At 42.1% G+C, this 144,179-nt stretch overlaps 3 protein-coding genes and 1 long non-coding RNA gene across 6 annotated transcripts in view; 2 read left to right on the forward strand and 2 right to left on the reverse strand.

Moving 5' to 3' along the window:
- Window positions 1–6,641: 6,641 nt before the first annotated feature.
- ACTR2 (actin related protein 2) lies at window positions 6,642–49,229 on the reverse strand. Of its 2 annotated transcripts, XM_048842711.2 has the most exons (10): window positions 49,079–49,229; window positions 37,192–37,302; window positions 32,897–32,911; window positions 30,891–31,106; window positions 17,508–17,580; window positions 14,598–14,734; window positions 12,299–12,448; window positions 11,812–11,957; window positions 11,181–11,313; window positions 6,642–9,749 (listed from the first exon to the last, which is right to left on the reverse strand). In XM_048842711.2, exons 1-10 carry the CDS (start codon window positions 49,124–49,126, stop codon window positions 9,579–9,581), a joined length of 1,200 nt encoding a protein of 399 aa, XP_048698668.1. In that variant the 5' UTR covers window positions 49,127–49,229; the 3' UTR covers window positions 6,642–9,578. The 2 variants fall into 2 exon arrangements, with proteins under 2 accessions (XP_048698668.1, XP_048698670.1); XM_048842713.2 differs by lacking the exon at window positions 32,897–32,911.
- Window positions 49,202–82,822, forward strand: LOC125633438 (uncharacterized). Of its 2 annotated transcripts, XR_007355603.2 has the most exons (4): window positions 49,202–49,366; window positions 52,124–52,278; window positions 66,630–66,842; window positions 80,000–82,822. It is a non-coding gene; the product is annotated as an uncharacterized LOC125633438 (long non-coding RNA). The 2 variants fall into 2 exon arrangements; XR_007355602.2 differs by lacking the exon at window positions 66,630–66,842 and having other exon boundaries at window positions 49,206–49,366.
- A 7,373-nt stretch (window positions 82,823–90,195) lies between these two features.
- On the forward strand, window positions 90,196–114,630 carry RAB1A (RAB1A, member RAS oncogene family). The gene is made up of 6 exons (XM_048842705.2): window positions 90,196–90,423; window positions 103,227–103,299; window positions 103,916–104,011; window positions 108,022–108,117; window positions 111,945–112,076; window positions 112,415–114,630. The coding sequence occupies exons 1-6, from the start codon at window positions 90,401–90,403 to the stop codon at window positions 112,610–112,612; spliced, it is 618 nt and encodes a 205-aa protein (XP_048698662.1). The 5' UTR covers window positions 90,196–90,400; the 3' UTR covers window positions 112,613–114,630.
- A 4,314-nt stretch (window positions 114,631–118,944) lies between these two features.
- The window catches only part of CEP68 (centrosomal protein 68), a 27,353-nt gene continuing 2,118 nt past the window's right edge, over window positions 118,945–144,179 (reverse strand). The window contains exons 2-6 of the mRNA XM_048842702.2: window positions 131,386–132,912; window positions 128,978–129,100; window positions 126,492–126,588; window positions 124,226–124,395; window positions 118,945–119,397 (exon numbers count right to left, since the gene is read on the reverse strand). Coding sequence (XP_048698659.2) covers window positions 119,347–119,397; window positions 124,226–124,395; window positions 126,492–126,588; window positions 128,978–129,100; window positions 131,386–132,912 — 1,968 coding nt within the window. The 3' untranslated portion in view covers window positions 118,945–119,346. The remainder of the gene's footprint in view (window positions 119,398–124,225; window positions 124,396–126,491; window positions 126,589–128,977; window positions 129,101–131,385; window positions 132,913–144,179) is intronic.

Genomic DNA, 144,179 nt, shown 5'->3' on the forward strand with positions numbered 1-144,179 from the left:
CTTTAAATTCAGCTTGCTGAATTAGCTGCTCCTCGAGTAACCCACAGCTGCTGCCTATCTGTCCCATTACGTTTTACAAAAAATGCAGCAATTCTCATTACATACAATATTTTTTCAACAGATGGGCCTTCCATTAGGTTATGTCTCTGTGTGGCTCTGTTGCCATGAATGCATACACAGAAACATTTTCGTTTGTACTTCATTTACCACCACCCGCCTCCCCCACTGCCCCAAATAAATAACCCAACAACTCTGGAAAAAGCATTAGAAGACAGGGATTTTCAGTTGTTCAGATGGAGCAAAGATGCTGGAGTGCTCCAGAAGGCAGCCTCGGGCAGGAGCGGACACTTTTTAGGTTAAAATAGCATGACTGATCCCTGAAAAATGGAACTGTGAGCTGCTTTAGGACCTGAGCCTGCAACCAGTTAACATATGTGAGCATCTCCATTGGCTTTGGGGGGACACCTCTCATGAGTAACTTTACTCGCCTGTATAACTGCTGGCAGGATGCCCCTCACCCTTTGGTTTCCCAGCCTCCCAGTTTTAGGGGCATACTTTGAAAGTAAGTAATAAATGCCATGGACAAAACCCTGTTCCCCTCCCACTTTGAGTGGTGGCAGAAAGTACTGGGTGAACTGGGAGAGGGAAGGTAACTCAAGCTCCTGCAAGTACTCAGCACCCTGTGATGAAGCCTTGTGAACAGGATCTCAAAGGAGGTTGCTTTTTGGGGCACAGCTCATACATCTACACTATCTTTTTGGGGCAGAGCTGTAGATCCTCTGACCCACCTCACCAGCAAGCCTGGAGGCTCTTGAGGCTGAATTAGTGTCTGCACAGTACCCTGTGTATGTGGAAGAAGAGATTCTCTCTTCGCAGCCTCCTGAACACAGACACCATTTATCCAGGCTTTGCACAGGGGAGAGGGCTTACCCCTTGGTATGGAGACATTGCCTTAAAGGATGCCCAGAATCTATGCATTTGCCCTGAAGATCCTATAGTGTAGCCACACTCATTGCATTAAACTGGCCTTAGGGGATGACTTTTATCTATAACGTATGTTTAAAAAAAAACAACCCACCACCACCAACAAAAAAACCCACCCCAAACTGACAGTTTTATACTGCTAGCTCCATGCACCCAACCATCCATAAGGGTCTGTCCAGCTCTCGTTGATTCCAAGAGTTGGATCAGACCCAAGCAATTAGTTAATTCTCACAACTATTTGGTGGGGCAGAGAAGGACCGCTCTCTCCCTTTTAAACTGAGTGCAGATGCATTAAGTGACATGGCCACGGGCACACAATGAGTCAGCAGCAGAACTGCCAGTGAAGCTCAGACATCCTGAATCCTGGGTCTCTGTTCGAATCATCAGACCACAGTGGCAGCATCTTGTTTTTCCCTGTCACAAGCTGTGTACATCTTATCCCACCCTCTCAGCTCAGGCTGATGCTGGAGAGAGAGGCAAGCTTTCCAGCCCCACAGAGCTCTTTTTCAGGGCTGAGAAAGGTAATCAGACCTGAAGAGCTCGGTGAAACTCAAAAGCTTCTCTTTTTCACCAACAGAAGCTGGTCCAATAAACAATATTACCTCGCCCACCTTCTCTCTGTCATATTCTGGAACCAACATGGCAACAATGCTGCAAATAAAAAAATACTCAACTAACTGCCCATGAACAAGCTACAGACCAATGATTCTCAGAAGTTATTTAGCAAATAGTTTTGGATTAACACATTTGGAAAAAAAACCCAACAACCCTGCTCTGATTGCAGACAATACATAAATAGAGACAAAATTAGTGAAATGACGTGATCCAAAGTGCATGCCAAGTCTTCCATTGCCTTAAATTAGTCAAGGCTTATTTGCCTTGCTTGTTTTTAATCACAAGATCAAGTAACAATGGTAATGTCATCAAGGTAGAATAAGTGTTTCTACCTTCAGCTATTGCTCAGTTCTTAAAGCTGCTTTGCAAATGCACTTTTGTCATGTACTCCATAGTGTGTGTGTGTGTGTGTGTATATAGCGGAGGAGAGGAGGAAGGAACATGGCTTGAAAACCTTCTTTTGGCCTAAGTGGGAATAGTCTCTGAGAGAGTTTGTCACTGGTCCAAGCTAGCTGGGGTTTAAATGCTTTCCTCAGCTTTTCTCCCTAAATCAATGTGAATATTCTTGGCAAGCTCTATTACTATGCATGGGGGGCAGCTGTGATTCAAGTAGGGATTTTCCCCCCCCTTTCTACTGTCCCAGTCTTCCTGTCTGATGCAGATGTGATCCTTTCCCTCTGCCTGTCTAACAGCTAATCATTTTATCAGACAAGCCAAGAGGCTGAAGAAAACAGACCATGCATATTCTTGACAAGCAACAACTGTACTAAAATGGGGGGAGGGTCACTCCCTTCTGACTTCACCACCTAACAAAAACTTCCAAGAATAGAATGAATTCTGTTCCCTAAGTTAGCAGCCCGCCTTCAAAAATGCAAATTTTGCAGCAAATCTCTACCTGCACATGGGAAAGCCATTTAGATACAACATAAAGGAGACGTCGCTGAAGCGCATAGCAGGATCTTTGAGGAGTCCAACTTTTTGTTCTTAATGTTTCTGCTGGAGATTGGTGGAGGTGCTTGCAGGGCTCTTGTCTCAAATCCAAAGGTGCCCGTTTGCTGTTTCCATTTGTACGATTGTTCTTACGTGACACCCGCAGAACAGCGTGGGAGGAGCGTAAAGAATGCACACTGGTGGGGAAAGGCACTGTATTTACACCTTCCATTTTCATGTCGTACAGCATTGTAATATCAGAGGAACATGAGCCCTAAAATTATTCCTTTCAAAATTAAATTCCCTCTGAGTAAACAGATGAATGGGTGAGGAATAATCCCACCCATCTGGGAATAATTCCAGTCGCTCATTTAACAATCTAACCTGTCCAGTGAACAGATTCTAAGGTAAACAGAACCATTATGATCAGCTAGTTTGACCTCCCCAACAACACAAAGATTTCCCCAACGATTCCTGCATCTGTCACCATAGATTGTTCTTTCTAATTGCTGCCTTTCAAACACAAACAGAAGAAGAGACTCAAACTCATGGTTACGTGGTGCCCCACTCTGGGCACTTCCTCTGTGCGGTTAGTCACAGTATTTTCAGTTTGCATTGTATCTTGTCACAAGGGAGACCCAAGCTTACTCACAGGCTAGGTCATCCTTATTCTAGTGTAAGCAAACAGGAATCATCTTTTACAAATCATGCTAGTGATCATGTGAATAATCAAACTAATACATCCTCAGTACTGAGACATAGAAAAATACCTGATGGGTCACCCACACCACATCCTGCCAAAGTCTAGGTATTATACCTTCCAAGTGCAGCTCAATGATGTTACACCAGATCTTAGCCAAGAATGAATAGTATGAATAGAATGTTCACTTGGTCACCCACCTGTGTTTTAAGCACTTGTGTAATTAGGTAATTATCTATTAAATTACACAATAGTTTGATCTCGCATGCTACTTGGATTCATTTGCCATTTAGCCTCTAAGGCTGACCATGTTTTAGAAATTCTAGTTACAGTGATAACATTTAAAGTTCTAACATCCTATTTACAGCTAGTCTTTCCTAGTGGGAGAAACCTACAGCATTATGAGAATTAGCAAATCCATCCAGCTTTTACTTGAGTTGCCATGTTGTTTATTGAAGATGCATGTTAAAAGACGGCTCAATGATCCAAACCAGAAGAAAACCCTAAGCTGTTACAAAGGGACACTGACTAGTGCCGAGGTGGTGCACAGCTCCCAAACAGGGGACAACTCTTTCCTTTAGCATTTTGTGGCTGGAGGTAGGTGTGACAGACACCACGAGGAGGCTGGACAGTTCTTCAGATCCTGCCTTTCAAGTCTTTAGAACCCTCCCACCTCAACTTTTCTGCTGGGGCCAAGAAAGGTGGCAGCAGGGGTGCAAGGGATGGGTGGTACGGGAAAGGGAAGTGCGGCAAAGGTGCAAATTTGGACTGGACACCCCCGCATGAGTGACACTGCTTTTAGAAAGTCAGCGTGTGCCTGGTGCACATGAAACGTGTGCTGTAAGCTCTGCTTTGATGTCAGCAAGTACCAATTAAAAAATGCCTGAAGAGATTTAAAATGCTTTGTTTCTCTCTAGGTTGGGCAGATTAGAGAAAATTGGTGCAGAAGGATCCCTGAAACATCTAAGTTTCAGGGCAAATAAAGAGATCGGCTGGGGGAAAGGGTGCATTGGGGACAGCTTTACAGGGGGGTGGACCCACCTCTCCCCGGGGGTTGGGTTCAACTCTCCTTGCTGCTGGCAATTGATAAGTTTTCAAACATTCCTGCATTTGGGGGCACAGGTAGCCTGGGCAAAAGGCCAGGGCTCCATTTCCCTTCCCAGTTTTGTAGCTGGGATGCACCAGTTGGGTTGGCAAGATGAGTCAGAGCCAAGTTCCATTAAAAGGTTCCTAGCTCTGTCTCCTCCTAAGGAAGCTTAGTTCCTATTCTAGCTTAACCTTCTCATGTTTATGTCTAATTTCTCTGAAGGGAGGAAAAAATAGACAGGCTGAGCCAAAAGTTTCCTCTTTCCCTAAAATTCCCTTCCTGCCCAACCTAGTCAAAGGCTCAGGATAGAGACAGCTAAGTTCAGGGAGCATTTCTACAACTGTCAAAGACCCGTTTTAAAACATGTATCCTTTGCCTACGATTAGTAGTCTTGGCAGTCCTGCTTTGGAGAAGAGATGTAAACACAGGTATTGGGAAGGTGGGTTATGCCCGCGGATGGTATTTTGGTAGAAATGTTTTGAGAATGTAACTCATAACATGCAGAGCTACGTACTACTGTCTGCATCACAGTTTTGTCCTGCCTTCTTTGCTTGTGCATGGTCTTCTGAAGACCAGCAAAATTCCTGGCATAAAGGAGAAGTACAAGTTGGGAGTCGCATCTGTTTTCCTCAGGCCTGCTGGGCCTCGAATGCTGACATTTCCCCACTACAGGATGACTTTGCTCCAGAAACCAGCACAAGGTGAGCTGCCAGTGAAAACATTCTTAGTCACCCATTTCACTCTCAATAGGTGGACTTGGACAAAACAATTACTCAGTATACATTTTTTAACGGTGGCTACAGAGTAACATCAAAGACAATTTGAAAAATTTTCATGCAATTTTCATGTTTGCCAGAACACAGGCAAATGAGCATAATTTAAGGTTGATTCTCTGTAGTGTTCAAACTGCTTGGCATACGTTGCCACAACAGAGCAGTATGGAAAGGGCTGTAAACACAAGGAAGACGTGCTTTTATCACAATCCAGTGTCATGGGCAGAAACAGTCACATTAAAGAAAAGAAACCTGGAAAATGGTTACTGAGAGCATTCTGTATGGTGATGGGAGATTAGAATTTTTTTCCCTTCCTCCATTAAGGTCCTAGCTACAAGCATTTGCACACAGCACAAAACTCACCTGACCCAACTACAAAGACAGTTGTAAGAAGAAAAGGAGGACTTGTGGCACCTTAGAGACTAACAAATTTATTTGAGCATAAGCTTTCGTGAGCTACAGCTGAAAGCTTGTGCTCAAATAAATTTGTTAGTCTCTAAGGTGCCACAAGTCCTCCTTTCCTTTTTGCGGATACAGACTAACACGGCTGCTACTCTGAAAAAAGACAGTTGTGTTCACAGCAGCATTTGTCACAATACAACCACATGTATCTACATCTACCATGGTGCCTAATGGTGTTTTAGTTCATCCTAGGTAAACCTGGCCAATTACCCCAAGTTGCTCAGCAGGGGGCAGAGTGCCCAGCAGATATACAGACATGGCAGTGCCCTGCGAAACTGGCCAAACTTGGTTCAATCAGGGGCAGTATTCTATTTGCCAAAAGGGGTACAAGAAAAAAATTGTGTGCTTCACCCAATGCTGATGGCCAGTGTGAAACAATTAGCTGACACACTTTATCTAGTATTAGCTTTAGTGTGCGTGGACCAAGCCATGGTTAAAACCAATCGTGTCACTAACCAGTTACCAAACCCACTGAAATTTGTGGGGTAGACAGGGCCCAATGCTAAAAAGACACGAACACTGTGCTATACAAAGCTGCTTCATATTAAGTGCAGCTTTTAAAACATATCTACCTATCCCCTTACAACTAGGGCAATTCTTCACTTTATCGATTAAGACAGGAAGAGTATTTAGCACCCTGCCACTTAATGCCAAGTGTTGTTTTCATATTGAAAAAAGTATTACTTTTGAAGGCTTTTCTCGGTCACTGGGCCAGTACTGTCCAGTGTATTCTAAAGTCAATGGAGCTGAGAGCTCTTAGCACTTCACAGGATTGGAGACCCATCATAGTACCTAGCCCGGAAAATCATAGCACTTGCCAGCCTGAATTCTGAACTGAGATTAAGAGTCTTGACAAGATTTTCTCTCATTGATGTATTTCTCCTCTACATAGGTATTTAATCCTAGATCCAGCAAGGGGTGCTGGTGCATTTCTAAATGCGCCAGTGATCAATAGGGAGCTTGTTATGTTGATTTCTCAGATTCTCTAGTTAGCTGTCCATAACATTCCAATTTAAGTGGCTGATTAAAGGAGAAAATATAATAAACAACAGAATTGTGACTTCCCAAAGGAGACACAGCAAACATGAGCTACTTTGAAAAATCTGATTTTATTTTTAAATTGAAAAGACCTGTCAATTTGTTTCACTGGATGTTTCTCTTTCCAGTCATAGTCTCAAACGTCACCGTGTTTTAACATTGCTCAGAACAGTAAAAAAAGCCATTCATGTTAATAGCTACACAGATTAACATCCTAAAACACATTGTGTTTTCAAAGCAGGTACGTTTAAAAATAGGTTGTTCACGAGAACTCTTACAATTGCTGAGGCATCCTGTGTTTATGCTTAGACTCCCGTTAACGTTAAATTGTAAATTTAACTTGGTATTTGGTTTTTAAAAAGTTAAAACCAGATTGCTTTCACAGCAACACAGAAGTTCTGAAGTGGGAAATCACACACACGAGAGGGAACCGCACTGAGCACAAGAACACCCATTCAACACACAAACATGCCATTTTGATCATGTCTAAATGCACTCTCTCAAACCCAGGATAGCAATAATTTTAAATGCTCGGGTTTAATATAAATACAGAGTCTCCATAGAAACTCCAGTTACTGCAAAACTGAGCGACATCTGTTGCTCATGGTGCTGTGAAGTACTCAAGCCTAAGGGTCTGATCTTGCAATCCTTACTTACACAGACACACCTACCTGAGGCCAGTATGAGAACTTGAGCAAAGGGTTGTGCAGGGTCAGTCCCTAAATTTGAATGTTCAAATGGCACACTGTTATTCTAAAAATGTCATTCTTTGGTTTACTTCCATGGCTTTTGGACACACTGAGAACGAAGAGACATGCACCATGTGAGAAGCCACAACGGCTATTTGTTCTAAAAGCAAGTCTTCTACTGTTGATGGCTGAACGGCATTTCTAAAGCATATCCGGTATTAAACTTACAGAAAACTACAGGAGTTCAGAGTACCCCTTACAACCATATCCCCAAAATCTAGTAACCATTGTAAGTGCATGCATTGAGGCATGACCGGCATGCCTATAAATTCATATTGTTCAAGTTAAGGGTAATCACAGCTGCAAAAAACTACTCTTCTGTAATTAAATGGTCACTATTAACAGTCCTTCAGTGACTGTTTTAGTATTAAAGACACGTAGACATGGTTATGCTTTCAGCCAAAAGGAAGGTCTCTCTCTATCAATTTAGGAACAAAAAAAAAAGTTTCTGGAATCAAATCAAGTTTTACATATTGCAGTGTTCGATGAGGACTAAATGTTCAAAGAGAGATGTGTGTAATTGTCAGGTCTTAGCATATACACGAATGAATGCAATGTCATGCACACCAAACTTGGAAAGTCTGTCCCTACTCCCACAACAGATCTTGGCTCTGCTGTTGTTAAATGTAGTAGTAAGGTTTTGGAAAAATTAGGTCAGACATGATATAATTGGATATTTTCAATGAATGGTGAAGTGACACCATGAACAGTTGGATGGAAATGCATACGTGAGCAATTTTTGCTACACTTTGCAGCCAGGCAGCAGATTTTACTCAGAGGATAGTACCTGTATTTCCTGTCAACAAGAAAATCATGCTGGCAACTAGATTAAAAAAAATTATCAGACACCTTATTACCAGTAACATCTATTTTTCAATGAATCTCAGCTTTTAATGTGGTTTTTGGAAACAACATTCCCAACGCTGGTTTTACTTCCTTCCCCATAAGTATCAAAAATCAAGACTAGACAGAGTGAATTGTGGATATTTACCAACTAGCAACAAGTCTCACATGTCAATGTTATATTTAACTGCAACAAATATAGGTCATTCTTCATAACCTACTGCCAGTGGTTGTTATAAATATCTGCTTGCTTTATTTAAACAAACACTGGTCAGTTAAGATGAAAGATTCATTTACAATAACTACTTGGCACAGGATTCAGTACTTGCAAATTTTAATAGAAGCGCTTCTGATGTACACAAAAGCGCTTACAACAAGCTTTTACAACTCAGTTTGTTGGGGTATTTTATTGTATCTAATTAGAATTATTACAAGTATTTTTAAAAATGTTATTTTTCAATAGATTAAGATTTAGACTCCAGACCCAGCTGCTCTAAAACTTCTTAGCCAAAGCCTCAAAGCCAATGAAATGGAATTGATAATATACCAGCTCTTGCTCTCTATTACATAGACACATCATGGTACCAAAATTTAACTATAAAAAGAAAAGTATTTCTAAATAGAAGTTGACCCCCAGTGTCCCCTAGCAGTGAAGCTATATAACATCAAGAAAGTATAAGGCTAAGAATTTAAATTTGTCAGCATACTGGAGGTTTCTGATATGTATTGGTTTGTGGCAATAACTGCTTAGATGGCCATTCTGAAGAAACGCACCATGAAAAGCCCCATTGACTGTGTCATTTTGTTTAGGAATTCTGTCAAACAGTTGCAGATAAACTGTGTTAGAAGGCAGTTTAAGTGTCCAGTACATTTGGAGTCAACCTATGTTGGAACCGTGTGGAAAGCCATTTGGGCTGGTTAAACCAGTTCCTAACTGTGGTTTTAATCAGAATTCCTAACTGTGGTAAAAAATGCCAATGGAGATGGCGGCCAAAGATGCAAAGGTAAACACCACAATAACGTGAGCGTAAAAGCTGCTGCCGACAGATTTTCTTATGCTAAGAAAGGCACACCACCCCCAGTGAGCTAGAGAAAAAAAAGCCAGCAGAACTACAGTAATAAACCCAGGAGAAAAAAGCCTACCAGAATTGCCTTCCTGAGAAGGAACAATGCAGTAGACAGGCTGCTCTTGCTCTGTTTTGTTTGCAGGGAAGTGGTCAAATTTAGCCATATTAACAAACATTTAACAAAAGCTACCCCAAGAAGCCAGAACAAAACCTGACCTTTGGGTCAAAGGGCACAGACAGGCCTTTCCATGTCATGTAGCTGAATGAGTTCAAAGATTGGCAATGAAGGAATAAAAGCTTTAGACATGTGATGGGAACAAGGTCGGGAGTTTATCGAACAGTCACACCAAGCTTCTCCAGCACACGCACTCCCTTTTCTTGGTATTCTTGTCGGGTCATCCAGAAGTTGTCTTTGTCTTTCATGATGTCTGCTAGAACTGCACCACCCAGAAACACCATGTGCTTTCGACGAGGTGGATCTTCAATACGGATCTTAAATTTCTAAGAAGGAAAAGGGACACGGTATTGTTTGGATTCCTGGGACCCCCCCCCAAAAAAAAAATCACCCTTTTCTACCATAAGTGTGAAACTGAAATTGTGTTTAGTGGGAAAAAAGTGAATGAAATGCTAGGAGAGGGCACGCTGCATGCGAGCTTTCTGTTTGTGCAATCTAAAATAAAATTAATTCATCAATAAAATAGCTACTTTGCATTGGAAATCAGAAACAATTAACTTGTTTTCCAAAACTGCATCTTGAGTGTACCTATAGAGAAGTCCAGGGGTCAGAATCACATTCTAAATTATATGGTCAGCTTTGATAGCTAAGATTATCAGGGAAGTTACCAGTTCATCAATTCACAAAATATTGTACAGTTTATATGACTAGAGTTATACTAAGTCTCAGGTGGGTGGAGGAATGGAAAGGATTCCACACCTGGGTTTCTACTTTAACTATTCTATATTCCCTTACAGAGCAGACAATTGAACCCCACAGACTGCACTATTTTGCATTTTAAATGTGTGATTATTAAATATATAAGCCACCAAACTAGGAATATTTAAAAATGATAAAAGAATGTTGTGCTTCCGTGACTAATTAGTATAGTTTAAATATTCTGGCTACCTATATGATTAGCTCAGTCCAATTATGATCCAGAAAACATTCTTCAAATAAGTCCTCTTTGGGGATTTAGAGAGCAAATGTTTTATTAAAATGTATTTTGTTAAAAGGTATTTTGAAAAAAATTTGGATGTAATTCAAGACTTAAAAAAAAAAACAAAAAACCCAAACCCCCTTCATTCCAAAAAGCATTTCCTCTCTAAAGACAGACCTTCCTTCTACAAGGCAGACAGCAACACAATGCAATCTTAGTTCTGCAATTCTCGTGAGTGGTACGTCTGCCTACTACAATTACCTATGAATTAAAGGGAAGGAAAAGACTGAGCCACACAGAGTAATTGTGGAATGTGGTATTAAATATAAAAATTCAAGGATAAAGAGGCAGGTAAGCATCCAAACTCTAAGAACTGAAATTCAAAACTGACATGAAGCAGGCACTGCTGCTGTTTAGAAAAGGCAACTAATGTTCTTGCTAATAGTAGCTGGATTTCTTAAGGTGCCAAGTTAGGTCTGAGTGCAGGACTGCTCACCAAAGTTTAACAACACATATTTACATTGAAACTCTGCTTAACCTTCTGAAGTAACCTAGTACTGTGGCCTTGTTTCAAGTGTATCGAAACAGGTCACCAGGATGGCTATTCAAAGCCTGTATTGGTCATTCTGAAACACTGTGTTTCAGTTAGAGAGGATGGGATGTGAATACTTCACATACTGCTTTTTACATCCTATTGCTGACCATCTCACTCCCTCTAGTGGTAGTTCAGGATATCTGATCTATCTACAAATTAAGCAATTAATCAATCACTACTTACAGAGAGTTTTTCTACATCTCCTTTCAGGACCCCTTCCAGATACAGCTGTTTAAGTTCACGTTCCAGTCGTGAGGGCAGCCCAGGGTACATAGTGGAACCTCCAGACAATACAATGTGCTTATAGAATTCAGACCTAATAGAGGAGAAAAAAACATTCTTTCTAGTGGCAACAGTTTCTCCTCTGTACAACGAATACAGAAACCCCAATGTGCAGGTAAGTGAAAGTCCAAGAAATGCAGACAGCTGTCACTGAACAGACATGACGCCTTTACAACGAACTCTGAAATAGCTACATATTCTCTTGTTCAGGATAAACTCTCCATGCAATATGCCTTGGAGAGCAGAGATTTTAGGAGTGGAATAACACTGCATGTCCTACATGTATGTTTGTTATTGTTTAGTTCTAAGCACTACAAACTCCATTTCAAAGAGAGGTTATGTTAACTCATGAATACTAACCTCACAAGGAAACACCTTGCTCACACTCATCATTACACCTGTATTTAGAAAATTTCTTTTGCCATAAAGGGTCCGGTTTTGTGGATGAATTGATTTTTCCTTGTCCACACTTGTGCCCTGATAGAAGTTTTAGAGAAGAAGATCCAAAGCCTTCTAGATGTCCTGCTCTTACCTGGTGTCAATGTCAGCAGCCTGGATGGTATTAAACAGCAGTTCAGCAACACCAACCCCCTCCACGTTGATTAAGTGAGGCTGAAACAGAGCTTCTGGTGCCTCAAACCGCTCTCCACCAACTTTGATAATCCTGCCATCAGGGAGCTATAGAATAGAAAGCACAAATTAAAGCTTATTCTGATATTACTTAGATACTAATACATAGTAGACCAAAAAAGCAGGATCTTTCACTGTGAAACAGTACATAATAGGAAAAAAATATTTTTCCAAAAACTTACTACAGTTTCAAGCCATTACAAAAAACATTGTTTAGTATTGTTGAAAGAAAGTTCCAAGTCTTGCAATCATTTTATAACGTAATTTGCAGCTATTTACAAAGGCAAGGAATCTGTTACTTGAAATGGTGTTAACTTATACTGGAAGGGAGTCTTCATCATACAGGTTTTCAACTTCAAAATTGATATACATCTCTCGTATACACTCACCGTATAGGACTCAACTAGTACTGTGGTCTCTAAGGCCAGTTTCTGCTCCTGTACAATGTTGTATCCCACATAACATAACTTCTCCTTGATCATACGAACAGTTTCAAAGTCAGCAGAATGGTTGAAGGCATATCCTCGCAGCAAGAGCAGCTGATGGGAAAAGAATGTTGGGTTAGCAATAAACTTGGAGTGGCTCAGTTCTCATGATCTGTGATTACGTGTATAATGTACATTTAATTGATTGCTACCCTTCTTTTGTATTTCTCAGGAGAAACGGAGACTTCTCCAAAGACAAATTAAATGAAAAATGTGACAAGAATCAAGTTTAAGAAAATAAGGGGAAGAGTCAAATTGCATTTATTTCGATCAGCGTGAAAATGACAGTATAACTCTGAAAAGCGGAAGATACGTTCCACACTACAGTTTTCACTATGATCTTTACAAAGGAAATAGTGAAAGAAAGATCTAACAAATTGCTCTTTTTCTTGGGATTTCATTTCAAAATTTGGAGATTCATTGTGATTTCTCAATCCGGCTGATTTCGTTTAGGTCTTTATAGGTTGTAGCAACAATACAATTGATTTTAATTTGACCACTCTATTGACTGGAACAGAGTCACTTTTACTGAAGAAAATGCATACGTTCCTCATTGCCATATGAATATTGGGAAAGATTTTCCCACATACTTGAAAATCTTTAAAAGAATTACTCTAGCTCTGAAAAAACGAGGAGTCCGTGTGGCACCTTAGAGACTAAAATTTATTTGGGCATATGCCAAAATAAATGTGTTAGTCTCTAAGGTGCCAAATGTGCCCAAATAAATTTGTTAGTCTCTAAGATGCCACGTTGTTTTTGCTGATACAGACTAACACGGCTACCACTCTGAAATCTAGCTCTGAAGATTCACAAGCCCAGAACCTATTCTCCATCAATTTGAGTGGCTAAATCCCAGGCTACGTTAGTTTTTGATTGCCAGTCAAAGAGGTCATGAACTTGAGTAACGGTTTTACCAAACAGAATATGTGAAATCCTTTCAGGTATGCAGTCAATGGAACCATTAACTGAAACTCACTATGGGAACCTCTCCAAATGGAATTCCCCCACATCAGGTGGGACCAAATTCAGAAATAATGTATTAGGGAGTGTAAGTTACTTACCAACTTAGACTCTCGTGCAGGTATCTACTTATACCTTCTGGTTCATCGCTACGCAAGTCACACTTACTGACAGCTCCCTTTTGAAGTCTGACTCTTAGAGTATAACTCAGTCTAGTATGAATGTTTTTGGAGGGAGATGAGGCAGAATTTGGTGCAGCACATCTCAAGCCCAGTATTTTGGAAATGGAAGCAATGACCAGGAGGACCTTGTCAGAGGGGGTCCTCCAAATCTTTGGTTTCTCATTGATCCTTCCCTGCCTGACCAATGCCAGAGGACAGGAAGCACCATCCACTATCCACACAGCGAAGCAAGGTCCAAGAATGCAAAATATCCGAACTGCTGAGGCCCCTCTATCCACTCTTTCCAGAACACCATTGGGCAAAGTTCTGGGCTCAGTTTTAAAGGGAAATTCCCTGCATGCTGCAAGCAGCTGAATTTAAATTTTAAAAAGGGAGATTTAACAAATGAAATATGAACATTTATGTAAGAGTACAGTAGCCCTGGTGGTGTATGTTGATATTAAATTCAACTCATCCCCACATTTGCCATTTTTAATATATACCAGATAATCACAGGAGCTTGTGTTTAGGGGTGGGCTGGGTGGCTGGGGCTTTTGGAATGCAGTTTGTAATTGTGAAATAACCACTTCAGCTGGAAATTTCAGCCTAAATAATGAGCAGTGAAATAGTCAGACAATTTAAATATTACTGCTCTTAGGTTTCATAGGTATCACGGCACTGAGATAAATGGGCCACTTCACACACTGCAGAGCAGCTGTTTAAGGCTGTTTGGAAAGACTATTACCATCAGTGACCTGATGTACACTGTTTGTAGTTGGAAGGTTCTTCTTGCAACCCATAAGGACTAGAAATGTGTTTTTACAATGGATTCTGAAGCACCATTCTGCAGTAAGGAAATGATCCCACAGCAAATTCCATACCACGTACAGAACCCTGCTTTAAAGCATCCCGAAAAAAGCATACAAGAACAATTTCCCCCTGCAACTGAGAGGAAAGAGGACAGATTTCTCCACTAATAGCAAGCTTTCAACTTTCTAAGCTTCAACTGATTTGAACTTGGATAGTGGCCACATAGCGGCCTGATAGGGACTGTAGCTCCAAGAAATTTTTTTTCAGCTTACCTTGATGAGGTATCTGGTAATATCCCTCCCAGCAATGTCTAGTCGTCTGGTAAGATGAGGAAGAGAGAAACCTTCATAGACTGGGCAAATGTGAGTTACACCATCTCCAGAGTCCACAACAACACCAGTTAATAAGCCTAAGTAAGAACAGTAATATTACATCTGAAAGCAGATACGTAGAACGATACATCACAGTACATTAGGACCCTCCTAACTGGACCAACCGGGTGGCCAGCCTACTGTCCTGATGAAGTAACTGTCCTAATTAAGAGAAACCTTTCCCCTTGTGAAAGAAGTCTGATCACATTTGAAAATAAAATATTGTACTAAAATTAAGTTCTCCACTTCATTTCAACTATTTGTTTTAAGCTTTACTTGGAAAATTCTGTATGAACAGAGATGAACTCCTCCACCCCAATCTTTTAAAAAAAATGCTAGTAACCCTTCTTAAGTGACTGCAGCCCCAGCATATAGAATTTTTTCTCATGTCCTGACATCCCCATAAATCATGTTCCAATTAAATGGAGAATATTTAAACTGGTTAAATGCTGGTTGGGGCATAAACTCCAGTTTTCTGCATTAATGTGCAAATAGATTAGCCTCATTTTCAAAGATGCTGGACACCTGGAGATCTCATTCATGCCACACATACTTTACCTTATTTGAATAACAGAGCAGAATTGTGTGATTTTGGGTGGGGTGGCGCTGGAGTGCATGATTTGAGGCTTCTGTAATTTCATATTTTGTAGGACATAAACAAAAGCCACTTAAAATTACAGCAGAGCTGACAAACTGGCCATTCTAAATTTGTTTTTCAAAGGACAGTCTCAGCTTAATTTGGGTTTTGTAAAGGGATTTTCCAAACACTTAGGAAGTCTAATTCCAATGAGAAGTTGGGGTTTTTTTTGGTTTAGTCAAGTTACAAGAAACACATCCAGAAAGTGAAACGGCCTCGAATTGGTCATATAAGCAAAATGCAGAAAGCAACTAGTTAAAATTGATGATGAAAAGTAAGGCTCGGTCTACACTTAAAACCTATATCGACATAGCTAAGTAGGTCAGGGGTGTGAAAAAACCTACACCCTGTCTGATATAGTATGCTGACAAACTCCCCAGTGTAGACACTGCTAACTCAACAGAGGAGCGCTTCTGTCAACCCAGCTAATGTCATTTGGGGAGATGGTGTTCCTACACTGTCAGAAAAACACTGTCAGTGTAGACTGTACCTACACTAGGGGGATATGCTAGCATAGGCTATGTCTGTGCTACAGAGCTCAAACAGAATCTTTAGTTTTAGTTTCTGATGTGTTATCACAAGCAGACAAACACCTTTAAATATAAGATTCTTAATCTGACAATATCCAATTTACATAGGAATTGTCTCAAAATCACATGCCATGAAATGCAGGCACATACAGAATTATAGGCTAAATTTCCAAACCCTTTGACATCAGTGAGCATTGCAACTGCTCAGCACCACTGACATAGGAGTGTGACTTTAGGCAGTGTTAATAGAGAATCTCAGGTAGTCCCTGAAGTTGAGAGTGGGAAGGAAGTCTGCAGTCCATCCTGCCATCTGGAGTCCTGTCTCAGAGCCTGAAGTTAGGACAACAGTTTGGGATGCAGGCCCTTGCTCGGGAATAGATATGTTTATCACCTAGCCTGCAGTGGGAATGATGACACTTCCCTCATGCCTAGAAGGAATATAAATTACCAGAAGAAAAATCCCTCCCAGTGAGAATGTGTGTGTGCCAAATTTCAGCCTGGAAAGAATTTTTATTGTTCAGCTATGAACCCAATAAACGAGGGGATTGAAGAGAAAAGTTTGGGCATTATCTTAACTGAAGTGTCATAAATGTGTCAGCTGAATTTTAGTGTCATCTTTTACAATCCTTCTATAAGTTCTGAATTGTTGCAGATGTTTTTCCCTTTTTTAAGGGGAAAAAAAACCCCACAGCTGGTACTGAATAACATTGTTTCAACCGTTTTTCGGCTAGCACTTAAATTTGTAAATATAACCATGTTCAGTTGTTAATATCTTGCTCTTAACATGTAGTGTGGCAGAGCAAATTTATACCATTCTTGACATAAAAGCTGTGATAACAAATGTTATTGCCAAAAGGCTGTGCACATTCTACCATTTAAAGGTAATTTCACCATGCTACTAATAAAAGGTGTAAGGAGTCATGTTATCATACACATATGCTTGGAATTAACTCTCTTTCAAGTCCAAGGGTGAAATCCAAGCCCCACTGAAGCCAACAGCAAACACCCAGGGGTTTCAACAGGGGCAGGATTTCACCTCCAGTCTCTTAACTCTCAAACTCAAATTATGATTTATTCCAACTTGTCCATAGCAGAGAAGTCTACTTCCTTCTCTTGCCCCAGAAATAAAACACAGTCATCTTAATGGTTTCACAACTTTTAGGCATCGACTTAAGCCAATGTAATTTTGCTTTCATAAAATGAAATCAAATTTAAAGGACTTGTTGAAACCTTTTCTTGAAAACTGAAAATATGCTAAAGACTTTCTGAAAATGACACTTTAAACATCTGAGATACAAGGACAGTCACTTTATATATTACCAGGTTTTAGCATTTACAAACAAGAATCTAGTGTTATTTTTATGGGGAAAAGAGGAATAAGCTACGGACCATGAGAAGAACTACTCATGCGGATGCTCATCAACCCAAAACTCTTGATGAAGATCCAGTCAGCTAGGCTCAGTTATGCTAGTGGTGAATTGGGACCAAGATCTTTTCTTTATTAATAGCTAGGGCTGTCAATTTTTTTGAGTTTATTGCGCGAGTTAACTATGATTAATGGGCAGCCCTATTAACACCATATTAAGACTTCAGCGAAGTAATGCATTTAGATATTAAACGTGCTAAGTTATAACCTTCACCTACCTTGGGCATACAAAGTAAGAACAGCTTGAATGGCTACATATACCCCAGAAAACTGGTATGTCTCAAACATTACCTGAAAAACAAAACAAAACAAAAATAAAACAAAAAACAACAAAAATGAGTGTCCAAATAAGGAGGAAATTCTTTAAAGATTTATAGCAGCTTAAAAGAAAAGTTTACATCTACTGTAATTATTAGGTGATCGAAATAATACATGTTTGCTACCTTTATTGGACAAATATTTTGTAGCATTATGTTGCATGTTGGGGCAACAACTACATGCTTTGATTCTTTGTACCCATCAGTAGCTTCTTGTAATTGCATTTTACACAACCATTCCGTTTTTTAATAAACTTCAGAAAGTGATTTATTTCACTCCAATAAGCAACACCTAAATTCTTACATAGCACTTGCGCATTCATACAATGAGAGGAAATATCAGTACGCAGAGTTGCTGTAGCCGTATCAGTCCCAGGACATTAGAGAGAAAAGGTGGGTGAGATAATATCTTTTATTGGACCAACTTCTGTTGGGGAGAGAATTTTTCGAGCTAAGACAGAGCTCTTCTTCAGGTCTGGGAAACGTACTCAACTGTCACAGCTAAATACAAGATGGAAGAGATTATTTAGCATAAGTAATTAACATATTTCAAGGGACCAATCAAGGTAAGGCGGCCTGTTAACACATCTCCAGTCAGAGGGGAAAAGGGAAGGGGAGAGAGGCTGCTGGGCAGGGAGTTGTTAGTGGGTTATGGATTGTAATAAGCCAGAAATCCAGTGTCTCTGTTCAGTCCATGATTTTTAGTGTCTAGCAAAGTTATGAATTTAAGCTCCCAGGCTCATCTTTTGACAGTGTTGTGCAGGTTTCCTTTGAGGATGAGGACTGATGGGTCAGACAGAGTGATCGCTTTGTGAAGTGTTTCATTCACAGGTGACAGGATATTTTTGTCTTTTATCATTTTTCTGTGAGAGATCATTCAAGAGAGTACTGATTGTCTGGTTTCACCCACATACACCTCTACCCTAATATAACAGTCCTCTGGAGAAAAAATCTTACCGCGTTATAGGTGGAACCGCATTATATTGAACATGCTATGGAGGGCCGGGTAGGGAAGGCTGTGCCTTCCCAAACAGCCAGCCCCACCCCCTATCCGACCCCCACCTACTTCCTGCCCCGACTGACCCCCTCAGAACCCCTGACCCATCCAACCCCCCAGCTCCTCGTCCCTTAACTGCCCCCCCCAGACCCTCTGCCCCTTATCCAACCCCCCAACCCGGCCCCCTCAACACACCACTCGGAGCAGCATAATATCGTTATATTTGCGTTCTATCGGATCGCATTATGTCGGGGTAGAGGTGTAGTTGCTATTGTGGTGTGTAGTGCACTGGATGAGGTATACCTCACGTAGTGATAGGCATGTGTCGGTCCCACAGATCTTGAAAAAATGGTTACTAATCTTTCTGTAACTGTTGTTTGAGATGTGTTGCTCATGTCCATTCAACAGGTGCGCGCGCACCGCATGTGCTGTTGCCGGAGATTTTTCCCCCTCGGTGGTATCCATCTGGCCAGCTCTAGCGCCTTCTGGTGTCGTGCACTTATGCGCTAGCGTAAAGGTGCTGCCGGCCCCACACCATCTCAGTTCTTTCTTGCCAACCAACCAGGAGAGAGTGTTGTGGAATGGACATGAGCAACACATCTTGAAGAACAACAGTTATGGAAAGGTTAGTAAACATTTTTTCTTCTTCGAGTGCTTGCTTGTGTCCATTCCACGTTAGATGACTCTCAAGCAGTACCCAAGGAGGTGGGCTCAGAATTCATGGACATGCAGACTACAACACAGCTCTCCTGGACCTGGCATTGTCTTGAACCTGTTGAGTGATGGCATAGTGGGATGAGAAGCTATGCACCAATGACCAGGTTGAAGCAGATGCCTTGGATTGGAACCTGCACAGGTATGCTGCTGAAGAGGCCTGAGCTCTCATGGAGTGAGCAATCACGATGGCCGGAGGTGGGACATCTACCTGCTCATAGCATGCCAAAATAGAGGAGGTTATCCAGGATGAGAATTCCTAGGCTGAGGCTAGTAGGCCTTTCATCCTTTTTTCTACTGCCACAAAAAATTGCATGGATCTGTGAAAGAGTTTAGTCCTCTTGATGTAGAAGGCCAGGGCATGCCTAACATCCAATGAGTGATGCTGCTGCTCTTCTGAATTCTTGAGAGGCTTCAGAAAGACAAATGGCAGGAAAATGGCCTGATTGCTTTGGAACTGCAAAACAACCTTTGGCAGAAAGACTGGGTGGGGGCACAGTTGGACCTTATCCTTGAGAAACACAGTGTATGGTAGCTCTGATGTAAGGGCTTTGATTTTAGAGGGCACAATGCCAGTGGTTCAAAGGGAGGACCTGTGAGCCTCAACGGAACCAGGATTAAATCCCACGGGGGTGGGATTGGCTTGCGGACCGGAGGATAAAGGAAAGGCCTTTAAGAAAGTGGACTGTCATTTCATGAGAGAACACTAACCTGCAGTTCACCTCTGTGTGGGAAGGCCAAAATGCACCTTGATAGACACAAGGGCTAGACCCTATTGCTTAAGATGGAACAAATAATCCAGGATAGACTGAAGGGAAGATTGAGTCAGAAAGTGGTCTCGTTGAGACACCCATATTGAGAAACACTTCAATTTGGCGAGGCAGGTAGCCCTAGTGGATGGCTTCCTACTACCCACCAAGACCTGTCAAACTTGTTCCAAACAGGCCTGCTCCTCTGGGTTCAGCCATGTAACATCCATGCAGTTAGGTGAAGGGAGCTGAGGTTCAGGTGGTGTAACTGACTGATCTTGAGAGATCAGGTCCAGGCAGAATGGGAGCAGAAGTGAGGTTGCTACTGATAGATCTAGCAGTATGCTGAATCAGTGTTGGCGTAGCCACACAGAGCCTATAAGAATAACTCTTGCCTTGTCCAGTTTGATTTTCAGAAGGATTTAGTGAACCAGATGAACCAGGGGGAATGCATAGAATAGGAGTTCTGTTCAAGGAAGCAGGATGGCATCTGAGAGGGAGCCTGGGCTGTGCCTGCTCAGTGAGCAAAACTGCTGGCATTTCCTGTTCTGCTTGGTCACGAAGGAGGTCCACCTGGGGAGACATCCACCTTTGGAAGATAAACCTGGTGACCTCTGGGTGAAGGGACCACTCGTGGTGAGAGGAGAAGGATCTGCTGAGGAGATCCGCCAGTGCATTCCAGGGTTCCGGAAGATGGGAAGCCTCAAGGTGGATGGAGTGCTTCGTGCAGAAGTCCCATAGACAGATGGCCTCCTGACACAGGGCAGAGGAATGAGCTCCTCCCTGCTTGTTGATATAGAACATGGCCACAGTGTTGTCTGTCAGAACTTGCACGACCTTGCCTGTGATCCAGGAAAAGAACACTTAGAAGCTAAGTGGGTTACTCTGAGCTCCCTGATGTTTATGTGCAGGGAGAGTTCTTTCTGGAACCACAGGCCTTGAGTCCTGAGGCTGTCAAGGTGGGCTCCCCAACCTAGGTCTGATGCGTCCAAGACTAGGGACGCTGATGGCTGGGGTACAACAAAGGGGACTCCCATCATCACAAACCATGAGTCCTTCCACCAGTCAATGGAGATGAGGACCAGGGATTGAACAGTAAGCAGCTAGTAGCCCAAGTAGTATCTGTTTGGGGAATAAACTAAAGCTTGCCATGTCTGCAGGGGCCTGCAGCATAGCGTTGCATTGCGGACCATGTATTTGCACACAGCCATGTGTCCCAGTAGCTTGTGGCAAACCCAGCCTATCCTGATTGGGTGGACCATGACCTTGCATATCAGGTCCAACATAGTCTGGAACCGGACCTCTGGAAGGCTCTGCCTTGGGTCGAGTCGAGCACTGCCTCAACAAACTCTATTCTCTGAACTGGAATAAGAGTTCATTTTCACTCGTTTACAAACAGGCCCAGCACTCAAAAGGTGGCTTGGACTGGGCTGACGCTGTTCTTTACTTGAGCCTCTGTATGACCTTGGATTACTCTGTCTTCGAGGTACAGGTAGACCTGAATGCCTTGCTGTCTGAGGAAGGCAGCTACCACCGCCATGCACTTCATGAAAACCTGAGGGACAGTGAACAGGCAGAAGGGAAGAGAGGTGAATTGATAATGAGTCTGGTTTACAATAAACCTGAGAATTCTTCTGTGGCCACGGAAAACAGAAATGAGAAAGTAAGTGTTCTTCAAGTCGAGGGCGGTGTACAATTCCCTGGATCCAGAGAGGGAATGATGGAGGCCAGAGAGAGACCATGCATAACCTCAGTTTCTTGAGACATCTGTTGAGACAACGCAGGTCCAGGATCAGACAAAGGCCCCCTTTGGGATTAGGAAATAACAGGAGTAAAACCCCTTCCCTCTCAAGTTTCAAGGTATCTCCTCCATGGCCCCCATCCGTAGGAGGGTCTGCATCTTCTGGCCAAGGAGTTGCTAGTGAGAAGGCCTGCTTGGGCCCACCAAAGTACGTATCAGACCCCAGCAGGAAGGTTGAGGTGAATGGAATCAGTTGACAGTGCTTGTAACCTTTCCTTTTTCTCTTATAGGGGTCCTGTCTCGGAGGAGGAGTCAAGAAGCATAGCAGCTGTTGAGGCCTTAAGTGCTTTCTTGAAGCAGACAAAGCATAGAGGCCTAGGATCCTGAGGGTAGACCTTGAATCCTTCAGACTACGTAGTCTTGTGTCCCTCTGTTCTGAAAATAGTGAGGAGCCTTTGAAATGGAGGTCCATTGGATAGACTGGAGCTCCTGAGGGATTCCCGAGGACTGAAGCCAAGAGCATCATCTCACGGTGACAGAGGAGGCCTTTGTCCTAGCCACTGCATCTGCTGCGTCCAGTGCCGCTTGAAGAGAGGCTCTGGCAACATTCTCTCTTTTTTAAGAGGCCTGAGAATTCCTGCCTTCAGTCTTGGGGCCTGGAGTCCTTAAATTTGGACAGGGAATCCCACAAATTGTAGTTGTATTTCCCCAGTAAGACTTGCTGGTTTGAGATATGTAGTTGTAGACCACCTATTGAATAATTTTCCTCCCAAACAGATCAAGTTTCTTTGTGTCCTTCTGTTTCAGGGTACCACTCAACTGCCCTGTCCGTCCCTTTCGTCAGCCGTCCATACAACAAGGCGCCCAGAGTGGGGTGAGAGTACAGATACTCATACCCGCTGGCTAGCACATAATATTTCTTCTCTGCCCTCTTCGAAGTGAGGGGGAGGGGAAAGAGAAGATGAAGTCTGCCAGAGGTTTGATCGGACCCATTACTGCTACATCCTGTAAATTGGTACTTGGGTTGGTACTGGAGTTGGGGTCCGATGCTGGTTGTGGAGGAGTGGGAGTCCGCCTCTCAGAAGTAACTGAGTAGAAACGTTGGGAAGGTGGATCTGGTATGGGGGAAAAACACCAAGAGTTCCAGAAGGGCCAATGCATAAGCCACTGTTCTTCTCGCCAGATACCAGCAGGAGGACCCGTACTGAGGTGTGGCGGCATGTACCACGGGGGGCCCTTAGGTTGAACACAGGGCTCTGCATCAGACTCAGATTAAGAATCCTCTTTAGGTGTCCAAGGGAAACGGTACCTCTCGCTGCCTCCAATCAGTACTGAGGGTCTGGTTACTGGTGTTGGGCTTGGGATGACATCTCAGAGGACAGAAGAGTGGGCTTGCCTCTAGAAGGAGATGGTGGGCCTGGAGCCAGGGAAGGAGCTTGGAGCACCATACTCTCTCCTGCTAGAGGACAACGAAGCTAGCGGCTGACCTAATGGTGTCAGCAGGACTGGGAGCATCTAACGTGGAATGGACATGAGCAACCACTCAAAGAAGAAAGGTGTACTGTAGGAGGGTGTTGATCACTGTAACAGTGGAGATATGTCTGCAGGTTTTGTATCTATTGTTCTAGCTGGGTCTAGTGCCGCTTTGAGCTGGTGTGTCCTGGTCTGTGGAGAGCTTGCAGCTGATGAGCTTAGAGAGGTTGCGAATTCAGGAAAGATTTCTGACACTCCACCATAAAAGTAGATCACATCATGGAACAGGCCACCCAAAAACCTCAAGAGAACCTGCTTTAATACGCAAATAAAATCCCCTCTACTTGTCAACTATCACACTGGAATCCATACAGGGTATCATCAAACAATTACATGGCTTATTACAACCATCTATAATCAACTAACGACCCCCTTCAACTGCCCTCTCCCCTCCCTACTTGAGGGGTGTTAATGGGTCACTTCACCTTGAATGGTTCCTTGTGTTTGCTAAACAATCTGTTCAACCTTGTACTTATCACACTTTGAGTAGTTTCCTAAACCTGAAGAAGAGCTGTGTGTAAACTCAAAAGCTTGTCTTTCTTACCAACAGAAGTTGGTCCAACAAAAGGTATTACCTCACCCACCTTGTTTCTCTAGGACCTATCCGTGTAAGTTAATAAACATATTCCACATTAATTTAAGCAGGGGAGGGGGGAAGGGGAGGGTTTAATGCTTGTAAATAAAACCCACACACCACTTTTTTCATAGCTTTAGTGAACTGAACTGTTTTTCAAAAAACAAAGAAAAAAACAACCACAACTAATTGACGAGTGGGAGGCAGCCATGTACTTCATTACTGCAATTTGACTTTGGAATGAAGTTAGACAAGGTGGGTGAGGTAATTTCTTTAATTAGACCCATTTCTGTTGGTGAAAGAGAGGGGCTTTCGCGCTTCCACAGGGCATGGAACCTACTGTTTGTTAAAGGTGTGCATTCCTGTCACTTTCTGAAGATCATCTAACTTTTTTTCCTGTTGCCAACGTCTATTTGACTCATTCCTTCAACTGTCTTTTGTGCGATATACAGAAGACGGACCCTATAGCTGCAGTGTAAGAAATAGGGCCAGCCCCTTACAATAAATCTATTCACAGCACCAATCGTGGGCATCGGAGCCTGTACCACAAGCTATTTTATACAGCTCTGCCTTCCTGTTCCCTGTTCTTGGTGAAGATAGAATGGACTGCAGTGTGGCCAACTCATGATTTTATCATCAGTCTCTCAATATTTGGTGTTTTTCTTAAAGCACCAGCTGCTGGAATGAAGAGATTGCATGAGATTCTCAGGTTTCATTATTAAAAAAAAAAAAAAAAGTGCATGGTTGTGAAGAAAATTTTGAAAATGTAAGCGAATGTATCCTAAAGCCTGAGAAACCAGATAGCAAATAAAAAGAACCCAAAAATTACTATTTAAAAATAATAATGTAAATTTCTGAGGCCTTGCTAAGGATTCTTAAATTATATAACATTTTAAGAAAAACGTTTACTGCATATAATACGAAGTAAAGGTAACTTGTCTTTCAAACACATTAACATCCTGCTGCTATAGGCAAGTATAAATGACACAGACTTCCTGGATTTAAAAAAGCAATATGTTAAAGTCAGGCACAGTTGAAATCGTACAGCTAAATAACCACAATATTTAATAATACCTTGCAAACGTGTATCGTTCTAAGAAAAGCACTCATCAAAACTTACACAAGTTAAATATCAAAGAGTTCTTATCCTGTGCTCTAGCTCTCCTTAACCATTAATTTGCCTTTATCTTATAATTTTAAATACAGTTTGACTATTTAAAGAAACAGACTCCACAGACTTAGGACAGTGCTTCATGGAGTAGTTCTTTTATCCAGTTTACAGCGAAGGCAAGAAAGACTGAGTGAACAAAACACTCCGTTTATTACAGCCATGAGTCACAAGTGATTGACCACTTCCCCTTGTCTCAGTATGCTATTACCAGAGCAGAAAAAACTGATAAGAATTCAGTAGCTTTTAGCATTCAAGACTAGTTAAACCAGAAATGCTCTGACAGCTGACTATTTAAAACAAACAGCTCTAGGAAAAGATGACATTTCACTTCTCTTAAAATATCTAAATGAATCAAGCACTGACTTTTCCCAACTTCTCCTTGGCACTGTTTCAAAAAGTCTGCTGTTAACAGGGCTCGATTTAAAAGATTGCCCAGTTTCACAAATTTGTTCCTTGGCTGGTTAAGATCTACAGTCATATTTCATAGCTTTTTTGCTCAAGTTTTAGTGATCTGCAAAGTATGTCTCAATATTTTAAAACAAGTTTGAAATTAAGGGGGCATTCTTTTTTAAAGTATTTTCTTTCCCCTGCCCCCCATCACTCTCTGGCGTACAGTAGAACCTCAGAGTTATGAATGGCAGAGTTACGAACTGACCAATCAACCGCACATCTTGTCGGTAACCGGAACTGCACAATCAGGCAGCAGCAGAGACAAAGGGGGGAAAAAAGCAGGTACGGTACAGTACTGTATTAAACATAAACTACTAAAAAAATAAAGAGAAAGCAGCATTTTTCTTCTGCATAGTAGAATGTTTCAAAGCTGTATTAAGTCAATGTTCAGTTGCAAACTTTTGAAAGAACAACCGTAACATTTTGTTCAGAGTTACGAACAACTTCCACTCCCAAGGTTGTTTGTAACTCTGAGGTTCTACTGTATAAGCCTTCAGATTTCTCCCATATAAAGTATTGTACCATGTCTTCTCCTCCTTCTATTAAGTCTCTAACATTAAAAGACTCTACTGAACTCCCACTTGACCTCCCCTCCCAGATTTTACTTTCTCGATTTTCAAAAGGCACAAATGACAGCTAGATGCTTAACTGCCATTTGTGCTTTTAAAAATCTCCCCCCAGACCATACTACTGCTGTTCTATTGTATATGAGAGCAAAACACTCCATGAGTTACAGACCCCATTTAACCAAAAAAAAAAAACAAAACCACAACCCCAAACAACTCAACACATATCCCTCACAGGGTCAACACTACGAAGAAAGGAAATGAGCAAAATTTACTTTTACTGACCTCATTTTTTAACAGTAACTAGGCTAATTCTGCAATGAGATAATGCTGTGACACTTAGTTGGAGTTTAAAAATAAAGTAATGCCAGCATATTTAGGAATTGCTGCAGAGATCTTGACAGAAAAAGTGCTATCTTGTATGGTTAAAAATTGACTATCCAAAGCCTGCTAACCCAAGTACACTGTAAACAAAACTGGAAAGACCAGCATACATTTTTCCAAAACATTTGCGTGAGCGTGATACATAGGAAGACGGAAGTCAAGGAGTACGAAATGTACAAAGATCAGGCTATGGAGCACCTTGCTGTAGGGTTCTTAAAAAACTGACTCCGTGATGTGGAAGACAGTTTGGTAGAATACCTACTCACCTTGCACATTCAGGTATGTGCAAGATACCACAAGTTAGGGGTAGGGTTCTGCAGTGGCCATGATCTAATGTGCACAAACACAGCAGTTCAGTAAGTTACAAGGCAGAAATAGTATTCTACCTCAAAAGGGAGCGTGGGAAAGAACAGCAAGCAAAACAAGAAACTGTCTGAGCTTCTAGACCTCAACTGACACAGAATTACTGCTGTTCCCAATCTGTATGAATTCTACTGCTCATAAAATGAACCAAAATTGTAATGGGAGAAAGGTATGTAACAATTTCTATCTGCCCATAACCAGAATATGCATACAGGATTAGTTACTGCGTTCGCATGTTCCACTATATTCCTGGAAAGATATACTTTTTGCAGTAAACACATAAGACTTCTGTTTTTAGCTATGCTTATTTCAGACATTTTAGGACTTATTTTGTTTGACATCTATAATTGCAGTCTCGCCACATGCATGGCACACACCACATTTGACAAATCTGATATCCAAATAGTATCAAGAATATTTTCCTCAAAATAAATCTTTGCTTCTATTAAAGTTGTTGTTTTGTTGCCAGTCCAATGCCTTTCTCCAAAAATGGCAGGAGCCCAACAATAAAGCACTGGAAGCTAGAAAAAGAGAATGCTCTAGAATACTAAACAATGGAGTTGTAAGGGGTGACAATGCCAAAGAATGCTTCCACCACACCACAGAATACACCACAGAAAGGTACACAACTGGGCTGTTCCTCAGAGGGGATGTTACAGGTGTGAGAATTTAACGGCTATGCAGAGGTTGAGACAAAAGTTACACAAAGACACTTATAAAGCTAATTACACTGAAGAGCAAAGCGGAAATTGTCTCTCTTTAAGTATGTTCTGAAACAAACCACGGCAGTGCTTTAGCATTGTCAGTGCAGACTAGCCCTAACAAAAGCCAGGCAGACTAAAATAACGGTTAGGATTTCTCAGGATATGTTAAGTGCACACAGTCAAAATGACTTTTCATAAAAACTCATTTCAATTAATCATTTCTTTAAGAAGCAATTGTGTTGCATTGCACCAAGGATTTCATGATAAATATACCAGAATTATTATAGCTTCATTACATATTATTGCGAAGCTGTTTCTGCTCTTAACTCAGTCTTTCATCTGATCTCAGATTGGCCTCTCATACTAGCTTCAAAAATAGAAAAAAATTGGATAATGGTTTGATTCTTTTCCTATAACATTACCTTTTAAAACTAGAAAGATTTGATTTCATCATGCTGTGATCAATACAAAAGCTGAGGCATTAAAAGAACTAAAGTTTTTACAGGTTTCAGAGGAACAGCCGTGTTAGTCTATATTCGCAAAAAGAAAAGGAGTACTTGTGGCACCTTAGAGACTAACCAATTTATTTGAGCATGAGCTTTCGTGAGCTACAGCTCACTTCATCAGATGCATACCGTGGAAAGTATGCATCTGATGAAGTGAGCTGTAGCTCACGAAAGCTCATGCTCAAATAAATTGGTTAGTCTCTAAGGTGCCACAAGTACTCCTAAAGTTTTTACTTCACTCAAAAAACTATAAAAGTGTTTATATAAAAAGGCTAAATGCTCCACACACACACAAAAAATTCTTAATTCCCTTGCTCATATTTCAGGTTTACGTTCTCTGAATTGGTGTAATAAAGTACGGTAATTTCCCCCCAGTGAAGACTATGAAACAACAGAGTATAGAAAACACATTTCAGAAGTTATAGTGAGCTCAAACAAGATCATTTTGTACTAGAATAATCACAACAGAGTCTTTGGATAAGCCATGTTAGGATATAGATATTCAGGCCTTTCTGTAAAGGCCTATACTCTAAGAATTTAGGTGTATTCTCATCACTTAGCTAGTTATAGAGGTAGAAAAGAAAGGATCAAAAATCACTGTCTGCTGGTGTAAGGGCCTTCTCTTACTGTGACAGTCACATCCTCACATTCCGAACTAGTCACATTGAAAGAAGGTGCTATTGGGCTGTTAGGAATACAATCCTGTCCTGATAATGCCGATCAGCCCCAGAGAAAGGGAAGGGCCTAGAAGATGTAAAAGGAAACTTAGTTTGATAACATCCTGTCTGGCAAGAACTCACCTATCAATAGCTGGGATGTGAAATCCTCATTTCTTTGTTGTTCTATCACTGTAGCACCTTCTTTCAATGTGACTAGTTTGGAATGTGAGGATGTGACCGTTCACTTCCCAGCTTATGGCTGCCTCTGCTGTTTAGCCAAAGATCTTAGCCTAAGAACAGGGCCTCAGACTGTCACAGTAAGAGAAGGCCCTTACACCAGCAGACAGTGATTCTGATTCTTTCTTTTCTACCTCTATAACTAGCTAAGTGATAAGAATACACCTAAATTCTTAGAGTATAGGCCTTTACAGAAAGGCCTGAATATCTATATCCTAACAAGCCAGAAAAACAAAAAACAACCACATCCTGATAGATTTCTGAATGGCCGAGAAACCTGATAAGGAAATTCAATCATTCATGCCACGAAGGCAGCCATACATTTGTTAGAACTGTTCAGTCTGTCTATTGCACCACATTAGTCAGTCAGTCATGAATGTACCTGATAAAGCAGACATGACTAGTTAACGTTGCTTTACATAGCATTATGAGATGACATCATTTAACGTTCATGAGCTCACTCCCCCCAAAACCTCAAGTTTCATATCCGTTAACACTAATGTTCTACAGAGTCTTTGAAAGTTTTCAGTTAAAATATCACCTTTTTAATAATCAATTTATTCCTGCAGCAAAGTCTCTGAAAGAAGAGGTTATTACCGAGGTATTCTCTGCCACATTTGAAACTATACTGAATATTTACATTAACAGAGGTCTATTTGCTAGAGTAATAACGTGACAGAAAGTCAACAAATTTTATGTTATTCTCACATTACTACCTTTCCAAAACTGTGAGACTTTGTGACAAATAATTATTAAAAATAGGAATTGTATAAGGAGCTATTTCTTTTATATGAGGCACTTGACCATCTAAGTCAATGCTGGATTGGGGATGCAGCCTAAGGGTATGTCTAAACTGAAATTAAAAACCCACAGCTGGCCTGTGCCAGCTGACTGGGGCTGTTTAAACTGTAGTGCAGACATCTGGCTTCAGGCTGGAGGCCAGGCTCTAGGACCCTGCGAGGTGGGAGAGTCCCAGACCTCAGGCTGCAGCCAGAGCTGGAACGTCTACACCATCTACACCACAATTAAATGGCCGCACACCTCAAGCCCGAGTCAGCTGGCACAGACCAACTATGGTGTTTAATTGCAGTGTAGACATACCCTCTACGACCTCACCCACTCCAGACTGCACTGTGGCACCCGACAACTAGTTGCAGGACCTCCTTTCTAGAAAGGCTGTTATTAGATAGTCCCCAGAACCTATTACAGATTTGGAGGGCGGGGGAGGGGGGAAGAAGATGTGCTGGCAAAAATTGACTCTTTCTTAACATGTCCCAGGTGCCTACAGCAACACTATACACTCTGCCTGGTAAACCACTCCTTACTTCCAAGCCACCACCTTAATTTCCCTTGTAAACTCTGCTAATCTCCCAGCTGGAGTCAAATTCATTTAGGGCCTGATCCTGAGAAATGCTGAGAACTCTGGCACTAATCCAATATACAGTAGTCAATGGGACTGCTCACATGCTTAAAGATAAGCATGAACTTTAGTGCTTTGCTTGATTTGGTCTACTCAGAATACTGCAGGATTAACTCATTGAGAAAGGGAGGTGAAGGAAGATTAACTGGGTTTTGGAAGACCTTTCCTATGTATTAGGCATCAGCTCACCTTATTGGGTCAATGGGGATGGGATGTGCAGGCATACCTGAACTTCAGTGCCTGAATCAGTGATTTCCTGGTCCAGAAGCTTGCACGGGACTGCTAGTCTGTTTAGACTTTAGGACTAAGTAGGATTGTTTGCCCTTGGATAAACTAGGAAGGTGATTATTCTGGGCTGTAACCAATTCTCCCATTTTCTGCAAGGAAGAATGTTGCCTTGAGGGGTTATCTTACATTTTAAAAAAGCAGTGACCTCTTAGACAAAATTTAGTGCCTGCCATCATCAATTCCTGCTCTCCACAAATAGATTTTCCTTATTCAAGTCAAGAAACATACCTCTACAATCTTCTCCCTGTTTTTCGTTGGGTTCATGGGAGGCTCCGTGAGTAGTATTTTACAGTTTTTCGTATCAATGTTAAGTTTTTCTGGTCCAAATGTGTAGTCCCAGAGGTGCTTCATATCATCCCAGTTCCGGACTATGCCATTCTCCATTGGGTAGTTCACTTCCAGCATTGAGCGTAATTCACTTGCTTCATCACCAACCATAAGATCCTATAAAGTCACAGTATTGAAGTTTTTATGTCAGTTTGCAAGAATTTTCATTATTCTTTAGCAGTTTTTGATTATTAAGAATAAAAGATATTCCAACTTGCATCTGATTATATGTACTGAATGGCCCATGACCTGAAATTAGTTTTTATGTATAAAAAGTAGGCTTTACTGCACAAAATATTTAATGTGGCTGAGACCCATACCAGATCTTTTCAGAGAACCCGTATTTGGAAGACTTCAAAACCTTAAATCAAACTTACCGTAGTAAGAAGTTACCCTGCATTTTGTAACCATGGAACAGTAAAGAAACCTTAGTATGTACAGACGTTTACTCATTGAGATTTCCAAAATTACTTCATCAAATACTCACTTGAATAGGTTGAGATGTGAAAAAGCACATAAAAGATAGTAGGTGGGGCTAACAGAAAATTTTTTCACGCATGCTGCAAGTTTCTGTGCACATTCCCAAAACAGGGATAATGAGAGCTGCATAAGCATACAGAACAAGTAGCAAAAGCAAATAAGGGACTGGAAGTACCACACTAAACATTAAAATAAAAAGTGGTTTAACTAAGCCTTTGCCAGTAAAGTTTTAACAGGGTAGACCGATAACTGATATGTATCCCTTTTATTCCGCATCAAAAAAACAAAACAAAAAACCCCCAACCCCAGTATGATATTTTATACAAAATACACATATTACCCAGTTGTGATTCATATAGTCAATTTCTAAATTGATTATATAAGAAAACCCTTTCCTTTTCCACAGGTATTTCCTGAGGCAAGTGGGTACAATGAAATGTTACCTTTGCTTCCCACTATAGACCATCTTCTTCCAGAGGAGCCTTAATGCCTGACTTACCACCATATTTAAAGAAATGAATTAAAATATATCCTCTTTTTAAAGATCACATTTCTACAATCTAGCAAAATAATAAGTGTTTCCTTTATTAAAGTACAATGAAATGGTTGCTTTTGACCAAATTGTCTACTGCAGAGTTTACAACCCAATCACTGTGCCACTGAGAGGTAAAGGTGACTCAGATTCTCTGTTTAAGCTAAGAAAGAAAAAGACATAATGAAAAGCAAACTGGAACTTTTAAATTATTTTTAGTTTTAATAATCTAAGAAGTTACTAGTAACTGGTAAAGAAATAATTTTATTACATGATTTTTAATTTGAGTCCCCTAATCAGTTTTCTTAATTTTATAAAACAGTTTTCATAGAATGGACTATTAATGTAAAAATTAGAAACCTAAACCCCTAAACTTTAAGAAGATCATAATTTGCTAAACTTACTCCAACAAACATACCACTAAGTAACCATGTGACTACATCAGTTCTATCACAACAAATTCATAAAATTCTGACTTTATTTAACAATCGCTAGTTAAAGAACAACCATTTGAAATCTGTTCTGTGCATGACGTATACCTCAGACCAGGACAAGGTCAAGGAAAAGCCATGATCTTTTCCTATCTTCATTATTTTGTTATGTTAGATAAAGCATTTTCTAACGTTAACATTAAATTCATGTTGCTCTTATAGAAAAATGAATTATTCTTGCATCTGCACATAACTCAGGTCATGTCACAATCAGAAGCAATATACAAGATTCTTATAGTATTAGTTGCTACTAAATCAAAACAATGAACAAAGTTTAAAATAAGTAATCAAATGTAAAATGTGGGACAAGACAAAACATTAAAAAGCATCAAAATAATGCAATGGCTACTGCATCCCATAAAGCAAAAAATGGGAAACAAACAATACAGGGGCACCTCACTTACCATCTTTTTGTTATTCTACTTCAACAGGTCAAGAAAGGTGAAGAAAGAAGATAGAAGCAAGAGAGTCAGAAAAGGCCTAAAGGAAATCCTCAAATTATTTTAAGTACACAGTAGATATACAGCAGAAAAGAGATGCACGTATTGCTGCAAGTGTTCTGAGTTAGCGTAGTTAGGGCCAAGCTACCACTGTCAATGACATTGCTGTTCTTCTCAGAAGCCATTTCTGTCTGTGATTAATTTGTTTCCATTAGTTTAGTGGCGGGCTTCTCATTTTTATTCACAATATGCTATTGACAATAACTAGTGTCTTTGCATCTTTTCTAAGAAGCAAGATCTTTTATATGCCGATATCCCATTAAAAATCGAATTTTATCCAACGTGAGTGGTAGATCTGGAGTAGACTAATTGCATGGTGGATTTGGAAGCAACTAACGCCAGCACATTGCCACCAGGATCCCTGCTTTCCTCCACCTCTTTTTTTCCATAAAAATATTCATCCTTCCAGCTCTTCGAGTTGAATTTTTACTATAACAGTTATAAAAATATTAAGCTAAAATACAAACTTGTGAGTACATGAAGTTCATAAACTTAAATGCTGTTTATGTATTCATTCTAACTGAATTAAGCGCTCATGAAGTGACACAGCAACAGCAATGACCTGAAAAGGGTACAGTGCAGGCAGATTTGTGCACATTTCCCTACACAGCTCCGCATCTCAGTTCTGCCATGCAGTACCCTGCTGTGCTAGAGGGGGGCTAGGAGAATTAACAGCCATTGTACTACACAGCAAGATACGTACTTTTGTGGACAAGCAGGGACTAGGATGCCATTTTCACTTATGACCCAATCCAAGATCAAAACCTAGGCCTCCTCAGTCACCAACCCTTCCAATAGCATTTTAATAAGAAAAATATCAGCTCCAGTAGGCATGTTTACTTGCTCTACTTACACATGACAATAACATCAGGGCAAGTACTCTGCAAAGGCAGCTGCCAGAAAATCCACATCCAGTCGCAGGAGGAACACAGGGTGAATGCTGACTATATTCTCCACTCACTCAAAGCCTACAGACACCCCAGTCTATGGATTTCTGAGATAGGAACTGAGGAAGATAATTGTGGGGCATGGACTAGGAATAAAAATGAGGTAAAGTGCATACTTGGGTCTGTTCTACTACAAGGAAGTATCCCTAAAGATTCTAATTAGTTTTAAAATTGATCCATCAAAATCTATTTTAAAACCAGTTGGAAGTGCAGCGTAGTTTAGGCTCCCTAAGCCAACCATTTTTACCAAACCAGTTTCAAAAACTGCTGAAGGTAGTTTAGAAGCTGGTTCAGTAAAACTAGTTCAAGCTGCCAGGAGCCTGATCTGCACTACAACTTCAAGCAGTTTTAAAATCAATTTAGCTCAACAGGTTTTAAAACTGGTTGGAATTTTGGGGGAAACTGTTCCAGTGAAAACCACACCTTTGATGTAGCGGTGTCTCCTTATGTCCTCATTTGCTCTCCTGACAGGAATAATAGGCAAGGGAGGGTTAGGCTGCTTTTATAAAACCCTATTTTAGGGCTCATTTCACTCAGTTCCTGAATTTGGCTAGTTTTTCTGAATATTTTTAAAGAGCTAAACTGACGATGTTCTTGTCAATTTCCTTTGCTCAAGAGTCTTCTGAATGAGCCACAATGCTCTTTAATGTGTAGCTAGAATTAATCCATTCAAATTTTAGTATAATTTATCTGCCAAAAATATCTTTTTAGGAAAGCAGCAAAAATGGAATGATATCCAGAGGGGAAAAAAATGGCCCTCAGACAGTTTCACTGTACTGTCTTTCTGAATTTATCCTACATATGCACCAGGAAGGAAGATCTGAGACAGATCTGTAGGATGGTTGTTTGCTTCTCCTGACCTGGTTTATTTTGGCCTTGTCTTACAGCAACTACAATAAAGTAGACAGGTCCTGTAAAGTAGTTACAAAATAAATCAGGAGTCCAAGTCCCATTCTTCATTAAAATATCCTTGAGTGATTCTATCTTTAGAATGGGAGACATGATACAAGAAGTTAGATGCAAAAAAGCATCAACACATCATATATGACACTCCCCTCAACCCCATTCCAGAGCCTCAACTCATACTAAATCAAATACTCAGATGATCAAAGGCCATCCTAAACTGGGCTAGCAGCATTGACCATGTCAGGGCTTGAAAAATGTATCAGACCCATTACCCATAACACTAAAGCTTCTAGCCTAAGGTAGAAACAAAGCAGAAAGAAGATGGGTCCACATCAGTAATCTCCAGGAGAAATTCCTTGGTGAGACATTTCTAACCACTGTGTAGGGTGAGGGGATTTCTGCCAGGATTGTACTTTGACTCTGCTTGCGGAATCTAGCTTTCACTTCAGCTACTGGCAAGTAGATGTCTGAAAAACGTGGACCTTCAATTGCCCCCACCAAGCTTCGAGAAATGAGGAGAAGCACTCTCTCTTTCTCCCTCCATGTCCTCCCAGCTACTGTGAAGGTGAAAAGTCCTCTACTACCCAACCTCCTGGCTGCTGAGGGATGCAGGGAAGGAAATGAAAGATCTCCGCTACTTTACCCCTTTCCGGTCTAGACCTTTACTTTGCATTTTTTGTCATTCTTCCTCTTAAATAATTCTAATGCCACCTTCTACTAATGCTCATACTTTCCCCTAAGCACCAGCAAGAAACTGTTTCAGTGCTACCTCTAGGATTCCAAATATCAGGAGTGAAACTGACCAGAGTTCTGTTGATTTCACTCTGCCACTCATAGCTTTGTGAAGCAGGAGCAGCAAAGACACAAACTTTATCTGCACACTCAGGAAGTCAGCCCTGCATGTACTTAAATCTGAAATAGTATCTCTGCAATCAGAAGGGTTAGAAACATAAGCCCCCACATGCCTCAAGGAAGGTTTTCAACTCAATGCTAGTGATTAGAATTTTTTTCAAACCTGCAATATTACAATATTTTTATACTGTAAGCTCCTCAGAGCAGGGATTGTTTCTCTATTCTGTGGAAAGCATTATGTCTACCATCACTACTTAAAACATAATGAAAAATAAATACAAGCAAAGTTAGGCAACTAATACTAGTTCACAGATGGTTTTGCTTACAACTAATTGTACACTGAATAGTAAACATTACAGGTTATAGCCAATACTCACCATTGTCTCAGAATCTTGCACTAAGACTGGACAGCAAGGATCAGTCATCTGATCAATTTCTGCCTCATTTCCCCAAATCCCCTATCAAGATCTAAGAGCTCCAGCCCCCCTATGCACACTGGCCCCCTGACGGTCAGCTTCCAGTAACATTAATCTACCCTTCTGCTCACCACATGCCCCGAAGGGGTGCAGCTGCTAAAGCTCATTACTTAAGCAGTGAATCACAGGATAGACTGCTGGGGGGCATGATAAAAGAAGGAGAAAGTACTTTCATGTGTTACAGTAGAACCTCAGAGTTACGAACACCTTGTTAATTGAGGTTGTTCATAACTCTGAAATGTTCATAACTCTGAACAAAACGTTACGGTTGTTCTTTCAAAAGTTTACAACTGAACATTGACATAATACAGCTTTGAAAGTCTAATATGCACACAAAAAAATGCTGCTTTTACCCATCTTAATTTAAATGAAACAAGCACAGAAACTGTTTCCTTACCCTTTTTTTTTTTTTTTTTTTTAGTAGTTTACATTTGCAGGGGTTCTCAAACTTCATTGCACCGTGACCCCCTTCTGACAATAAAAATTACTACATGACCGCAGGAGAGGGGACCAAAGCCCGAGCCCTGCCACCCTGGGTGGGGGAGGGCCAAAGCCCAAACCCCACTGCCCCAGGTGGGGGGGACCAAAGCTGAAGCCCAAGGGCCTCAGTCCCACGCAGGAGACCTGTAACCTGAGCACCACTGCCCAGGGCTGAAGTCCTCAGGCTGCAGCTTTGGCCTGAGGAGGTGGGGCTTGGGCTTCTGCCTCAGACCCCAGCAAATCTAGGCCAGCCCCGGCAACACCATTAAAATGGGGTTGTGACCTACTTTGGGGTCCCAGCCCCGGCAACACCATTAAAATGGGGTTGCGATCTACTTTGGGGTCCCGCCCCACAGTTTGAGAACTGCTGGTGTACCGTGTTTGCTTTTTCTTTCTTTCTTTCTTTTTGTCTCTGCTGCCTGATTGCATCCTTCCAGTTCCAAATGAGGTGTGAGGCTGACTGATCAGTTTGTAACTCCGAGGTTCTACTGTAAAGACTACCGTGAATGCTTTAAACTGTTATAGAAAAAAACATTACCTTGATTTCAATGTTTCCCACTTTGGCAGTTGATCTTATAATTGGTCTTCCAACCAAAGCTGGAAAGATGTGTTCCGGAAAATTTGAGCCTGCATACCCACATTTCACAAACTGAAAAGAAAAAAGTTAAATAATTTGATTAGTTAATATATGCATCACATTTGTTTATTACTATTAAAAATATTTTAGTCTTTATGAGGAAATTTTCAAATGCAGGTAAGGAATTTTAGAAAATAAGTCACGTTGTGTTAATTTAGATGTAATAAAGGGGCCCAAAGGTGTTAACGTGATCCTGACTGTCCAACATTAAACAGTTTTAAACGAAGTTCGGGGTTTGGAAGACAGTGACCTCAGCCTGCTTTGTTCCATGGCAAACACATCATTACAAATCCTTTTATTAAAGATACAGAGAAGAAGGAAAAACAGTAGAAGCATTTGAAACGTAAAGTATTAAATATGGCTCTCATTTTAACAACATCACTTGTTCCCTTTCCCTGTATCTGGAGAGTTTTTAGAAGGAAAAAAAACTAGCCTCTTCGGTAATATTAAAGAAGGTAATGACTGTCCTTTTGGGGAAAAACAAAGAAATTAGTTGAGATGGTCTGGAGCTATTATTGCTGGTGTTGTTAAAGCCCGATCCCATTTCCTAAGATGACAAGACAAAACAAAACACACACACAACGGGGGAAAGAAAAGAATAGCAAAGACAGAAAATGCAGCTTCTGTCTCTGGTGTTGACTCTCCCACGCACTTTCACTGCTGAAAAAACCAGACACAGCACATAGACTTATTACCCATTCCAAGACCTGGCAAACTTATACCTGAAGAGGCCTATTTAGGGCATTGTGTTTAGCTACCTCTTTCTGGGCACAGGCTCACAGCAATGCTGAAAAATATGCAGTCTTGGCCAGCTAAGCCAGACTCTCTTTAGACAGAAGGGAAAAGGAGTGAGAGATATGAAAGAGAAGAAATAAGGTAAGGAAGGAAAAAGACATATTGGAGGAGGTGGGAGAAGAGAGTCTCACATCCCAGGTGGTGTTTGGGATGCGAGACTAGTGGGGGTAGTGATGTCATCTGGCCCAGTTTGGTCAGGACATCTTTCATGATAAAAAAGATCTGAGCTCCGAGGAGACAGTGGGGATGGTAGCCATGATGGTGAAGCTCACTCCCACTGGCCAATTGTTCTCCCCAAAGTCTCTTTAAGGACCCCAAAAGGTAATGATGGCTGGAATAGACCACCCTCTCATTATTCTGTCCAACAATTAGACCTAGTTTCCAATACACCAATTGTAGTTTACGGATTTCTGCTTCCACACTTTTCTTGTTTACTAAGAATGATCTTAACGTAGTTCTTGAGTAATATCAGTAGACATTTTTGCTTGAACTATTTCAGTCTGTCCCACTTTTGCACCTTTTCCCACCAATATTTGTTGTTGTAAGTTATTGCAACATCTAATGAACATATACTCACTGTTTACAGTTGAGCTCACAATTAGGGTAAATTTGTAGGCCCAAATGTACATTTACAAGTCTCTGCCTAGAACGTCAATACTCATTTTAAATAGTTTTAGAAACTTTTTTTAAGCACATATCTGAAATTTTTAAGAGATACTAATACTGCCTGTTTCATTTGGTAAAGATATGCGCGAAACCTCTGAGCTTAACTATACTGTATTTGGCTCACCTCCCCCACCATTCTTCAACTCTACATTGATCATCTTTCAGGGTGGTCCTCTGGCAGCAAGCAGCTTACTTCTCAAAACCCTTAGGGCCTGTCTCTAATACCCCATAGTTTGGGCTAATGGGGTGTGAATAGCAGTGCACAAATGCTGTGCTGTAACTCCCCAGTAAGGATACTGCAGGCACGAACTGAAAAGTTGGGCTGCAAACTTGGGGCTCTTCAGTTTGCGCCCGTAGCGTCCACATCAGGGACAGCACAGCACTTTAGCGTGCATTGCTATTCACATCTTCTTAGTCCAAACTGCAGGGTAATAAGGCATTATTAAAATTATACTTAAAAAGCCATGTAACACTTGAAAGAACTTAATGTAAGTCTACATTTTCTAAGATGTGGGACATGCTACCCTGGGATAAAGTGTTTTTTGTTTCATTTTGGGAGCGGGGAGTGGCTTGCTGTGGGAGCGGCTTGCTGTGAGAGCAGACAGATTTCAAATTTTGTCTAGCATTTCTGCTGTGTCTATAAAAACAAATGGTTTCAGAGGAACAGCCGTGTTAGTCTGTATTCGCAAAAAGAAAAGGAGTACTTGTGGCACCTTAGAGACTAACCAATTTATTTGAGCATGAGCTGTAGCTCACGAAAGCTCATGCTCAAATAAATTGGTTAGTCTCTAAGGTGCCACAAGTACTCCTTTTCTTTTTATAAAAACAAAAAGTCTCTAGCTGTTACAGTTGTGGAAAAACACTCGGATCACTTTTTGAAGGCTAACTGATGCAGTAATTTCTGCCTGAATTCTAAAGTGTGAACTGTCCTATTAATTTCAACTGATATTAACTCAAATGCCAGTTAGAATACTTTAAATATCAACACTGCTCAAAGTATGTAAGAAAGGATGGGAAGTTATACACCAGTACTTCCCTGAGAGAAGAGGAGAAGTGGTGGTGCATGAAGATATGTACATTAAAAGGAACAGTAGGTCTTTAACATTCTTTGGGGCGTTTTGGGGCGGGAGGCACATTTGGGGTTTTTTTTCCCCAAAGGGAGGCTCAACTTTCAAAAGTTTGGGAAATGTGGATATAAGTTAAGAACCTTAAATACAATGGCAAGAATTACGAATCATTTAATATGGCTCCTTACCTAGTAGCTGCTATACTTTTAATTAGCAAAATCAATTTGCATTCAGCATCAATGGAAAAACATGATGCAGGGCAAAACTTTTGTCGCCCTCACTTTTCTTCTTGTACACCACCTCCGTTTTTAAATGTGTTCTGTCTGCCGTTGGAGCCAACTTGACATGTTTGAGGGTTAGGAAGCGTGTTCTTGAGCTTATCAACTCCCTTCCACAAGTCCCGACTCCTTTCCAAAGATGAAAGGTCTTCTTCAGCAATATGGTATGAAATGGCAAGGCAAGGGCTTGTCAGCCCTTCTGCTTATTCTGAGGCTATCAATATCTAGGATTTATTCAGATCTTGTCTACACATGCAAGAGAGTGCTGCTCCTATTTATGACAGCAATTAATGGCCAACCGTATTTGGAACATCGGAACACGCTGAACAGGCTGGAGCCCAAAATCTTTTTGCCAATGCACTTATTTCCACACCTGAGTATCAGAGAGTCTGCAAAGCTATGAAGCCACTCTGATTAATGGGAGATAGAGCCTCACAAGCCTATTACCCCAATTTGATCAAACATGCTCTTTAATACAAAAGTGCATGTGACTTCATACGCTTTTATATCAATTACATGAACAGATGAGTACAACTGTCATATTTAAAGCATTGGTGAAGTTAATTTGCCTTAACACAGCTGAGGTCACTCAAGTTTGATCAAGTAGGGGTATATATTACTTTGGGAATCTGTTGGAGATGGAAACCTTATGGAGCAATGAAGCGCATTATCAAAAGTGCTGTCTGCAATGTGCAGGTAGAAAGAAGTGCTTTCCCCATAACTTATTTCCATGCTTCTAAGGTTTTGGGTGGCTGGGATGTGCCCTGTTGCAATGTTAAATGCCACTAAATGTAATTTTTGTTCACTAATTTCTTAGTTTTTTTTATACAGGTGAAGCTGCTTCTGAAGACTGTGCAAGGCTGATATGCCTTAGCAAACTGTGTGCCTGCAACCCCTTATTCTACGAAGGAGTCCACGTAAATACTCCCCAAAACACTCCATCAGAGCCTCTCATGGACTCCAGAAACTACATACAGCCACAAGCAGCTGCAGCAGCACTATACCAGTAAATCTGCCTATTGCTCCTCCCACGCCCTTTCACGCAAGTATTAAGTGTACTTCTCAACCTTCAAACACACCAACACGAGAGACCTGCAAGTGTCATGGACGCCATGTTGGCCAATACTATGAATTGAAACAATGATCTCCAAAATCGAAAGCATGAGTCTTTACAGCTTGTGCGGGGTACAGGGCCAAGTTCTCAAGCTGAGAGCTGTCACAAATACTCATTCTCTTCAGACTGGGCAGAGGATGACATACAACACAGATACACCTACCAGGAGGGTGACAAAAGTGAAATGTGCAATAAACGAGTGAAAGGTGAAGTGTGTGTTTTGGTGATTTACACATTTACAATCTACAAATCATCATAGTTTAAGTTCTACAATACTGTTTTAAAGTGGTCTTTTCACAGAGCAAATCATACACAACCCTACCTCCACATAGATCAGCAGCAGGGTTTGAACTGCTTCACCTTGAGAGCTCCAGCTTAGGCTCTTACTATTTGAACTACAGGAGTAACTGCCAGTCCCTTTCTATACCAGCCTGGAGAAGGACTAACATACACTATCCCAGGGATTATACACAACTATTTACTAGTCAGCAGCAGAATACTGGTGATCAGGCATCCTGGGTTCTATCCCTGGCTCTGGAGAAAGAATGGGGTTTATAGTGGCAGGAAACAGTACAGCTAAACTGGCTTAGTCACTCTGAAAGGCAGTGTAGTATAGTGGATAAGAGCAGGGTCTGTTACATAAGAAATTTGGGTTCACAGTGCCTTTGTATGAGCTTTCTGCTAACCTATTTAAAAACGGGGGAGTGGGAGGATTTTCAGCAGCTTGTCCCACATCTTCTGGTTTGGGGTTCATGGCCCCTTGGTCAATAATAAGTTTAGCAAGTCTGATAGGAATTTAAATAGCATTTAGAAGATGAGACCTGAACTCCTGGTCTCCTTTCCCAGCTCAGGGAACCTTTCCCCAGGCTACAGGAGGATCCGGTGAATGAGGGAGATCAGCCTTTTTTTTTTTTTAAAAAGGATTCTAGAAGTTAATGATGAGATTCATATTGCAGCAGTTTTCATCGTCAACTTAAAATTCAGTGGCTTCAGATGGCTGAACGTATTTGACACTATGGCTACAAAGTTATAACACTTTATGTACGCTACTGATCTATAACGGATATTCTAAGAGTCAGCACAAAGAGTAACAACGCTGCCGAAGAAAAGGCCCCAGAGTGTTTTTGATTTCTTGCTAAAGGAGTAAAAACGAAAAGTGACACTTGCCAACTAAAAAATCAAATCAAATCACAAATGCCTATTTTTCAGCAGCTTATTAAAAAAACTTTCCAGAACTTCAAACTATACAATCAATACACTCAAAAATCTAAAATTAGTCAAGGATAATCCATTTTTCATTTTACTGAAAAACTCCGTTTACTAAAAAGACCCCAGATATTCCCCATTCTTTCCACTGGCAAACAAATTCCCTAATGCAACCAAAATTGAAGTGTTCCTTGGGGCAGTTATCGAATTCCAAGTTCAGCACAACTAAGCATATTGTAAATGTTTAACAGCAGCAACATTTAAATGCAACATTGCATCTTACAAAGTAGTGAAGAACTACTCATTGAAAAACATCTTTGCAAGATGTACATGTCGTACATTATAATGCACAGAACAAATGTCTATTGTACATATACTTACAAGTGTGTTTTAAGAATAGTTACTTAGTTTGCCTGGTGCATGCAAGAATCCGGTGTATAAGAAATTATTTTACCATATATAGTTTCCTCTTCTTAGCATTGTGGTTTAAATTGGTGCTCTGACTTCCCACTGAGTCATCAAGTGGTAAGAACATGCAGTGTATAAATATTCTTTCAAATAAAAATAAATACACAAGCTACATCTGCTCACAAACCTGTCTTGAGACCAATTTTATACTGAATAATCTTATATCTCATCAAGTCTCAATGTTAAGGTAGTTTAAAGTAGTATAAATCTCTCAAACAAAAGAATTTTAAATATAATTAGGACAACACTCCAGGCCTAAAGTAACTTACTATTTGTTCTAAAAAAAAAAAAAAAAAAAATCATAAAATCTAGAATGTTTGAGGTGGACATTAAGATCCTGCTGCTGACCTTATTAAAGGTTGTCCTACATTACATGTGTTGTGAAAACTCATTTTTAAATTACTTTTTCTTAAAGACAGATTGCAATAAGATCCACAATAATCACATACTACAGTAAGCATTACAGGAACTGCAGGTTTCCAATCAATTTATTCAAGATTTTTAAAGAAGAAAATTAAAGCATTTTGGCTACAACCGCTAAGGTAGTTCATATTTAACATTTTCTGTTATATTTCTGAGTAACTGAAGGGTTTTTTAATGCTAATCATGGTGTATTCATTCACTTTATCATGAAAATATTTTATTAAAAAATAATTCTAAAATAAGACAGCTTTGTCTATCATAGTATAACATTTTCTATTACAATACTGACTTGATAATGAAAATGTATGGCTTTAACTCAATTTATGGCTCAATTTATTCTTCTCAAAAACTGGGTTTTGCCTATGTTGAAAAATTATTTTTCTGACATAACTGCGGCTACAGACGTAAATGACATCAAGTAATTATGCCCCTAACCCAATAAAATTAAGCATGTTTCTAGGACTATTTATGTGTTAAAATTAAGCATTTGTCCAAGGGACTGTCTACACACAAAAATTATACCAGTATAATCAGTACAAAGCTGTTTTCCACTGGTACATCTGTTCCCATACAGAAAGGGGAATAAGCAGCACTTGTATAACTGTGTCCACACTAGGGATCTACAGGTAGTTAGTTCAGTTTACCAAAATCAATCAATCACATCCCTAACCAAAATAGTTACACTGGTACAAAAAGTGTGTGTAGATTAGGCCTAAGTGACTGAAGTTTGGACCAAAGACAAAAGCAGTTCTTATACTGCATACTTGAGACGAACTATAGTAAAAGTAAGTCATAGTCTTGGTCTCCATAATTAACATATTTGCAAATAAACATACTTACACCACAATAAAGAGACAGATCCTGAGAGCACTTAAAACTACCACTGAGATCAACCTCTCGGGATCAGGCCCTCAAGAGCTTTAAGGTCTTATAAAGATAACCTGCAAAGAATTCTTTTGCCATTTTTGTATGATGTATAGAGATGACCTAAAGGTTTCAGGCCCTGCCAGTCCAAAAAACAATGGAGTTTTTAACCTTTGAAATATTAGAATTGTCAAATCTAAATCTAGGTAGGCTATAATATCATTAGGGCCCTACCAATTTCATGATCATGGGATTTTAAAAAAACAAATTTCATGATTTCAGCTATTTAAATTTGAAATTTCACAGTGTTGTAACTTTAGGGGTCCTGAACCATAAAAGAGTTGTGGGGGGGGGGGAGGGGATCAAAAGGTCATTGTAGGGGAGGTTGTGATACTGTTACCCTTACTCTGTGCTCCTGTTGGCAGCAGCACTGCCTTTAGAGCTGGGAAGCTGGAGAGCGGCGGCTGCTGGCCAGGAGCTCAGCTCTGAAGGCAGAGCCGTCACCAGCAGCAGTGCAAAAGTAAGGACAGTATTTGCCCTACTATCCTTACTTCTGCGCTGCTGCTGGCAGGACACTGCCTTCAGAGCTGGGTGCCCAGCTAACAGCTGCTGCTCTGCAGCCATCCAGATCTGAAGGCAGCTCAGAAGGGTGGCAACACTGCGACCCTCCCCCCCCCCCCAAAATAACTCTGTAACCCTCCTGCAACTCCCTTTTGAGTCAGGACCCCCAATTTGAGAACCGTCTCCCCTGTGAAACCTGTGTAGTATAGAGTAAAAGCACACAAAAGATTTCACAGGGGGAAGACCAGATTTCACGGTCTGTGATGCGTTTTTCATGGCCGTGAATTTGGTAGGGCCCTAAATATCAACAAACGTAGCAGTAAAGGTGCTAAACAGTATTTACATGAGGTGTTAAAGACAGTTTCAAGTTATGTTAGCTCACTTGAGTTACCTTATCTGTTTTTAAAGAGCACCTCGATTCCTAGGGCTTGTCTACACTTACAGCGCTGCAGTGGGACAGCTGCACTGCTCTAGTGCTTAGTGACGACACTATCTACACCAATGGGGCAGCTTCTCTTGTCAGCACAGGTACTCCACTTCCCTGAGAGGCGGTAGCTCTGTCGAAAGGAGAAGCCCTCCAGTCAACACAGTGCCGTCTACACTGGGAGTTGGGTCAATATAACTGTGTTGCTCAGGGGTGTGAGTTTTCCATATGTTTGTAGTGCAGACCAGGGCCTCATCTTGACAGGTTCATAAAGTCTTCCCAGGCAGACAAAAACTGAATTTCTAATAAGAGGGGAAAAACCAAAGCCCCCGCAACCTTTCAGGCCTTCTTTACCAAAAGAGGGAAAAGAGGAGAGACAAAAACAATTTTTGGCATTCTGTAGGTCACAGCGCTAAGTCTGTAACTAAAAGTTTTAAAGAGTTACTCTCTGTTTTAGTGATCTAGAGAGACAAGGTGCATTAGGTAATATCTTTGACTGGACCAACTTCTGCTGCTGACAGACAAGTTTTCAAGCTCCACATAGCTCTTCTGGTCTGCAAAACTTACTAAGGGTTGCCTACACTTAGAGTGCTGCAGCTTCACCGTTGCCGCTGTAGCACTTAGTGAAGACGCTATCAACGTCAAGGGGAGAGGTTCTCCGTGGGCGTAGCAGGTACTTCACTTCCTGCAAAGGCGGTAGCTATGTTCAGGGGAGAAGCCCTAGGATTGACCTAGCACTGTCTACAGCGGGAGTTAAGTCAGTACAACTACGTTGCTCCACACCCCTGAGTGACAATTATATCGACATAACTTTGCAGTGTAGACCAAGGCTCAGAGTATCACAGCTAAATACAAGATGGAACAGACTGTTTAGCGTACATAGTTGATACATATTTCAAGGGACCATTCGAGGTGAAATGGCCCATTTCCTCTCTATGACTAGAGGGGTATTAAGGAAGGGGAGGCGTTATTAGTGGGTTATAGATTGTTATAAGCAGCCATAAATCTAGTGGTCTGATCTACACTATAGAATCAGGTTGCCGCAAGGCAGCTTACGGCAACCTAAGTATGTATCTACATTAAAATTTTGTTCCTACTAACATAACTCACCAGCTACATCAACATAGGGCTTGCCTACACATAAAGCCACTGCGGTGCATCTGGTGAAGACGCTCTATGTCAAGAGAAGAGAGCTCTCCTATCAGCATAATAGAACCACCTCCATAAAAGGTGGTAGCTATGTTGGCTGGAGAAGATCTCCTGCCAACATAGTGGGGTCTACACTAGCACTTACGTAGGTGTAATTTACGTCGCTCGGGGGGATTATTCACACACCTATGCGACATAAATTATACTGACATAAGTAGTCGTGTAGGCATAGCGCCTTGTCTAAACCATACAGTTTTGTCGTCAAAAGTCAGGTTTCATCGACAAAGCGGTGAAAGTGTACACACAACAATGCTCCTCCCACCGATTTAACTCTCCTGCTTCACTGACGTAATAAAATCACCTTGACAAGCGGCATAGAACTTTTTGAGACAAAGTTGGAGGGATGACATGGAGTGATAGACAGTGCACTTGCTCCTGTCGCCCTAAGTGGCCTCCAGGTGTTGTCCCACAATGCCCATCATGACGGCTCTGGTAAGCAGTTTCTCCTCTGCTGCCCTGCAGCCAGGTACACAGGCATGCACCCCCCTCCCCGCTTTAAAGCCCCAGGAATTTTTGAAATTCCGCTTCCTGTTTGCTCTGCGGGGACAACTCACATCATATCTTCCCAGCTGACCATGCTGGCTTTCATGCTCCCGCCTGGAGTACAGAGTTGCTGGATTTGTTGGGTGTATGGGGAGAGGCGGCTTTGCGGCTGCAGCTCCGATCCTGCCATACTAACTTTGATTGCTCGTCGTATAGGTGAGATGGGGCACAAAAGGGACATACAGCAGTGCCGTGACACACACATACAATCGATGTAATTACTGCAGCAGCTGTATGCCAATGTAAATTAGGTTGACTTAATTTTGTAGCACAGACATGACCAGTATCTCTATTCAGTCCATGACTTTTAGTGTCTAGCAAAGTTATGAACTTAAACTCCCAGGTTCATCTTTTGAAAGTGTTGTGCAGGTTTCCTTTGAGGATAAGGACCGATAGAGTGATCACTTTGTGAAAAGTGTTTAGTCATAATGATATGCTGTTTCTGTCTGTTATTTTCTTGTAAGAGTTCATTAGAGAGCGTAGTGATTGTCTGGTTCTACCCATACCTATAGTTTAGTGAGCTAGAGTCATTTAATATAAACCAACCTCTGTTTTCTGCACTCATCACTGAACAGAATTTTTTGAAGACACTCCAAGAAGATATTTTAACATGCAGGCTAGCCTAAACAATGCAGGATTATTAGCAGAATTATCAAAATTAGAGGCTACTTTAGTATAAAGCCAAAAAAAAATTTGTATTAGTTTCCAATACCTCATTCTGCCTGTAAAAGCACAACTCGCAGTAAGAAAATCTTTCAACTATAAATATTCTCATTCTCTTTATCCTCTTTTTATACACAGTATATTTAATATTATACACACATAGACACACCAAGAAATGCCAACAATAGTCAATTTTAGCCTATGAGAGACACGAGCTACTGGGCTTAGTGGACAAGCATCCACTTTATCCCAAAGCAGCACAATGAGCACTGATGTGCCCCCAAGGGTGGAAAGGCCCAGAGCCCTGAGTTACCCTGTTGTTCTTAGGCTGCATCTATATTGTAAAAAATAATCAGACAGGTAGTTTGCCCCCAGCAAAACCCTGCTTATGGTGGCAGCAGACGAAGCTACAGCACAGACAGGGGCAGAAGCCTTTTCACCATCTAACCACTCATCCTGCTGAGAACTGCCAAACTCCCGCTGAGCTGGTGGTGTCCTTGGGAGCTGCTCCAGCTCCACGTTACAGGCCTCTTTGTGCTTTGGTATGGGATGCCAGGGAGGGTGGTGGGTTCGTGCTGGGAGGGGAAAGGGATCTCATCAAGGGGAGCTCTCAGGCAGTGGGGAGAGGTCCATGGGGGTGAGACGCTGTGGAGCTCTGGGGCAGTGGGGGATTTCCATGGGGATGGGTTGTGGTCTTTTAGGGCAGTGGAATGGGAGGAAATCCACATGGGCAGGATGCAGAACTCTAGGGGCAGTATGAAGGTTTATTTATGGGGCGGGTTGTGGGGTTCAGAAGGAAGCAGGTTAGTGCCGGGGAGGGGGGAGGAGATCCTGCCCGGGAGAGCGGGGGGGGAGCAAGCCGGTGCCGGGAGGGCGGGGGGGGAGATCCTGTTCGGTGGAGCGGGGGCAGGCCGGTGCCGGGAGGGCGGGGGAGGAGATCCTGCCCATGGGGGAGGGGGGCTAGGCCGGTGCCGGGAAGGGGGGAGGACATACTGCCCTTGGGGGAGGGGGGCGGGGGGAAGAGGTGGGCAGGCCGGCGCCGGGATGAAGATGCCGTAGGGCGAAGCAGGCCGGAGCAGGCCGGGAGGGGAGAGGGATCCCAGCAGGGGGAGGAGGGGCGGGCGGCAGGCCAGGAGGGAAGGAAATCCCAGTGGGGGGGCGGGCTGGGAGGGAGAAGGGGATCCTGCCCCGAGATCCTATGGAAAATCCCAGGGGAAGTGGGAGGGCGGAAGGCCGGGAGGAGAGGAAGATCCCAGCGGCTAGACGGTGCTGGGAAGAGGGGAAGGAGATCCCGGCCAGGTGAGCGGATCTCGCCCGGCGGGGCGGCGGATCTCTCGAGCGGCCCCTTTCCCCGCTCCGCCCGCAGCGAGCTGTGCCGAGTGACAGACGCTGTGGGCGGCCGGGCCCCGCGAGCGGCCCCGCTGCCGGCGCCCCGCGGGGCTGGCTGGCCGGTCGCTGCCCCGGGAGGCCGCAGCCCCAGTCCCCTGCCCGCTGCCCGGCCGCTCACCCCGGTGCCGTTGTCGCACACCACCACCTTCCTGCCCAGCGCGTCCATGCTCCGCACCGCCCGAGCCCCCGCCGCCTGCGCTCCGCGCTGCCTGACGCGCCGCCGCCGCCGCCGCCTCCAATCAGCGGCCGGCTCGGCGCTGCCGCCTGCCGTTCCCGCTGCGGTCCGACCCCTCGCGGCGCCCAGTCTCCTGTCGGGTCCGCTCCGGCCTGGCCTTTGGGGTTGTCATAGCGGCGGCTCCTCCTGCAGGGCGCGGCGCCAGTGACTACGGCCAGGAGGCCGTGACAGGTGAACGGGGCCGGGCTCGGCGGGATTGCTCCGGGGAGTCAGCGCGGCCCCCCCCCGACAGACAGACAGACAGACAGAGAGCCGCACCCCCGGCCCCAAGCCCCCCGAGACAGCGCCACCCCTACCCCAGGGGCACCTACCCCGCCCCCAGGCACTCCTCTGCCCCAACCCTCGCAAACACCCAGCCCCACCACGCCCCTCACCCACACCTCCCACCCCCAATAGGCGCACACACAGCTCCAATACTGCCCCACCCCCGCCACCCCTCTACCCCCATAGATACCCCCACGGCCCCAGCCTGACACAACCCCCATCCCTATGGACATCCCCTCCTTGGCCCACCGCTCCATAATTCCCCCACATACACTGGCCCGCCGCCCACAGCTCCACAACCTCTCCCCGCAACTGCCCCCCGTAGATACATCCTCCTACTGCCCTCGAGTTTGGCATCCCGCCCTCCTGGGTTTCCTCCCATCCCACGGCCCTAGAGGGCCACAACCCATCCCCATGGAAATCCCCCACCGCCCCAGAGCTCCACAATGTTTCACCTTTGTGGACCTCCCCCTCACCCCCTGCCTGAGAGCTCCTCAGCCCCATGGACACCCCTGCTCCAGAGATCCATAACACACCCATGTCCAAATATTCCCTCTACAACACCCCTCCCTCATCAACCAAATACCTAGGAGAAATTACTAGGCCCTCTGAGTTATTTAGGTATCTGCAAACCTAAAAGATTGACTTCCTCTACTCATTTGAAAAATATGGAATGAAGTCATCAGGCATGTTATAACAAGGAACTACCTGAGGCAAGGCACCTTATGTATAATCAGAAATAGTTGGTGTTATCAGTGTATTAAATCCAGTCATTAGTTGAGCTCAATACAGGCAAGGGGAGGGATAAATGATCATTTTACTGTACATGTTTGCATCTAGTTTCATTTTCTGATGCTTTACATATAATGAACTTATTAGACTATTCATTTTTGTTGTTTATAAATATAAAATGACACAGTGGCCAGTTTTAAATAACTACCTTTATATAGTTAAAAGGACTTTAGTACTCTTACCCTTTTGGTACAATTTTTACCATCTCATATTTACAATATCCTCTTCGAAATCTCTAAATAGAATGTCCTTCCCTAATAGTTTTGGGCTTTTCTGCTTGGCAAACATTTTGCATTTCTCAGTGGGTTCCAAATAAAGAATGAAACAAACATGTTTTCTTACTTTGCTTCTTAACAGCTGCTTTTCTTGCACACCCCAAATTCCCCTTGACTTCAATGACATTATTAAGATGGACAAGAAATGTGGTATCAGATTCTCATTTTTTCTCTTGTATCACTGGAGATGTCAGGCCAACATTGGAAGTAGTGTTTTCTAATTAAACATAGTGAAAGGCACATAAGCACAATGTTGGGGGGTCCTAAATAAATAGTGGCCATTGTGTTGTTCTTTGATGCCTTTAAAATATTAAATTTTTAAGTGCAATCTTGGGGAACATTCAGATTTTTAAAAAAATCAGAATTTCGGTCTAATAGCCAAACAGGTTTTTAAACTAATTATGTCCAGTTTTTGAGAATGATGAAAAAGACAGGGTGCTATGTAGTAGGACAAGGAGGCTACCCAAGCAAAGATGGAATAATTCAATGTGATACAGCTATAATGGAAGGGCTGCATCCTGGTCATTTTGGAGTGGCAGCAGCTTTGACTGGGCATGACTGTACATTTATATGTAAAATTATATACATACATACATACACACACACTTTTTAAAAATGTGTGAAGTTTTGGGATAAAAGTGAGGGCCTTAAAATTAGAACTCTGCAAATAACTAATTTTTTGCTTTGCTAGCTAGCTGAACCGAAATTTGTTTAAAAAAAAAAAGTTTCAGGTTGACTTGAAATGAAAGCTTTAGTACTTTTTGGTGAACTGACAGTTAAAAAAATTGTTTTTGATCCGAAATGAAATGTTTGATTTATTAACCTTTTTAAAATGTAATTGAGGTAAACTTAGTTTTCAAACAAACTTGAAACATTTCTTTTACAAAATGTCAAAAAGTGCAATTTTGGAGGATTTTTTTTTGAGGGTTTGGCGGAGAAGGATTGACCAAAACAGTTGGGGGAATTAGACATGAAGTTGCAAATTGTTTTGGCTGACCCAAATGTGCGTTTTATGGTGAAAAAGGTTTTGTCTGAAAAATTTCACCCAGCTCTACTTGCGGAACTGGTTTAGAGCAGTTTTTTATGGAAACCTAATGCCCATCAATCCTGAAATATTAACTAACGACTGAGGCTGACACCACTCAACTCATTTACCCATAAGGTTGTATGGTTCAAAATACAACACCAAAACCAAACTCATGATTTATCAGAGCTGTGTATTTTCAACATTACTTTATAGTGTAGAATATTGTTTTTGAAGTCAAAGGGTCTAGGGCAGAAAAATCTTGCAGGAGAAAACCTAGCAATATATAAACTTAGCACAAAATATTAAGAGTGCAGTATAAATTTGTTCTGTATCTAGTCTGTGTTTGTTATGTTTAGGCCAAGATAGAAGCTCTAGTTGAAAGTAATAAAAAAAAACAATCAAGATTTTTAATAAAAAAAAAATCTTTCCTATTCTTGGAACCTAATATTTGTATATGTCTTGGTTTTAGTTTTAGGTATTTTTAGCCCTTGTTTTTGTTGTTGTACTGATTTAGAAAAAATAACCATTGCATAAAAATTGTGTAAAAATGTAATTTTCATTCTGAAAAAGAATTGGAACACCACTTGCTGTAACTCAAAGTCATGGAGAAAACTACTCACTGTATGCTGGTTAGAAAGGGTGCTGTGGCATTTGCAAGAAAGCAGGACTTCACAATAGAAGAGCATAAAAACCTGATGACTAAGCAGAGTGCTGAAGCTTATCAGGTAATGTACTGCACCTGTCCTGTATTGATATGAACGGATTTTCATGGGCTTTCATATTAAGAGGTCTCTCTGAGCTATCTTGATGTGCATACACACAGAAACCACACTAATGTGAATGGGAGTTACCCGCACACATAAAGAGAAAAATAAACTCTAAAGGCCAGATTCTGTCCCAGAGTTCTTTGCTGTCCTAAATGAAAAGGGGGTGCAGTCAGCTCCCTTAATATTTTGGTCAGCCCCAACCTAGTTCAGAGCAGCGTGAGTTGTTCTAAATGCTGCCATTTGGTAATGGTTACAAAGAGACCGTCTGCAAGCTGGGAATTAATGGCACACAGTGTCCTGCAGCTGCACCACTACCATACCTGTTCCAACCCTTGCTCCCACTCCTCACCATGTCCTTTATACCTGAGGGTGCGGGGGTACACTTACTCTTTGCCTGCTGTGGAGCTGAGGCCAGTTTCTACCCACATTGAGCAGAGTCAGGGGAGAGAAACTGCACCTGAAGTGTTACCAGGAAGTGTTTCCTTATTATCAAACTAGTCTTCATTGTTTTGATCTATTTTTTTTTTTACTGTGCTGTATTATTCTGCTGCCAAGATTATCATATTAATACAAAAGAACCTCATTAATCTAAACTTCACTAAACAATACATTTTGTAGTCCACACAAAACTAGCCCTAAAATTGACTAAACATTACATAGGATTTGGTGGACTGTAAAATAGTATATAAACCAAGTCAGAAATGTTTAGCAAGTGCAACTACTTACAATTTTTATAAGCCATTTGACAGATGGGCTGGCTCCTCCTGCCGTGGCAGATTATGACCACCTCATTACAATAAAGCATCTCTGAGTTTCCCAAATGTCAAAAATCTAAATCACCACATTAACAACCACTTGTTCGTGGCCCAAAAATTGTGTTGAAACCAAAAGTTATGAAATCCTGATTTTGCTAAAGTTCTGAATATCTTGTGAGACTATTGTAAAATTGGGGTATATCTCTATTGTATTTTGCCAATTTGGTTTCATGTTTGATTGCAGAATGCCATTTTTATTGTAGATGAATGTGTTTTCTTTGTAAAGAAATTACTTATGACTACTATGAGAAAAATAAAGGGAAGGACTTTGATCAGAATTTTAAAAATAAACATGTTTATTTCATTTATTTCTTTCTCAGTTACACTAATTCTGGTTGGATGATGCTGGAAGGAGCTTAACTACACAAAACCTTTCTGTGGAAATTGCAATGTTCTTTTGTAGATCCAGCCCTATGATTCTAGAGATAGAGACTTTGACATCTAATAAAATATATATTTTTATGTGGAGGGGGGAACATCTTTAACATTTATTTGTGGGGTGGTGTAACAGGGTGCTGGACACGAACTGCTGAGTCCAGCTCAGCCCTCTGTCAGGCCAGCTCCCATTAAGGGAGAGAAATTGGAGCTGGCTAGAGAAACTTGTGCCTGATTGGCAAAGGGGAAATAGCTGCCAGGTGGTTAGCCTGGGGCTGCATAAAAGCCTCAAAGGAAGGAAAGGGGGAAGCCAGAGAGTGGAAGCTTGTCTCTCATAGCTGTAGAGGCTGGGAAGTCCTTCAGATGGAAACCCCCCCTGTTGTATATGGTGAGAAGGTGGTGGGATTTTATGCTGTAAATAAACTGCACCAGTGATTGCAGAGCCAGAAGGTCTCTTAGTGGTTTTTGGAGTAGAGGCAGGAGCAAAGGGGGTCCTGCTATGCCCTGTTACAGGTGGGGAAAACTTTCTTTTCTAGCCCTCAGGCATTCTGGAGTGGACTCTCCACTGCCTTGCACACTGTGTAGTTACTTAGACCTGTGCAAAGTGGGTGGGAAATGCTACGAAATTAGATTTCTCCATTCACTTTTGCCATTGGTAGCATTTTACACTCACATTTTACAGGGGTAAACTACATGAGTTCGCAGGAGTGGAGAATGAAGCATCCTAAGGTCTGATTTGAAGGGGGATTGAGCACCCATAACGCCAGCTGAAGTCAGTGGGACATCTGGGTATTCATAACCTCTGAAAATGAGGTCCTAGATGTCTAAAGTTTGGCAATGAAAAATTGAGGTACCCAAAATAAGATACCACTTCTGAAAATGTAGTCCTAAGTGACTACAGTCATAGGGGAAGTCTGCAGCAGAGCCAGGAATAGAATCTGAATAATCTGACTCCCAGTCCTGTGGCTTAACCATAAGACCAACCTTCATCTCCAGATAACAGCAGCAGATTCTTTCAAATATGAATGGAGGTTTCAAATTCATCCACACCATATAAAGAACAACACTTTAACATGATTCACTGATAATTGAGTCCTCGTAACAGAACTACATTCTCTCCTCAAATCAAAAAGAGGGGTTTTGGTTTTTGAAATCAATTTACACTTTGCTACTGTGAAGTCCACTGAGAGGAGTAAACATTGCATTTAACATCTTCATTCCTTCTGCTACCCTGCTTCACTTTTCAGCATGTAAGAATGACTTTAAAATTAATTTTTTTGTAAACACTTTACCTCACTAAAAATATAACTGTGAAATACTCTGATTCAGGAGAAAACACATTGTTATAAGATCTCTGATTTTGAGAATATCCCTTATTTTCTTCAAAAAAAATTTGTTGGAACATTTAGAAAAAATTTCAGAGGACACAATACCTTAAATAGTAATTTTAATGATTTGATTATTCTGTATGAAAAATGTGGTAAGTACTGGAGTTAGAGGTCATTAAGAATCGAACTGGCTTGCATACATACATAAATGGATGTGATGTTAGAGGATAAAAGTTTCTATCAGCAGCAGCAAGGATATTGTGGTGAAATGATAATTGTATGCTGACTAGCATCCCAAAACTCTTCACAGAGAGAAGTGATACAAGAGCTGGTATAAATTTTAGTGAAGACAATCAAGGAAATATTCTGCCATTGTAAATGCAGAGGGCCCCTGACAGTAGAATTGGTATGGTTCTACTGGTTGAGGACATGCTGCATGTACCACATGGAGTCCACACCATGCACAGAGAAGGGTTGGGGATAGTGGAACTATTGGAAGGTTTTAAGGCTGAGATAAGTTATGTATTTGTGTACGTGGGAGAAGACAGACGTGCATATTGGAGTCTGGAAAGTGGGAGTGACAAGAATCAGAACAAGAGAAGATGAAGATATGGACAGGGAGTTCAGAACAGGTTGATTCAAGAAAGTAGAGCTGATAGGCTGTGTGGAGGAGTTTGGGAAGGATAGAATCCTGTCTCCTCCCTCAACCTGGGAGTAGATTGCAGAAGGGTTATAAGCACCTACACATGAGTTTTTGCTGGTGGATCCCTCTATATGTGGGGTCTGCCTCCTTTTTGAGGGGCTACACGGCAGGTCCCTAATTTCTTTGCACAGTAGAACTCTTCTGGTTCTGTTGTCTTTGGGAGGCTTCATGTGACCTTTCCAAGCCTGGGCAGGTTGTGCCCCTTGTAACTAAAATGAGAGCTGTTATATAATGAAACATGAAATCTTATCAATCATAGTTCATCTTTTATTGACGATTAAACTATCTTTTCCAGAAAACTGCAGTAAGATATTTTTATTTATTTATTTTGTTCAGACTGCCAAGGCACAACAGAAATAATGCATTCACTCTTCAAGAGAGAATTAGCGTATGCTGCTCTTGGAGTTCCCCCTACTAACCTTTGGATGATACTATGACTCAGTAAAGCCGAAAGCATACCGAAGTTGAGAGTTATAAGAGGGAAATGGTGGCCCAGCAAAAAGGGATGTGTCACTTACTTGAAGTAACGAGAGCCTCTTGGCATGTGTTCTTATCTTGGAAAGAGTGCTAAACAATTCCAGGAACCTCACATTACAAGCTGATATAGATGTGTTTGTATTTCCAAGGAAATATAAGACGACAAAAATTTTACAGGGAATCTTGTTTAAGGAGAATTACTGTCTATAGACACACATTAGACCTTTCATAGGCTGCATATTGTATGCCACAAATTAAACACCAGCATTTTGATGACACTTGAAGTGCTTAAAAACAGATTCCTGAACATGTTATGCTTGCTATTGACATGGAATATAGGAACCACTTATTTTAAGAGATTGTTAGTTTGAGTTTGGAGTAATATACGCCAAAAATAAAATGAACTGGTACCAGTTGTAGTAGTTTCAAACAGAGCTTACATGTGTTTAAACATAAGTATTACCTAGAAGGCAAAATGAGCATGGAAGTTATGTGTATATCCTGAAGGGAAAGCATTCTTTCCACCCACCCCTTTTCTATCCGCTAACAGTTATGCCAGGTATAAAGTAACAGAATTTTTTTATTTAAAAATTATAAATGTCTACATCAGTAGAAAATTCAGACACTTTGCATGTTTGAATTTGATTTGAATTAGTGTGTAATGTCTTTGCCAGCTAGCAGATGTATTCCTCTAAACACACTTTTCTCTAATATTTAGAATATTCACTTTTTAGGTGGTTAATGATTCACTTATTCATAAATGTTTTAAATACAAAATTCTGTTAAGCAGAAATTCCAGCAATTACTTTCTGCCCATTAGGGTAACAACTGATTAATAATGTCTGTTCTAGCAGGCCTTTCTCAGGCAAATCTCCTGTTGAAATTGGGAACCGTTAGGTATTACCATATTGAATCAGACTCCTCATCCACCTAGTCCAGTGGGAGTTTTGTTTAAGCATTTGTCTACATGCAGTTTTTACACTGATTTAATTATATTAAAACCCAATGTAATTAAATTGGTGCAATCCTCTAGGGTGAACACAGTTATACCAGCATAGCTTATTTCTGATCAGTACTGTAAAAACAAATACACACACTGTGTATAGGCCAGCCCTAAGTAAGGTCTGTAGGATTTTGTCCAAAAGTTTTAACCAAGACCGATTTGTCTCTTGAATCTTGCCTAGCTCTAGTAAATATTGTCATAAAAATAAAGGGAAGGGTTACCACCTTTCTGTATACAGTGCTATAAAATCCCTCCTGATCAGAGGTAAAACCCTTTCACCTGTAAAGGGTTAAGAAGCTAAGATAACCTCGCTGGCACCTGACCAAAATGACCAATGAGGAGACAAGATACTTTCAAAGCTGGAGTGGGGGAAAGAAAGGGTTTGTCTGTCTGCGTGATGCTTCTGCTGGGAACAGATCAGGAATGCAGTCTCAGAACTTCTGTTAGCAAGTAATGGAGCTAGAAATGCGTTAGATTTCCTTTTGTTTAATGGCTGGTAAAATAAGCTGCGCTGGGTGGAATGTGTATTCCTGTTTTTGTGTCTTTTTGTAACTTAAGGTTTTTTCCTAGAGGGATTCTCTGTGTTTTGAATCTGATTACCCTATAAGGTATTTACCATCCTGAGTTTACAGAGGTGATTCGTTTACCTTTTCTTTAATTAAAATTCTTCTTTTAAGAAACGATTGATTTTTCATTGTTCTTAAGATCCAAGGGTTTAGGTCTGTGTTCACCTGTACAAATTGGTGAGGATTTTTATCAAGCCTTAACCAGGAAAGGGGGTGTAGGGCTTGGGGGGATATTTTGGGGGAAGACATCTCCAAGTGGGCTCTTTCCCTGTTCTTTGTTTAACACGTTTGGTGGTGGCAGCATACAGTTCAAGGACAAGGCAAAGTTTGTACCTTGGGGAAGTTTTTAACCTAAGCTGGTAAGAATAAGCTTAGGGGGGGTTTTCATGCAGGTCCCCACATCTGTACCCTAGAGTTCAGAGAAATGAAATACTAAATGAAATACTAATTACATTAGGACTTTATCCTACTTCTTTTGAAGTCAATGACAAAATTTCCATTGACTTCATTGGAGCGAGATCAAGCCCTTAGTGACAGAAGTCTTCTGCTTACAAATCACGTATACATGCTACCCTGTATTTTGGCTTCCATGGTTTAATCTAAAGGGATTGATCTTCTTTAATTAAAATGGTAATTCACTGTGGCAGTTTAATGTTTGAACTTTATGAATCAATATACTGACTATTTGTGCTACCATCTGCCGAGTAATCATGGAACACCAAATTAATGTCTTTGGGTCTCTTGGTGAAATTCTAACCATTTAGCTACTTGTTATTTACAGTGCAAATCCAGATGTGGCTAAAATGTATTTTTCTGTAAAAGACATTTGTTTACATATGTGAAGTCTTTTGAGAAGTTCCTATAAAATGATCATATCTAAAAGGACATTGACAGCTTGCATTTTTTTTATTTGAATATATATATATTTTTTTTTTACAAAATCCAGTTTAGAGTAGATCATCCTTTACATTATGTCCTGATTTTTTAAAAACATTTTTATAAGGGTTTTTCAGTTTCCTCCTTGCAAGGAGGAAATTAAGGCTCTTATTCTGCAAACACACACACATGCATAACTTCACTCTGACTTGAGTAGGACTACTCATGAGAGTAAATTTACACACATGAACAAATGTATATAGCATCTTGGTCTAACTGACTATATGCAGGGGAATGGCTGTGCACAAGGGGCTGTGAAAAGCAGAGGGTGGTCAAATACACAAAGTGGAAAAAATAGCAAAAGCCATTTCTCTAACTTTTCAGTTATAGTAATATTAGGTGCTACTTATAACAAAAGTTGGTAAAAATCTCCAGAGAAATTTTTCTTCAGGTTTTCCTTTTAATTAATATTTTATAAATTCTGCACTGTGCTTCAGATATCTGAAATGTATAATTATTTTGGGACTAACTAATCTGCATAATAAAAATGATCTTTCTTTTGACACAAAATCCACAGTGTTTCTTGAGAAGTAAATCTGCTCTTTCTGTATGTTAATTGGATCTAATTTCCTGGGATATTCATGGAAATATAACTGTTGGTAAGAGAAATATATTGTAAACTGTTTAACTTCACATCTTTCTTATTTCATCCTTATTGTTGCCATCTGAATATTTGTGTCTGATTATTTTTGTGGGAATATGCTTCCTGTGTGCAGTTAATTCTGGAGATGGAGCGGGACAGGGAACATTTTGGCTGGTGCTGACTAGAAATTGGCCAGGATATGTGAGTAGGGAATATGGACAGGAGGTGGCAGCTCTGAGCAACAGCTTATTGTTTCCTTTAGTTTTTGTATTATGGCATTTAAACACCAGAGTGACAGGCATCTTAGATACTAGAGATGGGCCCACCTTGCTGTAACTTTTTTCACTGTTAGATAACACTCTGATTTGAAAAATCCATGAATACAGCAAAATTAACAGCGAAGATGAAGTGGTCTGTTAATTTTCTTATTTTGTATGTGATGTGGGGGGTGAAATGGCTACAGTTACACTGTATGCTATGTCAATCCCAGGATATTAGACAGACAAGTTGGGTGAAGTAATCTCTTTTATTGGGCCAACTTCTGTTGGTGTTAGCACATATTGTAAGGGACCATTCAAGGTAGAATGGCCTGCTAACTACTTATGCTAAACAATCTGTTCCACCTTGTGTTTCACTGTGACACTGGGGGAGTAACTTTCCCAGACCTGAAGAAGAGCTCTGTGTGGCTCAAAAGCTTGTCTCTATCACCAATAGAAGTTGATCCAATAAAAGATATTACCTCACCCACCTTGTCTCTCTTAGGAAAAAAAATTGTAACTCAGATAACAAGCAGAACTATACCAGTTACAGCATCTGTTCTCTTTCCATTGTTAGAGAGTCTATATTTTTTTTCCTCAGAAGAAAACAAATAGGGAAAAGGAACAACTTCTAATAAAGTTATGTTTGTTACTACTATTAATAGGTGTATATATCTCTGGAGTTCCCTTTAAATATCCTGGAAGGGTGGGTGACTCTGCATACAGATAATCAGGTACTTAAAAATTCTCCACAAACTATATCATAAAAAAATAATCGTAAATACACCAAGTTTTACTAAAAATGTCACTCACTGAAATTGTCTAACCAACATCACAATGCAAAACATGTGATATTACAGCACTGGCAGAGAGGTGGGCTAGAATCTGGTTCTTAACCTTCCTAGACTACTCTACCCTTTTCAGGAGTCTGATTTGTCTTGTGTACCCCAAGTTTCACCTCACTTAAAAATACTTGCTTACAAAATCAGACATAAAAATACAAAAGTGTCACAGCCACACTATTACTGAAAAATTGCTTCCTTTTTCATTTTTACCATAGAATTATAAATCAATTAGATATAAATATTGTACTTAGTGTGATACTTGAGCCTGTTTTTCACTTGTGAGCCTTGTCTGAAGCCCAAGCCCTGCTCCCTGGAGCTGAAGTACATAATTTAGCTGCATGGGGCCCATGGAGAATTGCCCTGCTTGCCACCCCCTAACACTGGCCCTGCACAACCCCCCTAAACCTATCCTGTGACCCCCCTGGGAGGGGTCACATCCCCGAGGTTGAGAAACACCAATCTAGATGAGTTGAGTACCCCCTGGAAGACCTCTGCGTACCCCCAGGGTACACATACCCCAGGTTGAGAACCACTGGGCTACATGATAACATTGTCGTGTCCCCCCCATCTCTGATTTCTATCATAAAGCCTAACTGGGGGGGCGGGAATGAAAAAATAGGACATTGCAATTAGGTCCATGCAAAAATCTTGCTCTTAATCCTTCTGAAGAATTTTGGCATTACTATTCATTGGGGTAACCAAAGTGTAGTTGACTCATTTCTATAGTGTGGCTTATTTCCATCTCATCTTTATAGCGTTGCCCTCCCTCATGATTTTTTTATCCTGAATATTGTGATATTTGTTGTTTGTGTTAAAGCCCCAGGTCTTGAATACATGTGATTAGGAGAGAATCTCTGCTTTAAAAAAAAGTTTCTAGTCCTCGTGGTTGTGGAGAAAAGCTTGAAAACGTAATACAAGCGGGTATGTCTATACAGCTCATGGCAGCTATTCTTACACAGCTATTTTAGTGCGCTAGCCCCACTGATGCAAGTCTGTTGACACAGGCTGTGTAGACATACCCAATGTGACCAAAAGGTGCAAAACAAAAACCCCAAAATTTAACTTTTAAAAAAAAAAACTCATTAATTTTTAAGTCATTTGTAGTTTTGGGTGGGCTTCACTCATGATATTTGGAGTTGACAATTACTGTCTTAATACAAATTTGTGCCCTGCAGAAACTACAGATCCCAGCATACTTTGTTCCCTCTTATCTGATCAGGCAGGCCAGTTGAAAAGGATTACTTTTTCAGGCAAAGTGTAAGCAGTATTGATCCACTGTAAAAGAACTCCTCTACTTCTGGAGGCTGATCAGAGTGCATTAACAGGCCTCACCACTATTAGTTGTGTAAGTTAGTTGTGACTGAAGTTGTGTAAGCCCTTTTGGGTCCATACATTTAACCTTCAACAATGCAACTTCAACTCTGATGAAGCTTGGAAAGCCAAATGGCGTTTACCAGTCTCAAATAAACATCCTGTGAAAGACCCAACGCAGAAGATCCCTGGCTTTGATCTCCCATGAAGCTATGGGCAACCCTAAACTGCATCCGCGCAAATCATGGCAGATGCGGATTCTTGCTGCACAAATGGAAAATTAAAGACTCTCCATGTGTGACTGTGGTCACCCAGAACAGACCCTGGAACAACTCAATGCTTGATTCACAAATACGAAGGAGGCATCACAGCAACACACTGTACTACTCCAGACGGTATTGGCTCAACTATCTACATGTAAAATTATAGTTGTTGCTCTACAGTCTAAGTAGAGAAATTTGACAGAGCCTTGATATGAGAGGGATGTTGTTAAGGTCCTGATGGATGGGAAGATGTTCATTTTCCACGATCTTCTGGAATTCCCAAAGGGTTGCAACATCGTGGTGAATGGATGGGGGAGCAACGTGCCACAGCACTGGCAGGCAAGGTGTTATAGTCGACTTGAGGGTTGCAGCAATGCATTGCAGCTTTTAGTTGGACATCAACCAGTCCAGTATGGCTACTTTTGGTCCATACTGATGCACAGTACTCAGCTACAGAGTACAGAAGGGCCACCACTGATGTCTGTAACACTGGTGCTCCCCAGCTTGTGCTTGTCAATTTCTGGACCAGGTTAACCCTTGTCTTCATCTTGGCAGCTACTTTCTTCAGATGGTCACGGAAGGTTAACGTGTGATCCAGCTTCACTCCGAGATGTGTCATAGTGGGGTCATGTTGTACACTGTTGCCGCAGAAGGTTACTTTCAAGATGCGCTTAGCATTCCTGTTATCAAGATGGAATGCAGTGACTTGTTTTGTGAGGATTTGGCTTAAGCCTCCATTTCTGGAAATATTGCTCCATGGTGTTTAGGTCCCTGTTCAAGTTGGACTCAGTGTCGCTAATGGTGGCTGCTTGTTGCAAGGGCAAGGTCAGCTGCATATGCAAATTCCTGTGACTTCGTTGGAGGCATGTCATTTGAGTAAACATTGAAAAGCATCAGCACAAGTACCGAGCCTTGTGGCAGTCCATTGTTGAGGAACCAGAAAGAACTGTCTTTGCTGTCAAAGTGGACATGTAGCCGCCTATTGCTCAGCATCATCCATAGCAGGCATAGTGTTTTGCAGCAGGGGATAATCCTTGCAAGTTTCAGCATCAGGCCTGTCATAAACATACAGCTAAGGGTAGCATAAAATCCCTCCTTTACCTGTAAAGGGTTAAGCAGCTCAGATAACCTGTTTGGCACCTGACCAAAAGGACCAATAACGGAAGAAGATACTTTCAAATCTGTGGGGAGAGGTTTTAGTTTTGGGGGTTTTGTGTCCTCTCCGAGTCAGTGAGGAACCAGGGCAGGGAAAATACATTTCCTAAAGCCATACCTGAACTAAGCATCTAAGATTACAAATTGTAAGTAATAGGAAGGAAAGGCGTTAGATTAGCTTTTGTTTTAGCTTGTGAATTTTCCCTGTGCTAAGAGGGAGGTTTATCCCTGTTTTTTGTAACTTTGAAGTTTTGCCTAGAGCAGAATCCTCTATGTTTTAAATCTTATTACCCTGTAAAATTACCTTCCATCCTGATTTTACAGAGGTGTTTCTTTTACTTTTTTTTCTCTTTATTATAAAGTTCTGTTTAAGAATCTGATTCGGTTTTTAGAGTCCTAAAACCCCAAGGGTCTTGTCTGTGCTCACTTTGTTTACCTATCTGGTTGGTAGATTATTCTCAAGCCTCCCCAGGGAAGGGGGTGAAGGGATTTGGGGGAATATTTTGGGGAAAACAGGAATTCCAAGTTGTCCTTTTCCTGCATCTTTGTCTAACTCACTTGGTGGTGACAGCAGTACTCATCCAAGAACAGGGAAGGATTTGTGCTTTGGGGAAGTGTTTAACCTAAGCTGCTAGAAATAAGCTTAGGGGGTCTTTCATGCGGGTCCCCACATCTGTACCCCAGAGTTCAGAGTGGGGAGGGAACCCTGATAAGGCCTTTAATCCAGATTGTATTGTAGGTCAATGACAAGTCTACAGAGGCTGCGCCGGTCTTAAATTTCCTCTGCACTTGATCCACTGCTGGCATCTGGCTGAGTCTAGAGACTCTAACAGGGCCTTCACCTGTGGGCTGCCCAACTGGTTGTACTGCTAGTGCAGGTCCTGGGTCTCTTTTGTCTAGCAGAGATGGTATTCTTCCCAGAACCCCCAAGGGATACTGTTCTTGGTGGCAGCTGTAAGGAGGCCAACAACTGGTGATGACATTCTGGTGTGGGAATTCGGATCACTTTTTCTACAGCTTCCCTTTAGCAATCCCAATCAGCTCTGGTCAGGTTCCACCAGGGGATTTGTTTAAACAGAATCATGGGGATTTCTATACCGATGTGGGTGGTGATAGACTTGTGTTAATCATAGAATCCTAGACTTTAAAGTCAGAAGGGACCATTATGATAGTCTAGTCTGACCTCCTGCACAACGCAGGCCACAGAATCTCACCCACCCACTCCTGTAACAAACCTCTGACCTATGTCTAAGTTATTGAAGTCCTCAAATCGTGGTTTAAAGACTTCAAGGTGCAGAGAATCCTCCAGCAAGTGACCCGTGCCCCATGCTGCAGAGGAAGGCGAAAACCCCCCAGGGCCTCTGCCAATCTGCCCTGGAGGAAAATTCCTTCCTGACCCCAAATATGGCGATCGGCTAAACCCTGAGCATGTGGGCAAGACTCACCAACCAGACACCCAGGAAAGAATTTTCTGTAGTAACTCGGATCCCACCCTATCTAGTGTCCCATCACAGGCCATTGGGCATATTTACTGCTAATAGTCAAAGATCAATTAATTGCTAAAATTAGGCTATCCCATCATACCATCCCTTCCATAAACTTATCAAGCTTAGTCTTGAAGCCAGATATGTCTTTTGCCTCCACTGCTCCCCTTGGAAGGCTATTCCAGAACTTCACTCCTCTGATGGTTAGAAACCTTCATCAAATTTCAAGTCTAAACTTCCTGATGGCCAGTTAAAAACAAATGGATATAGTGTCCACATTGGTACTGAGCTTAGAAGTTGCGAAGTAATTTGCAGGATGTAAATGAGAGTTGTAATTGCATTGCGTTGCCAGCAAGAAGTATGGAAAGTTGATTGCCGTTTGGGATCAAAGACCAGTTGCAGATCTTCCGCAGACATCCAGTTTGTGAGGTCTTCACAGTCTGCTTCATTAACTTCATAGCCCCACATAGTGTGGTACTGTTAAAGTCACCAACATATCGGGCTGGGATTGGTGCTCTTGGGAGTGCTGGCTTCAGCCATTTTGAATTACAGGCTTTATACACATTGGTGATGTGCACTTCCCCTATTCTGATGGCAGGAGTGTAGGTGGCTTCCTTTTCAGTGTGGGGAGGGGACATCACAATCTGTGATGGTGGTGTTCTTCACATATATGGCCAGGCCATATTTTGGATGGTAGCATCTGTTCCAGTTTCATCCCACAGGATCTCTTCTTGGAACATGTCCTGGATCTGGGCATGTTATGACTTAGCAAAGATACCTACCCCCGCGGTGATGGCACACTCCACAAGGGCACAGGCATCCTCAGCGGCGTTCCTGGCACAAATCCTCATTGAAGACATCTGCAGGGCAGCGACCTGGTCGTTGATCCACACCTTTACATCGCACTACGCCATTACACAGCAGGCCAGAGATGATGCCGCATTTGGTAGAGCGGTGCTGCAGTCGGCGACCCGCTGAGCTCTGACCCCTCCTCCTAGGAGGTGTTTGGGAGTCACTGTGATGCTCTGTACCTCGGGGGAACACCCAGCATCCCCATGTTCATCCTTGTAAAATGATTGGGTGGTATCCTACGCAAAGTTTGTCCTGTTCGGTGTCTCCTGAAGGCTCATGATGCACTGAGCATTGTTATAGTGATGTTACAGTAATTGTTACAGTAGTGTTATAGGTTATAATTTCATATATATAGTTATGAGGCTGAAAATGTATCCTCATGGCTTAAAATAAGCCCAGGCAAAAACTCTCCAAGAGCAGAGAGGCAGTTCACACCTCATCAGGGCAAGTATGAGACAAACCCAGCCCAGCTTCACAGCAACAAAAGGATCTGCTCGAGTGAGTCATCCCCCTTCCTTTGGTCAGTATGGGACTGCGATGAGGTAATACTCACCTGACTCTGAAGGGGGTGGGGGCAAAGCCAAGAGGGAAGAAAGGACATGATAAAAGGGAGAGACGTTTACCATGCTCTTCCTCTGTCTTCCACCTACTCCTACGGACACCACACCAAGCAACTGAAGCGCTGATCAAAGGGGAGAGCCTGGCTGAAGGACAACCAGCCAGCCTGTGGTGAGAAGCATCTAAGTTTGTAAGGGCATTGAAAGTGTTAAGATCAGCTTAGAATACAATTTGATTTTATTTCATTTGACCAAATCTGACTTGTTATGGGTGGACTTACAATCACTTAAAATCTGTCTGTTTGTTCTACCTGAAGCAGTGTGTTTGGTTTGAAGTGTGTTAGAGGCTCCCCTTGAGTTAACAAGCCTTGTACATATCAGTTTCTTTGTTAAATTGGTGAATTCATATAAGCTTGCAGCGTCCAGCGGGCGTAACTTGGCACTGGAAGACAGAGGCTGCTAGGGTTGTGTCTGGGACTGGAGATATTGGCTAGTGTCATTTGGTTGCACAATCCAAGGAGCGGCTTACATGCCAGAGGCTGTGCATGAACAGCCCAGGAGTGGGGGGTTCTTATAGCAGAGCAGGGTAAGGCTGGCTCCCAGAGTCAAGGATTGGAGTGACCTAGCAGATCACCAGTTCAGATAACACCAGAGGGGAACATCACAGTCACCTACTTGGAATCAACATGAGCAAGCACTCTAAGAAGAAAAAACTGTTACCTACCTTCTCGTAATTGTTGTTCTTAGAGATGTGTTGCTCATGTCCATTCCGAGACCCACCCTCCTTCCCCTCTGTCAGGGTATTCGGCAAGAAGGAACTGAAGAGGCAGCAGTCGCCAGGGACCTATATAGACTACCATGAAGGTGCGACTCCAGGCGTCTCCACAGCCCATCCAACGGGTACTGCTTAGATGCTAGGGGGAAAACCTTCCAACGACTGTGCATGTGGCGTGCACACACACCTACTTGGAATTGACATGAACACATCTCGAAGAACAACAATTACGAGAAGGTAGGTAACAGTTTTTTCCCTCACACACTGCCACTTTCATATGAGTCCTGAAGGGGGTGGTACTAGAAGTTCTTTGTTCTTTATTGTAGTAAAAAAGAGGAAAAACCTTGATTGTGATACTGAGAGAAAAATAAGAGACCGGTCATTTCCTGTGTCTCTTGTAGCAGACGTGCACACATGTATGCTAGGCTGAAGGGGGAGAAAGCATTTGTGGAATGTGGTTGCAATAGTCATTTTGTGCAGGTCTAATGTGTTGAAATAGACCTCAGATGCCCTACTGCTGTGAGGGAAGGGAATGCACAAGAGATTTTAATCATAGCAATAGGAATAAAGTCTGCAGAAAAATCAATTTATTATTCCAAAAATATTAAAGGACAATGTGATCTTAATAATCACATTTTCTCTAAAAGGTTTTTCCTACTGTTTTACATACAGTGACAAAGCTCTGTCCTTGCCTCCATGGGTCCTACGTTTCCTGACGGATTTTGCTAGCCTCAGAGGCTCACTGTGACCCCCCATGTAACCGTTCTCGCTCTAGAGACAAGGGTCACAGTCTACTGAGCCATTTTCATCATAAGCCAGCGAGGGAGGTGAGGAGAAGTTATCCTTCCTTGCACAGTCTCTGTTGTCTCCCAGTCTCAGTGATTAATCAGGGGGCAAAGGGGAAGGGGAAGCCCTGGCCCACCCTCTACTGCGGGCTTCAGCCCAGGGACCCCAATAGTATCAGCTATGATAGCTGACCTTTTAGAAACATGACATGTACAATTCCCTGGGCTACTTCCCCCACAGCAGCCCTCACTTCCTCAAGCTCCACTTCATCCTTACCTCAGGGCCTCCTTCCTTGTGCCTGATATGGTGTGTACTACTCAGTCTCTCCAACAGCACAACTTCCTCCCACAGCTCTTGATATGCACACCCACCTGACTAACTGGGAGGCTTTTGACTAGTTTCAGCCAGCCCCTGATTGGCTTCAGGTGTCCCAATCAGCCTAGCATTCTCCCTGCCTTCTGGAAAGTCCTTAATTGCCCGCAGGTGTCTTAATTGACCTGGAGCAGCTGCCATTTCACTTATCCTGGTACCAGGGATTTGTTTAGCCTGGAGCTAATATATCTATCTCCCACTACTTTTCTATAGCCATCTGGCCTTGCCCCATCACAACACACATATCTAAGATGAATAAAACTGAAAGATTATTGGGGGATGATTTTTCTTTTTCTCCCCTCCCTGTTTGTTAGTTTTCTGTTTCTGTATTTGACAGAACTCTGTGTATAGTGAGTTTATTTCCTTGTCTCATGCCTGAGCATGATGTCCTGACTGTTGTAGAATGCCACTGTGCATGTCCTTCCCCAGCCACTCCAGCAGGGGGTTCGTAGAGCACAGTAGAAAAGCACATACCTTGACTTTCAGAACATAGAATGAAAATAAGGGCTGATAGATAGAAAGCCCATATATTTATTTTTAAAATTAATAAATTGGGTATGAAAATGATTGGGACAATAACCATGGAACTGCATGATGCCATTTTACAGAGCTGCTTTCCTCATCAAAGAGATTTCAGAAATAGCTGACAAGCATGTCTAAAGTATTGTCTTTATGGAAGCTCTTAAAATAAATTCAACACTTGCAAACACAAAATTCTGCAGAGAAGGAAGTAATTCTGCCACTCTTCATCTGGGGATAGAGATTATTTAAGGGAGGGGCAGAGAAAACAAATTTAATTTGATCTTAACTCTTCTTTTTTTAATCCACCCTCACATAGAGAAGCCCTAGCTGGACTCTCCTGTTGTACCTGCCACTCCTAGAAATGTTTCAGAGTAACAGCCGTGTTAGTCTGTATTCGCAAAAAGAAAAGGAGTACTTGTGGCACCTTAGAGACTAACCAATTTATTTGAGTATAAGCTTTCGTGAGCTACAGCTCACTTCATCGGATGCATACTGTGGAAAGTGTAGAAGATCTTTTTATACACACAAAGCATAAAAAAATACCTCCTCTCACCCCACTCTCCTGCTGGTAATAGCTTATCTAAAGTGATCACTCTCCCTACAATGTGTATGATAATCAAGGTGGGCCATTTCCAGCACAAATCCAGGGTTTAACAAGAACGTCTCGGGGGGGAGGGGTAGGAAAAAACAAGGGGAAATAGGTTACCTTGCATAATGACTTAGCCACTCCCAGTCTCTATTCAAGCCTAAGTTAATTGTATCCAATTTGCAAATGAATTCCGATTCAGCAGTCTCTCGCTGGAGTCTGGATTTTAAGTTTTTTTTGTTGTAATATCGCAACTTTCATGTCTGTAATCGCGTGACCAGAGAGATTGAAGTGTTCTCTGACTGGTTTATGAATGTTATAATTCTTGACATCTGATTTGTGTCCATTTATTCTTTTACGTAGAGACTGTCCAGTTTGACCAGTGTACATGGCAGAGGGGCATTGCTGGCACATGATGGCATATATCACATTGGTGGATGTGCAGGTGAACGAGCCTCTGATAGTGTGGCTGATGTTATTAGGCCCTGTGATGGTGTCCCCTGAATAGATATGTGGGCACAGTTGGCAACGGGCTTTGTTGCAAGGATAGGTTCCTGGGTTAGTGGTTCTGTTGTGTGGTATGTGGCTGTAGGGGAAACAGGCACTTTTATCTGGAAGCCCTGACCGTATAAAAAGATTGTTTTCAAATAGATCAATGTATCTCATCATTTTTATTTGAATTCTCCTGATACTTCACCATATGCCATATACTTGTACATATATACATGTATACTGTACTGCATGTCTGATATATGTGTGTGTGTATGTCATATATGTATATATGACACCTCACCTAAATGAAGAGACATTGTTCAAAACATTGTGGATGCCAAAGTGGAATTAAATCCTTCCATGATCTGTATATGAGCTGGCAGGACCTGAGGGGTTCTTTAAAAACACTATACTTTCTATATTGTGACCTTTGGTGAACTGATACTGCTCAGTCTCTCCTGTTCTCTGTCTGTGGCGTGCAATAGTCTCCTGACAACTGTAATACTGTGGTTTAATTCTGGTCCTTAGACTTGGTGTGAAGGTGGCTGGGTAGAGTTTAGTGGCCTTTGAGATACAGGAGGTCAGACTAAATTATCTGTAGACCCTTCCAGCCTTAAGCTGTATGACTTTCTGACCTTGGCAGGGCAGTCATTGAAAAATGTGTTCTGATACCATCTGCCCTGATAGTTAGGCCATTCTGCAATAGATCAATTCTTTTCCATTCTGATACCAGTGGTGGAATGACAAATACCACCCTGGCCACTATGGATGTAGAAGCCCTCTATACCAACATTCCACTCAAAGATGTACTACAGGCCGTCAGGAACACTATCCCCGATAATGTCACGGCAAACCTGGTGGCTGAACTTTGTGACTTTATCCTCACCCATAACTATTTCACATTTGGGAACAATGTATAACTTCAAGTCAGCGGCACTCCTATGGGTACCCGCATGGCCCCACAGTATGCCAACATTTTTATGGCTGACTTAGAACAACGCTTCCTCAGCTCTCGCCCCCTAACGCCCCTACTCTACTTGCGCTACATTGATGAGATCTTCATCATCTGGACCCATGGAAAAGAAGCCCTTGAGGAATTCCACCATTATGTCAACAATTTCCATCCCACCATCAACCTCAGCCTGGACCAGTCCACACAAGAGATCCACTTCCTGGACACTACAGTGCTAATAAGCAATGGTCACATAAACACCACCCTATACTGGAAACCTACTGACTGCTATACTTACCTACATGCCTCCAGCTTTCATCCAGACCACACCACAGGATCCATTGTCTACAGCCAAGCTCTGATACAACCGCATTTGCTCCATCCCCTCAGACAGAGACAAACACCTACAAGATCTCTATCAAGTATTCTTACAACTACACTACCCACCTGCTGAAGTGAAGAAACAGATTGACAGAGCCAGAAGAGTTCCCAGAAGTTACCTACTACAGGACAGGCCCAACAAAGAAAGTAACAACGCCACTAGCCATCACCTTCAGCCCCCAACTAAAACCTCTCCAGCGCATCATCAAGGATCTACAACCTATCCTGAAGGACAATCCCTCACTCTCACAGATCTTTGGAGACAGGCCAGTCCTTACCTACAGATTAGCCCCCCAACCTGAAGCAAATACTCACCTACAACCACACAGCAAAAAAAAAACTTAGGAGCCTATCCTTGCAACAAAGCCTGTTGCCAATTCCGTTCACATATCTATTCGGGGACACTATCATAGGACCTAATCACATCAACCACACTATCAGAGGCTCGTTCACCTGCACGTCTACCAATGTGATATATGCCATCATGTACATTGGCCAAACCAGACAGTCTCTACTTAAAAGAATAAATGGACACAAATCAGACATCAAGAATTATAACATTCAAAAACCAGTCGGAGAACACTTCAATCTCCCTGGTCACTCGATTACAGACCTAAAAGTCGCAATATTACAACAGAAAAACTTCAGAAACAGACTCCAACGAGAGACTGTTGAATTGGAATTAATTTGCAAACTGGACACCATTAACCCATTAACTTAGGCTTGAATAGAGACTGGGAGTGGATGTGTCATTACACAAAGTAAAACTATTTCCCCATGTTTATTCCTCCCCTTCCCCAACTCCCTCCCCCCGCTCTCCTCAGATGTTCTTGTCAACTGCTGGAAATGGCCCACCTTGATTATCACTACAAAAGGTCTCCCCACCCCCACTCTCTTGCTGGTAATAGCTCGCCTTACCTGAGCACTCTCATTACAGTGTGTATGGTAACAGCCATTGTTTCATGTTCTCTGTGTATAGAAATCTCCCCACTATATTTTCCACTGAATGCATCCGATGAAGTGAGCTATAGCTCATGAAAGCTTATGCTCAAATAAATTTGTTAGTCTCTAAGGTGCCACAAGTCCTCCTTTTCTTTTTGGGGATAGAGACTAACACGGCTGCTACTCTGAAATCTGTCCATTACTGAATTTTATAGAAAAGTTGCTCAAATAAAATAATGCAAAGAAGGGAAAAAAGCAAGACCCCGGGCTACTCCCTGAGCAAGTGTAAGTGTGGTGTGTGAGGTGGTGGGTGCCCACATGCAGAGCCAGCCAGTTCCTACTCCTCATTAGCATTCTGTGGGAGCTAATTGCCTGCGCAGTGCTGGAGTGAAGATGGGGCCATATCACTTCTCCCACCACAAGCCAACAAAACAAAAACCACTTGGCACGCTTTTCAAGCCAACGGGGGTGAAGCTACAGCTCTGGAGTGTGCACACAAACTCCCAGTCAGCCAGAATTCCTACAGGGGCTCCAGTCCCATGTTACCACTCTACTCATGCCCACAAGCATTACAAGACAGGATTTCACCCTATATAAATAAATGCAGACCAGCTCCAGTTAAAGTTTGAGATAAGCAGCTGACTAATAAAGAGCTATTGTATAGATCATTCTTCTTTGCTGAAAGGCGGGGGACTTTGACATTGTAGTTTAGTTGGATACAGTGGGTGCCAAAAGTTGTCTAGGGAATGTTGATCTGAGATGAATCAGCCTGGTTGTTAGTTACTGTACGTGAGGAGATTTTTGGTTTATATCAGCAAGATGTGCCAATGTTATGCCATGTGTGTGGAGTAATATACACAAGTTCATGTTACTTATTTTTACACAGTATATTATTACCCAACTACAGACAGAGCTAAGCCTGTTTACATCAACTGAGAGTCTGGCCCACAGTGTTTTGATTTATATTATCTTACAGTCTCTGCCAAAATTAGTTTTATGCGTCAAGAAATAATATTAAAATTGACAACTGCTGATTATTGTTTGTGCACTAGAATGTTCAGATACCATGGTGATGAGCATGTTGTAGGCACCTGAATAGATGGACAAACAGACAGAACACAGGAAATATTCACCTTGTTTTCAAGACTAATGAGATTACCCGTTTCTTTAGCAGAACTACATGAAAGCATAGACAGAATCACATGATCTTATCTTCATCTCCTGTAGCTGGGAGTGAGGGGGGCGGATGATATACATCTGTGAATGGTTTCAGAGGAACAGCCGTGTTAGTCTGTATTCGCAAAAAGAAAAGGAGTACTTGTGGCACCTTAGAGACTAACCAATTTATTTGAGCATGAGCTTTCGTGAGCTACAGCTCACTTCATCAGATGTTTACCGTGGAAACTGCAGCAGACTTTGACACACTTTGTATCCAGCTGAACAATATACACATGCACTGTTTTCGGGCGGATGACTTCCATCCTTGAATTGCATATAAAGTCAGCATAATGGAGGTTTTTTGTAGTTGTGCTGTGGACAGTGGGTACAAAATCCCCAACCCAGGGCCAGGTAGCTCAGACAATAAGAGAAGGACCTATCTTCACTATAGATTAGATAAGCTTCATTTAGAATTAAGTCCAACGGACTAGAAAAAATATTTCAGGGTAAAGAAAGCAAAACAAAAACCACACACATACACACCTCAAATAAAGACAATGTTCCACTTACTCAAAAACGATAGTAAAATGGAGAAACATGCTCTGTCACAGCATGTAAATAGCCACTGCTGGGAACATAACAGCAGCTCTTCCTCGGCTATCTCAATGAAAATCTAAAAGAGGAAACCAAACTCTAGTACTTACATATAGAGAGCTAAAAGAACAAGGAGTACTTGTGGCACCTTAGAGACTAACAAATTTATTTGAGCATAAGCTTTCGTGGGCTAAAACCCATTTCATTGGATGCATGCAGTGGAAAATTCAGGAAGATCACACACACACCCCCGCCATGAAAAAATGGGTGTTGCCATACACACTATAATGAGAGTGATCAATTAAGGTGAGCTGTTATCAGCAGGAGAAAAAAAAAAAACCTTTTGTAGTGATAATCAGGATGGCCCATTTCCAACAGTTGACAAGAAGGTAAGAGTAACAGTGCAGGGCGGGGGGGAGGGGGGAAATAAGCATGGGAAAATAGTTTTACTTTGTGTAATGACACATCCACCCCCAGTCTTTATTCAAGCCTAAGTTAATGGTGTCCAGTTTGCAAATACTTGATGGCATATATCACATTGGTAAATTGCTTGTCCCATTTTTGTAAAGTCCAGCCACGAGGAAGTTTGTGTGGAAGGCTGGCTTTTTATGAGAGTATCCAGTTTTGAGAGCTCATTCTTAATCTTTCCCAGTTTGCTGTAGAGGATGTTGATCAGATGGTTCCGCAGTTTCTTTGAGAGTGTGTGGTACAAGCTGTCAGCATAGTCTGTGTGGCATGTAGATTGTAATGGATTTTTTACCTTCAGTCCTTTTGGTATGATGTCCATCTGTTTGCATTTGGAAAGGAAGATGATGTCTGTCTGTATCTGTACGAGTTTTTTCATGAAGTTGATAGATTTCCACTCCATACGGCTAAATTCAGTGCCTTGCATAATGATAGGTTTCAGAGTAGCAGCCGTGTTATCTTCAACCACATCTTCAATACTATGATCTTCTTTGTCATCTGCCCCTCTGCCATGTACATTGGCCAAACTGGACAGTCTCTACGTAAAAGAATACATGGACACAAATCAGACGTCAAGAATTATAACATTCAAAAACCAGTCGCAGAACACTTCAGTCTCTTTGGTCACTCGATTACAGACCTAGAAGTGGCAATTCCTCAACAAAAAAACTTCAAAAACAGACTCCAATGAGAGACTGCTGAATTGAAGTTAATTTGCAAACTGGATACAATTAATTTAGGCTTGAATAAAGACTGGGAGTGGATGGGTCATTACACAAAGTAAAACTGTTTCCCCATGTTTGTTCCCCTCCTTCCCCACCCCCACCCCCCACTTGTCAACTGCTGGAAATGGCCCACCTTGATTATCACTACAAAAGTCCCCCCCCCCCCCACCTTGCTGGTAATAGCTCACCTTACCTGATCACTCTGGTTACAGTGTGTATGGTAACACCCATTGTTTCATGTTCTCTGTGTATATAAATCTCCCCACTGTATTTTCCACTGAATGCATCCGATGAGGTGAGCTGTAGCTCAAAAAAGCTTATGCTCAAATAAATTGGTTAGTCTCTAAGGTGCCACAAGTACTCCTTTTCTTTTTGAGTAATGGACAGAGTTTGTTTTGAAACCAGACCTCCATAGTTCAGAGATAATCTCTGCTGAATTAAAATGGTTATGTTAATTCTCATGGTTGGGGATAGACCCTAATATTTATGCAACTCTAGTTAAAACAGACTCATGCTGTGTACTGGGAGAAAACACCCCTCCCTTTGGAATCCATGTTATTTTCGTTAGAGACTTGGGTTCCTAGCCTGCAAGTCCATCTGCTCCACTGGCACATGTGCATAAAGAGCTCTTGGCAGGATTGAGCCTGTCTAAACTGCAATGTCTAGGCATCAGTATTAATTACTCTTCCTATGTGATAAAAGTGAAATGGAACCATTATAATTCCTAGTTTTGATACATGACAATTTCTGCTTTGTTTTACACTGGAAATTCCTCATATGCTAACATTCCTCCAAGCTGTTACGCTGTCAGTACAGGTGCTGTTATAATGTAAAGGAAAGTCAAGCAGGCTGTCACTGTGTCAGCAGAAGTGCCCATTGCCACTTCCAGTGTACATGGTGGTGCAATGGCTGTTCCATTATCAATCGGAGAATTCAGTTTCATACTTTTATGAATTAAAAAAGTTAACATTATTTTAACACCTTAGTTCTAGCTATCTAATAAACTGGTTAAAAACAAAGACATTCAGAGCAAAACACCTGACCCTTCAATGAACTCTGGGTGGGCAGAACCCCACTGAAACCAGTGAGGGTAGGCCTGGGCCCAGAGGCTGTCTGCATGGAACTCCTGGCAGGCTCAGATCCTAAGGCTGCATTCTATCTGCATATTCAGAATTATGCCCAGTTGTAAGAGGGAGTCTAAAGTACTGGGTGACTTTTCATGTGTGCCTAGTTACAATAAAGGCCAAAGTGCAACTATTCTTATTCTCCAGTGGTGTGTCTTCTAAGTTATTACCTCTGTAACATTTTTTTTGTGGGGGTGGGAGATAATTTAAAATCTTTTTTTTTTAAATTTTAATAGAAATTTGTTAGACAAACTGCCTAAATCCAATGTCATGTGTGTGTCGTTCCCTCCCCCCCCCCGCCCCCCGTCCCCCGGGTTTGTCTCCTATGGAAAATATGTTTGAGCTTGGCATAATGGCAATGAATAATGAAGGTACAGACAAGTATATTCTCACATTTCCTGGAACTCTTCCCTTTAGTGAGCTACCCACAACAATGCCGTGACTTACTGCTTGCCACATCCTCTGGAATATGGGTCATATAGCAGACAAAATGGGTCAGTTCTGCCCTGACTTACTTTATTGGGGTTGCAAAGGCTAAAAGGTAGGACTGGATTAGGCACAATATGTTTGCAGTTGAAATAGTGTTTTTAATCATGCGTAGTTGTCACTACCATACAAATATCACCTGCCAAGAGAAAGAAAAGGAAGTAAAGAAGCATCGCTTATGGTTTTTACAATACAAGTCTACAGTGTTTTCCTGTTCACAAGTGTGAAAAATATTATAATAGTTTTCAAGATGCAGTGAATTAGAAGAAAACATGTTTCCCTGTAAAATGTACTTTAAGAAAGCTTATTTGTTTTAAGACATGTAATGCAATAAACAGGTGTAATGATAATATATGAGGTTAATCAGACAAGGGAGGTTTGGGAGAAGGCTCAAAGATCTGGTTCGCCATTGCCTTGCACCTTGTGTAGTCATTTAGACCTGTGCAGAGTGAATGTAAAACATTATCATTCTGATCAGGTAGTGTATTACACCCACTTTGCACAGGCATAAATGTTGACATTAGGTGCAAGGCAGTGGAGAAACAAGGCCTCACATTTTGTAAAGTTAGGGGTTGTTTTTTTTTTGTTTTGTTTTGTTTTAAAAGCTTGATCCATTTAGAAAGTCTAAATGTGATTTATTCAATAGTGCTCAAAGGGAACTAGTGCACAATGATAAGATTAGGTGGAATATTTTGAGTTATTGAAGTGATCTGCTGATAATGCTGGTTAGCTCTTGATGGATGGCACAGTTCTTCACTAGTCTTGCAGAACTTACAAGCTCGTCTGTCACAGTCGTCAGAGCTTCTAATCTGTGCAAGATCTAGCTTGTCTTCAAGGAACATAGGAACTCTGCAGACCCACTTGTGGGGTATTTGTAAGCCAAATAGCTCTGGTTTAGGGGGCTTTCAATAGCTCATGAATTTTAAAAGCAAACTGACTCCACATCAGAAAGCCTTTCCATGAGCCTTTCTTAGCAGGAATGGTGACCATCAAGAACAAAAGGTAAGGATAGTAATGCATAAAAACTTTCCACTGCAGCTTCCTATATTCAGATACATTCATGGATTCCATGAGATTTTCATCAGGTATATGCAAAAAAAAAAAAAAAAAGGAGTACTTGTGGCACCTTAGAGACTAACAAATTTATTTGAGCATAAGCTTTCGTGAGCTACAGCTCACTTCATCGGATGCAACCGTAGGCATATGGTTTCTAATTGAGAAGGCATTTCAATTAGAAAATTTGAAATGAGAAGGCATTTCTGGGTCAGAGTTTGAAAAGGTGACAAGTCAGCTCCTCAGATTTGCCAAGTTTCTCAGGCGTTATCTATTCCAGAAAATCTAGGATAAAGGGGAAGGGGGTGGATGAAGGCTCTTCCAGTCATCATGTCCTCCCAAAAAACAGTCTACAAGCTTTAGTGATCAGCGGTTAGCCAACTACAAGTAGTAAGTGACTTTTTTCAAAGGCAAAGCACGTAGCAGACGAGGCAGGAGACAAGATTCTACTCCTCAGTCCCCTGTTGCTGGCTCCAGAACACCCTTGAGTCTGTAGTCCTTCAGATCTTCCAATTTTCTCAAGCACAAAGTCATACATGAGAAGATCACACACCTTTCTGTGAATGGAGTGAAGGAACCAGTGCCTCCTGAAGAGAATATTGTTTTATTGAAGAGAAGCAACCAGTGGAGGGCAGTCTTGATCTGAAATTGGTCAACAGATGTATGAGAGTTCAAATTCTGGATTTAGGGCCAAATTCAGAACTGGGTGTAAAAAGATGCAACTTTACTGATTTTGATGGAATTCCATCAGTTTACACTAGGGTTAATTTGGCCTGGACTCTCTAGCATCTATGGTGAGATCAGTCCTGTAAGAAAACCACAGGAAGACCTAGTCCTTGTTCCCAAGGAGCGTATTATCTAAGTAATAGTTTCAAATTACATCTCTTCCCTAAAGTACTCCTGGGGGAATTCTGTGCCAAAAAAAATTCTGTGCACAATATTTTAAAATTCTGCATATTTTGTCAAAATAACATAATATAGTCACGCCAGTTTTAATTATTTTGGTAATTTATTTCAAAATTCCTTTCAACAAGTATGTCTGTAACAATACAGACAACAAAAAAGATTCAGGAAATGTTTTTTGACAAATAGATTCCTTATTAGGCATACAGAACTTTGAGGAATAATTCATTTAAACTACAATACAGAAACGTATTTCCCGCGCCCCTCAGAAGCTGTTCAAAGGCTTGGGGGAGTCAGGGGTAATGGTGGAGCTGAAGGAGAGGGAAGTAGTTGCTGGGAAGGAGCCTGGGAGTGAACCTGGAGGGTTGTTGGGTGTGGGTGGAGAAGTATGGAACTTTTTTGGGCGGGGGAGGGGGAGTGAAGTAAAGAGGGATTGTTGGGAAGTTGGGGAGCCTTCCCCGTGCAGACTCTGGCCGACTCCTAGCCCCTTCCAATCAGTCAGGTACATCTACCTACCCCGTCCCCATGTGTCCCTGCGCCCCATGCATGTGTCCCTGCACCCCCACTCAGCCACCCTTCCTCTTGTCCCCATGTGTCCCTGCACACGCCTCACCTGTCCCCCATGCACCCTTCTCCCCCTGTCCTCATATGTCCCTGCACCCCCACTCAGCCACCCCCTGCTCCCTGTCCCCATCTGTCCCTGCACCTGCCTTGCCCATCTCCATGCACGCCCTCCCCCATCCCATGTGTCCCTGCCCCTGTTCCCATGTGTCCATGCACCCCCACTCAGCAACCCCTCCCGCATCCCTATGTGTCCCTAAAACCCCTGTCCCCATGTGTCCCTGCCCCTCCTAGCCCCCGGAGTTTCTACACTCCCACTCAGCTCTCCCCATCCTCCTCTGGCCCTGCACTCCAACTGAGCCACCCTGCACCCCCACTCCCATTCAGCTCCAGTCCTGTCTGTTCCCCCAACTAGTCCTTCTGAACCAGCCTATGTGATCCCCCCCAGTAGCCCTGTGTACCCCGCTCTGTCTGTTCTCCCCCATATCTCATGCTTCCTCACCTGGCCCCACAGGCAGGGAGCTGTGAGGAATGCAGCCTCTGCTCTCTCCCTATCAGCTGCTGACTGCTATGGCAGGTGAGCAGTGAGCCAGCTGTCTCTGTTCTGATGCCACAGCAGCCCCTGGTGGGCAAAAGGTGTAACTGCAGAGCCTCTCCAGCAGAATATATTTTCTGCAGAGAAAAGGACACATGAATTCTGCATGTGTGAAGTGGCACAGAATTCCCCTAGGAGTAATAAAGGCATATAGATGACCAAATAAATCTTGTCATGCTGTCCTCATTATGTTCCCTCTCAAGTGAAATCTCATGTAACCAGTATCAAGTTTAAGTGTTTTTTGTCCCATTGCCATTTAGCTGTTTTAGACTTATATTAGTATATGTTTTAAATTTTAATTTAAAAAGTACTTAAAATGTGGCATAACACAATTCCTGGAACAAATTTTACATTGTGGAATGTACTACTACCAAATGGCTGGATTATATTTTAAACTAATCTCATGTTTTCAAAATATGACCTTTTTATGTGGTATAAAAATAATCTCATTAGTTAATGAACATAGGCAATGCGTAAATTATATAGTGATGGTGTCCTATTAAACTGAATTGTGTATTACTTGATCTTTAAATAGATTTTTTTTAAAGCTAAGAGGATAAATAAATTTTGTAAATTATCTACCTAATTTTTCACCACAATAGCCAGTGAAAACTGCATAGTTAGTCTTTAATTAGTGATGAATTTATAACTGCTGAAATTAGGTATCTATTTTTATTCCTTTTGTTTTCTGTCCTAGGGAGAAGCCGGAGCTGCTTCATCAGTTCCATTTCGATACTGCATGTGCTCTCAGAGAAAGGACTCCATAGAAGAATTAGTGCAACAACCCTACTAGAGATGAAGAAATACAGTAAAAGATAATTCTTCTGTCATACAGGCCAAATTATGAACTCCTTACTCACAATGGTGAGCAGTACAATTAGTCCCTTTGACTTTTTGATTTAACCGAGATGCATACTAAATAATGTATAACCCTTTCTCTGAATTAATTGCTCAAGGATTTAAAATATAGTTACCAACGACAGGTCTATAGGTTATAACTGACTAGTATCAACAAATCAAGGGTAGAATAAAGATGATAGCATTTCACTCTTCTAACAGATTATCCAAAGACTGAGTTGTTTTGGGTTTTTTCTGTAGATACAACAAATCTCATGCTTAACAAAAAATCATAATTTAAAAACAAACGCATCTAGTTTTCTGTTGTTAGTTTAATGTAGTATATGACTTTGGCCAAGGTTTAGTCTATCAGCTAAGGAAACTATCCAATTATAATTATTGATAAGATAAACCAGTTATACAACCTTCTTTCCAGATCTCACCAAATCTTACAAAAGTTCCAAATCCTACAATACTCAAGCAAAACTTTTGAGATGAAGGTCATCCATGTGCAAAGGTCCAGTAGAAAGCCTATGCACCACTTAGGCCCTACATTTAGGGCTTAAGTGGGTCATGATAAACAGGTCTTGCGCTGGTTTTCAACACAGGGTTAATTTCATCCCTGAGTCAGAAACTGGCCTGGGGAGCTCAGGGAGAGAGAGTGAGCAAGAAACACAGGGTTGAGAGAGAAATTTTAGGGGCAGAGATCTGGGGAGGACCAAGGAGTAACAATATAATATAGGGAGAAGCATAAAGGAGACTGAAAGATCAGAATGGGGGAAGTAAAGGAGATAGGAACTAGCTGTATCTTTGAACTAGAGCAGTGTTTCTCATTCTAGAGGTGGGTGCCTTGCCAGGGGCTCAGACTAATCCGGTGTAGGGCCAGGAAGGCAATAACGGAGGTGGTAAAAGTTGCATGACCTCAAATGTGTCCTTTCTCAATACAGATGCACTTCAGTAACTGAGTAAAGCAATAAGTGACTCCTTGAAAGCCACCCACCTTCCACCTCACTCCTATAGAACTGAATGTACACCTGTTACAGAAGAAGGTGATATATACAGAATTTCAGGCACAGGTGTATCCCCAAGATTCTCTCATTTACTCACCTGACACTAACTTAGCTGTATGGGGATGTGAGAGCTTCATGAAGTGATCAGTGGATGCTTCATGAAGTAATCAGTGGATGCTCCACTCCAAGCAGGCTCTAGCCTTCTGCTTCATGGGGCTGACTGACAGGGGGAGCCATGAAACAAAGTAGATGAGGGAGGAGGGGGAGAAGGCAACCATTTTGCCAGGCTATAGCAGAAAGGGATGCCTATCTGCCATTCCATCACATGGTGGAGCTTCACCAGAACAAGGATTAGGTCCAAGGAACTAGGCATATCACTCCTGGCAAAGAAGACAGATATTAGCAGAGAAAAGAAACCAAGGGGACATGAGACTGGCAAAGGGGAGGAAAACAAAGAATGTGAATATAAAAGGGAGAAAATGAGAGGAAAGGGTACTGCTTTTAAAAGTAAAAAAGCAGGAGGTAAGAAAATGTCAAAAAGGGAAAAGTGGCATGGAGATGGAAAACGAAAAATAAAGGGATGAAGAAATAGAAGGGACAACACAAGAAAACAACTACATGTTAGTCTGGTGAATTTCATTTGTGCTCCTCCTGGCAGGAGTCCTGTGTTTTGTTTATTTATAAATGTATTTTGGTGCCCTTTGGCAAATACTTTACATTTATAAAAACCATTGGAAAATACCAGCCTCTGATCTTAAGGACTAACCATGCAAACCCCCATTCCAGAGCAACAACATAAAAAAAACCAATTCATAGTATTATGTGAAAGCAAACTAATTTCAGTGGGTTGACCAAACTAAGTAAAACCCTGTGCCCTGTAGAGAGAAGCAGTCCTCTGGGATAACTATGCTAGAGCATTTAGGGTTTTGTAGGTGATAACCAACCTAATAAAATTGCACTCTGATGCAAATAGATAGCTGGAGAGTAGTGTGCTGGGACCAAATTCTGCCCTCACTCACGTTTTCTGCAACCCCACTAAAGTGCACAGGGTTGCACACGGTATGAGTCAGGGCAGAATTTGGCCTTGGTGTTATGCATCAATATGGTACCTTGACCCCCACCTAAGAGACATTTTTCAAAGGTAGCTCCAAGTGCACTGTGTTACAGTAATCCACGTTACAGTTTACAAAGGACTGAGTCACTATGCCAGGGTCCGCATCATAAAGAAAGAGGCACAGCCTCTAGACCTATGTTAGATAGAAACAGGCACTGTGTCCAGGACCCTGTATTCTCCATGATTCTGCATCCATATAATCCAATCTTTGCTGCAAGATCATGCTTCAGAATTTAAGCTTTCGTTTTAAAAAACAAAGACACTAGATCCTCAGCTGACATGAATTGGCACTGAAACACGGGCACTATGACAACTTATGCCAGCTGAGCATCCAGCTCAATATCCTCTTTGTCCTCATGGCTGTGAAAATAACATTGAAAACGTGACCCAAGTGTAACCAATGCAGTCATATCTGACTGGATCTGCAGATGATCGTCCGAAAGAAAAGCTCATAGACGTGTGAACTCATCTGTAGGGGGTGGTATCTCTGAAAACCTAAAGATAGTTTAAAAATCAGCATTGTTAACTGAATTGAATATTAAAGCAAATAACACACTAAGTACTGTACTGGTTGTATTGTTCGCTTTCATACTTATTTCAAGAAAATCCTCCATTTTCAAATTTAAACTGAAGCTGCCACAGAATTTCCAGTCTGCTGTTCTACAAAGCCATAGAATCCAAGGACCTTGCTCCAGAATTAGGGTTCAAGTTGCTACAGAATACATGGAGTCTTGTCTGTGTCCTAGAGCTGCTACCTCGGAATTTAAGAACTGAGATGGCCCCAATCTCTTGGCAAAAATGAGACCTACAGTCCCAAAGGAAAATGCACTGAGCACCCTTGCTTGTTCCCCAAGATGATTCATACCACCTATCATCATTAGTTCTGCTTAAAATCAGGATTGAGTCAAAGCCAGTTTGGAGTCTGTCCACTTCCCCTGCCCATACACCCCAGCGTGCACTCGGAAAGCCCAGAATTTGCTGTATCAGGACTGGACAAAAAGGAAATGTAGATCTGAGTGTCATCCACACATTGGTGGCACTGCAGGTCAGAATGTTTCACTATCTTTCAGTGGCCACAAGTGCAGATTGAACAGGAGGGGTGACATGATAGAACCCTACAAGTCCAGGTCCTTGGAAAGGAATATATATTTGTTATGAATGCATGACCACAGTTCTCCAGAGCTTAAAAACAGCTGATCACCCTCCCATATAGAATTACCTACAGTTCCTGGCCCACAATGATACATAAAGTTAATATAAAGAAAAGGAGTACTTGTGGCACCTTAGAGACTAACAAATTTATTTGAGCATAAGCTGTAGCTCACGAAAGCTTATGCTCAAATAAATTTGTTAGTCTCTAGGGTGCCACAAGTACTCCTTTTCTTTTTGCAAATACAGACTAACACGGCTGCTACTCTGAAACCTGTCATAAAGTTAATATAGTAAGGTTTCCCAAACATATTGCAAGAAACTGCAATTACTATCTCAAAGCCCTTGAAAGATTAAAAGCCCTATATTTGTACTAAGTAGCATGGGAGAATTGTGAGTACTTCAATAGTGGCACCATATTAGTAATGTGCAAAAATCAACATTTTTTTTCTGTTATCAATCAAATTTATTGCAGTATTTCAACTAGTTTTTATGTATCCAGAAGTAAACTTGTGACCTTCCCCATGGGTGGATTATATGCAGAAAAAAAATAACTATTTTCAGCTACTCTGTTTTTATCTAAAGTGCAGGGAGGAGAGAACATGTTGACATTTTGGGGTATAATCACATCTTCCAATTGCAGCATTAATGTGGGCTGTTTATAATTATGCACTGCTTTTGTCATATGCATGCTGGTTTGGTTACTGTTTTGTTTTGAGGAACAATTGTGATTCTTCTTCCTTTTTAGTCAAAAAACACTACTCAGCATAGAAAAAAATACTTCAAGTAATAATTTGGAATGTGTTAACAGAGAAGAACATTAAGAGAGCATCGGTGCGTGCAAGCCTTCCAGTCACTACATCCATGACAGCACGAGTCCTTTTGTATTGCGAAGAAAATATCTATGCGGATTTAAGAAAAGAGGAGGGTAACTCCAGTGCAGATTACTGTTTTTGTCAGGCTAAATTCTGCTCTGATTTATTCCCTGGCAACCACACTGAGTGCAATGGGGTTGCATGGAGTGTAAGCACTGGAGTCTATACCCCTCATATCAATGGGAACTTTACAATACAGGTAGACTCAAACCCAAAGTCAGAGCAGAATTCAGCCTTCAAAAGTTTACAAATAATATTTCCTAAATAGCATAACTGAATCCAAAATAATGAATAGCTCCTTCCTTTGTGACAGAGTCATATGAATAAGAGATAGACACGGCCTCTCAAACCATCCAGTGCTGCTTTGCGTCAGACACAAGCTATGAACTGACAGCTCCAGGGGTCATAGCAGGGTATACTGCACATCAATCACCTCTCAGTTCCAGTTTAGGACACAGACAGGTGTCATGAGTTGGTTCACCTGGTTGAACTTATACACAGCTAGGGGACACACTAGCAATAAACTGACTGTTGAATTTATTAGTTTCACCAGCCAGGAGAGAGATATTACTATTCAAATTATTATTATTATTTATTAATAAATTATTGTTATTAATTTTTATCATTTTTCTTTGGTCAGACAGTTCAAATACAAACTTCTCAAATTCTAAAAACATAATTAGTCTGGGATGAAACACCCTCCCTCTTTCCCCCAGCCTATCTCCTACTTCAGATGTAAATTTAATTTGTGTCTTGCGTTTAGTAACTTCTGTATAATCACTCTCTGTTATTGTTGGTTTGTCTGTGTGCCTACTCTAAGCTATCAGGGGCAGAATGTATTATATGTTTGTACCACACCTAGCACAATAGGGCCCAAGATGATTGTGGTCTGTAGCCCATAGAGCTAGCTTACGTTCGAAAATAGGCTTTTCCTACCACTAATAGGTCTTTAAGCACTACTGCAATATAAACATTAAAAGATAATAATTATAACAACAACAATCAGGATACGAGATGGAGCCTTTAATTTCAGTGGAGCAATGAAAAAAATGGGAGCACAACCTTGTGTTCTAAATGTTAAAAAGTCCACCTCCAAAATCACTCTCAGTTCAGCAAAGATGAATTTAGCATAAAAACACTACATCTTTTTCTGACTGACAACACAAATCACTGTCTGCTAAACAAGAATTGCACTATGGGACACTTCTGCACATCTCATCACCTACTATACAGTGTATGTCTCAAACGCAATATATGTACATAATATATCGACATTTGTTCCAAGAGGTTATGTGGCTATTACAGGAGTGGGTGGGTGAGGTTCTGTGGCCTGCAATGTGCATGAGGTCAGACTAAATTATTATGATGGTCCTTTCTCTCCTTAAAGTCTGTGAGTCTATGAGAATTCAAGGATTTACAGGGTTTTATAATAACCATTAAACAAAAGGACTCTACTTCCCTTTTATTATTTCATATATATAGATAAAACTCCCTGACCAGTAATACAGGGGGGGAAATCTTGTAAAAAATGTAAACAAATCCAAACCCTTTTAAACTAATGTTCAATATTTTTAATTATTAGTAGTACTTTTTACACTTCTTTTTTTATTGATTTTCTAAAAACCCACCCCAAAATGGCATATAAAAACAAAAGTAAACAGAGAAGTGTCAGATGTATGACCTTCACTAACTTACTGAAATAAAAAGCTACAGAGCAGGGCGCAATTGCAGTTCTCACTTGAGACTCAGTCCAGTTTTTATTGCCGTCAATAGAAAAACTTCCTTTGACATCAACAGTAGGCCTTGGGTAGTCTCACAGAAGTCAGTGTGTCTACTTACATAAATAATAGCTTGCAGGGTTGTGAAATTCACTGTAACACTTGTTAACAGCTATGTTATAACTGTTGTGGTCACACAGTTAGTTTGTGGTCTGAAGATGGAAACATTACTGCTTATGTTTTTCCACATGGCAAGTTTCAGTGATCTTGCAATCAACCTGTGAATTATTCTCCCCCTTTTTAGGGCAAGTAGGAAGATAAACTTTGGTCAGTGCATTATACTGTGCCCTTTGTAATGAAATAACATAAGATAATATGTGTTTGGTGGGGATTTAAATTCCTGAGCTGATTAAAAGGAGCTGTTAAGACTTGTAAAGCTTAAAAATGTCCTAGTAACGATACTTATGGCACTTTTTAAATGGTTTGTTCCGATGGACAATTTTATACAAACTAATGCCTCATTAAAAAAAAAAAAAGGATAAGTATCTACAGGGTCAGACATGTAACTTGATATTGACTTGGGATTTGTTTTAAGGGTGAGAGTAGGGGACTGGGATTCAGGAATCCTGAGTTCTTCCAGTTGTACCACTGACTTACTCTGCAACCTGAACCATATTACTTAACTTCTCCAGGTCTCCATTTTCCCAAATGTAAAATGAGTGTAATGAAATATTCCCTACCACAAAGGAGATTGTGAGGCTTAACTAACTAATACTTTTAAAGTGTTTTGAGGTCCTTTGATAAAAGGTGCTATGACAGTGCAAATTATTATTAATATTATAAAAAAGAGGTCCCGACTTCTACAACTATGCTGTGCTATCAAACATACTTTAGAAACTGTAACATAGCCAACCATCCACATCATCTCTATTTTGTAGCAAAATATTTTTCCATTTTGAGTTCCAGTACATTTTAATCAGTGGAGTTAAATGGGATGTCTTATTTTTTCCCCCAAATGCTACTATTAACAACTTTTAAATGTTTGCAGGCATGTCTTTGCTTTTAAAGATGAAATGTAACAACTCTCAGTGCACCATAGCCTGAGCATGGGCACTTATCAATCATTTATGGCCAATTTTTTAATAAGTGACTGATTTGGGGTGCTTCAACTTTTTTGGTGCTCAGTTGAGTCATCTTAAAGGTGGATGTTCAGCACTGTTTGAAAACAGGATCCCCTTAAAGCAGTGGTCCCAAACATTGGTGCGTCCCCCTAGGGTTGCAGAGGAACTTCAGGGTGGGGGTGTGTGGTGGGGTCTGGGCCAGCCCCCATGGAAGCGGGGATGGAGCACCATCCAACCCCTCTCTGCCCCCAGGCCAGCTCTGCCTGTAGCCCCAGCTCTTCCCCCGTCCTCAGTTCTGCCCCTGCTCCACCTGCAGCCCAAGCTCCTCTGCTGAGCCAACTGTGCAGGAATGGGGGGGGGGTGCAGACAGATTCCATTACTGGTAATAGGGGGTGCAACAGAAAAAGTTTGGGCACCACTGCTTTAAAATGTCTCAAGTTGGGCATCCACAAAACAGAACTGCCAGAAGAGCACTGATATTAGAACCAGCAATGCAGTGTATTCACACTTGCCATGTACTTTTGGGTGGAGTTTTGCCCCTCATCCACATTTGTACTGTACCATCACACTGTTCACTGCTTCCTGGATACCTACTTCCCATTTCCCAGCACAGCTTCCTGAAGCAGTGATTTGTGGGAGACTTTCAAAGGCCCTTCTGAGAGCCCAGAGGAAGTGTCAGAGTAGTGGTCAAACTCTCATCAATCTCTGGGAATCTCCCATAAATTCCCAGGAACTGGTGATATTTTCAAGTCCTGTTCTCAAAATGGAGGCCAGGCTGAGCACTGAGGCCTTGCTTCTTGCTCAGAAAGAAAGGGTTCAACTGGAACTTTTGAAAAGCAGTTGTGAGGCAGCTGAGATGGCTGTAGTGTTGCATGTTCTAGTCTGAGTACCTGTGGAGAGTCAGAAACCAAGGGCCACAATTCACAGAGTTATTTTTGAAACGGTCTCATAACTCACATCGCTTTGGGAATACGTAGATCTGTGTGGAACTTGAGCAGGATGTTCCCTGTGAGTAGAGCACTGGGTCTGAATCAGACTGAAAAGACCGTTGTTCTCAAGATCTAGGAAAAACACCAGTGGCTGCATATCATCAGAAGGAATAAAATTAAGAGACTTCCCTGTACATTGAGTTAGACTCAACATTGATGAGGAGGAGAGCTCTATTCTCCACAGAAAAGAGAACGGAGATTGATTCTTGAGAGCTAGCTACTCCAGAGAGTTCATGGATAGTTGAGTACCAGTTTCGGGTTGGGAAGACCATGGTGAGTGCTGTTGTCATGGAGATCTTAATGGTGCTACATTGACAGGTTGCCAATGTGGTAGCAATCACTGAGGGATTTAAACAATTGCAGTTCCAAAACTTTGCTACAGATATTGATGTCACTCTTCTGTGCCGCCGACAGGCTCAGGAGTACGTAGATGGGAAGGGGAACTACTCAGTGGTGATGCAAGCCTCAGTGGATCATCACAATAGCCTCCTCACTGTCAACAAAGCGAAGCACATCACACTAGAATTTTCAAAAATTCTAAATTTTTCTAGAGTGTTCAAAGAACTGTTTTCCCGCAGATCAACACTGGTCTTAATGGTGTGGTCTTAAAGCCTCTCACAGATTCCACAAACCCAAAAAGATGCTGCTTTTGGGAGATTGAAAACAAGGTGGAGATGAAAGTTCAGTGACTAATGTAGCAGTTACAATACCTGTATGTTGCATTTTTTTATAATAAATCTGAAAGTAAAGGTGATGTCTTCAATATACAGTGGAACAAGGAAGCAGTGGGGTGTGTGGCAACTTATGCACAGACACACAGAAAACGTTTTCCTCATTACACTAATTACTATAATTATTTCCATTCTACTGTACTGGATCGCAAGTCTCTTTACTATTTCATGGCACTTCTTGTCAGTCTGAGTGTTGCTTATCTCAGCTAGACACATGGACCCCCATTCATAGGCCAATATGTTCAAAATGGTTCAGTTCCACTTGATTTGGATTTCGTCACTACCCTAGGCAGTGAGCAAGTGCTCCCACACGGCTTCTGACCACCTCGCAGCATGCTCATTGATAGCATCGTCTGAGACAAGCTAGCGATCGGAATAGAACCAAGGAGACCCATGTTGAAGACGCTGATGCTGGTAAAATAAGTACCATGGTGTGTTCAATGTTATGCGTACAGGTAAGTGGCTCTGGCATCTCGACGTTTGTAAGAACCCAAAGCAGACAGGGTGACCTAATCAGTGACCAGTGCATTATGGGACACTAGTGGGCAGACTATTTCCACAGTAGGGACTATTGCCCCAGTGGTTCCTATCCCAGATAACCATGTGCTGGTGGAATTTGGCACAGAGAAGGACCGTGTGGTAGTTGGCCTTGCTCACAACCACAGCAGTCCAAATGGGTGTGTAATTGCCTGGGCACTGCTGGGTGCATTGCTGCATGCAGGTGTGTTCCAGGCTGCTGCTTGCCCGCTCTGTTCCCAACTGCTAACCCTATTCCTACCCTTCCCTTGCTGCCCCAATCCCACCCTCCCTCCCCTGCTCCTCTCTCCTCCCCTCCTCCTGCTGCCCCCTCACTCAGCCACTCCATTCCAATAGTGCCCACTGCAGGCCCTCCTGCCCCTGCTTCCCTCACCCTCCCTCTGATGCCCTGCTCCCTCCTGCCCCTGCCCCCTCTACCCACTGCCGCCCTGCCCTCCTACCCCAGCTCCATCCATCCTACTGCAGCCCTGCCCTCCTGCCCCTCCCCACCCCAACCCGCGGCCACGCCCTCTTCTTTCCCTCCGCTTAGTGAGTCGCCCGAGCTGCCACGTCTCACGGCTGACGTTACCCGGCCGGCTCGCTCTCAGCCAATCCACTGCCTGGACAGCAAAGCAGAGTCAACCGAGGAGAGAAAAGAAAGGCTCGAGACTGCGCATGCGCCGGATAGGCGCGGGGAGTGCCGGGAAGGCGAGTTCCTACTCGTCAAAGGCTCCGGCAGGATGCAGGGGTAGCTCCCGTGGCTGAGAACTCGCTTTCCCAGCGTCCCCCGCCGCTGCCCTCCCACCATGTAAACCCTCCTTGGGGAGAGGTTTCCCTGTTTCCTGGTTCGGGGCTGGCAGCCATTTTGGGTTGAGGAGCTCAGAGCGGAGGCCGCCGCCTGCGAGGGGACGGGGGAGAAGCTGCTGCCTCCGCTGCCCCGTCGGACGCCTGCATCTGCGGAGCTCCCGCTGGGGGGTCTGGCCGGCGCTGCTCCTCAGAGCGAGCTCGTTCTCCAGAGGCCGCGGGGTCCCCACTGACATGTCCAGCATGAATCCCGAATAGTGAGTCCGGGGTGGCACTGCGCGGGGGCGCCCGCCCGGTATGAGGGAGGGGAGGAGGACCCGCTGTGAGGGAGGCGGGGGGGCTCATTGCCTCCACCTCCTGACGGGGGGTGGTGCGAGCCGGGGCAGGGATGTGGTGGGGCTGGGAGAGGTGGGGGGTGGGGTGGGCTGTCTGAGGGCGACGGGGGGCTGGGGGGAGGAGAGGAGGGTGTGGGAGCTGCCGTGGGAAGCGCAGGGTAAGAGCCAGGTGGCGGCATTCTCCAGCCAGGATGGGTGGCCGCGAGCACCTCATTGGCCCGCGGGCTTGGCTACAGCGCTTTGCCTTTTTTTTTTTTTTTTTGGGGTGGGGGGGTAGTAAACATGACCTGTCTGCCTGCGAGGGGCAGGGCAGCGTCTCCTGGGCCTTAACAGAGAGTGTAGGTCACTGGGGTTTAGGGAAGGGGGATGGAAGGGGGACCTGAGGTCACTGGCTAGGCTCTGGGTCCCCCCCAAGTTGCCAGATACCAGGAGCGATTTGTGTACAGCCCTGGCAAACTCAAGTCCGTTTTCATTGGTTATTAACAGGCTGTAAAGCAAGTGATCCCCTCTTCCTGTCAATCTTTCAAATAGCTTTTGCTCCGTACAAAATGTCACGGAAAAACACACAATTAAGATGAATGAAAAGAGAAACCAATATGGCCTTTTATGCTCTCTGGAGAGTTTGGGTTACACCTGGCAATCCTCACAGATGGGGAGTGAGGAGGTTTCATGATTTGTCATGAAAACTTAATGGTATTTTCTCCTCTAACATGAGAAACGTTAGACCAGACGTTCATAGTAAACTTTGTTTTTAACTTTCATCCAGGTAACCATTGCAGGAGAAGGAAGAACTTAATTTGATTTTTCAAGTAAATCTCACTGCCATTGTATGCTTAAGACTCTACTAAGGCTTGTTCGGTCCCTAAAATATTCAGTTTCTCCTTGGAGAGGAAGGGGACCAAGGATTTAAAAATCTGGAAAAATTAGTTCTTGTGAAAGTGGATCTTTCTGACCACTTGCTGTTGGCAGCTTAACATTCAGAAGTCCACCCTTCATTTTAGCTGCAAGTCATGTGTGTGTCACATGGCGCTTGCAAAACACATTCTTGCTTATGTAGATTTTGCAATACTGTGGCTTGATAGTGAAATATTCCTATAGGTTAGTGGTTCTCAACCTTTTCTTGCTGAGGGCGCCTGCCCTTCTCCTCTCCCCCCCCCCCCCCCCCAAAATGCTGTAAAAATTTCACAGCCCACCTGTGCCACAATAACTGGTTTTCGGCATATAAAAGCCAGGATGAGCATCAGGCCCCCACAAAGCTACACTGCTCAAGCTTCGGCTTCAGCCCTGAGTAGTGGGACTCAAGCCCCTGGGCTTCAGCCTCATGTGGTGGGGCTTCAACTTCCTACTCTGGGCCTCAGTGAGTCTAATGCTGGCCCTGCTTAGTGGCCCCCTTGAAACCTGCTCACAGCCCCCCAAGGGGCCTGGACCTCTGGTTGAGAACCACTACTAGAGGTGATGCTTTGAACTGGAGATAGAGGCATTTATGGATGAAAAATAGTAGTGCTATTATTAAGTATATACAACTTAAGTGACAGTTTTTGATCAACTTAAGTGTTTGGTTTTTTATTTATTTTAACAGTCACTACTTTGGGAGTAGAGCTGACTGAGGTCCCTAGTTACTGTTGCCAGGAGGCTGCCAAGAGTCGTGTGACTTTGCCACCTCTAAAAAGTTGGACAATCTTTGTTTGCTCTCTCAATTTGCCAGCGTACAAGAGAACAGAATCCGTGCTTATAATTAAAGAAAATGTGAAAACAAGCTCTATTTGTATCTAATACTGTAGATACTGAAGTGAATTTTAAAAATCCTTTATTTTCTTCTGGCATTCTTTGCATTTCAGCTTGGGATAATGAAGCTAGATTTACCTTTCTGTCCACTATCACAAAATTACAGTGTTTTGAATATTGGAAAGCAAGGGTGATTCAGTTGTGGACTTAGTTTATTGGCTATGTCTAGATATTTCTTGATAAAATTAAATATCTGTAAATCCAGAAACAAATCTTTTATGATTCTAAAGGTTTGCTTTTACATAGTGGGACTACTTCTCTGTGACAGTGGCTTTTGAATTCCTTAGTTGACATATGATCACAGCCTTGTGTGTTTTTTGTGCTGGCTAATTAGGAGCAGCCTTGAAATGAGAAGCACTTCAGAAATCTCTTGATAAATGGTAAAAATCCTTTGAAGGGTAAATCATTGTTGAAAGAATTAATTTAACCCCCGAATTCAAGATTAGAATGGTTCTGGGTCAAGTTTAATCTTGGACTTCAAGACAAACCAGGATGTTTGGTTTGTTTCTGTAAAGCTGGCTAGCTTTGCTTCTTGATAGGATTATGTAACAAGTTTGTGTGATTTCAGCAAAAACACTTCTCAAACAAGGTACTGGTTACATATGATCAGTGAATGTAAAGACTTGCAGATTATCAAAGCATTTTCACAATCATTTGACTTTTTGAAATATGCAGTAATCTGGACAACTCCCTACAAGATCTAATAATAAATAGGCTAGAGCAAATGCTATAATGAAAGCTTGTTAGTGATTCCAACTATTGGAGAAGTTCAGAAACACTTGACTAAAATGCTGTAACATTTAATTTGGAGGGGGGGGGGAGAGAAGAGACAAGGTGTATGGTTTTTTTACTATGTTCATGATAGGTCTGGAAGGATGGGAAGTACAATTGGCTTTCAAATAAAACAATTTACATACAAATATTTCATTTTAATAGAACTAATTTTCCAGTGACTAAGGGACTCACTGAAAATTACTAAATTTTACAAGTTGGCAAGTAAAACAGAACAAGGAGAAAAATACATAAGGTAACGTTACAACTTTAGTCCTAATTTTAATTATAAGGTGAGACCAGTGGGCAGAAACTCTACATCATGCAAAATCTCTGACTGTTAAATGTTTGAGTAGTGTTTTTTTTTCAGGGAATTATGAGGTGTGTAGGTTCTTTCTGGTTTTGTTCCGCTTGTGGGAGCAGTTGACAGACCTGTATGTATCAATGTGAATGTACACACCCTTTCAGAAGAATAGCATCTCTAAAGAAGAGACCCAAAATGAGCTGTTGCATACTTGGTTTGAAAAACTGGCATTTAATGTTAGAAAAGCTAGCTTCAATATGGAAAAAACTTGTACAAATGCACACTTTAGATTGGATAATTCTGGCTTTTTTGTACTATTCAAAGCTTGAAATCTAAAATGAAGAGGGATGCAAGAGTTCATTAATATCAATCCTTAGTTTTATTTTTATCACAAAAATTAGTTAACCAGATATAGCACTCTTCACCCTGCCATAGGGTTGGAGGCTGCTGTACACTATTCTTTGGAGAATAAAGGATTTCCGTTGACTTCCAAAGTGACCAAACCATGCCACTCTTAAATTTAAAGTAACTAGTCTGAATGGAAAAAGATTAAAGGGGAAGATTAAAGCACATCCCTTACAGAAAATACAACTTACATCATGAGGGTTAAATTCCTTTCTGGACTTCTAGAAAGTGTATATTCTGGAGACTTCACTAATCCATGGCTTAGAAATTCCTTACTCATTACTTTTCTCCTATGAAACTTCTGATACTTTTCAAACTTAGACTGTCTTTACTTTCTTTTATACTCTTATTGGAATGGTCCATTCTAATTCTTAGAACTTGCTTAAGGACTTTCTATTACTGAATTGCAGATATTCTTGCAAATAAGAAAAATGCTGCTTTCTCCAGTGTGGGGCAAGTTCGCGTTTAAAGTGTAAATATTGTGGGTTTTTCCACTTACTGTTGGAGTGCAATAAATAACTTTAATCAATCATAAGTTGACTTAGCTCTGCTTTTTATCTTCCTTTAAATGAGATTTTCTTCTTTTCACCTTTATTGCACTTCTAAACAGTGCAACTCTTCTCTTGCTGCCATGGTAGAACTAATGGTACCTCATCTTTCAGAGTAACTATCACATTGTTTAAGTAAAATCTGATCTTAATGAGACTATAAAAGAGAACCAACCAATCTCCCTTCCTAGTCAGTTTTTGGTAGCAGACATCTACTGCAATCCCAAAAACTCTTAAATTCTTTATTCTATCACCAAGAACACATCTATTCTTTTTATAACACTGGGTACAAAATCCTAAAGAACACTTTAAATCAGGACACAAATTTCCACTACATTATCAATTTTGGCCTTACATAAGGGATCACCTAGTCCCATGTTCTTTCTGCATTAGGGTTAAAACCATGCTAGTAACTGTTATATAACCAGTGTGGACAGGAACACTCCTGTTGTGTTGCAAAACTGATCTAGACAAACCATGTAACCCCAAGCCCTCCTTCCCAACTGCCTTGGTCTGTCAGTTTAAGCCTGGAAGGACCAAAGCACCCTACTTCCACACATTTTTGATGTGCATGTGCTGGGTGAAAACGGATGTTGGCTGATCAGAAGTCCATGGTCCTCTCTTTGTTGTAGCGCATAAAACTCTTGAATAAGCTCCTGAAGGGCATCTGAGTGGGGTGCTGTGTTCCTCCATGTCCCCACTTTGGTTTCCCAAGCTCCCTATCAGCCAATCCCCAAGAATTCCTTATGGCTGGCTAGACCCTCTGATTTCTACAACACTGTGGCAAATGAGAAATCTGGAGGCAGGCTTTTAATGAATCAAATATGAAAAAGTATAACCTCAACATAGTATTATATTTTAGATGCAGTTATGTACCCAAACTTTGTGTGTTGGTTTTTTTTGTAATGTAAATGTATAATGGCATTGAAAGTACTGTCAGAAGTTGGATAGGGACACTTTTTTTGAGAGGCAGCCTTGATACCTTTGCCACTGAGGAGGAAACTGAGGGTTTTGGACACTGGGAGGGTAAGCATCTCCTTCCCCTCACCTTTTTGGCGAGGAGAGATTGGCCATAAACTTACCTTAAAGTAAAGAGGATTCAAAAGCCTTTGTTCCCTTCAGCCTAGTAATTCTTTATTGCAGTGATTCTCAACAGGGGTACATGTACTGTTGGGGGTATGCAGAGGTCTTCCAGGGGTATATCAACTCAGGAAAATGTTTGCTTAGTTTTACAACAGGCTACATAGAAAGCACAAGCAAAGTAAGTACAAACCAAAATTTCATATAGCCAGTGACTTGTTTATACTGCTATGTATTTTTCAGTGTATAGTATATTTATATTCCAACTGATTAATTGTATAATTACATGGTAAAAATGAGGAGAATGCAATTTTTCAATAATAGTGTGTTGTGACACTTTTTTTTTAAATGTTTAATTCCTGATTTTGTGAGCATGTAGTTTTTAAGTCTGGTGTAACTTGGGGGTATACAAAACAAATCAAACTCCTCAAAGGAGTACAGTAGTCTGGAAAGGTTAAGAACCACTGCTTTATGGCTTGGAGCTGCCCTGCTACACCTCCCCCTAGAACTTGCTATATCCCACAATGGACAGTTACACTAGCTTGTTTGTCTAAGGTCCAGCATTGAAATAGTTGATGCTGAATCCAAGTTCACTGTTAAATCCCCATCATAATGCTGGGAAGTGTGAACTTCTCCCAGTGTGCTTGAGAATGTCTGCTGACATAATTTCATCCACTTACATTCAGTACACTTCATGAAGGTTCTTTTCAACCATAAGGGCTAGACTTATGAAACTTAACTTTTGAAAGCTTAAATTACAGGACACAATTATGCAGCAATTACATATGGGGCAATCATATGGCTATCTGCAGCTACATGAATGCATTATGCACTGGTTAAGCTAGAGTCCCATATAACCTGTCTAAATAAAGAGATTCACCTGTAGTGATGTTAAACGAAGATACTCCAGCCAGATGCTTTAGCCAAAAATCAAACAAGATCTGGCAACCAAACATTTTATTCTAGCTTGCTAGGATTTAGTTGCTGATCTTTTTGTGAATTCTGGAGAAAGTGGATTGAAAATGATAAACTGCAGCTGTTCTCCCATGGCTGTATTTTTCCACCCAGGTGCTCTAAGTGTTAATGGAAACTCTCCCTTGTTAGGATTGTTATGACAAATGTAGCTATTAGGCCCTTACTTTAATCCAGACTCATTCATATAGAGGAAACAGTCTTCAATTATTCTGTTTATGGCTTTGGGTCCACCATAGCTATGGATACTGAAGTCACTTGAGGATATCTGTGCACTTCCTTGCATACATAAAGTGCTACTTTAGAGCACAGGGGCAGACCTCATGTTTACATCACACATCAAATTCCTTCCATATGGGTCACATCATGATATATCAATGCCATCTTTCTTTTGATAAAGTTTGATATAATTTTTCCAAGTTTGGAAACTTATTCATAAGGAAACTCTTGGTGCTTGTAACATTGTCACTCTTTCACAGTGACGCTAATTCCTTCAAAGTATAGTGGGGGGACACCCTCTTTTTTTTTTTTAAATAATTGAAGTAATGCTTTGAGGCCTCAATCTGCATCCCTTAGGACTTCTTCTCTACTAGGCAAAAACCAACACCAGCCCTGACTCAAAGTTAATATAAACTAAAGAGAGCAAACACCTTATAAAATAGAAGCTAGCCTGACAAGAGAGATCAGATTCCCGGCACTATAAAACAAGGAAATGCACAGCAGAAGTTGCCCAAAGAACCTTAGATCTTTCCCATTCCTGATGACTACAGCCCCATGTTTTTCCCAAATACAAAATAAAACACAACTTATAAAACAAGATAAACTCACCCTGCAGCTGCAGTCCTGTCCCACAGGACTGGGCCTGGCTCCCTACCCTGGAAGTTGAGATGTCACATGCAGGGTCACAGCACCACTCGGGTTTGGCCTGGCCCACTCCATTATGGGGGAGGGATTGTTGCCATGCCAAATATGAGTCGCATTGTGAACTGCAAAAAGCTATTACAAATAAATTATAGGGCTCTGTGGCTGATCATGAATGCCAGCATATAAGATGGAGGCACTTTTAAAGGAGTTTTTGATACTGTGTGCAGCCTATCTTGGCCATCTTAGTGTGTGGTGACTGACATGAGGAAAGATCCTAGTGATGACCAGGCAGGTTGAGGTATACACTAGAGCAGGGGTTCTCAAACTGGGGGTTGGGACCCCTCAGGGGGTCATGAGGTTATTACATGGGGTGGTCACGAGCTGTCAACCTCCACTCTAAATCCTGCTTTGCCTCCAGCATTTATAATGGTGTTAAATATATAAAAGTGGTTTTTGATTTATAAGGGGGGTCGCACTCAGAGGCTTGTTATGTGAAAGGGGTCACCAGTAAAAAAGTTTGAGCCACTGCACTAGAGCTTAGTTTACCTATGCCTGCTAACACATTAATTTTACAGCTGCCTTGTCTTTTGGCTTTTAACTTAGCTAACAGGTGCTAAGAACATACATTTGTCTTCCCAGTGAAGACAAGACCGTAGTGGATCTTTCAGAATCTTCACTAAGCTATTCTGTGCTCTAAAATGAGGAATAAGTGTCCCTTCTAAATCTTAGAATTGTTCACAACAGTAATATCAAAGCACTAGCTTGTCTTGCTAGAAGCATCTTGGCTTTGTAGATGAGAGAACTACTGCATGGCTCACTTTACTCTACTGTTCAGTCTAAATTAGAAATGAGCAGAACTACTCCAAAGTTTCTCAATTGAGCTGTTGAGTCAGTCTCAAATTTCACTTATAGTTGCTGTGTCTCTTCTTGGCTTACAGCAAGGCTCTTTGCCCTTAGGGGCCTGAAGGCCTGGCCCTTATGGCCAGAGGACAAATAGTGGGCCACTTGTCATGTACTATGTACTTTGTCCTCCACTCCTTACTAAAACTGCCTGCCTTTCTGCTGCTCCAAACCTATTGCTAGTAGCAGCACTTCTCTCAGAACAGCTGCCTTCAGGTGGCTGCCTGCCTAATCTTTCTGCATGCTCCTTTTGTTTTGGTAGAGTGTGAGGCAGAATTATCGAAGGCTGGAGAGAAAGGCAGAGGCTCAGAACAACAGGATTGATATAAGTAAACACTGAAACTCATGGACCAGTATGGTTTTCTCTTTAAAATATCTAAGTCTGTAGTTCTCAAACTTTTGTACTGGTGATGCCTTTCACATACCAAGCCTCTGATTGCGGACTCCCCCTTAAATGTATTAAAGCGTTTTTAATTTATAACACCATTTATAAATGCTAGATGCAAAGCAGGATTTGGGGTGGAGGCTGACCGCTTGTGACAACCTCCTGAGGAGTCCCAACTCCCAGTTTGAGAACCCCTGATCTAAGTCCTTGTCTAGAACAGAATTTAAAGCTGTCGTGACCATTTTGTTTTCTGCATGCTAGCCCTAAGTAGGGTATTGTAGCTAATAGTCACACTTCCAGTAATCCAATCTTTAGAGAAGTCAGATTTAGAAGTTGTAACAAGTTTCAGTCTGTAAAACCTTAATTATGGAGTATGCTTGGCTTACTTGTCTCCACTTCTAAATTGCTAGGGATTTTTATTAAAAAATTTTGGGGCAACACTTCTGTAAGCAGGTAAACTTTATTTCTAGCTCTTATGAATGCATGACTTGGTGGATGACATACAAAATGCTGAGAACCCTTGAACTGTAATCTCCTGCTTCTCTTTCCTGATCTAGAAACTTTTTTATTAAAAATCTTAAACTTACATATTTGTACTTCTGGTTAAAAACAAATCCTAGATTCTCCCAAATCTATATATGTGCTTAAAATGTGATAGGTTATAGAAGCTAAACCTTAAAAGGGAAAACACCACCTTGTACTTCTAACTTGGCTTTAGAATGAGTAGCCTTTTTATATTTAATAATAAAAAAAGAGAGAGAAAGCTGGGTGAAGGCTTCACCCAGCTATCATACACTTGCTAATCCCAGGCTAGTGCCAAAGTGCTGTCCCTGTGTGTTGCTTAGGAAACAAAAGTGGTGGGGATCTTAGTATTTTGATTTTGCCTACAGCTCTTTCCAGTGTTACGGAGATGGAGGAAATGTTTAAACTTCCTCCAGCTAGTTGGTGTCCAGCTGATGGGCAGTGCTAGGGGAATTCATATAGGTAGTACCAGTCAAGCTAATGGAAAGTTAAGACTATCCTTGACTTGTCCACTTGAGAAGATTCCAGATATCATTTCTATATTGTGAAACTCCTGTGGCTAAGTAATGAGTGGTCAGCTTCAAATCTGTCTTCCTGTCTCTGGCAGCTTACCTTAAACTTAGCATAGCCTCTTGTACATAGCTAGAGTAATACGTGTCTCCTCAAGTTGATGGCTCTAAAGGTAAGAACGCTCTTGTCTACCCTTACTAGGGTATAGGGAGCATAACTCAATACTCACCCTGTTTTTTGTCTAGAACAGGCTAACTCTATGCTGCAGGACCATTCTAGAGTAGTTGCAGTCTTCAGTCATTTGTAGGTAATCATCTAATAGGCAGTTTTAGTTAAAGGGCTGTTTGATTCTCTTGTAAATACTGAAGGACTCCATATCATGTGATTCTTTGCTTGTTGCTCAGCCCTGAGATTAGGGTCCTATTGTTTTAGAGGCGTTACAGAAATGTAAGCTTTTGGGGAAGAGAGATGATTACTATCTAATCCAACAAGACAGTCGGTGCGAGGTCAAGTGTCTGATCCTGGAATAGAACCCAGGTCTTCTGAGTATCTGTCCATGCCCTATCTACTAAACCATGCTGGAGTGGTGGAGGTGGTAAGAGAATGCCATTGTTTCACAACGGGGTCTGATAATTTTTTTGGTCTCCCATTGCTCAGGCTGGAATACTAACTTCAAAGCATAATGACATTTAAAATGTCAAGAACTTTCTTACTGCTTATCCATTCAGCAGATGAAATGGAGGTGGGATGGCAAAACAACCCATAAAGGTGGGGGATCTGGGGATATTGCAAGGAAAGAAATGCAGAGGGAAGGTAGACAGAGGAGGAGAGTGGGCAGAAATAGTGGTGCATCTGTTTAAACGTGATGTTTGGAAGACTGTAATCTTTAAATGAATGCTTGGGTTCTACTGAAGTTGATGATGGCATTTTCCCCTCAGTGGTCCAGAATATCTTCTGGGCAAGTGGATTGTTCAAACGGTGGTGTGAAGAGTATGACTAAGCTAAATGTCCATTCAACTTAAAATATTGCAGTATAAATACTGTCTGGTTCTTTGCAAGTTATTAACTGTAGTTTAGGCCAGTGGTTCTCAATCAGGTTACCTCTGGCAGCACAGAGGTCTTCCATGGGGTACATCAACTCAGGAAGACTTGCCTACTTTTACAACAGGCTACATAAAAAGCACTAGTGAAGTCAGTACAAACTAAAATTTCATACACAAATGACCTGTTAATACTGCTCTATATACTGTACACTGAAATGTAAGTACAATATTTATATTCTAAACGATTAATTTTATAATTACATGGTAAAAAATGAGAAAGTAAGCAATTTTCAGTAATAGTATGCTGTTGTACTTCTGCATTTTTTGTCTGACTTTGTAAAGCAAGTAGTTCTTAAGTGAGTCATAACTTGGGGGTCCACAAGAGAAATCAATTTCCTGAAAGGGGTACAGTAGTCTGGAAAGGTTGAGAGCCACTGGTTTAGGCTGCTATAATAAATCATGGCAATATGAAGCAAACTGTATGGGATCACTTAAGTTTGGTTTGATGATGAACAATTTTCTCATAAGTAGGTGTTCCAGATTTTAACTTCAAGTTATGCTGTTTGCTGTAGTGATCAACTTTAGTACAACTTTCCTTACACCAGCATCAGATCTGTATAGCTGAGATGTTAATGTTTTAAACAGTTGATAAAGATGTTTGTTAATGAGTATAATTGTCATAAGGTCTCTCAGTTCTATTTCCCTACACTGTTACATAGTCTCATGAAAAGTAGTCAAATTACTTACAAAAACAGTCTCAAATGGCACCTCCATGTGTCTGGAAAAGAGTATTTTAATGTATCTCCCTGCCAGAGTATAGGAATGACCAATGTACAGCTCCAGATGTACCAGAGATGAGCAGGATGTCTTTCCATGTCTTTCTATGCTATCAAACATTTAATCACGTAAATAGATATTTGAAAATCCCTGACAAATGTGGCCCAAACTATAGTTCAGGGGTGGCTTAATGCCACTGCCCTATAACCTTCATGATTATAGGTTTTAAAATAGGGAGTTGTCAGTGTAGACTGATTTTCAGGAGAGAACAAAATGCTACTCTTCAGTACAATGCATGTCTCCTACAGAAGCTTTGATCTCTCCTAGTGTTACACTGCCCTATTTGTCTTGAGTTATGACTGACTTATGTTTGGATCAATAGACTTAGGCTGCTAGTATTAATGAAATAGAATCTTCATTTCTCTTGAAGTTGAAGCTTGTTTAAACCAATAGAATGGTATCTTAGATTTTTTGCCAAAGGGAGGAATCTCAGAACTCAAGGCTTTAACTTTCTTGGTTGGTTGTAAGTGGTAGCTGTCTGGTATTCAAACTTCAGTATAGTAATATTGGCATTATCAATACTGAAGTATTAAATCATACCTTTTTTTAAAATGTACAAGGTGTAGTTAACTTAGTTTCTCAGGTTTGAATCCTTACTATTGCTGGTTTCAAAAGTACAAATCCTTAGCAGTATTGGTTCCACATTCCATATTTGTCATTCTGGTGGCTGGGATCTTTAGCTAATAAATGGTCAGTTCTGACCTGATACACTTAGCTAACAAGGGTCAGAGTAAAGAGTTAATAATTGATTAGTTCTAGGTAGCTCCACAGAGTAATGTCACATTGGACACCTTTTGGAGTATGAAAATCTCTGTTCTGGTTTGCCAGTAGCAAACTTTCTCTGCCTAAACTAAAAGCTATGTGAGTGGAATGGAATAGATAACGATTTGCTGTCATCTTTAGCTCTTACTCAGCCAAGACTATCAAATACTCTTGTCTTCATTAAGACACTGATAATCACTTACATTTCAGTGATGGCTGTTAGCAAATCCATTGAGTTGCATGCTACACTGTTAGCCTTCCTTCTGAGGCTTAAAGACAAACTTCACCCAGTTTAAAAAAAAAAAATCCATTAAGATTTGACTGACAATGTTCAATTTTTTAGCAACAAGGGTGTAATTGAGCAAACTTTAGAAGGCACAAATTCTGTTTTGGTACTGAGCAGACACATTGTACTGATCCAAAAAAGGAGGTGGAATCAAACTTTTTACTCTTTTTAATTTAGAGAAGACAGTCAGTCCCCAGCTTTTCATTCTTCTGCTGTGACCAGGTATTTTGGTGTACATGCTTGCTTGAGTTGGCTCTCAGATCTTAGCGGCAACTGTTAATAATAATCTTTACTGACTTTTTGCTAGTTGACTCAGCCTTAGTACAGTTGGTACTAGGATAATAAATCCTTACTCGTGAGAATTTATGCTATTTAGAAACATGAATATACTGACTGACAATTGTGACAGTAATGTATTTGACTTGAGTGCACAAAGGAGAATAAGGTCTAGTTAAAACCAATCCTGTTTGTTACATGACAAAACATGAGTACTGCAAATGTAAAGAACATACTTCAAACACTGAATCTTCCATTCCAACATGTGAGTGTTTACTATTCAGTCTTTACTGTTTTGTAAAGTATACTTTTATTTAAATAAAGTAATCTTATTTCCTGACAGTAACAGTAGCAAATTGCTATTTCTTGTAAATTGTATTACACCAAAGTATATGGACTGAGTAACTCAAGTTCTTCAAATATCCAGTTTAAATTTGTGGTATATAAATACTAACAATATCTTTTGTCTTTGCAGTGACTATTTATTCAAGCTACTTCTGATTGGAGACTCTGGTGTTGGGAAGTCTTGCCTTCTACTTAGGTTTGCAGTAAGTTCAGTTATGCTTTCGAAGCTATTTTGTCAATGATATAAAGTTTTATTCAAGCAGTTGTAAGTAAGGTGTTTCCATTTGAGGGGACTGATACTTGACTTTCCGGGAGTTGGTATGCCAAGGGAAGATGGGTGGGTACAAGAGGGTACTATGCTTATTCTCTTCCCATATTTTACTGATACAGCTAATTGGATTGTTCTGTCACAATGACTTATGAATGGGTAAGAACTGGTGATTCCCCATTTCTTAATTAATGAGACCAGGAAAAACTTTCAAAAGTGACTTGGGTACCTAAGTCCCATTGACTTTTAATGAAATCTAGGCTCCCAAATCTGTCAGTGGGACTTAGTTCCATTTTTGAAAGTGACTTGAGTACCTGTGAGGAAAATTTTCAAAAGCTCCTATTTATATGCTGGTAGTGTTGAAGGGGCTTTGTTCAAGGCCCCATTGTGTTAGGCACTGTTCAAACAGACCCCACCCCAATTAACATAATGTAGAAGTAGAATGTAGGCATTTTATGAATGCTTCTTCACCATAGGTATCTGATATTCCTACAGAGATTTAAGATTTCATTGGTTTGTAATCACTAATTTATTCTTTTCTCTGGTTCTAGGATGACACATACACAGAAAGCTATATCAGCACAATTGGTGTGGATTTTAAAATCAGGACTATAGAGTTAGATGGGAAAACGATCAAACTTCAAATAGTAAGTGTCTTAACTCAGATAATATTCAGAGGCTATTAATAATAATCTTGTAAATTCTGACTAATCCATAACTTTATAGATCTGGCACAGGGCACATTTTTCTGTATGCCCAGTAAAATATTGGGCAGATTTGCTTGTCAAATGTTTCAATAAGCAAGTACAAACTATTGTTTTTGAAAACCAAGTTGCATAGTTATTAACATGTTGTAAGCAAGCATTTGTCAAAAGTAGTACCTCAATCTTAAGATTTCTCATGTGAATATCTCACTTAGCTCTTGATAGGATTGTCTACCTGCACTTATCTACAAGCATTGTAATGGTTTTATAGGATGCACAGAGGTGTGTCTTCGTCTAAGCTGAAAGGTTAAACAGCATCTGAGTTGCAAGTTGCTTAGATTATGAACAAAAATGAAGCATAAGGAAAACACTTGGGCTAAATCCAATATCAAGATGGTTAAAGAATAGTGGAGGACACCTGTCATTTAACAAATGCAGGTTCAGATGGCCTGAAAATCTACCTTGCATTGTAAGGAACTGCTTTATAGTAACTCTTTTTGCTCTTTGTGCAAATGGCCGTAACTTTAAACTACTGAATATAAATTGCCCAATACATACACATTCTTTGCTGGTACTCTTAAATGCAGGAACCTCAACTTGGTTAGTGTTTGGGTAACTGATCCTTAGTCTTTAGTGTACAGCTAGGCCTCATAGTGAAAGATGTGAACTGGAAAGTTCAACCTGAACACTTGAGGAAGGTAAACACTCTTAACCTGCATTGCTAAAATTCTTAATACTAAATTATTTCTGGAAGCAAGAATGTTCAGATTAACCTTACACCTTGAGTTAGCTGAAACACCAACTTGGGGATGTAGTATTAACACTTAGCCTTTACAGGATTTATCTTTAGATGTCAAAGCCCTTTAAAACTGGGAAACTAACAGTTACCCACATCTGTATAGTGGAGTTAATGTTTAATTTACCAAAGTCAAGCAGTAAGTAGGTAGACCTCAGTACCTTCTATTGCCAATGGATGTCTACCAAAATAGAACTATCACAAGTTGCTATATAGTAGTAGTAGTACAGTAGTAGTAGACTAAATATGCTTTTGTGTAAAAAGCATTCTTTACTTGGCACTAAGAGCAGAAATGGCCTCTTTGAAGTGTTAGGTCTTTTGAGGGGGGGGAAAAAAAGCTTGCCTAGGAAGAGTGGAAACTGCAGAGTAGATTGAGGGAACTGCTATCCACCCCTTCTTGGTGGGAAAGACAAGGAGAAGAATGGCTCAGATATTATTGATCAGGAGAAGAGGGGAAGGAAAGCAGTGGCCCATGAACTGTATCTCTGTAGAGAGACAGGTGCAGAGGGAGGAGTTGGGAGCTCAAGAATCGGTATTTGCTGGGTGCCTGAGGGTGTCCTTTATGCAGCTCACATACTGAGAAGGGGTGGGAATTTTTGGCAGGGTGTAGAAGTGAAGGTGTAACAGTGAATTAACTATACCCCTGGTATATACATCTTTCACATGGCCTAATAGGCTTGGTCTTTGTGTGAGGTGGTATTAAACACTCTTAGACCCCTGCCTTAAATCAAGCAATGTGTGTAAATTACACTTCTTGATTCTGCCAAACTGCAGCTTCTCCACTCTGACTTAGACTTTGCCATAGTTACTTAACCTAGCTCAGGTGAAACCGTATTACGCTCTGCTTAGAACTGAAGGTTCTGGATGTTCTTCAAGGACAGTTGGGGGCAGATGTAGCAGCCTGTCTCAATTGCCTTTTGCCCCATTGGCATATAGAACATGCTTTGTACTAGCCACTTATTTGAGTAAAATGTGAAGAATTTTATCTTTAAATCCCTGAATGGTCTTTAGCTGCCTACCAGGAAACATGACTTTTTCTCCTGTGTTTTTGCAACACTTACAAGCTGCTTTGGATTTTGGTTCCTAGAATAGACCCAGTTTTCAATAGAAAGCTTTTGCCTACAAAACTTGTCCAGTTTAGGACAGGTCAAGGATGACCTGTCTAGCAAGGTATTTAATGGCTACCATAACATGGAGTGCATGGGTAGGGCTAATAAATGGTGGTAACTAATTATTTTGGGTGACTTAAGTATTCCATGTAATGGAAAGTGCCCAGATTCTATAGGGATAGGAGCCAAAAATACCTAAACTAATATAGTTGGGTTTGGAATAAGCCTAAAGCAAGCATTAGCAATAGTCCAGGGTTTGAAATGCATGGAATACCTACAGCATACTTTCCTTGCACTACATTCTTGGCTCTCAAGAATGCCAATAGACAGGGGACAGTGACTTCACAATCTGAATTAATGTAATTGCACTGAGCTATAGTACTCTGCAATAAAGGAGATATTATACTATGACATGGGCACTCTTAATATTGTTGATCTTAAACTTTGAACCAAGTATTGCTTTAGTACTGAAAATATTATGGGGGGAAAAAGCTTAAATCTAGAAGCAGCTCTTCTAGCGAGTAGGAGCCTGCTGGAAACTCATTCTAGCCACTTAAGGTCAGAAGTTGTCTATAACACTTCACGCATTCTTTAAAATAAAACTACTATTGTAGGTGGTGGTTTCATAATTTAACTTTTCCCATGCTAAATATATACAAAGTTATTGTAGATGGCTTGCTAAAGTTAGTGACTAATACACTTAGACAAATGGATTTGCTTCTATGAAAACCCTTCTGAGAAAAAAGCTACAATTGTTAAGCTCATCTATACTAGTAAAACTGTTGCTGGAAAGGGACCAATCTTATCCCTGCACTGAGGGGTGCAAGGGCTTACACTTTCCTTTCTTGGGGGCTGGTGCATCCTTCTGTGCAGTTTAGGTCCAGTCTTGCTTTATTGGGGTGCAGGATTGTCTTGGTCCTGTCCCCTCCTTCTCCTGGCCTGATTCTCTTCTCTCCTGCCCCTTCCCAGGAGCAGTTGTGGAGCTGGGGCTGCCCTAGGTGGGTGTGCCTCCTAAATCAAGGCTGTTACCAGGGAGGTTATGGTTGTCTATGGGGGGCTGCTCTTCACCAGCCTAGGTGACACTTAAGCATTGTAGCAGAACAATAAATCTAGCCCAAGGGATGTCGGTAATAGCTGATACAGTTGAATCAGACATTTTTGACAATGGTTTCTGAAATGATGCTAAACATAGCTTATTTTTTGGGTACACCTGCAGTTCAGCTGCACTTCTGATGAAACAGTTGGCAATGGTTGTCTCTGCTAATGTCGACAAGGATTTAGTGAAGTAATTTAACATGACTTCAGCTGCCTTCAGTAGCATGCCCTTGACCTATTATGATAGAAATTGGCTTTAAACTAGTTTCCACCTGCTTTCCAGCCTTGCCTATGCCTCAAAGGCAATCAGTTTTAACGCTTGCATATCTTACATCTGGGAAACAAAAGGCTTGACAAGCCATTTTTGAGTGGGCTGGGATAGATGTGAGGTACTGCTGCAACTTGATCTGTGGCCCTAAAGTTGGATTCCAGTTGAAGGTGATTGCCTTAATATTCTTCACAGCATTGTGTTGGCTTTGGGTGGTGAGGTTTCTTTTGGCTAGCCTACTTTCATTCAGTTTCTTAAGAGGAAAGAGGATGCCCATTAGTATTATCAAACTGTAGGAAGATGAAAGTTTTTTCCATCTACTTGTTATGGACTTGCGAGGATCATTTTAGAGGCTTGTTCTGCTGCAGTAATCTTTCTCATATGGGGGAGGCTGCTTCATTGCACTGAAGTTCTAAAATGTGTGACCAGACTGGTGCTCAGTGAACAGTTATTGTGTAGGCTGTCTTGTAAAGCAGTGATAAGATGACTGACTTGTCTTCTCTGAGGGTGTTCATTGTTAAGGGATGTTTCTACTCCAACTGATTGTATATAATCAGGGAACTTCAGATGTCCAGCCATTAGATAGTCTTTTAACTGGATTGTAAAAATAAAACTTTAGTCTCTCTGGTACAGTTACACCTTTTTTGTTTAGACCTCTAACAGTCTTAATTACCACACTTTGCAGTGGGACACAGCAGGCCAAGAGAGATTTCGAACGATCACCTCCAGTTACTACAGAGGAGCCCATGGCATCATAGTTGTGTATGATGTTACAGACCAGGTAAGGTCTAAATTAGACACTTATGTAGTGCTTTACACCTTGAGAAACAACTTAGGCCAACTTATACAAAGTCAGTTCTTTCAGATGTAGATTTATTTGGCTCTTGAATTATGCTCAGACACCTTATAGGCTATGAATTGGTATTTCTGAATGCTAAAAATCTGGTCACACTTGCTGAATATTTTTAACTGATCAGTTTTCTCCAGACTTGCACCAATATTACACAAACTTAAGTTAGACACAGCTTCAAACTTCTTAGTTCTGCCAGACTTAGTTTTATGATTGATTCCTCTGGGCTTCAAGTTGGGGGAGTGGTCTCAGGTGGGGATGAGAAACTTTCAACAAAACTTGACAGGCAGCTGGGACATGGACATGTTAAAATGTACTGGCATTGGCAGCAGGAACAACACTAGCATGAAAGGGTTAAAACGACTTCTACTTTAAGTTAACTGAAGGAAAACTCCTACTTTCCATGGGCAAATGCTCCTGCTTTATTCCATATGTACTTAAGCTTTGTGTGGCCTAGAGTCAGAATTGCTGTAGCAGGATTTACTATCAGATACTCCCAGGGTGAGAGCTGTCATACTGTTTTATATTCCTTTTGAAATGAAAGCTAGTTGAGAATCTTCAGTGACATGGGATTTATTTCCTTCTCCTAAATGAATAGGAAACATCTTAACATCAGCAAATTTACTTCCATCACACACACATGCATTATCTTGGCAAACTATTATAATAGGCTTTCCTGAAGGCTTCGCTTCTTGTAGATTTGATGAGGGCATCTAACACTATGAAAACTTCTGTAATATGCTTGTTGCCCTCCTAGTTACTTAACTCATGAATTCAAGTTACTGCTCACTGATGCATTTTGCAGAATGAGTGGTTCCAGTGGCATGGCTTGTAGGGATTTTTGTTGGGAAGACAGCTGAAGATGGATTAGGGCCCCTGGAGCCCAGTTAACTGAACAGGATACAATTGGTTGACCACTCCTCAGTACAGAGTACAAAACTGCTTTCTCTGAAGCTTGCCCTAAAAGAACAACTCAAAACTCACTTGTTGATGTGTTTGACTTTTTAGTAGTCCAGTGTCTGCCTTTGTTTTACAAAGGTGAAAAAGGATCCTTTCCTTTAGCTTACACCTGTATGAGATGGTACTTGGCATATGGCCAGTTTCACTTATGTACTGCTTTGACAGCTCAAACATGTTTCCCAGTTATTTGGAGTCCAGGCTCCTCTGCAGAGCCAGTGGAGGACCTGGGGCAGGAAGCTCTCATTGGTCCAGTACATGCCCTGGAGGAAACATTTGTGGATGGGTGTACTAGAGACTTCCATAATGCTAGGGATAGAAGATCGGAAGCCCTGGGTCTTTTTAGAGCTGAGGGAAGCAGTAGGGCCAGGTCAGAGGAACCAGCATACACTAGTGCAGGATTGGGAGAACATAGGATACTCCTGAGGAAATTTTGCACCAAATTTTATTTTCAATAAATGAATGTGGAGGTGCCAGTGTGGCAGTGGGGAACACAGGCCACTGGTCACACAGAGGTGGGAGATCACCCTGCAGCCTCCCCCCACCCCAGGGGCACTGATTCAGCAGTGAGGCTGCACCCAGCCCTGACAGTGCAAAGGCTAGACCTGCCCCAGAAAATCCCCCCCCTCCCTGTGCTAGGCACACCAGATGTGGGTGGGCAGACTCAGCCTGGCAGGATCTGTGTGTGAGAGATCTCCGTGTGGGGCCGTCTAGGTGCAGGGTGCTGGCCGGGTGGGGTGGTCCAGGTGCATTGGGGCTGGGTGCCGGGGGTGAGGCTTGGGGGAGGGCCTCAGCAAGGATCTGGATGCAGGAGGGTTGGGGCTTGACAGGGAAGACAGGTGCAAGGGGCTTGGTGGGGGTGTCTGGGTGTGGAGAGTCCAGATGCATGGGGGTTGGGCTGATGGGGGGAGCAGCTCCCTGCTGTGACCCCGCCCCATGGCTGGGGAGCAATGGCAGCTGGAAGTAGGGGGCAGGTGTGGAACTGGGGGTGGGTCTGACCCAGTCACTCCATGCAGAGGAAGTGTGCTCCTCACCCAGGTGGGACTTGCAGCTGAGCCTGGTGTAGGATAGGAGCCACTGGGTGAGGCTGAGGAGAGCCAGGTGCAGGGGACTCCAGATGCAATGAGTGAGGCTTCGTGGTGGGGGGGTGAGACTTGGCAGGAACTTCTGGGTATAGATGCATGGGGTTGGGCAGACAAGGTGCGTCTGGCCCAGCACGAGCTGGGGTGTCCACAGTCCCACTGCTGTCTCTTCCCCCAGCAGTGATTTTCCTCTCTGGGTGATTGAAATGACATGCCATGCTGCTGGGGAGGGGCATGTGGCTGCTCTTGTGGCTTCCTGTTCCTTCCCCGTCAGACATTTTTCTGCAGTGGATACAAGTTCTGTGCATGTGGAGTGGCACAGAATGCCCACAGGAGGAACAGCCACACTGGCTCAGACCAGTGGTCCTTCTAGATCCTATACCGTCTTCTGACTGTGGCCAGATGTTTCAGAGGGATTGGACAGAATAGGGCAACTTTGAGTGGTCCAGTCCCAGCTTCTGGCAGTTGGAGGCTCAGGGAAACTCAAAGCGTGGGGTTACATTCCCTGACCATCTTGACTAATAGCCATTGGTGGACCTGTCCTCCATGAGATTATCAAATCCTTTTTTGAACCCAGTTTTACTTTTGGCCATCACAACCTCCTATGGCAATGAATTCCAAAAGCTGACTGTTGTGTGAAGTTCTTTCAGTTAGGTGCTAGGGGTCATCGGATGACCACTAATTGTTATGTGTAGGGATAAATAACTTTCTCCATAGCACTTATGATTTTATAAACCTGTCACAGTCCCCCTTACTTAATTCTCTTTTCTAAGCTGAAGAGTCCCAGTCTTTAATCTCGACTCGTATGGAAGCTGTTCCATACCCCTAATAACTTCTGTTGCTTTTCTCTGCAGCTTTTCCATGTCTAGTATCCTTGGCACAGGGTGACCAGAACTGCACACAGTATTCAAAGTGTGGGCATACTGTGGATTTATGGCAGCGTTATATTTTCTGTCTTATTTTCTATCCATTCCCTAATTGTTCCGAATAGTCTGTTCACTCTTGACATTGAGTGGATGTTTTCAGGGAATTATCCATGCTGACTGCCCAGTCCGAGTGGTAACAGCTAAATTAGACCCCTTCATTTTGTATGTGTAGTCAGCAATATTTTTTCCAATGTGCATTACTTTGCACTTATTAACGTTGAATTTCATCTGTCATTTCATCACCCCATGCAGGCTGCTTTGGACTTTACTATCAAGTAATTTTGTATTGCTTGCAAATTTTGCACCCTCACTGTTCACCCCTTTTCCAAATCACTTAAGAATATGCTGAGCAGCCTAGGTGTCAGTTCAGACCTCTGGTGGGAGGGGACTGTGCTGCTATTACCTCTGTCCCTTGTGAAAACTGACCACTTGTTCTTATCCCTTTCCTATCTTTTAACCAATTACTGATCCTTTTTAAGCAAACTTAAGTGGTCATGGATAAGACTTGCCTTTGCTGAGGGACCTCATCATAGACTTTCTGAAAGTCTAAGTACACTATATATTGGCTCCTACCATTTGGAGAGATGTGTTTCTATGCTAGCATTTTTGCTTAACATCAAGGAGATAAATACATGCAAAGCATCTGAAATACAAACTATCACTGGATATGCAGATGATGCAATTTATAATAGTGCACTTGTGAAGGCTGTCTCCAATTTCTGAATAATGAATGGTACTGTAATGGCACTGGTTTCTTGGAGAGGAATACTTAAAGTAATCTCTTATCTTCTAGGAGTCCTTCAATAATGTAAAACAGTGGCTGCAAGAAATAGACCGTTATGCCAGTGAAAATGTTAACAAGTTGTTGGTAGGGAACAAATGTGACCTGACTACAAAGAAAGTAGTAGACTATACAACAGCAAAGGTATGTCAACTGGCTTATTAATGATCCAGTCAAATAAATATTACCAAAACTGAACCTACTTGAATGCATCCTAACTAAGTAAATAACTCACTTCTATTAGTCCTCAAATGTGCTGGTGCTAGAAAATGCAAATCCTGGTGTGTCCCTCAAGTGTTACGAAGTGCACATGATCTAATTTAGGAGTTGTGCTGGTGAGGGAGGAAGGGATGATGGTTTGAACCAGTAGTCATTCTCCTGAACATTCATAAATCCATTTTTAATTTAAAGTAACTCGGTGAATCCTGAGCTTTCTAGTAGCAAGTATTAAGACTTACTCTTTGCTATTTCTCAATTCACAGGAATTTGCAGATTCCCTTGGAATTCCATTTTTGGAAACCAGTGCAAAGAATGCAACAAATGTAGAACAGTCTTTCATGACCATGGCTGCAGAGATTAAAAAACGAATGGGTCCTGGAGCTACAGCTGGTGGTGCAGAAAAGTCCAATGTTAAAATTCAGAGCACTCCAGTCAAGCAGTCTAGTGGAGGTTGCTGCTAAAATTTGCCTCCCCCTTTTGTCTCACAACAATGAATTTTGCAATCTGAACCCAAGTGAAAAAAATTGCCTGAATTGTACTGTATGTAGCTGCACTACAACAGATTCTTACCGTCTCCACAAAGGTCAGAGATTGTAAATGGTCAATGCTGACTTTTTTTTATTCCCTTGACTCAAGACAGCTGACTTCATTTTCAGAACTGTTTTAAACCTTTGTGTGCTGGTTTATAAATGTGTGTAATCCTTGTTGCTTTTCCTGATACCAGACTGTTTCCCGTGGTTGGTTAGAATATATTTTTTGTTTTGATGTTTATATTGGCATGTTTTGATGTTGGGTTTAGTCTTCTGAAGATGAAGTTCAGCCATTTTGTATCAAACAGCACAACAGTGTCTGTCACTTTCCATGCATAAAGTTTAGTAAGATGTTATATGTAAGATCTGATTTGCTAGTTCTTTCTTGTAGAGTTATAAATGGAAAGATTACACTATCTGATAGTTTCTTCATACTCTGCATATAATTTGTGGCTGCAGAATATTGTAATTTGTTGCACAATATGTAACTAACAACCGAAGAAATGTTTAATAAATATTGTACTTATTGGAAGTAATATCAAACTGTATGGTGATAAATATTGTCTTAATTCTTATGGCTAAGGGGGAAATTAGGCTTGCATTGTGCCCAAAATGTATCATGTGCAGTAATGGCACTTTAGACCCTCTAGTAGACCAAACACCCTTCCCAAAAAAATGTAACTAGGAAGTATGGCCTAAAAGACTAAGTTGTCCTAGTCCTTCAGGCATATATACTGTACTTGAAAGACAATTTAAGAGACTAATGTTCATGGAAGCATAATGCATTCTGAATGTACAGTATTTTTTCCCCATCTTAGTTTATGAACTTTAATTTATTTCTGAAGGACTTCCTTTAGAAATTCTTGTCTACTTTGCTCTGTAGTAGAGGTGGAAAACATTTTTCCTAACATGTGAATGACTTAAAACTAACAACTCAAGGTGATGTAACTCTGCCAGTATGTCATGTCTTTCTATATACTGTTACTTCCATATTCTTTTAATCAAATACTGTTTTGACTTTATTTAATAAACATAGTGCAACAACTTAGTAGTTATTCAGTTCTGCACAAGGCATCAGTAGGACGAAACTGAAGTGATACTAAAACAGTTGAAAGGTCAGTAAGAAGTCACCAAGAAATTGTACCTTAAAATAAAGGAACTAATTAAAAAGACTTCAAAATTAAGTAGCAGCAAAGTAGCTGAGTCAATTAAAACCAAATGCACATGTGATCTGATCTTTGTACAGAAGAACTAATGAAATCATTAGCTTCCTGTGTCAGGCACTAGCCTGGAACACTTCCTATAAAGGTAAAATTGTTCAGCTTTATCTAGAACTGCAATTTTCAATTTACTTTGTAAATATCTCATGTTTAAAATGACCATGCGGACATTCATTCCCTCCTGGGTAAAAATACTCACTTGTGATTGCAAAATATAACTTGGGTATGTTGTGAGATGCAAATGATAAAACAAATTGGTGCAAATCTGCTTTTGAATATGGGAAACAAATTCTGGGGCAGCAGCTCTTTATAAAAATTATTATAAACTTTTTTGTGTCCATTTTAACAGGAAATCCTAATACATGGTACCAAAATAAGTGAGTATTGTCATATGACTGAAATGAATTGAACTTCTTTCCACCTGAGAAACTGTCAAGGTGGTATACTTTTTGTATTATAGATACATGCTTGTTGGATCAATTCAGACTAATGTAAGGTGACATGCTCTTTTATAAGCAGGAGTGGTGGTATTTGGATGTTGCTCATTGCTAATGAAATCAGGAAATGGGCAGTATATTCTGAAAGAGGGTGTTTGCTGAAGGGGGAAAACACTTTCAAATGAGACTGCCACACAAGTGAATTCATTTATTTCTAAATGTCAAGCTGCCTGCTAAATGCAACCCAAAACCCTACTGTTCATATATAGTAATAAAAATCTTGCAAAACCAACTTGGGCTACACCATTAAGTCTTATTTGGTGTTTTGCTAAATCATGCTGCAGTGAACTTTGTCTTCATGTGGTGGTGCATCTGTGCATGCTACAGTTTTAAGGAAAGGGCTGACTATGGAGCTATCTGGGACAGAGAGAAGAATAGTGAGGAGTGAAGAACAGGAGAATCTCAGTTCAAATGGTAGGAGTCAGCCATTGCTTAGCAGCAGAGGTAGGAAGCAAGCTTCTTCAAAACCAAAGCTACAACTATCCCCTACATCACAGGCCCACTGTACTGATTTGTTTTCTAAAATGTGTGGTTAAACTGATTTTAACACCATATTAAACTTTACATTCTCATACTGCTTACTACTCCCCTCTTGAAGTGCTGGAAGGGATGGAATTCTAATCCCACCACTACCAGATCCAGCTGAATTAGTTTCCTAACTAGACAAATAGCCTTTTAAATAATACAAGAAATCTGAAAGTATTATGGGATACAGTTTTGGTGGGAGAAACTGCCTAATGATAAACAGACATGCCTAGATGTTGGACTGTTGAATTTGACTATTTTGTAGGCTTTTGGCAGGAGGTACATCACATTAACAGATATTTACTGTCTTCTGACCACCTAACTCAACTGAGAAGGTTCTGGAGGCAGGTAGCATCACTGCAATGATCCACAAGCAAGAGGGCAACTCTTGTACCATGGAGGACTGACGAGAAATGAGGGACATGGGCTAAGGCCCTCCTCACAAAAGCAGTGCAAATATGAGGTGTCAGTGGGATGGAGGGAGATGGAATGTTCCAAATGAGTCTGACCTCCCTCCACATTGTGGGAGGAAATGGTTAGGTCTCAAGTCTTATCAAACATTGCAATAACTGCTCCACTGACTTCCTGGAAAATGATTTTGAGATAGGAATGTAAGAGCTGAGGTTGCAGAGATGAAATTCCTTATTTCCCCACCCTTAAAGTATGTGTCATAGGCAGCCCTCTCTTCTGCTTCTGTAGCAGAGATCTGAAACAGGTTCTTCCTTAAACCTTGAAGAGTTGAGTTGTCCCATAAAGTGGGACTCTGTTCAAGCCTGAAGCTACTGTCTCAGCAAATCTGAGAAGGAAATAATTGATTGGCCTTGTCAGTAACCAACTGTTTTTCAAAGGGCAGGCAGTAGATTTTTAGGCTGTGGATAACTTTGTTAAGCAGGAAGTAATTCAAAGTCTTCCAAAATCATATATAGGAGGTCAGTGTAGAGACTTCTTAGTGGTCTCTGTTTGTAGGTAGAGAGGATTTGCTGCCTTGTACTTGTCTCTTTTGCAGAGAAGTTTCCCACTTCCTACTAGAAGCGAGTCTGCCTCTTGGTGCCACACCTTCTGCACCTATTTGTAGAAATCTAGGGCTGCAAGTGACTTACAAGTTTAAATGTTCAGCAGTTGTATCTTGTTTCATTTCCATTCTGAGCTTTGGAGCTACTTAGGTATAGCTTGTTTCTCTGGCCTTCTCTACTAGTGTTTATCCCTACACCTCAACAGCCACACTCTGTCCTCCGCATACATTAGGGTTGCTTTTTCTTCAAGTGATAAAACTGCTATTCTAGTTGTGTGGTAGCCACCTCCTTAGGTGGTCCCAGAGACCATAAGCAGTAGTGCTCTCCTTTCAGCATCCAGCTGCTCAAACAAAAGCTGTGTTGGTCAACACAGTCCTCTTGCCCACTGCACTGCCTCCATTTCATCTTTCTAATTATGAAATGCTTAATCTCTAGATGTTTGCTTGATGAGGAAAATCTTCATGGCTTAATTGAAGATTAAACTGAACAGAACTTGACTTTTCTTCTTCCTTCAAAGCCAAGGCAGTTAGCAGCTAACTTTATTAAAAATAAGTTCCTTTTCCTCAGGGTGCTCTAAGCAGGAGCTCTGCCCCTGTTCTGAGTTTGGAAGAACTTAGTGTAACCTCTGGAGCATAAATTTAATATACTAACCTACTTTAATATTCACTAAATGCTGTATTTACCTGGCCCAGGGTAAGCATAGATAGTGAAAAGGTTAAGGCAGAGGATGTTTGTACAATCTATTATGTAACTTATTTAAACACAGTGCTACTGTTTAGGAAACACATTCTTCAATGTTTTCAAGTATACACTACTTTCCCCTACTGCTAATGTATGAGCCACAAAAATGAATTTCCATTTTGCACAGTATCTTCACAAGAACAAGATGGGGAACTGATGCAGAATAGTTCTGAAGATGGTTATATAACAGCAGTCAGTTTGTTTTAAAGGCAGTTTAACATCCGTGGTTAATTTGGTGGCAGCTTGGCTAGAATCACTGACAGAAAAAAATTCTGTTTTTGGAATGGTATCAGTAGTTGAAATATTGCCTGGACACCATGCTGCACCTGTTAACCAAAGGTTTGTGCAAAAGAAAAAATGGCCTTGTCACTGCTTTATGCATAAAGCAGAGTTGCTTTTTTTTAAGCATGTTCCCATGCTCTCAATTCAGGTTGTCTAGCTTTCCTCAGAGATTGAACCTAGTCTATTGATACCACATCTATAGTGGGAAAACATACCTTTTGAGAAGGGTTTTTAGTGGACTTGAAAATCTTACCCAAGCACCTGGACAGTTAGTAGAAAAGACCCTTGTGGTCCTTCTGTTACGGGCTGAGCATGTCTCCTGTTTTAGCTTTCAAAGGTTTTCTCCCACAAGAAGAAAAATAAGACTTCATATTTCCAAGACTAAAATGAGGAGAAAAGCCCCCTACTTTGTGGGGGAAGAAGGGAGTACCTTTCAGGACTAACTTACTTGTTTTACACCCTCTTTCACAACATTTTGTTCTTGTGCTGGTCACCTTTGACATCTCAAAATAGGGCTCATCAATGTACTTGATCAAGCTAAGGCGATTTGTGTGCTCTTCACAAATGGTCAAGGATGCTTTGTGATACAGCTCTTTGGGTACCTTTGCTAATTTTTCATGTCTTAAAGGCACTGAAGATGTCTCTTTTTGGGCTTCAGGGCTATAAAAGCCTTTTCTTTCTGAGCTGGAGTTACAGATCTTCAGCTTGTGTGACTAACTTTACCCTTGCCCTTTACCATTCACAGCACAAAGTTTTTCCAACTGAGATGATGAAACCTTTACAAAATCATTGCATTCTTGTGGGGTGCTTCTGGGCCTACCTCTACATACTGCACTAGCTGTTTCTCCAGGGTTGTAAGGGGCCAGAGGAAAATTCTCCCAGTACAGGAGCAGCAGAGGGCAGTCAAAGGCTTTATACTATCTTCTCTTGCAGGTGGTGGCAGCAACCATGGTCATAGAGTTCAGCATGTAGGCAGCTACAGGGAGATGGCTATAGTTTGAACAGGCCCTGAGGATGCTTTAACTTGTGCTGAAGCACCCTCACCCAGAATCCAGGCAACCCAAAAGCAACTTAAATCCACCACTATCTACCCTCCTCGCTGCTTGGGCTGTGCCTAAGGGGTACAGCTCAAATTCTACCCTTCAATGTTTAGTGACCTCTGCATTACATTTCATTACTTTAAAAAGATGAAAGAAAACCCTCCTCTTTTAGGGAAACAGAGAAGATGTGTATTTCACCACATGCCATCCTCTTTACTTCATGCCACTGTCAAGAGTGGCATAAGGATTACTCAATCTTGGTGTCTGCACCTGCTTCTTGTCAATTCCATGTTAGCTCAGTAAAGCTGCTAAAAGGGACTACTCTGGTACAGTGAACCTAAGCAGCCTCAGAGAAACATTGTTTTTGAATATACCTTGGCGGGTAGCTCGGTTCTCAGCAGCTAGTTACAGTGGAAGGAGCAGAAAAGCATCTCTGATAGTGGAGCACTAGAAAAATGTCAGGAAGTGTCCTGCAGGGCCTGGCTTCTCCTCCTTACTAGATGAAGTGCAATGAGTCAACTTCTTCTGTTTACTGCAGTTATCAACCATTTATGCTGCTTTTCTCTCCTTTTCTGTGAAAGCAGCATAAATTACTAAAGAGAAATAAAGGGAGATCAGCACAATGTTTAATTAAACAGCTGTGACACTAGCCCTCTCTGTCATGGTGTTTTACAAACATCAATTTGCATTAAGAAGATTAGCAGATTTGGAAGAACTACTCAAAGCTTTTGGCATATTTAACTGTCATTTAGCTAAGGGCTTTTGACCTTTTTGCATCAGACAAACTACTTGTGAATGTGCACATAATCTGCTTCAGTGGTTGATGAGAGAAATAACTAGAGTGTTTTAGTATGATCCTGAGAAACAGAAGAGCTGAAGAGGGTCCTCCTATCGGTAAATCCCAGTGCCAAATTTTAGAGTAAAAGTAAAAAATAAATGCAACAATGCAATAAAACCACACAGCTTTACTTGAAACAAAGTTGTGTATCAGGGCGATAGAGCACAAACGCTGTGAGTACTTTGTTTAGCCTACTCGCCCGTTTTAAAAGGTGGTAATTCCTGACAATTACACACTGTTAAATGGAACAAGCAACTTCTAAAGGGAAATGCTAATGAAAATTTCAGTGAGCGCTTGCTTGAAGAGCACCTCTGTACCTGCTACAACAACTTAAACTGCCGGACTTTTTTAAATAAAAAACACCGTAACCACCAGCTCTTACTTCACAAACTGATGAAAAGCATCCCAGTATTGCCAAGTAGCACTGTACTTCGTGATCGATTTCACTTTGACATTTCTATAAAAGTTGAAAATGTTATTGCTTAGAGTGTCTTGCTGCATCTCGCCCTTCATGCCTCCAAAGATCGGCTGACAAATTCCATGTCTGCTAGAGGTATTACCTGAAATATAAAGAGAGAGCTAGTTACCACAAGCTGGCTGCAGTCCAGGTAAAGAAAAGCCATGTTTGCATTGCTTAATAATCTCTGGGTATATCTTTGAAGAGTAAAATATTATACTTTTATCGCTTGTTCCTTGCAAAGTCACAGGTGTGGTTCTTATTCCCTAACAGCTTTCAAGGAAGCAAGTTCCTGTTTGCAGCTAAACAAGTTGAAAAAGGAACAGCAAAAGTAGGTTAGGTATCTTCTTAGAGATTAAAAGCTGAGTTGTCACTAGCTAAAGAAATGCATCTCTTCGCATGACTGTCACTATACTGTGCTGCAAAGAAAACAGCTTGAAGCATGTCACTGAAGGCAAATGATTCAGAGCCATGCGTGTGAAATTCAGATATCAACTGAATACTATAGTAGTATTATGTGCATCACGGCAGCACCAAGAGTATGTCTAAAATGCATTGTAAACCAAGATCTGGGACCTTGCTTGTGGTTCCCAAGCCCATACTTGAGTATCCATCCACACTGCATGGTAAACCCGGGTTTACAATTGCTGGACGCAGATCTTACAGTTGTGCTGCTGCCTATTACTTTATATATTCTATTGGGGGGGAAAAAATCCTCCCCACCAACAGGGGCGAAAGGCCATTTCATTTTGGGTACCTGGCCCATATCGCTCAGGGTGGGCCTCTGATGGATGGAGACAGCTGGGGGACGGGAGGAGATTCTAATCCACCTAAAGAAATCCCTGAAGCCTGCTGCAGGGCCCTTGTGCTGTGGAGTTTGGAGGGGAGGAAGGAGGAGGCCTGGTTACTCCTCACACTCATTGTTGATATCAGCTACCAGAGCGGGGTTACATGGGAATCAAGTGAGAAGTAAGGACGCTCTGGTGCCCCTCTCTCTTCTCCAATACTCACTCTTACTCAGGTATCTGGATTGCCTGGGCCCTGGTGCCTCCCACATGGAACAGGCCTCCTACCTGGGCAGAGAGGAGCCTATTGTCTGGGTGCGCAAGGTAGCAGAAGACTGGAGTTGATCGAAGGCGGCTTGGAAGGATAGCTCTAGTGGATGCCAGAAGCCTAGCCCAGCCCAGCCAGCTGTAGGGTAGAGCTGTATGCACCAGTGTGAACAACAGGATTCTGGTTTGGGATGTACCCTGACTTTCTGGAAACTCTCCAGCTCATGGAAAACTTGGTTCTTTAGATGGTTCCTGTAGCCAGACAGCTGATATTGCTTAGGCCAGGGGTCGGCAACCTTTCAGAAGTGGTGTGCCGAGTCTTCATTTATTCACTTTAATTTAAGGTTTCGCGTGCCAATAATACATTTTAATGTTTTTTAGAAAGTCTCTATAAGTCTGTATATTATATAACTAAACTATTGTCATATGTAAACAAGGTTTTCAAAATGTTTAAGAAGCTTCATTTAAAATTAAATTAAAATGCTGATCTTACGCCGCCGGCCCGCTCAGCCCATTGCCGGCCTGGGGTTCCGTTCACCTAGGCCGGCAGCAGGCTGAGCAGGGCCTGCGGCCGGGACCCCGGCTGGCAAGGGGCTGAGCGGGCCGGCGGCGTAAGATCAGCATTTTAATTTAATTTTAAATGAAGCTTCTTAAACATTTTGAAAACCTTGTTTACATATGACAATAGTTTAGTTATATAATATACAGACTTATAGAGACTTTCTAAAAAACATTAAAATGTATTATTGGCACGCGAAACCTTAAATTAAAGTGAATAAATGAAGACTCGGCACACCACTTCTGAAAGGCAGCCAGAACCCCAGACCGTCAGAGGGCTGAGCGGGGCTGGCGGCCGGGACCCCAGACTGGCAGTGGGCTGAGAGGCTCAGCCTGCTGTCGATCTGGGGTTCCGTCTGCCGGCCCTGCTCAGCCTGCTGCCAGTCTGGGATCCTGGCCTGCCCCCATACAGTGGGTACCTACCTTCTCCCTGGTTCTAGCCATTCTCTTCCTCTCTCTGCACTGAGATGAGGGTGGGAGTGTGCTGAGCACAGGGCTGGGGGTGAAGGAGCAGGCAGGGGGTTGGGGTGCAGGGTCTGGCTAGGAGCTAGAATGAGGGAGGGGGCTCAGGGTTGGGGCAGGAGGTTTGGGTGTGGAGCACTTACCTGGGCAGCTCCCATTTGGTGCAAGGGGTGCAGGTGGGAATGGGGGGGGGGAGGGTGCAGGAGCTCCTGTTTGGTGCTCAGGGTGGGAGTGGGGATGTGAGGGGTGCAAGAGTCAGGGCATAGGGTGTGGGGGGTGCAGGAGTCAGGGCAGGGGGCTGGGGAGTGTGTGAGGAGGGTGCAGGAGTCAGGGCGGGGGGTGCCGGAGTCAGGGCTGGGGTTGTAAGGGGGTGCAGGGGTGAAGGCAGAGGGCTGGGTGTGTGTGGGGGGTGTAGGGGTGAGGGCAGAGGGCTGGGGGTGTGGGCTGGGGTCGTGGGGGTGCTCCCAGCCCCCTGCCCTGAGCAGCTCACGGGCATTCTTGTCATGCTATATTACAGTAACACAGAGGTGCAGCTTGTAAAAGTCAAGATCAGGGCACGTTGCGCTCGACAACGTACAAACATCTAGTAGAGCCAGTCCTTATTCCAAAGAACTAACTAACGCGCAGTGATTTGCCCAAGGTCACACAGCAAGTTGTTGTCAGAGCTGGGAATGGAACCAAGCTTTCCTGGGTCCTGGGCCAGCCGTCTATAACCTGACCCATCCTGCCTGACTCATGAAACCAATGCATCTTCCAGAAGGAAAAACATACTTCCCAGGACAAGGAGCCACTGACCAGCATCTTTCGCAAGTTGCTAAGACCTCAACTTCCCTGCACCCTTGACAGGGTTAATTCTCTAAAGATAACGATCTGTTGGACGCTATCTTGGAAGAGGCAAAGCATTTCATAACTACCAGGGAGATGACTGGGAGAAGATACCATGTTCTCTAGCTGCTCCAGAGCGTTTCTGAACCCTAAAGCCTTTGCAGAGGCTCCAAGGTCACTGCCTAGGTGTCGTCTCATGCATTTTTAATGTTTTGGAGGCAAAAGTCTCATGAGTTTAAATTTCAGTGCTCTACCCGCAACTATCACGGGTAGTCCTTGTTTAAACATCAAGCCCTACAGAACAAGGCTAGTGCACAAGTCTTACAGAGAGAAAATTATATATATGAATGAATCTAAATTCCTCTAAACAAAATACTTCTTGATTATCCAGCGCTGACCCTTTGGCAATACTGCCCACGGTGCAAGGCCTCAATGTTTCATAGCGTAAGCTGCTTGCTGGTGGTGAAGCTTTACTTTGCAACCCCAATAGGAAAGGGTAGTTTGAAATCCCTTGAGACTTCAACACATTCTCCCCTCTACGGGTGAGGGCCTGTAGCAGCTGCTCTGTAAATCGGCACAGACCAAAACCCATGGTGAAGTCAGGCTTTAAGCCCGTGGAAGTTGGGTAATTCTCGAAGACAACAAAGCTCAGAGGCCCCACTGCGCCTTCCCCACAAGGAACACAGCTTTCTACGGGCTGTGCCCCCACCACCTACCCCTGTCATGCCTGAGCCTTCCCACCCCAAACTCCAAGGGGTGTCCATGTTGGGAAGGGAGAGCTAATGATCCTCTGAATAGCCTTAACTTCTGCTGCCTTTCCCAGCAGATTTTTGGGCAGGTTTGGGAAGGAGCACGCGGAACCTAGCAGCTGCTTTCCCTCACCTCCCAAAACTAAACACACCGTAGCCCCCCGGAGGATGCCATGTGGCCCCCACTCATGAAGGCCACATGTAGAAACATAGGAATTGCCCTTCCTGCTCAGACCAGCGATCTATTCTGGCAATGACCACTGTCCGGTGCTTCAGAGAAAGGTGCAAGAAACCCTGTAGCAGACAATAACAGAGCAACCTGCCCACAGGTTCCTAGCTCCAATCTGTTAGTTTTTGAATTATGCCTTAAAATGTTGGGTATCTGATCTAATGTAACTGTGGTTGTTCGCTTTACCCACACAAATGTCTAATGATTTTCTGAAGCCTATCATTAGCCTCTATGATATTCTTGTGGCAATGAGTTCCACAGGTTGGTTATGTGGAATGCTATTTGTTTTTATCACTTTGAAACCTGTCGCTTTTCAAGTTAAGAACAAGAGAACATTTAATTGTCATATGAGGAAGGGCACACAAGAGCGTCTGATTTATTTCTCTAAGCCAGTGGTTATTTTTGTACATCTCTAACACGTCCACTTTTACTGGTCCCTTCTCTAAACAAAAACAATCTCTTCTCGCATAGAAGTCTCTCCATGCTTGTAATCAATATGCTGCCAGTACGTTGTTTGAGAAACACAGTATTCTGGTTTAGGGTGGACCACTAATGTATAGAATGGCAAGACAATATTTTCTAGCCCATATGTTACACATACTGCCACTGTTTGATGTTTTGACCATCATTACACATCGAACAGAGGTTTCATTGAGATGATCTTTTTCCTAAGTTGTTACATTAGCTTAGCTGACATTACTCCTTCCAGCATGAATCACCTTTCATTTGTCAGCAGCGAACTTCATCTGCAGCATTCTGCTGCCCACTCACCTACTTGTTAAATCTTGATCTTGTGTCATTGGCAAGTTTTGCCACCTTTCCCCTCTCATTTACTACATTCCCTTCAGCAAAAGGGTGCAGGACCCTTTGTGATTTCACACTTCGGAATCCCCTTTGGGGCTGGGTCTAAGGTTTTGGAATTTCCAAAAACATGTGGTCTTTAATCACACAGACAGTTGAATTAGCCCATTCTGGAAATCAGACTGTTTATCCTGAATATCACCATGTCACAAGAACCAATGCAGGAAGGGATTCACGTTTTAGTCCTTTGCTTACCCACTTGGCTTCTTTTGCCTGGGCAACCGTTTGTTGTGTGTCACTGTCCTTTATCAGGCTGTCACTGCCAATGGTATCCGTAGCTGCCAAAACCGATTCATACAAACGTTCTGCATGGCTTTCAAGTTCTTCTGATTGTTTTGCAATCAATCCAAGGGTGTCCTTTAAAACTAACAAGAGTATAGGGAGATTTTTATTATCATGGAACTTCTACATAGTGAAGCCAACACAGAAAGCAGACAGGAGTGTTCCATCTACATTTTATCAGATTTATTTGTAACACAAATCTAGGCATGTGCTTCTAGAAATGATGCCTCTAGTGCAGTGGTTCACCGCCTTTTCAATACCACAATGCAATGTTATAATAGAAAAACGTTTGGGGACCCCCAAGTTGAGACCAGGTCTCGAGATACACATGCAGTGACTGTGCATGCAGTCAGATCATTTTAAAAACTTAAATCTCTTTGAACAAAGTTCCAGCTAGATTTCATTCCCCCAGGCAGTGGAGGATTTTTCAAAGATCTATTCACACACACGTCTGTGGGCACAGCTGTTAGCTCTCTACTCAATTCACTCCCCAAACATTAAGGTTTTAGAAGTGCAAAGTTTTACAAAAACAAATCAATAGAAAATAGAATCCCAAACCAAAGCTCCTGAAGGTTTACAGACCCTGACTTCCTTTGCACAGGAAAGCGGATGATGCAGCTACTACTGGTTGTAATCTAAGTAGCCCCCCCACCCCTCCCAAGCCTTTGTCTGAAGCCAAGATAGCTCCAACACAAGCGGACTTTAAAAACCAACTAGTCTCTCTCTCTGCATATCTAATCAACATGCTATCAAAAAAACAGGGTCCTGATCTGGCCCCTGACAGCTCCAGCAGCTTAAAGAATGTGACCTCAAGTGTGTCTCCCCACCAGGGAAATCCACCTGACACAGAAGTGTTCTCTTGCCACCCCAAGCACTAGGCTGCCCTCGTGTGCAGCCCCTAGGGGTGCGCTCCAGCTATTCTGAGCTGCTGGAGTGACCCACAGCTGTCTATTCAAACAAGTCCTTACTGAGCACAGAACGGTGCAATGGAAGCTTAAAGCCACCTCATAGAATATCAGGGGTTGGAAGGGACCTCAGGAGGTCATCTAGTCCAACCCCCTGGCTCAAAGCAGGACCAATCCCCAATTTTTGCCCCATATCCCTAAGTGGCCCCCTCAAGGATTGAACTCACAACCCTGGGTTTAGCAGGCCAAAGCTCAAACCACTAAGCTATCTCTGTCTCCTCCTGCTTATGTTAAATGGTCCCTTCCCAGCACAAGATTTACACCCCAATCTACAGGGAGTTTACCACATCAGGGTTCTCAAACCCTTAATACAAAAACCGAAGCATTGAAATGGAAACGGTGGCAGAACCAAAACGATGACGTCTCCTACTGCTGCTACCATGCATTAGGGGAAGGGCAAAGAGCGCTCCATGCCTGGAGCAGCTCGGCTGCACTACCTGCCAATGCTATTAGAGGAGAGGAAGGCGCAGAAGCAGTCTAGAGAAGGGAAAAGAGAGCACCAACCCTGTGACCTTATTACAGAAGAAATCAAGATCTGCTACTGTCTGTTACCAGCAAACTTCACGACCATAACATCTCCAGCTGAGTGATGGCTGGAGATGAAGTTGGCAAGTAGCGTGTTCGAGAGACAACTATACAAGGTACAGGAAAGAAGCATAAATACGTGGCTCTCCCGTTAAATTTCCAAGAAGTATCTTTGACAAATGCCTTCTTATTTGAGGTGGAGTAGAGGTGGCATGGGGAGGTTATGACACTAGTTTAAAAAACTGTAAGCGCTAAACTAGCCTGTGAGTGATGGCTTAAATGGAGACAAATAACTAGACTAGTCTTCCATGAATTGGAGTCTGAACTGCAGTTGAGGGGCCAAATGCAGCTCTTGAATTGACTTGCCATGGTTTTCACCAGGACTCTCACCTTCACCTTAGACCTGCATCTTCAAGGGTAGACTTTAGTCCCCAGACTATAAGTAAAAAGCTCTCATTAACCTCCCCCTAGAGCTCACTGATAAACAGCCCAGTTTCAAGTTATCAGCCACTTCTCTTTAAAGCTCCCACTAATTTTGACACGGTTGCTGAATCTCTCCCCCACACAAAGCATAGCTCAGGACATGAATCTCAGAGTCTGGCTGCAGCTGGATGTTGACCTCTTGCAGGTTTTGTTGTCACACGCAAAGAGACACTCTCCACATCCCGTCCAAAAGAAAGTCCCCTTACCCGGTGAATTTGACGCCATACATTTCAGGAGGGTTTCACCCCTTTGTAACACACTCTCTGTCAGCGTCTGGTGATCAGCTACATCTTTCTTGAATTGCTGCGAAGATAACAAGTTTTGTTTTTACAAGCGTTTTGCGGCCCGTATACCAGGATAGAAATGTACTACTAGCTGCTTGCATCATGCTGCCTGGAGGAAGACCTATCATCAAAAGGACCTCAGCATTCCTGATCTCCTGGCCTATGGGAAGCAGCCATTTTGGAGGTGTGATGTGCTTGATGTTTTGGGTAGAGATGGGCCCAAAGGTGTCCCCTGGATATGAATTTTCCCTTAGTTTTTGGGGGTGCTTGGATCCTGTGGTTTGACTCTGGATCAGATAGAGAAGCCTAAGACAGAAGGCTCTGACTTGGACCTACTCATCCCAGGAAATCTACTCACACAATTTCCATTACAGTGTACATGCAGCCTTATAGATGAGCCCTGCGCATCACTCTTGCTGAGCTATAGGGTTCCAAGCACTTTAGGCCACGCTGTAATCTTCACAGTCACCCCTGGGAGGCAAATGGGTAAGTATTATCCTCCCCATTTTACAGAGGGAAGAACAGACGGAGCTCAGGTGATGTGCCCCAAGGCCACGCAGCGACTCCTTGGCAAAGCAGAACTAGACTCGAGTTCTGCCACCACCCTGAGAGCTATGCGCTAAACCTGGGAGCACATGGCCTCCCAGAGTCCTGGGCACCTCCCCTGGGGAGGAGAAAATGAACAAGTCCCTCCACAGGTAACCAAAGGTAACTAAAAAGGATTACAACTAGTAATGGTCCATTCATTCTACCACTCTGATTTCTCATCACATGCCAACACAAGTGGAATATTGTGTGTAGCATGTGCTCACTGCCCTAAAAAGACACACAGAAAAGTTATACTAACTTCTAACTTGTAGAATACCTCGAACACCTGTGCCCTACACAGGTAAGGAAAGAGACACCTGGAGACAGAGAGCATTTAGTGGGCCAGGCCAAGTGGAAGATGAAGCCCAGCTGGGGGAGGAGCTGAGCAGGGAGCACAAAGGGAGGAAGCCCCTGCTGAGAAGGCGGCTGCAGGGAGAGAATACTGCAGTCCCTCTCTGGTTGCTGGAGAGTGGAGGGAAAGCCTTGCGAAGCAGAGGTACAATAAGCCCTGGGTGGGGCTGTGGGAAGGCCAAGGAAGGCAGAAGTCCAGGAAGGCAGTGAGCAGCCTGAGGCAGCAGCGGAACCCCGAGGAGCCTGGTTCCCTGACCAGCCACAGGGATGGGTGGTGTGGAAACACCCTGACACAAGGGGGAGGACGACTACTGAGTGTGGAACTGGGCCAACTGGGAGAAAGCCCTGGGAGGCATCACTCTGCGTCTTAGGAGGGTGACAGCCCTGCAGAGCTCAGAAAGGGGTGAAGAGCCTGCAGCGGAATACAGAGAGTTATGTTTATTTGAGTTTAGTTTATTTATTTAAGGGGTGGGGAGGGAACTAAATGTGACCTGGCTGGAGGGGCATGTCCTGAGGAGAGGCAGAGCACTGCAGGGCTGGAGGGGCTCAGCTGTCATCAGGAGGCGCTAAAGAAGAAGAGCCTGAGATGCCACACCCAGCCATGGGGGAGCACACTAGTGGCGAGTCTAATCTAACGCTTGGCTTATTTGGAACGGGTAAAATGGCCTATGCACCACTTAACACCCTCAAACGGACTCTAGGTGAGCTGTGGGGCTGGCCCCACGCCCGGGGTGGATATTCTAGGGTTCTGAGTACAGCACATCTCTGGAAGGAGAACAGAATAGTAGTGCAGATACCGTCCCCAAATGGCCAGGGCCCACCCCTTTGTTCAGTAAGATACAGCAGGTAACCAAAGAACGTATCAAGGAGAAGTAACAGAGGATGTTAATAAAATAAAACAATGGAAAATAAGGTTCCTTCCCCCAATCACATAGAGAAAATCTAAATAAAAAGCGTTAGAGCTACGCGACGCTCTCACACTGACCAAGATAACCCCCCGCCCTTGTTTCAAAACATACTCTACCGAAATATGCTGAGTGGGATTTTCAAAAAGGCTCCCAGCACTGGCCTAACTCTTCTCCCACTGAAATCAATAGAAGCAGCCATCTATCTTAGGTACTTACATGGCCTCCATTACTTTGTACCTGAGCACCTCATAATCTTTAATATATTTATCTTCAGAACAGCCCTGTGAGGTAGGGCAGTGGTATTATCCTTATCTGAGAGATGAGGAACTGAGGTACAAAAAGGCTGAGTGACTTTCCCAAGGTCACCTAGGAAGTCTGACAGAGCAAAAATTGAACACAGGTCTCCCAGACTAACATCCAATAACTGACCCAAGGCCTACACGGAGTCTTTCTGAAGAAAAAAAAAAAAATCACAACCCTGAAGTATTTAGAAGAAAAAAAAGAAGAGTTTTATGCAACATTTCCTACTAAAATACATGTCTGGGGAGAAAATATAATTACCAGGTAACGATGTAGGGAAGTCTTCACACTTTCAACGTCTGGTTCGGGTGGAATCCAGTTGTCTGTAACGTCTGCTACTTTATACAGCCAATGAATTAGCTCTTCTAGCTGACAGCAAAATATCTACTTAGATGAATCACAATAAAAGGCATTACTTCTCTCTTTTTCCGTAATAATGACATTAATACGTGGCCAAAGGATGCTTCACAGAATGTTTATTCCATGCTGGCTTAGAATAACTGTTCCTGAAGGTCCTTGTTTGAGGGTTGACTTCTTCCTTCTCTTCTTTCCCCTCCGCCCCACAAAAAACCCAAGAAAGCTATTCATTTATTTGGGTTTAACACTCTTGAAACGAAAATTAAAGTCTAAAAGCACACTGAACAAAATTAATATTGCAAGTTACATCCTATGCTCTTGCAAGCCATTTTAGGGCACAGAGGAGGAGGGAAGGCAGAGACAGATGAAAAATTACCAGCATACTCCAAAACGTATTCAACGTGGCTAACGAGTCACTAGTGTTATTGACTTGACTTTCAAATGGCTGCTACGAAAGGCCTTTTAGTCAACGGAATTCTGCACAGGCATGAGGGTTTGCTCGCTTGTCTCTCTCTGCAGGAGCGGGGCCCCACTTTGTAGAGCACCAGAGTTACTGAATGTTTTTGCCATGAATCTTCCGAAAGGTCTATTTTTAAATTATGTGTGTGTTTGGGGGGAGGCCGGGTGTATTTCTGCAGGGTACTGAGGACCCTCTGTACGAGCTAAGCACCCTCCGCTGCCTTGAAGATAAGAATCAGGCCCTAATTCACCTAACCCTTGTCTACACTAGAAAATTATAGCACTTTAACCACACGAATAATGTTAAAGCACAACCAACTCCTCCTCCCTACCAAAAGGATGCAGTTATATTGGTATAAAGGTGCTTTATACTGGTATAGCTAGCCTTGTACAGGAAGGGGAATAAGCTATCCTGGTAAAAGGCACCTTTGTACCAATATCTGCATCCACGCTATGGCTTGTACTGATATAACTATGTCAATTAAAAAAAAAAAAAAAAACCCACTCCCCTGCCTGAAACAGTTATACAGTTACAACTTGCAAGTTTAGAACAGGCCTAATAAGAACTTATGTGGTGCAAAGTACAACCAGACAAACACAGAGATGAAACTGCTTGTTCGAAATGCTAAGGCTGGGATCGGTGGACCTAATTCTGATCTCACATACTGTAGTGAGTTAGTCCTGTGCCTACGTACAGCAATCCCTCCGTATCTGTCTCTATAACTGGCATTAGCAATTAGCAGCATGGTCGCTTACTCAGAATACTGACAACCATATGACCAAATAAACGCAGTGTGATACTGGGGACAAAGCCACTACTTAGGAAGGTCTAGACCCAGCTGAAACTAAAGGGAGCAAAAGTCCAGCAGGAGGAAAATCAACCCCTGCCCCCCTTTTTAAAATGTCATCAAAATGCAGAACAATTCAACCAGCTCAACAGCGAGTCAAAAAAGTGTGTGTGTGTGCGGGGGGGAGAAATCACCAAAAATGTTTTTCCTTTCCCCTTCCCACCACCAAATTTCAAAGCTGGATAAAAATTTTGATCAGTCCTGGGAGTTACACTGAAAATTCTGATTTACAGCATATTAAGAAAAAGAGACTTAATAAACTTTCCTGACAAAAATCTACCTGGTTTCAATATGCACTTAAACAGGAGCCAACTCACGGATAGGCTCACAAACTTTCCAGCAATCTGGGGTTGAGCTTCAAGCCACGCTGTAGTTTGGGGCAGAAAAGCAGACAATTTCACAGTGTCATTCTTGCTGTGTCTACCCTAGATCGTTTCCCCAAAGATTTGCCACCAGGGCAGCTTCACGTCAACGGCAGCAAAGGCAAGAGTGCTTGTGTAGACAAGTCACCAGAATCACCAGTGTTTTCACCATCAATATCATCTAACCCTGCTCAGAGAAAGCCAAGGAAAAATGCTGTTAATAATGCCAGTGCCTTGGCTATACTAGAGCTCTTATTGGTGGAGCCGCACTAGTGGGAAATGTTGTCGGCGAAAGTCCAGCACAGACACAGCTTCTGAGCTTTTCAGTACGTTCGAACCTGAAATTTCAATGTGAAACTCAGTAGACACGAAACCACAGCGCCTCACGAAGCTGCAGGAAAAATCTCCTGTTGCCTGCTGGGATCTGCACTTTAGCCTGGGTGCCACAGGCAGCAAGAGTTGTGTGGCATTCTGGAACCCCAAGCTGGCAAAGGCGCCCTCCCACAATCAGAACCAGTCTGCTCCAATGAAACTTAATGTATAAATTAGTAGCAGCTGCAGGAAATTTAAACGTCATGCAAAAGGAACTGGGAGGAAAACAAAAATACACAGACAGCTTCCATTAATTCTGGTTTCAACCCACCTTAATACATTGTGCAAGTGACTCTTTCTGTTGGTCCTTCCCTTTTGTTAGATGCTGCCCTTCACTCTCCAGTGCACACAGGTATCTCCCATCTAGCATGTCCCTGATGGAGGGCATTCCCAATCTTCTTACAGATTCCCTGTGGTCCTGGTAAATGGTTTTTGTAGAGGGCTTTTGAGGGTTGCATGCGTGACACAGAACACAATCCTCACTGCCCTGAATTCCATATTTGCTCTTTACGCTGCCTTGATCTTCAACAGAGTCAGAGGAAAGCTGCCCTCTGCTGCCACTGTAGCATGGAAGGTCTTGTTGCACCTGGTCATGCCCCGGTCTCCCTTTAGTCAGTGAAAGATCAGACAAATATTGAGCCAAACCTTCTAACTCCTTGATTCTGGGAGGCAGGGAAAGAAATTCTTCATCATTCTCCCATGCTTTTTTCAGTGTCAGTATTTGTGTAGTGGATACAAAATGACTGGCACCCTTTTCCTTTACTTGATACTTTGAAAAGTCTTCATCTCCTCTGTTACCCCAGCCTCTCCCAGCTATGTGAGTCGGATCACATGGACTTAGTCCAGCACACTTAGAAGTAAGCAAACTGTTTGCAAACCCTCTAACGGGATCGGCTTTGGTGAGAGTACCAACACATTCTGCAAAGGACACTTTTGTGACAGGTGAAGGCCCATAGTAAGGAACTGCTCCTAAATACCCTGGCTTCTTAGACAAGGGAGTTGAAAATCTCTCTGCTGAGATCCCACACTCCTTACTCTGGCTTACGTTGCTCCCTGAAGCATGTTGATTTTGACCGGGTGCACTGATACACTTCAAAGTGCTCTCAGGTGAAACGGAAAAGCTGTCAAGATCTATACCAGAGTCATGGAAGAAGGGATCAGGCATCACAGACTTGGGGTTCTTTGCAAGCTTGTATTTTGGCTTCAAGGGGTAAGTGTAATCAAGCAAGTCCTCATACTCTTTATTAGGGTTCCAGTGTGGAGACTGCCGGTCCGGAGACGGGGGTAAAGAATCAGGTATTGCACATGCCCAGTAATCAGCCTGAAAGGATGACCTATTTTTTTCCTGTTCCACGGCTACGCAGTCATCAAAGAGAGGATTTAACCGCCTGCGTGTGCTGAGCATGGGATCTTCTACTGGAGTACAGCCACTGTGCAGATACCGAGAGGGGAAGACTTCAGATGAAGGAAAAACCCTTCGAGCTGGTAAGCTTCTTGACCTTATCTCCTGCTGTTCAAAGTCGTCATCTTCTGAAGGTGGCGTGGAAAGGCTCGATCTGGAAAACGTTGGGATTACTGTCTCAAAACTGGGGAGTGTTCTGTTGGGCAAAGACTTCAAAGTGGCTGAAGAAAGGGAAAGTGAGGCCTGGCTCCCAGGGTCAGCATTTAGGGCAGGAAGGGGCTCAGAACTGGAGAGGTAAACTTTGGCATCCATTGCTGAGCTCTGAAGTGTTGGCTGATGCTCAGGAGCATTCGGAAGGTGCTCCTTGCAGCCCAGACATTCCATCATTTTCATCTGCTTGAAACATTGGAGGGAGGGGGGAAAAACATATAGAATGAAGCAATGATAGTTCACACATTAAAGGCCTGTACTTCGCGTACGGCTTTGACTAGGTTATAAATGTGTTTCACCAATGGGGAGAACTCCAGCAAACAGAAATGAGAAAACAAATTTCTAACTCAAAGGGAATTCTTTGAACAATACAAGTAGCAGAAGTGCAAATAAAAGCCCTATTGTGTTGTCAGCAGGGCAAGAATATAGAGATTCAGAGCCTAATCCAGGCCTGGTGTAAGTAAGCACTCACATGTCAACTCCATTGCCTTCAGGGCAGTTGTACCCATTTACACCAGCTCTGAAATGGGCTGGTACTGTCGCCATATTTGCGGTGAGGCAAACCAGGTACCTGGAGGCTGTATGACACATCTGTCAGCATGAGACATCATTCACGATCAAGCATGTGTTGTGGGGAAAAGGGATGTGAAGTGTCATCACGCTACATTTATTTATTTATTCATTCAGAGTGTTTAAATATAACACACACCAATCCAGTGATCTGAGCCTCTATCCCATAAACTAACCATCACAACAAAAACAAAGGCCCGCACAGAAGCGTAGCCAATCCTCACCCGCTTTAACAAGGAGGAGAAAGGATGGGCTTTGCAGCATGCCCACAATGTTAACAAGTCTGGGTTTTCATAGACAAAAGGAGTCCACAACTGAAGGCCCCTCAGAACGCACCACCAGCTGTTCCCTCTCGTTTCTATTGAGGGAGCTCAAGCATCTCTGCCGATCTGAACAGCGGCAGTGTGTCGCAGGAAGAGATAATCTCGCAGGTAACCAGGTCTCACACTGTTTGTGGCTTTCACAGGTTAAAACCAACACTATGAATTCCACCCAGAAGCTTATTGGAAGCCAACGCAGACCACCAAGCACTGGTCTGATGTGCTCCCAATGTGCAGCACACTAGGCTGCATCTGCTCGTGATAGAGTATGTGCCCCACACAATTGACAAAGGAGTTAACTGGAAACAGAAAGCAACTAGTACACAGGGTTGCACCTGGAGGCTGGGCCAGGCCTAACTGATGATGAAGCCCAGCTGGAGGAGGTGCTGGGTGAAGAGCATAGAGGGAGGAAGCCCTTGATGAGATGATGGCTGCAGGGAGAGAGGGGAAGGACTCTGCAGTCCCTCCCCGGCTGCTAGAAAGTGGAGGAAAAGACTTGAGAGAAGCAAATGTACAGTAAGTCCCAAAAGGGGCTGTGGGAAAGAACCTGAAGGAAGGAAAATGAGTCCAGGCAGGCAGAGAGAAGTCTGAGGGAGCAGACCCTAGCTGCTTGCCACAGGGTGCCTGGACTGGAACCCAAGGAGAGGGAGGACCTGGGTTTCCTAACCAGCCACTGGAAAAGATGGTGCAGACACACCGTGACACAAGGGGGGAAAAAGGACAATGGAGTTTGGAACTGGGGAGAAAGCCCTGGGCAGGCATCCACCTGTCCAAGAGCGAGAGACCAACCTCACAAAACCTGGGAAGGGATGAAGAATCTGTGGAGGAGTGAACCTGAGTAGAGGCAATGAGTTACGTTTATCTGAGTTTAATTTATTGGACTCTGTTTACTCCACAAGAGCTGGGACTAAATGTGATCTGGCTGCAGGGCTAATTCACGAGAAGAGGCAAACCATCACAGGGCCGGAGGAGCTACTGACAGGGGGTGCTAGAGGTGGAGAACCTGATACCTCCTGCCCAGCCCCGAGAGGGCAAGTCAGTGGTGAGTCCATTCTAACATTGATCTAATTTAGTGTTTAGATGCACATCGCTGGCCAGGTCAAGCAAAAGAGACTGCTTGCAATTATCTGGAGGAAGGCTCCAGATAAATGCTCCGAGTGGCTTACCAGGCACAGAAGGATTTACCAAAAAATGAATTAATCTAAAATGCTTTGGTAAAATCTTTCCAATAGCCAGGCTGAGGGAGGGGGATGTCTGCACTGAACCTCATTCCCAACATGTCTACCTCAAAGGCCAAAATTTACAAACTTGGGGAGTCCAAAGTCAGGCTCCTAAATAAGCGATATGGGGGCTTGGCACAAGTGAAAAAAATCAAGCCTGGTATAACAGATCTCCAACCTCATCTGGAGGTCTTTTGCTGAAAATGTAATAGATAAAATAATAAGTGAAATCTTCTCACCTGCCGCCCTCCAGGGTGGAAAAGAGTGCTGCTAAAGCGATGGGGCAAATAGAACCATTCACGGTAGCAATCAGTTAATGGCTGCCTCTCCACATATGTTGCTTTTGCTCTGGAAAACCTGGAAGAAGGTGTTAAAGATACTTCACAAAGCCTGGGCTTTCTCTGGGAGACTCCAGTTACTCTGTGGCCTGTTCCATCCATTGCCAGATCCTCAGTTCCTTTTGGGGATGGCTTCACTTCCGCGGCTTCTGAAAGCGGACACTCACTGCTAACTAGCTCAGGGCAGTCAGTCTCTAGTTCTGGGTAGTTCCACCTCCTACAGACCTTGGCCTTCACATTCAGGGAGGCTTCAGAACCTAATTTTCACACATCCAAGGCCATTCATGCAGAACTCCTTCCCCTCACAGACCATGCACTCGCAGCCTTGGGCTCTCTGAAAGAAACAACAAAGTGACCCTCTTTCCCAACTTCCACACAACTAAAACAATATGGATTTGCTTTACCCTGCGTCTAAGTAAGGAAAAACACTTTAGCCTGTCCTGAGCAAAAATCATAAGATCACATCATCTCTGTGCATCTTTAATCACACAAAACAGCAAGTTTGCTTTCATTCTTTTCCAGCACTTTTCTGACTTCACATTACAACTTATTATGCTAAAAATCACAGTTTCGCTCTTTGGAGAGTCACTTGTAGTCTAGTGGTACATTCGGAACAAATGCAGGTTTTGTACCCTGCTCTGACAGCTCTATGGTTGCTAAGGACCATGATCCTGAGAGCACTTCTGCACATGAATAAAGTTACTGTGTCCAAATGAACAGCCATTCTTTTCACTAGCAGTTGTGTATCTAGGGCTGCTAGAGAATCAAGCCCTAAAGAACTTCTGGGACAGGTAATTTCCTTACAGGGATACATGGGGATTACTCGACAGGTCAACTTCTCTGAAACGGAGACATTAAAGAAAGGGAAATAAAGCAATCATCTCAGGACCTGATTGTGCAACTTCTACCTGGATGAGTGATTGATTACTCATGACTAATTGCTCATTGATGGGGGATCAGGGAGTGGGTGTGCCAGTCATCACAGCTTTGCTGGTATCGAAACAAAGATCAGTTGCACTGACAGGGTGGCATAGGTTACTTCCACGCTGGAGCAAGGAGCGAATGGCGATTGAAGACTGAGCTAACTTAACATTTTAGGTCAACCTAGGTACACCGCTCATGAACGTCCAAAATCCACCATCCCTGAACAATTTAGTTAAGCCAACCCAACCTCCAGTGCAGATGCCACTAGATTGATGGAAGAGTTCTTCAACTAACCCAGTTACCCCACCTTTGAGAAGTCTATTCATTACAGTGATGGAAAAAACCCTTTTGTCGCTCCGGGAAGCATCTACACAATAGCGCTACAGCGCCGTGCCTGTGCCATGGTACTGCCTGGAGCGTAGACATAGCCTGAGTCGCAATTCACTCCCTGATTTGCTCCTGGGGCATTGCAGGTGCGTGCTGCCTGTTACTCAGGGCTTGTGGAAACTCCATGATCGAGCCCTAAGGGAATAAGTTCCCGCAGTCCCTTAATTAGATTTCACTCACTCTGGAGGAGATGTTCCTCCTTTACACCAGTGTGACGCAGCTCAGAATCTGCCCTGCTCTACCCAAATTGCCTTTTATACATCTATAGGGTCTTGTCACAAAACCCTATGCACACACCATTAAATTCAATCAATCATTCTTAGAAAGTAAAGACTGTACCAATACAACCTGACAGTACAATTCGCAATGCCAGTTATTTTTACACTATCCCACTCAAGGGTTCAGACCCAAAAGCAGCTACATGGTTTGGGTAAGTTTCAGAAAGTTACAGAAAATGTCACTTCTTGGGATATCACAAAATCTTGTAAACAAATTACAGATCCCTGTTAGCAAGATGTTCATATAGAGCTTTAAACCTAACTTCTGATCTCTCAGAAAAACACTGTTCAATGACCACAAGGAACCTTTTTTACTTATGCACTTTGAACCATAGTCAGTACAGGTGCACCCCAACTGTGCAAACACGAATCCAGTAACGACCAGCGTGGTAAAATAACGTCAGCCCTTACTGTCGTTCAGTTTCTTTTAATATGTCGAAGAACACACCTGACAAACATTTTAGCTCAAGGTCCTGTGTACTTTAAAATCCAAAAAAAAAATCACGTTATCTACCTTGTCCACAAGTATGTTACTAAATAGATCCTTGGGCATCCATGGCAGCAATTCTCTATAATCCCCCAGATAGAAAGTCATAACAAAGGCTTGCGGATGACAAGGCTAATTTAAATTAACAAGTATGTGGAAGGCTTTGAACAGCTACTAATTAGTTTAGCTGGATCTGAGGTGATCCAGGAAGACCACCACTGTGGGGAACAAACACTCTGTAGAATTTTTCAACCAACTGAAGGATTTTATGGTTTTTTAAAAGAACACAGGGAAATTATTTTAATATACATGAGCTCAGACAATCAACAATGCTGTGCTCAGGTTATTGCACTTGACTTCTGAGAGAAGCCCATTATAATTAGAACGGGTCAAATAATATTAATCAAATACAAAATCTGGCTACTCTTGGCTTCACCAAGCATTCACAAACCAGTGCTGTTATTTGCTAAATTTATTAGGTAGCCAAAAATATTTATAGAATATTACAAATGGCATTTTTTTGGAGTTTTTGAAATACCGAATGTCGGTATTTGAGCTACCAAATTGATGTTGCCAATATTCTGGTGAATAGAGCACACCTTGCTGTGACAATTACATGTACTCACCAGTCTCAAAGCTTCATGAATACGAAAACACTTCAGCTAGGTCGAATTGATCTGATGCCGCAGCATTACCTAAATATTAGTGGAATAGGCTTTTTTGCTAATCAATAAGCTCGAGCTAAAATAGTAATGCATGAAAGGAGGCCATCCGAGACAAATCAATTGCAAATTCAAAAGGTGGGACACAATTAACAGCCTTTTAAAATTTTTTAAATTAACAACATCCTAGCTCAGTGGTTCTCAAACTGTGGGTTGGGACCCTGTTTTAATGGAGTCGCCAGGCCTGGCGTTCGACTTGCTGGGGTCCAGGGCTAAAGCCAAAGTCAGAGCCCCACCGCCCAGGGCTGAAGCCGAAACCCGAGGGCTTCAGCCCTGGGCGGCAGGGCTCAGGTTACAGCTCCCCAGTCCAGGGCTTAAGCCCTCAAGCTTTGGCTTTGGGCCCCCCTGACCCGGGTGGTGGGGCTCAGACTTGGGATTTGGCCCCCCTGCCCTGGGCAGCGGGGCTCAGGTTTCGGTCCCCCTGCCCGGGGTTGTGTAGTAATATTTGTTGTCAGAAGGAGTCATGAGGCAATGAAGTTTGAGAAACCCTGTCCTAGCTGGTTCTGCCTGCAGCAACCACAATCATGACCTGTCCCTGTGGGACAAATCGGGCATGACAGAATCAACATTCAGCCATGGAACATTCGTCAGATGAGAGAAATTCTTCGCAACATTTCATAAATTTAACAAACATCCTTAAAGAAGCAAACTGGTGTCAGACTGCTTTGCTCTGCAAGTTCCTTTTCGCTACATAAGGAGTTGCAGGGATGAAGGGAGACATTTCTGCTAATATCTCACAGACTGGGGGGAAACCTGGTTCCCCATTCTGCAAGAGGTTTTTGAGAGTTTTAAATTTGTTCCTCTCCTAAAACGGGATGAATGGTCAATCTTGAAATTTTTCACAAACTGATGATAATATTTTTTTTTAAAGTAAGATCTGGTAAATCAAAACATTTTAATTTTGACTTTTTAAAGTTTTGTAGTATAAACTAACAAATTTCAAACCCCTGCAAAAAAAAAAAAAAAAATTGCGGGAGATTTGTTGAAACTGACCCTTTCCCCAGGAACAATTTTTCATTCGAAAACTCCTTACCAGCTGTGGTCACCTCTCCTGTGCCGGACATCCCAGTTTTAACTATTTGTCTTCTAACTATGCTCCTCCTGCTCAGTCTCTGTATACTTTTTTTAAAAAGGCAGATGGTGGGTCTGCCCCTGTACTAATGGCAAGTGTGTAGTGGAGGGCAAAAGTGCAGAGTTCTTCCCCAAACACACACTCCACAGTGCCGCACAGGCATTCTAAGGCAGGGGTTCTCAAATTCGGGGTCGGGACCCCGCAGGGGGTTGCGAGCGGTCAGCCTCCACCCCAAATCCCGCTTTGCCACCAGCATTTATAACGGTGTTAAATAAATTTGAAAGTGTTTTTAATTTATAAGGGGGGGGGGTCGCATTCGGAGGCTTCCTGCGTGAAAGGGGTCACCAGTACCAAAGTTTGAGAACCACTGTTCTAAGGCCTTGGCCATACTATTGTTGCAGTGACGTCACAGCAGCAATTCTCAGCCTTTTCCAGACAAAAATCCCATGTTAGTGAATACTTGTAAGTGAGATCTGGCTGTTCATGGGCAAAGCAATCTTGTAAGTGAGATCTGGCTGTTCATGGGCAAAGCAATCCTACATTCCACATATTCTCTTCACCTGACTCAATTGTGATGTTTTTGCTTAACGGCAGACCTGATTTATTTATTTTTCCCTTTAATTCATAACTTTAACTCTGACCAAAATAAATACTATTATTGCATCAGGAGGATCACCCCAAACAAGAGAAGAGCCAACAGAGACGTCTCCTGCCACTCTTCTTCCCAGCTACTGACTATCAAAAGAAAAGAGATGAAGCCACAGGCAGAATGACTGGGATGTCCCTATTTCATGCCAATTGCTGGTTGGCACCACTGTAAGTTACAGCAGCCTTAGGGCTGCTCTAACTCAGCACAAGGAGGAGCAGTCCTGCATGCAGATGCAGCCAGATTGGGGTGTCAAATGTGGGCTTTAAGCCATCTCTGCGCACACACCTCTCCCTGAATTGTGCAGTTCATCCATAGCAGAGTAGATGGTCTTACATAACAGATATAATTAATCCTCAAATGCAAGTTTATCTACATATTTTTACCATAAATGTATTAGATACTTTTCCTAATAAATTACATGTACCGAACTATTCTCTGGAAACAGCAGTTGGAACTACTTTAGAAAAAAAAAATCCACTGTCAATTAAACATAGCAACTATGAAAACCCATTTATCTGTAAAAATATTTAGACACCAAAATTGAATAAGCAAAAATAATACAAAAACCACCCCAAAAATCTATGGGTCAGAGTCCAGATTGTTGTGTTGCAAGGAAATCTGTCTCTTCCCCCCCCCCCCATACTTGATAAGAAGAATGTATTTGTTTAGCTTGTAGGCAACTTAAGATTTACAATCTCTTCAACTATTCACTTTCTTGCTTTTAATTGCAGAGGTTTTATAAATTATGTGCTAGGTAGTTGAACTTTAGTCACAAAGGATATGTCTATGTTGCAAAAAAACCCCAAACAAAACCCCAAACTCATGACAGCAAGTCTCGAAGCTCAAGTCAGCTTACTTGGACTTGTGCTGTGGGGCTAAAAATAGCAGTGTAGATCTTCCCACTCAGGCTCTGAGATCCACACCCATCGCCAGGTTTCACAGCCTGAGCAGGAAGATCTACACTGCTATTTTTAGTCCTCTAGTGTAAGCCTGAGTCAGTTGACCCCATGCTCTGAGGTGGCTGTTGGGTCTGATGTTTGTTTGTTTTGCAGTGTAGATGTACTCTCAGTGACCTTACCTGACTTCTTTAAATAGTGTTTTGGGTTTTGAATTAACTATAATATTGAACATTTACACAACTGAACATTAGTAAGCTAAATACCAGTAGTTTAAACCTTAGCTGTAGGTGATTAAACACAATCTTCAAAGAGATGGACTTGTCTGGCTGGAATGCCTGAGAAATGACTTTGCCACTATGGCACCTCTAGCTAGAGTCCTTCAGTTCCAACTGGAACCATCTATTGTGCAAAACCAGCCCATGATCATAAACCTTTAAAAGATATTCCAGGCAAATCTAAGGGTACTACATATTAAATTCCAATACTGATTCTAGAGCTTACAGGTCAGCACTTCATCTGTTACATTACATAGTCCCCTGCTCATATATTTTGTTCACTCCTTCAGCAATAAAATCCTTCAGGATTTAACTGTGGATCCCAAAATATATCAAAGATACTAAACAGGCATCTACTAGACAGTTCCATTCTCTCCTTGTTGTTTTCACCCTTCCAGTACTATAGCCCGCTCCCTTCGTTGTCACTAATGCAACGGTGTATACAGAAGGTCAGATTCAGACCTGGTGTAAACAATGCAACTCCACTAGCTGCACCTGCTAATATCTGTCTAGCTCCTTAATAATTTTTATTGTGCTTTCTTGAATTCCTTCTGATTTGTCAACATCTTTCTGATACTAAGGTGTCCTCACACTGAATGTGCATTATTCTAGGTGTGTGTTATATCCCTGATCCATAACATGATCCCTCTGCGAAGGCAGCCCCGTGTCAAAGCTAAAAGGAAAAAGGGGGCTGTTAATAGCATAAGAAGTAAAGGGAAGGTATCCATTTAGCTGTAATCTATGCAAGGAACAGCTTGAATCTCCAATGTTTGAAATTTAAGCCAGCTCCTTCCTTGTGTCTTAACACATCTGAAATACACACACACACACACACACAGAGTGTTCTTGCATTTCTTTAACCACAGGCTTTGAACTCTTCAATTTAAAACATTATCACCACTAACTTCAATATAAGCTTTTTTCGGGGAGCGGGGAGGCTGTGCAAAACCAGTCTGTGCAAGTCCTAAGAGATAATGATCCCCTCCACAGCTCCCATTGAACTCAACGGGCCTGATCCTGGTCCCATCAGGATGAAGAAAAATCAAAGATTTTAGAACAAATTTAAAATCAGAACCTTTAAATTCACTTTTCTTTTTAAAAATCAACCTGTTTATAATTAACTTTAAAATTATGATGACCTCTATAATAAAGGCCCAAACTGACTGTAATATTTTAAAAATCAATAAATAAAAATTTGGTGCATTAGTGAGCCCTCCCCAAATTGGCAAGTTAAAGGGTTCTGCTTTTTAATTATATACTGTATTGCGGGGAAAACATCTTTAACTTCTGAGGTCGCCTCATACTTATAAACATGTCACAATCAAGTATTGCACTGGGTAAATATATTATTTTCAGTCTTTACAATGGCGTGAATGCTGGTATTTGCACTTCTAATGTAAGTACTTCTCAGTTTCTGCTGTTCAGAGAAGATTTGGTCTTAATGTACATAGTTTCAGTTTAGCTAGTAGGCGAAGAGAGAAATGAAGAGAATATTCTTTGGACCACTTCATTCAAAACTGAGAAAACAACTGGAAGCTGAAAAAACAGGAAAGCTGATGAGATCAGTTTCTGAAAATGTGGAAGGTCACAGGGCCTGATTTTCAAAGGTATTTAGGCACCTAAAGATGTAGGTGCCCAGTGAGACTTTCAGAAGTCTAAATACCACTTTCGGAAGTCTAAATACCAGTCTGTCAGTTCACTACCTACATTTAATACTGCCTTTGTTTAATTAATCAGTTAGTTGTAAATTAAAAAAGTTTATGAAACATATTCTTTTGTATCCAACACATTGTAAGGTCATGTTAGTTAACGGGTAAACAATTTTCAAATGCTGTTTTGACATATTTTTTATTGAATTGCAATTTCCATCCAAATGCAGCTTGACAGAAGTCACAAGTAAAAATAATTTAGTAAGCAGAAAATGGTGAGTGATGCATTTCTTAACACAAAAAACAGAAAATGAAGAATCTGATTAAATGTATGTTTAGCTGTATAATTGTGTAAATAAGTGTGTATAAATATAGTGTATTCTCCTGGTAACAAAAAGTTACCACCAAATATAGTCTTGACATTTTGACAATCAGCATGTTTTAATGCTTCTACCAGCCAGAGAGAATGTTTCTTTAGGGAAACAACTCAAGTACAAATGCAAAACAAGATTTCTATTCCATAAAAAGTCAGTGGGCTCAGGGCCTTGTCTAAACTAGTGTTATTAAAGTTGCTCATGGCACCTGAGTTTTGTAGGGGAGGTCTACTCATCCTAGCCCCAGACGGAGCTCTTAACTGCAACAGCTTGAGTGTGATATGTGATGAGTTCGGAAGCTGGGAGCAGCACAGCCTTCGCAGCAGGGAGTTTGTTTATAAACTGCGGCAGGGTGATTAAGATAACAAAAGGCTTATCATTAAAGTAAATTAAGGGTTGTTAGATGATCCTGAAAGCACTGCCAGGAACTTCAGTTAAAAGACAGGTTTCAGAGTAGCAGTCCTGTTAGTCTATATCCGCAAAAAGAACAGGAGTACGTGTGGCACCTTAGAGACTAACAAATTTATTAGAGCATAAGCTTTCGTGAGCTACAGCTCACTTCATCGGATGCATGATGCATCCGATGAAGTGAGCTGTAGCTCACGAAAGCTTATGCTCTAATAAATTTGTTAGTCTCTAAGGTGCCACAAGTACTCCTGTTCTTTTTGTAGTTAAAAGATAGGAAACAAAGAGTAGGAATAAGAGGTGAGAATGGGAAGAGGTAAATAGTGATGACCATCAGGGGTCTGTACTGGGACCAGTCCTATTCAACATATTCATAAATGATCTGGAAAAAAGGGGTACGCAGTGAGGTGGTAAAATTTGCAGATGATACAAAATTACTCAAGATAGTTAAGTCCAAAACAGACTGCGAGGAGTTACAAAAGGATCTCACAAAACTGGGTGACTGGGGGCAACACAATGGCGGAAGAAATTCAGTGTCGATAAATGCAAAGTAATGCACTTGGCAAAATATAATCCCAACTATACATACAAAATGATGGGGTCTAAATTAGCTGAACCCGAAGAGATCTTGGAGTCATTTGTGGATAGTTCTCTGAAAACATCTGCTCAATATGCAGTGGCAATTAAAAAAGCTAACAGAATATTGGGAATCATTAGGAAAGGGATAGTAGATAATAAGAGAAAAATATCTTATTGCCTCTATTTAAATCCACAGTATGCCAACATATTGAATAGTGCGTACAGATTTTGTCACCCTATCTCAAAAAAAATATATCTGATTTGGAAAAGGTACAGAGAAGGGCAACAGAAATGTATGAGGAGAC

This window comes from Caretta caretta, chromosome 3, assembly GCF_965140235.1.
Source record: "Caretta caretta isolate rCarCar2 chromosome 3, rCarCar1.hap1, whole genome shotgun sequence".
NCBI classification, from domain to species: domain Eukaryota; kingdom Metazoa; phylum Chordata; order Testudines; family Cheloniidae; genus Caretta; species Caretta caretta.

Coding starts and splice junctions, on each gene's coding strand:
- ACTR2 (XM_048842711.2), bottom strand. CDS start 49,126: ATGGACGCGCTGGGCAGGAAGGTGGTGGTGTGCGACAACGGCACCGGG. Junction 11,958..12,298: donor TACTAGTTGAGTCCTATACG/GTGAGTGTATAC, acceptor TCTATTCTATAG/CTCCCTGATGGCAGGATTAT. Junction 11,314..11,811: donor GCTGCTGACATTGACACCAG/GTAAGAGCAGGA, acceptor CTCCTCTATTAG/GTCTGAATTCTATAAGCACA.
- RAB1A (XM_048842705.2), top strand. CDS start 90,401: ATGTCCAGCATGAATCCCGAATA. Junction 108,118..111,944: donor TGTATGATGTTACAGACCAG/GTAAGGTCTAAA, acceptor CTTATCTTCTAG/GAGTCCTTCAATAATGTAAA. Junction 112,077..112,414: donor TAGACTATACAACAGCAAAG/GTATGTCAACTG, acceptor CTCAATTCACAG/GAATTTGCAGATTCCCTTGG.